The sequence below is a fragment of the Prinia subflava genome, chromosome 1, assembly GCF_021018805.1.
Source record: "Prinia subflava isolate CZ2003 ecotype Zambia chromosome 1, Cam_Psub_1.2, whole genome shotgun sequence".
Lineage (NCBI taxonomy): Eukaryota > Metazoa > Chordata > Aves > Passeriformes > Cisticolidae > Prinia > Prinia subflava.
The window spans coordinates 38,064,757-38,208,935 of record NC_086247.1 but is presented as its reverse complement, the minus strand read 5'-3'; the positions used below and the strand labels follow the sequence as shown (position 1 = coordinate 38,208,935).

Sequence of the window (144,179 nt, the reverse complement as noted above, 5' to 3'; positions counted from 1 at the left end):
CCATGGGAGGAGTGAAACCTTGCAGAGATGAGGCAAAAAAGAGGTTTGGTGAAGAACAGACCACTAGTGCTGGTGTGAGGAGAAGGTCAGGACCTACCCACCCAGCACAGGGTGTGTCTCTACACATAAGTACCTAACATTTGTTTTCTGCATTTTTGTTGAACAGCTAATGAGCAGATTATGGAAAACCTGCAAACTAATGAGCCATCATGAATATTCATATCAAACCTCAGGGGTGCCCCTGCTGCTCATCTCTAGCCACCAATGAGGTTTTACAGGAGCAGTTTATGACCAGTGTTATTTGAAAACAAATTTACCCTATCCCAAACCACATTTTTGTAGTCAGCTGTGATATCAAAAATCTTTATGGGCCGTTATTTATTTAAGACATCATTGATGAAGTTTTTGGGATGGACTCTGCTCCTTGGAGGCCACCACGGATAAGTGTTCACTTTTGTAATTGTCTTATTTCCAGCTCAGCTACAGAAGAGCAAGCAAGCAGAGCTCTTCAGGGCCCTGCTCTGGCTAGTTCCCCATCAAGTGCAGGACATCCATGTGCTGTCATCGCTCAGAGACATGGATGGTTTGATACCCAAAGACAGCTGTGGTGTGAAATTGAAGATTTTTCTTGTGGTCTCATTCCCACACCGGTTCCACACAGAGCTGATGCTCAGGGTCATGCTGTGTTGAGGGTGCTGCTCAATGAACAGATGTGTAATGCCATGAAATTGTGGCATGTGTTGAAAACTTATGGAAAGGGGTTTCCTGATCATGTTTTGCTGAGCAAAAAAAGGTATTTCCCATGGCTGAAATCTTGGCAAAGCACTCATTCAGTAGATACTAGGCAAAAGTCAGTGGTCTGATGGGCTCACTGAAGGGCAGAGCTTGTATGACTTCAGGAGCAATGAAGTCCTGCAGCTGCATCAGCCCATTCTGTAATGCAGCACAACATGCCAGGTATAGGGAAGACTGAGTGCATTGGAAGGAGGGATTAGCTCTACAAAACCATGCCACCAGCCAGGCTTAGGCAGTTAATTATGTTTTAATACAGTATTTTTAAGAATAATTTATAGGCTCATATTAATATGCAGTAAATCTAATCCAGTGCCTAAATGTGTTTGTGAATAGTAGTTTTATTTATTGATTGATTTATTAATATTAACTTAGAGAAGTAGTTCAGTATGGGCCTCTAGCAGTTATTGACACAGCACCTTTTTTTTACTGGGGCAGATGAGAGCAGGTCATGTAGATAATAATATGGGATTGTTAATAGGTTATGAATAGCTGAGTTATGAAGATTAACCTCTTCAGAAAAATATTATTAAAATTAAAAATAAAACATAGAGATGATTTTCCTGACTGATGCTGATTATTGCATGTGTCTTTCCCAACAGCTACAACTAAGTTGTTAGGCTCCAAAAATGTAGAGAGATTTGCTGTCAGTAAAACCATTAAATGAGAAAGTGGGAAAGAGAGCATGAATTTTCAGAGCAACCTTGATGTTAGTGTATCTTGATCATGTTGTGTCTGGTATGGGGGGGATAGCAAGGGGAGAGATGGCTGCTTTAGCACATGGACTGCAGGAGAATAGAAAGGGGAACAGAAATGTGACCTGAAAGTAACATTAACTGACCAAGTGCCAATCTGACCATAAGATCTCTCTCATGAACAGTCTGCGGGAGCAGAGCTTGTCTCCAGGTTTAAATGCCAGGCGTTTCAGAGCAGAGATGTGGAACACTCACTGCCCAGGGCTCCCAAAGGATCTGACTGGCCACGGCCACCAGTGCCGGCTTTTTAGTTTTTATTACTGCCTTCACGATACATCCCTTCAGACTCATTTGTAATGCTTCTCTCATTCCTCTAAGTGGGGAACGCCAAGATAAGAATACTGGAGGTCTTTGTTCTCTCAGCAGTGAAACACAGCAGAGATGAGAGCAGTGGGAAAGGTCCAGGAGCCTAGGCTATTTTTCTCAGTCTGTTTGCTTCAGAAGCCACCCACTTTGGGGGAGGCACTGCAACAGTGGAGGCAGAGGCTTCAGCCCTGAAAGGTTTTGGAAAGGAATTGCCCACCTCGTTGAACAAGATGCTAAATCCAGGCACTCTCAGAGCTTCTGCTGAAAAAAAATTGCAACTTCTTTCAGTCCTGCCGGGCACGCCACCACAATTTTGCTGCCACCACAAATAAGCATCACTTCTACAGTGATTTAGTAGGTGTGGGGAGAACTGACACTCTCAGAAGCTTGCTGGCCCACATGTGCCTTCCCACTATGGTGTAGGAAGCTATCCTTCTGTAGAGCAATGCTTCTTGTCTCTGTTTTTGCCCTGCATTTCACCACTGCTGTTTCTTTCCCAGCCCCATGTTTCCATATCAGCAGCTCAGGAGCTGAACATCCTTTCTCCTGGACCCCATTATTCTGATGCTGAGTGGTGAAACCAGAAGCCAGGGCTGCAGCTGTTTGGCTCATCCTTGAAATTTTTCTGACAACAACCTAGGTCTCTACTGTATTTATGACCAGCCATATGAAACTGTTTCATGAAGCATATCACTAAAATTTTAGTTTTCCTGTTGCTTCTTTTTGCTGTAAGCTGAGGCCATTTATCTTCCTTGCTGATGTTTTCAGTCTTTCAGCTTCCTCAGGTTGAAGCATTTATTTCTTTAGGCAACAGTTTCTACATTCTTTGAGAAACAGTCTATTTTTTAACTCTGTGGTCCATGTAACTCTACTAAAATATTGCATGCATGTAGTTAGTCCGTTGCATAAATATGTACTTGTGACCAGGATGAAGGAACAGTAAGTTCATGGAAAATTTTAAAAATAAATTTTTGAGGAGCAGTTTGGAGCAGTTCCAGTCTATCTGAGCACTGCAGATGTAATGCAGGCTGCCTGCATTTGCAATGCACAGTAAAAATTATCAGAAGATTCTGATTAGTAACTGGAATGTGTAATGTGTTCCCAACATACCATTTTCCCACAAGAAATAACTCATTTTGAGCCCTGCTTATTTTTCAATAGTGCATGATAGAGCTGACATTGAGAAAATTTTATGTGGAACAGGGGAAATAAAAAAGCCACCTTCCAGTTATAGGAACTCCAAATCAAATAATTTGGTTGAAACAGTTCTGCATAATTTCTGGCAAAGAATTTGATTGACAAGTGAGTCAGGAAAGAGCAGTAAAGCTCTGCTCCCAGGGATATGTGGACATGAGGCAGTGGAAGGGCCCTGCTGCCCTCAGCCCACCCCACTGCTGTCCCAACCCACTGCTCAGGGGCTGCTGCTCACAGGTGGGGTTGGCTGAATCTTTAAAATGAATAGGTTACTGTCTGAGTTGCTGCTCTAAGGTGGCAGCTGCTTTACCAAGTTCTCTTTGCCTTGCTTGCCAAAGTCAGGCCTCCTTCAAAAAAACATGAGCAGGCCTTGCACCACCGTGAATTGTTTGATGTGCGCTGTAAGAGCACACGCTTGGCACAGTGTGAAGGTATTTTCACAACACGATATCACAGCTGGTGATGGAAAGTGGAGCAGCTGACACCTCAGGTGTCATGAAGCATGGGACTCCTCAGGTGTCCCATGAGGTACCACCTTGCATCTGGCAACTTGTGTCTAAACTGGTTGGATCTTTGGGGCCTGGAGAATTCACAGACATCAAAATCAATACACCCCATGGTCAAGTCACCTCTGCTCTGAGGCCCTGCACTTCTGCACCACAAAGGCTGGCATCTTCTGCTCTTTGTGAGCTTTGAAAATGATTTGAAAATGGAATTTTCTGGAGAGAATTCTTTCCTGAGACTGGGTTGCTTTTGTCAGCACAACTGCCAGCTGTTTTTTCAGCCTAATCTGTAAGGTGAAGCAGGCATTTATAGCAGTTGCAGTCCCTCCTTTTTCCAGTTGTTTCCAAGAAAAAATCTGGAAAACGTAGAGATGTGTTCTCTGTAGGAAAATGTAGGAATAAAACCTCCTTTTCTGAGGCTCTCCAAGAGTGTTCACACTACAGAAAAAGGGTGTGTGCTCATACCAAATATTCTAAAATCTGTACATTTGTCACGTGTAAACCACTGAAAACTGAATAAACAGAGGCCACAGATTTTTCTTTATGCAGATTAGGTTACAGACGACAAAACAGCTGCAAGTTGGCAACCACTGAGAGGTGGGATTGGATTGACTGCCTTCTCAAACAAAGTGCCACCTCAGAATGAGAACATGAGAAAAATGCTGCATTTCAGCTTGGCAGCCAGCCCTGTCAGAAGTTGAACAGGAGGCTTCTTTGGGGTCCTTGGATGCTAAGTGAAATGTCTCTGACAATTCCGTGTGTGCACAGAGATAACACATCAGTGTATCAAAATGCAACAAGTTTTGCATTGACGACCCCTCCTGCACAGTAAGCATACGGTAACCTTGCTCTAAAGAGGGTTATTGTCTTTCCTTTGCTTTGGAAACTTGGTCCATTATCTCTTTCACCTCATCTGTTTTCTTTCAGTGTATTTAAAATGCATCATATACATTTTCATTTGTAGTTAAATTTCTGGGCTGCTAGCAGTGATTCTTGGCATGTACTCTGCATTTTCACTCTGATTTTGAGACCTTCTTAACAATAAACTATAAAAACCACCAGATCACTATTTCTGAGGATGTCACACTGATATAAATACAACCCTCTGTAGTTGAAAAATATCAGTGACATTCCTCTGTTCGTCTAATCCTTGACTTCAAGACATCATCAGATCAAAGCCAACCACTCAGCCAGTGTATGCTGGGTGTTCTTCATTTCCAAAAGAAATACCACAACTTGCAGAGCAGAAAATCCCCTGTATCCTTCTATAAAATCCTGCAGAATAAGACACGCTTATGGCTGTGAAAGGAGGGAAAAAGCAGATAAAAGTCTGACCTCCCGTAGAATTGGAACTCCTGTTATTTCTGTCACTGAGGCTCCAGTTTCACCCAAGAATTACAATTGTGACTTCCTTTAAAAAGTAACTTGTCTATTTAAACAATGTTTTTGATAAATGCAGCCCTATCACCCAAGGTATGGATTTGTGCTAGTGGAAAGACATACTCAGTTGTGAAATGCAGCCTCTAGAAATTAATTCCCCGAGTCAGTTTTGTTATGTTTGGTTTGTTGGGTTTTTTTTTCCCTTTTAAACAGACTCATCAATTTTTAGGCCAGATGAGATCACTATAATTGTTTTCCTGACTTTCTCTGTAACAGCAATTATATCCAGGCATGAATTATTTCCCCTTTGAATTACACAGTATTTCAGTTGAGAAATCCTATTTTGATTTGAACAAAAGCGGTGATGGAGAACCCACAACAGCTTTTACTAAATCATTTCAGTTGCTAATAACCCCCTGCTTAGATAAATTGTAATCTCCTCTGCAGTCTGAATTTGTCCAGCTTCAAAGAGCAGCCCTGAGGTAGTGCTGTCCATTTGCTGCAAAGGCTGAAGAGCCCACTACCACAGCTTTGCTCACTGCACAGAGACTGTGTGTCTGCCTTTAACTTTTTCTTGGGTGCACTAAACACCTGTCAGATGAAGAGATTTTCATCCTACCTGTTCCAAGGTGTCCCAGGAGGTGTGACCAGCACAGCCAAGATAACCCTGCACGCACCACTGATGTAGTGTTAATGACATTCTCTTGCCTTTGTGCAGTCTTTGCACGTGTTGGAGCAATGGCTGAGCTTCACAGGCCGTGTCTGAAGTTATCCCTCCCTGCCATTCACAAGGCAGAAAGGCACCAGACCCGTTAGCACAGCACCCCACGCCACTTCTCCCTAACCCACTTCAGCTGCAATGATCCATGTTAAAGAAACAATTCACAAAACAACAGGAAAAAACCAACACATTGCTCTAAGTGTTAAGGCTAACCCAGATCCCGGTGACAGAACGGGGTTGGGGAGCGATTGCATCAGCAGCTGCCCTGGGTCACCTGCACGTTCCATTGAACAGTCAGTCCTTGTTAGGACCCCCTGTTTCTGGAATATTTACACCTAACTTAGTACCCAGTTGTGCACTGTCCCCTCAATGCATGTGGCTTTGTATTAGCTGATGGTTAAGCTCATCAGACATCATTCTGAGCAGGCACCTTGCTGTGCTAGAGTGTGCAATGTTTGTCAAGCTCTTTGCTTGCTCTGGCATAACCAAACCAATTTTGCTCCATTTTCAGATTTCATTTATTTCAGATTTCAATTATTTTATCTGTTAAAAAATAAAGCCAATAGTTCTTAAGAGTTCTTAAGCAATTGCAGTTCTCAAGATTGATGATCTATTACTAATGATGTTTTATAGTTTTCTCTTTCAATGAGACATTGTTGTAAGTCCTCGCAAAATTTTAATTAGGAACCTTACTGATACACTTGTGGGAACTTGTGAGGGCTACAGATATATAACCCTCAACGTTGTCTTAAGAGATCACCCAAAGACAGCTACAGTGTTCATCAGTCTCCGTTCACCACGTGGAGTTACTTTCTCCTCCTAACTCCCTTTTCTCTTCTGTTCCCTCAGAATGGAGCCCCAGTGTGATGCCTGGAGCACAAGCTTTCAGGAGGACTTATGTCTCCTCTAGCAACTGATTCTTATAACAGGTGCCATGAAGTGTCATCACAGTGGAAATTTTAGTGCGGCTGTGTATTCATTATCCTTTTGCCATCACATTTAAAGCTTCCTCTTGGGTTCCTTAGAAATACTTTAATTAAAAAGAAGTTATTTTCTGCAGAGGAGAGATGAAACTCAGGGCTGCATGTGTGTATGTGTCCAGTTACTGAGAGTGGGGCTCCCATCACCTCTCAGACAGCCTGACCTCTGCATGTTGGCTTATTCCTGCTGAACTGTATTTGACTTGAAAGAGCGAAAATAATGATTTTGCTTCTTACTTGTCTAGTTCATATATCAGTCAACAATTGTTGGCTTTTCCAAGGGCGACTCTTGCTGTATTATTCCACAAACTTGCTCTCCAGAGTCCTTCACTGTGGCCTCACCCTAGCCTGCCAACTTCTGGGTCTGCTCAGGGCTGCTTACCCACACACAGCACAGAAATAATATTAACGGCGTCCACTTAAATCAACAAGACAGCTTTGGGACTGTGCTTTCAACTGTCAAGCCAAAGCAAAAATATTTCTGAAAACCTCAAAAATGGGAGTTTAGAGGGGGAAACTGCTTGAAAATTCACCTGTCACAGGTGCTACTGCAGTTCCAGTGTCATATAAACATGAAGTAACTTTTGTTTTAACTTAGTGGGCTTCCTAATGAAATATCTTGTGACTGCTTTTGTTTTTAAATTTACTATGCTTTAGTTCAGTAATTGGTTTATGACTGTAATTACTAGTCTTTCAGGCAACATTTATTAAAAACAAATTAGGTTGCTCCAAACTCTGGTGATTTTATGATCATATAGATCAATATAAATCACAGTTAATTAAGCTCTTTATTACTTAGGTTTTCCATACACAATGTATTTACAGCATTGCACAAATGGGCAATATTCCTACCTTTCCACACCAATTTAGTCATATTAAAACAAAAATTGGTTTGTAACAACAGAGGCTAAAAACCAGAATTTATTCAAGTAACCTGCTGCATATGAACAATAATATCATGGTGTAAGCTGATAGTGTTTATCTACAGAGGGGGAAAAAAACCCCAGAAATATAAACATTATCTTAAAAATGCTATTTTTAAAAGGGAAAGTAAATCAAGCCAAGTTAAAACTCTTTGAATATATGTTTCCTTTCCAAGTCTTATCAGAGTTGTTACAGCGTATAATTCTGGCTGCACTATAATGAAAAACAAAACAAAACAAACAACCACACACCTAAGCTAGTTAAGAGCACAAGTATTCCTTAAGATGTCCAAGGCAAAATGTGCAAATAAATATACTCAAGACTTGTTTTCTTTTTTACAAGATCCACTTTTTAATAAATTTCTCTTTAATGGCCACTACCTCTTCCATTAAAGATTTCTGCATTGAAGGAATGTCTCCTGACTTGTAGGAGCCTCTGAGTGGTAAAGCTAAAAACCAAAATGTGCCATTGGTCTTTGGTTTTGTCCTGAATTAGGATCCTTCAGGGGCAACTCCACTAAAACTTCCAGGCCAAGATTCAACAGTTGCAAGTTTTGATCTTCAAAAAGGTATAATTTAAAATCTAGATGGTTTTTAATGCTAATGGAAAAAAGAACATCATCCCTCAACGAAGCCACTTGCAGTGACTTTCTCAATTTTTGTTTTCATATTTATTATGACTGAAGAAATGCACTGGTTAAAATAATTAACTTGAATTTAATGCAGTAGAAAGTAGTTAGGAGCTGCTTCCACCTCTCCCTGCACACATGAAGGCCATGCTAGATGAGAGGTGTCTGGCTGTGCTTTGGAGGCTGACCCATGACACCATGGCAATGAGACATGTGTCTGCAGCCCAGCACTGGCTGACCAGCATCTCCAGGGCCTGAGATAAAATAATACTAACAATAAAGGCTGATTTCAGGCTGAACTGACTAACATCACTCATAATTTATAAAAGCTGGCTGCTGTGGGGATGAATATTTTCAGGCTGCTGGCCTAAAGTAATCACCTGATGTATCAGCATTACCTGAAATAATCACTACATAGTTCCTACAGATACCTGTGTATGCTTTATGCAATACATCTTTGGAACTCTCTGTCCCATTAGTTTAATGACTTTAATGGCTGCCTTTGTGAGATGCTTCAAGCCTGCCTGGCATAGAGCACCTCCAGTGTGAGAGGTAGCATGTTATCATCCCATGTTTTCTGTTTCTTCATCAATTTTTTTTCAAGTGTTTCCTGTTCCCAAACACCCAGTAACCCATCTCTTGCTGTGGTATATTCATAATCTGAGTATATTTATGAAGACATTAGGAGCCATGCTTTCTTAATATTCATGAACTCATTTGCAGTTCTTTAGCCCTGAAAACTACATTAAATAAAACAATAAGGTAAATGTTGTAGACAGTTCAAAAAAAAAGAAAAAGATTTTGTGAAATACTATATTTGAAATGTTATTTTAGCAGGTGGGAGCAGCATCCTTATAATGACCAAAGGAAAAAAAAATATCATTAAAAAGAAAAAAAAGTCCTACCTCAAATGTTACCAAAATGTCACATCACACAGAAACACTTTCAAAGAGGAAGATATGTTCTTTCCTGATGCACCAGTTTCATAATATTGTGACATTTACATTCTAATGATAACTAAACTTTGATCTCTGGGAAATCTTAGAGCAAAGAGCCTGATTTGCTGTGATTTTGCCACCTCCCTGAGGGAACTAGATGCAGCCTCCAAACCTCACAGGAGTTATACAAAGAGAAAATAAGAAAGTAAAATATTGGGAAAGATGGCTGTTTGGATTATGTGTGCACAGAGAAGTCATGAGGATTAACCAGGTTGAAGAGTGAGGTTTGGTTAAGGATAAGTACACAAAACCCATGCAAACACTCCCCTACACTTAGGAGGACAGGGAGCTAAAGCTATGAACCTGAACCTACTGACACTGGGTCTTGAAAAGGAGGTAATGGGCTAAAGGGATTGCAGAGCTTCAGCTTTACTCCTAATCCATGTCACAGAATTAAAACTAACACGGGGAGGAAATCCTGTGAAAACTCTCTCTAGGAGGGAGTACAGGACATCATTCTGCATACAGCTAGGTAGAGTACAGCTGGTGCTACTCTCTGAGCAAGGTGGAGGCTGTGGAGCCTCCTTACTTTTGCAGGGTGTGCTGTCACATGTCCCAATAAAAATACCTACTTTAACAATTAGACTCACTCCTGACTCAAGGTGCAGAAAAGATTTGCACTTCTGATGAAATACTGGCATCTGGGTGCTGCTCAAGGCAAATCCTCACTGTACACTGCAGCCATTCTTTGCTCTCACTCCCCTCAGTCTGGAAGGAAATATTTTCCCCTCGCTATGTTTTTCTTTCAAAAGCCCTGCAGCCACTGAGTTTTTAGGAATTGTTTTATTTGCTTTGGTGTGCTGGGAAACTGGCTGTCTTTAGTGTGAATAAAAGGGGAAAGAGCAATTTTCCCTGGGTTTTTACCTTGCTGGATCCTGCAAGGCACATCATGCGACTCAGTGATATATTAGAGTGAGCAGGTCCCTTGCAACAGGGAGGTAGAAAAGAAAAGAAAATAGGTGGTGCACAAAGCCATACAACTAAAGATGTTTTGCTTCTGCAGTCTGCTACCATACCCCTATCCTGGGCAATGTTGTGCTTCTCCAAACTGAAGAAGCCTTTTGGTTGGTTAAGGTCTCCCAAAGACAAGCACTTTCTGCCCCAAAGTAATTTTCATCAACTGCCCTGCAAGGCACTATATGGGACAGAATCAATTATCTCTTAAGGATTAGAATCTGAGCTACAAGTAATAAATTCAACTACTTGCTCCTGGATGGAATTTTGGCTGTAAGTAGGAATCTTCTTAATGTCAGAGTGCTCAAGATAGTCTGTGATGTGGCTTTTCAGAGCCAAATTATCAAGCAATGTATATTCTGTGTATTCAAGTAATTCCATGATACCACCAATATTAATCTTTCAGCTGGAACTGATGCACTGAATATCTCCAATGAGAGAAATATGATGCTTACTGCTAAAATTCTTGCATAAGCTTTTCATACAATAATTCTGAACTTCAAATAATATAATATTACACTGAATAAAGAAATGCAATTATCCCATTTGAAAATGAAAAGTGTCTTTTGTGATTGACGTGGAATCTTTAAGGGTTAGCGTACAGAGTTCTCATATGCAGGGATATATCTGTGGAAGAAAATACAAATTTTGCAAATTGTTCTTGGTTTGCTTAGTTAATAACACCAAATGTTTTATATTTAATTACAGTAGATTGAAATTCATTATTTTCAACAGATTTAAAACCTAATAAGCATCAGACTACAGAGCAAATACTTTTCTTTTGTGCACATAACCACTTCCAGCTTCATAACCTTTTGTAATATAGAAAAAAGAATTAAAAAGAGGTACATAAAGGGAGATACACTAGAACATTTTGTCTGTTCATTGGAGCTGGATAGTCAACACGACAAGAAAAATTAAACTGGGATTAAGAGACACTTCTTTTACCTAGTAGAATGAAGAGCTTTCATGATTTTACTTTAATTACTTTCTTGTTCAGTTTTTCCTTTGTTGTCTAACATATCAATGAGACTTCCGTTTTCTATTTTCCATTGTTATGAATCTCTTGAGCAAAATTTCTGCCTTCAAATAAGAACAGAATAGAAACCGGAGACAAAGGCACAGAAATTTTTGGGCAACAGATTCCATTAAGAAAAAGAGAGAGAGGGAGAGGGAGAGGGAGAGGGAGAGGGAGAGGGAGAGGGAGAGGGAGAGGGAGAGGGAGAGGGAGAGGGAGAGGGAGAGGGAGAGGGAGAGGGAGAGGGAGAGGGAGAGAGAGAGGGAGAGAGAGAGGGAGAGAGAGAGGGAGAGAAAGAGAGAAAGAGAGAAAGAGAGAAAGAGAGAAAGTCCGTCTGATTGAAGACAAAATTTCTAAATAAATTTCTTTCTACTGCAGAAACTTTCTGACCTCCTCCAGGACAGTTTCCCAAAACTGCTGTGAAGGCAGCAAGGCAGAAGATGGATGGAAGGACTGCAGTGCTCTGCCTTTCTCCCCCTGCTGAGCTCTGCCACGAGGCAATGCCAACTCAGCTCTGTCCTCTTCCAGTCCCTTTACCCACGTTTTACTCCTACCTTGTCTGTAATTGGACTTCTAAGCAGTCTTGGGAAGGAAAAGAGCTAGAAGAAGTGCACTGACAAAACCTGCTGGCTAAATCTGGGAATTAGGTATATTCAGGTCACTGCAGCTCACACAATGTGGCAGCTGAAATGAAGCAGCATCATAGACTCATAAAATCATACAATCATTCATGTTGGAAAAGACCTCTAAAATCCTTGAGACCAACCATAAATCCAGCACTGCCAAGTCCACCACTAAACCACATCCCAAAGTGCCATAACTAAACATCTTCTAAATACCTCCAGGGATAGTGACTCATCAAAGGAAACCCTTTTTTTAAAGCAAAGAAATCTGAATTAACCAAAGCTTGGTAGAGTGAGGATAAGATTAATAGCAATGTACCATTTTTAGAACTACAGTGTTGGCAGAAAGATATTTGTTTATAAAAATTCTTTTTTTAAAGAAATACACTACATTATTATCATAGCTGTAATAAACCCAAAATATTTCAATCATACTTTTGTCTGGGAAACTAACTGTGAAATAACAAAATTCTCACAACTTTGCTTTTGGTATGGGAAAGAGAACACATCCAAATTAATCTTTGTCACCCTAGTTTTGAAGACTTTTCTAAGCCTTCTGTAATGTTCTTCATATTAGAGTCAGAAATTTCACCTTATCACACTTTCTGCTATAAACACTAGCCATGTTTTGCTGTCTTTCATTGTTTACATATTTCTAGGTGGGAGGAGAAAAGTGATTGACAGTTAGCTTGACCAATGTGGATTGAGAAATGGAATTCCATCCTCCAATCCACAAGCCCCATAGGAAATGTATAAAAATGAGTTTTGTAAATAAACTCGCCCTTTTTTTTCGTGCTTCACTCACCAGCGCATCCTTGTGTAGTTCTTTCCGTGTCCACTGTGACAGATCTTCACATCTTTTCACAGTTAGACTGATGAATGACTTTGTCATAGAGAATAAAAGTAGGATTTCCAAAGACTGGAAAGCAGAGAAGCTGAACTATTGCTCCTTCAAGCACCTTTTAATCTACACCAGTGACTGTGAAGAAAGTAGGATGGAGTCTATTGAGGGCTTAAAACACCAAAGCTGAGGACAGATTAGTTCTTCTTTTCCAAAATGTTGTTTGGGACATGCAGACAGCCTTATTCCCAAACAAAACATGTGGTCCAAGTGGCTATGGACCAGGCATCTGTGCCAGCTGAAGCCAGCATGTGTTCCAACTTAAACAGGGAGAGGTCAGCCTTGGGCATGGGTACCAAACCTACCAGATTGCTGTAAAATGAGCATAAGTGTCATGGCACAGCTGTAAACCTGCTTGAAAGGCTTTACACAGAAGACAGCACCCAGCTGTGAAAAGTTTTTGTTGTTAAGAAAGAGCATTGCTCTGCCAGCCCAGTGAGCTCACAGAGAGCCTCTGGTCAGCTGGAGCTAACAAGATACTTGCTAAGAGAGAGCTTAAGTTAGTCAAGCCCCAGTACAAATATGTGAAAAAATGTAAGGTGAGATCTTTTTAATCTCTCAATTATATTTTTACATTGGGCTTCTACTAAGGGGGAGAGGGCAGTAAGATGTGCAAAGTTTCTTCAGCATGTATGAACCCCAAGAATTTGAGACACCATGATATTGAGTACGAATGCAAACAGCTCTTCCCAGGTCTTTGTTTTCCTTTTTCCAAGTTTTTAATGGGTTTGGCCACAGGGTCCCTTACTCTTGAACAACTCCAGTGTAGAAAAGAATAGGTACAGTTATTCTGAGTCCCAGGAGAGAGATATTCTCACTTGCAGCAATCCTTGCCATTCCTGTGAGCAATAAACTGCACTTCATAGCACAGCATCCAGCTTCAGGATGTGTCCATAGGCACTATTTCACCAGTAGGTTGTTCTGGGGAGAGATTTTCACCTGGGACACCTTCAGTTTGGGTTCGAAATCTAGGTGTGTGACAGAGAATGTTTCATGGATGTGAAGCCACTCATTGTCTCAGTGCTTTATATCTGAAGTGGGGAGAACCATGTTTCACCTGTAGGAGGCTGAGGTAGTACTAATTTGCTGAGGTTTCAGAGGAGAGAACTGCATCAGTGCTTAGAAGATTTAGCAGAGTCCCATCTGTATAATCTCTAAGAGATTTTCATTGGGTAGAAGTTGTGTTTGGGTTTTAAATGGAGGCGGACTATGGTGGGTCTCTGCAAGCTCAGAACAGGTCTTGCTTCCACTGCAAGGTCTGAGCAGAGCTCTCAGTTCAGGAGGAAATCCTTCATCTTGCTTTCTTGTCTGCCCACAGATGGCTTAAAGACACTGCAGAATACTTTTCCTAAAGAAAAAAATGCCTCTGTAAAAGACAAGGTTTTAAAAGTTTGTTTCTTATAAATTGAATTCTGAGTTGAAATTAAATAGTGGCTGCCTTAGACCAGTATACGGCTTGTAAAGTGAAAGCCTGGCAGACAAAATACACAGATTCTTCTATCTTGTATTTATTCTTTTTTGTGGACCAGTCAAGACAGGAAACGATAAATGCACTATTACATTATAAATTTACTTGTGAACTACTTTCCTGGGGAAGGTTGGTGTAAGCCGAATGTCCCCCACCCCTCACTAAGGCTCACAATCTTTATAAATGATGGTCTCCTCTCTTTCTGTAGATGTCTGCAAGATCCATTGCCTGCAGCTCTGTGCCCTGCTGACAGCCTCGGGGAGCAGCATGGATATCTCACCCCAGCTGTGCCCCCTGTGCCCACATCCTTGCATGGCACTGACTTCTATGGCTCTCTCTCCCACCACCTGGGAGGGCAGACAGCATTTCAGGAATGAATGTGCAATGCCAGACAACAAAGAGGGAGAAAGGCTAAAGCCAGGTCTTCCTCAGAGGTCTGTATTTCTTATCAGCAGCTGGGTTGCATGGGAAGATGTAGATCTCCAGGCTGCTCTCTGCAAACAACTCCTGCCATGAATTTAGACCCTCCATGCTTGTTGCTTGCCAGAAATTCTTGTTAGAATACACCAGACATGAAGAAAGGCAGAGAACCAGCCCCAGCTGGACCCTGGCCAGCCCAGCTGGCATGGTGATGTGTGTGAAGCCCCTGGAGCTTGTCCAGTAGCAGGGTGGTGGGGGAAGCTGCTGGCAGCACGACCTGTTTTCCTTCTCCCACACAGGACAATAGCCAGGTCACGGTGAAAGGGGGAGCTGGGCTTGGAACAAAAACAGTGAGCTGCACTCATGAGAACTTCTGCACCACTGAACAGCTGGAGATCAGTGATGTTTATCTCTGTGGGAAACATGGCTGTTTCCATTTTGCCTTCATGTTGCTTCACTGTTTGCAAGGGAGAGCAACCCCTTCTGAAGATGAAACAGTGAGCACCTGAGCCAGAAGAGCTCTACTGTGCTTCAAAAGGCTTTGACATGTTTGTGTACTACACCAAATCTTCCCTGTAAATACGTGTTCTCATAATGGCAGCACTGGTACCTCTTTTTGTCAATAATCTACTGAGAAGTCCCTGGGTGTGATGTGTGCTCAGGTAAATTGTGCTGATTAGCTCTTTAAGAGGGGCTAATGAAAATCACATTAGCACTATTTAACAAAAAGGTAAATAAGGAAATCTTTCGGAAGTGGGCAAATATTTGGCATCATGTGTTTCTGCGAACAAACCTTTTTAGACTGGCTGCTGATGCCACTGTCTATAAAGAGCCATTCATGCAAGTTAGGTGTAAAAATTGATGTTGCTAAAACTTCTAAATATTTAATTTTGCAACTGATGAACTTTCAGTAAGCACACTTCCAGGATTATACAAAAGGAATTATGTCATTTTCAGGGCTATGAGTACAGACCAGACAATTTAGCAAAGACACCTGATTTCTAATCTAAAGGCTTCATCAAGTATTTTTCATTACTAACACTGTAACTGTAATGCTTGCTAAAAAAAAAAAAAAAAAAAAAAAAGGTGGTGGGGCTAAGGGATTAAATTATCCCAGTTTTTTGGAATACACATATACAGCCAGTCACCATAACAGCTTGTCCCAGATTGAGACATTTTGTGATCTGCAGGCTTTCATTAATATCATGATAAGAGCAAGATACACAAGTGTTCCATTGAAAACATGAGCAGTTCTCTATCTTTCTGGGTAACTGAAGGCTAAGCCTGCATGGATTTTTAGAATAACTCCAGGGAGGAAGTTTCTAGGGAAAGAACTCATTGTACCCAGAGATGGCTCTTGCAATGCTTGTAGGAGTACGTCCTGCAGGTATTTTCCCAGCAAGCAAGAGAAATTCTAGTTAGAAATGTGGAGAGGCATTGGGCTAGAATGAAAGACAAGCAACTTTGAAAAAGATTTGCATTTTATAAGAAAAACCTCTACAATATGTAAATATCCTGACATTTCATGAAACATAATCTGTTGATTATCAATAAGAGTACTGGCTGTTGTTTCTTGACGGTACTATAGCCTTCACTTCCAGTATTACTTTCTTTTTCCATAAGCAGGGGTAGGTTTTTACAATTAACTGCAGCATCTGTTGGACCCTGTAACAGTAACTTCATTCCTTAAGCTGCTTTCTTCCAAGGTCAGAAGGAAATTGCCTTCTCTCCACTGATAGTATTGCACTGTTGGCATGGAATATCAGTCAAGGATAGTTTTTTTTTCATTTTCCTGACATGAATCCCAGCCATTACCAAATGCAGCAGTCCTGACTAGGGGGCAGAGGGGTGGGATAGGAAACTTGTTTGATCCAGCATAGCAAATACTCTGTTGAAGGTGAGGATCCTCCAAATTCCCTTCATCTGTGTCTCAATGCTATTCCTACATATTCTCAGATGAAGGGAAGCACACCACATCTTCACATGTCTAGATAATAAGTATTGGCTTCAATCATGACAGAGCTAAAATTGCAGATAGTAATTTCAACTGCAATTTAAATGCTGGACTTAAAAAAGATAATTCAAACAGCATCTTTTTATCTACTATCTTGGGATGTTGTAGGAGGGCAAGAGAAACCATATAGCTGGAGTATGTGGTTTTTCTCTGCACTTAAAAATCCTTTTATTAATGAGGGAGGAAAAAAGTGGAATTTCAAAATCTGTGTAGCTAATGAGAGAAAATTTTTTGTGCCTAATCTGGAAAGAAATGAAAAACAATCCATTGCTATGGTAAAGGGTTCCTTTTGTACATCTGCCAAGGTCATTGAATGCATAAATCCAGGGAGAGTACAGACTTTGAAAGAAAGCAGCTTAGCTGTTTCCCCACAGCAGCTCTCTTAGGACTCAGAATGGTGAGAGAGTTTTCTTGACATCACAAAACTGTTAAATACAACTGAAAATATTTTTCCTCCATTTGGCAGTTTGAGATCTCAACAACATGTAATGGATCTAATGATACCCAAGAGATTGTTATGGACAGCAAGTCAGTATGCCCACGTTTCTTTCCCAAGGTCTCCTTCCTTCAGAGATCCCACTGTGAGTTTCTGTGTCGCAGTCTTTCAACAACTGGGCTTGTTGTCAGGCTCTTTGAATTCAGGTCAGTCTGTTCTCTGGGTTTTTTTCCATCTCTGCTTTGCAAGGCAGTGCTATTGAGCAATTCAGAGCATATGCATGGGCTAAGCCCCTCAAAAGTCCCTTCCTGCAGCCAACACCCTTCTCCTGAAGTAACCCATATGACTTCACAAGTTTTACTGGAATTGAAAAATATCAGGGTATCAAAACATAAATGCTCAGTAAAAAAGAAAGTTCTGTTTCAATGTACCCAGGTTGTCTCCTATGTGCAACTGCCTAAGTGCCTCTTGGTACATCTGGCTACCTGCTACAGACTCTTGAATCCCAGGTAAACATTTGGAGATGAGAGATGTGGTGTCACAGCATGGGCTTCTAGCACTGTGGTGGGAAGCCTGTGAGATTGAGCTCCATATCCTGAGAAATGCAGAAGTCCTGGCCTTGCTCCATTGGTGGGGCTCTCAGGCTTTCCAAGTTGTTCTTGGAGAATATCCAGTGGAAGGTTAACAAGAGAGTGAAAGCCTTGCAGGATGAATCCTGTAGTGAAAGGTTGGGCTTCTATAGTCTGGTGAAGAGAAGGCTGGGGGGAATCCAGTAGGAGCCTACAGCTTTTCAGAATCACAGAGTCATGCAATGGTTTGGATTGCAAGGGACCTTAAAGTTTATCCAGTTCCAACCACACTGCTATAGGCAGGGACAGCTTCCACTAGCCCAGGTTGCTCAAAGCCCCATCCAATCTCGCCTTGAACACTTCCAGGTACAAGGCATCCACAGGTGCTCTGGGCAAACTGTTCCAGTACCTCACCATCCTCACAGTAAAGAATTTCTTCTTAACATCTAATCTAAACCTACTCTCAGTTTGAAGCCATTCCCCCTTGTCCTGTCACTACATGCTCTTGTAAATAGTACCTCTCCATCTTTCTTGTAGCTTCCGTTCAGGTACTGGAAGGCCACAATGAGGTCACCCTGAAGCCTTTTCCAGGCTGAGCAATTCTGATTGTCTTAGCCCTCCCTCATCAGAGATGTGCTCCATCCATCTAATCAGTTTGGTGGCCCTCTCTGGACTTGTTCCAACAGGTCCATGCCCTTCCTATGCTGTGGCCCCAGAGCTGGATGCTGTGCTCCAGGTCTCACCAGAGTGAAGCAGAGGGGCAGGATCCCCTCCCTCACCCTGCTGGCCAGGCTGCTTTGGATGCAGCCCAGGACACGTTTGTCTTTCTGGGCTGTGATTGCACATTGCCAGGTCATGCCCAGCCTCCCACCCATCAGCACCCCCAAGTCCCTCTCGCAGGGCTGCTCTGGATCTGTTCATCCCCAGCCTGTGCTGAGACCCAGGGTTGCCCTGACCCAGGTACAGCACCAGCACTTGGTCTTATTAAACCTCGTGAGAGTTCACTTGAACTTTTCCACACTTGTGCAGTGTGAACTGCACCACTCAGCTCAGTGCCATCTGCAAACTTGCTGAGGATGCAGTTAAACCCTTCATCTACTTCAATAACAAAGATAATAAATAGCACAGGTTAGTTAATGTAACCAGCGTTGCAAAGATTATACAAATCCTTTGTAGTGGCAGACCGTATTACGAAGGGCAATAGCCACAAGCTCTGCGTTCAATGGTTCAGGACAGGCATTAGACAAGACCTCTTTACTGAGGTGACAGCACAGCACCACTGAGGTTGTAGAATCTCCATCCTTTGAGCTTTTCAATATTTAGAAGTATTAGACAAAGCCACGAACTCCTGCAGTGTTGGTGATAAACATACTTTTAGCAGGAGTTTGAACTGGAGAGCTCCATACCGTGCCTTCTGACCCACACTTCCATGAATCTGTGGTGATTTGAAAGCTTCTTGGAGAACTGCTCTTAAGATAAGCAAGATCACAGGCAGCAACAGATTATTTATCTTTCAGAAACGGATAAACAATCTCCACTTTTCCTCCCAGGACAGCTGTACTTTTTCTCTCTCCTTCCTCATGTTGCACACTTGCTGAATTTCCTGTCTGTGAGAGCTTCAGAGAGGTTCCAGCTTTCTTCTATGTTGAGATGGCAAGCATTTCACTTCTGCACGTTTCCACGGGACATTAAGAACGTTGTCACCCTGAGTAAATCACTGTCATAGCCAGGCTGGCAGAGGCAGATAGAGAGCTGAGATCACCAGCACAAACCTGCTCCAATATTCACTGAACTGTTTCAGTAGCTGGGCCAGCATTTCCAGGTACCTTCCCTTCCAAATACTCCAGGTGGGATTGTTCTTAGCTTCAGTGCATCATGCTCCATCCAGGAGGGAAGTTGGATGATCTGTCTCCCCTTGCGGTGCTGCAGAAGCACATGGGTCTGTCCCCTAGAAGAATCAGGTCTGTCATAAAAAAATATTCACAATAATTTATGAAAAATTGTCAGAAAACCTTGCTGCTGCCTACACTTTACTTCAAACAAATTGAAGGGCTTGTCTGTGATTTTTTTTTCAACTACTCAGCAGCAACAGCAGCAGAGTCTGAGCCTGTAAAACTGAGCACATCAGCTGAGTCACTGTTTTTTACCACAAACCCCTCACAGCAGAACCTGGAGAAATCAATAACACCAAGTGAAAGTTTTCACCAAGTGAAAATAGCACCATGCAGCTTGGTGAAAGTGCTGAGGTTGTGCAAGATTCTTATACAGAAACAGACCAAGTGCTCACAGCAGGAAAAGCACCTCAGCTCATTAACACTGGAAAAAAGCCTTTAATTCACCAAACACACTGAGGTGCCACCTCTGTCAGGGGAGAAGGTGATGACTGAAGAAAGAGAGGAAGTGGAATCAGCGACACCACCAGAGGGTGAAAAGATCAGTTTTATCACTGAGCCTTGGAATACTGTTTATTGCATTTTGTATTCAACTCTATTCTGAGCACACAGCCTGCATAAATGCATGGATCCTGGACAGAGACAAAAGACGAGCTCTTCTTAAACTGAAGTGCTTAGCTGAGGGCAGGAGCACCACAGGCGAGCTGAATGCTCTCTCCCTTAGCAAGTCACCCTGTAAACCCTGCTATTTCTGGGAGACCGTGTTCTCATTATCCTCTGGGGAAGGGATAACAAGATGCCAAATCCCACAAGAGTAGGGGAGGCTGTGCTACTCTCACCATCTATACAGAGAGGACTCTCAGCCTGCAGCACTGCAGTGGCAAATGTCAAGGCTCAGGAGAAGAGCCTGTTCCAGCCCTCCTAAACACACACATCCACACATACATGTGCACCCTAGCTTGCATTCTGCCTTCTACAAACCTCTTCTGAGAAACTTGCCTGTAAGTAGTGGCCAGGCATGCTGCTCCTTTGATAACTCTGTGAAACTCTTTGCACACTGCAGTGATTTTTGTCTTGCCTGCTCTAAATTTTGGAAGACCTGCTGGACATTTCACCCAAATAAACATATTGAAGCAGAACATTAGCTATCCACTGCACATTTCTTCACTCTAGAGGTAAATTTATATGAAAATGGACAAGTGTCTCTTTCTGTAGATAATTTTTTTCCATCTTGCATCAACATAGCATTTAATTTCACTTTTTCCCCACTTCTGTGTTTTAACTTTAATCTGTGAAAAGGTAGAGACTCCATCCAGAAGAGTAAGACTTTCCACAGCCAGTAAGCAGATGTTTTTGTTTGAATACATATCCCAGCACACACTCATCTCTTATCTGCTAATATCTTGTGATTATAATAATGAGTTTCTTCTAATTATTAAAATATCATCTTTGCTCAGTTACAAAACTGGTCCATGGGAACTTGAGTGCGTTCCACGGGGCATCTGAGTTCCCTGACGTTTCAAAACCTGTGATTGCTGCAGCAGCAGGGGTGACTTCCCTCTTGAAAACTTTTAGGGCCAAAGAAAGAAATTACAGCTGTGCAGGAAAACCAGGTACACCCAATTTAAAGAAGTGTAACCAGACATAGCTGTCCCTAGGGTGAGCTAAGGCATAGTCCCCTTCAAAGAGGCCACTGGAACAGCATCAGAGCACCCTAGAGGCCACTGCTCTGTCTTTCTTCACTTTTCACATCTCAGTTTAGCTGGTAAGATCTGAGGAATATGAGCAGGGCACCGTATGCATACACAGGCCACGATGGTATTGGTTTTGCTGGGGTTGAACTGACCTTTTGTGTTTGACATTTTTGGCTTGAAAGAAAACAGTAGTATTTGCCTTATGTGACATGCAGATTTTCTAAAACCATTCAGCTTCCCTGCTGTCTGGTGATATTGAATCCATAGTCTGCAAAATACAACACTTCTCAGCTGTTGAGAATGAACCTGTAAATGGCAAAGAAAAGCCTGATAGAATAATAAGGGGTAGTGTAAACCAGAAACATCCACAAGCCGTCTCTTGGATCTGAATTACTTTCCTTAATAGCAAAGATTAGTAAGTTAATTTGCTCTCTGATAATTACAAGAAGTCAAAGACCTGAGGAAAGACCAAGATGTATGCAGCAAGACAGGACTTATAAATCCCACCTGATAAATAAATCTTCCTTTAAATAAAAGGTTTATTTTAACATTTTTCTTTGGTGCAGCTAACATAACAAACACATAAACCCAAACACACCTGGAGTTATCACATTCTCTTGTGTTCAAACAGTTTATCTACAAAGAAATTTGTAAAAAAAACACCTCCTTCTGTAGAAAAAGCAGTTGTACCCAAAAAGGTCTCTTGTGTCTCACCTCCAGTGTCCCCCAGCATGACTGAAACACCAAACCTGACACCTCCAGTTTTATGGCCTGTGATTTTAAATTCTTTCCAAAGTAAGCATACTTTTAAAAATTTTAAATTGCTTCATTGCTTCCTACCACTAGGGGACCCACTTCTTGGCACAAGCTGGGGAGATTCCACTGCTCCTGCTGCATCACTCATTACTGCACAGAGGTAGTGGCTATGAGAGGATGCACTTTGTCCAGTTTCTTTGTACCAAGCTACTTTTTGCCTTTTCAAACTAGACTGGACAAAGATTTAGTGCCCACACCAAGAGAATCCAGTCTGGTGAGGCTCTCAAGTAGCCAGACCAACTAACTGAGTCCTTCATTTATTGCCCTACAAGAAACTGTGTGAAAAACTGCTTAGCACAAGGTGAACAAAGCAATGAAGGTGCAACTCAAGATAACACTTTAGAGACTTATTACTGGGCCAAAAGAGTGCATCTGGGATGTAACCCAGTGATTTATCTGACAGTAGGGTGAGGTTCCTCCATCGTTAGATATACTAAATATGAGGCTATAATGGCTGATGTCTTCAGAGCAGGGTACCCTTAGCAATTCATTTTGTAAAGTCAGCTGTCCTGGGGTAATAATTTTTCCCTGTGTATGTTCTTGCAGTCTTCTATTCTGCAGAGAGAAGAGTGAAGCTCTTATTCCTCTCTGCAGTTTCCCCCACTATTTCCTCATTTTTGCTTTAAAAGCACTCTCATATTCTTCTTCCCATCCCCTGTACATATATTGTCTCCTTTGTTGTACTGCAAGAAAAGCAAACTTGCAGTACAAAGGAGGTCTGTTGTTTTGAGTTTTTTTAATGGCAAACCTTTCAATAGGTAGGCAAGGTGTCTGATGTTCTATAGGACTTCAAAGCTACTCACAGGTAGCAAGCACTGTTAAGTTCCTTCCAATCCACATTTGTGCTGACTGACTGAGCAGTTTCTTCTCTATTACTGTATATTTGCCTTTGGAGAACTGTCTCCAGGAGGGTTCTGCACTCTCCCTCTGAGCCTCTATACCTTACACTGCCAGTGCAGGGTGTGCTCCTGTTAGAGACTCAGGGCCATTTGTGACTTCAGAGGCACCACAGGGCTGCAGTGAGGCTCTGACACACACTGGAAGTCACTCTTTACAGGCAATATCAAGACTGGCTGCAGACCAAAGAGCTACAAGAGGCTACAACACAGCACACACCACAGGGTAACAGTGAAACTGTTGTGACCATTTCACCAGTGCCAATTCTGACCTCAGCAATCCTGCAAGAGGGAGTGAGGCTTCTGAGAACACACTCACCTCCATCTCCCTACGGTTGTGTGTGTGTGTCCACAAAATCACAGAAGTGCAAGCACACATGCTTGCACAACATCTTGGGCCTCGGGATGATGGTCCCAGCTGGCTTTTTGAGCGAGGACCAGACTGCAGTTATTTGTACTGTGAAGAATGTCTAGGGGTTCAAAGCTACTGATTCAACCGCAGAGAATTCCCTGAAGGAGGGACTGCCTGTCTCACAGCACTGGTTGAGGATGAAAGAAGGGCAAAGATGCTGTTTGGGCATTTGTCCTTGCCAGTTCTTCTTCCAAAGGAGGTTTTGTGCTATCAACCAGCACAGTTTTTTGATGTATTCATGGAATACTGTGTACTGAAATTTTGTTTGCAGTGAATGTATTCTTTTGGTGGGAAGGTTCTCCATCTGTCATGCCTTTCCTTCCAAGTCAGGGTGAGTCCTTGGAAAGCTGGAGGTCCTTGGAGAGCTGGAAGAGGAGATGGCTCTGCCCATACAGTCAGTCAGCACTATGCTGAACCTGCCCAAAATGTGAAACCTCCCCACCTTTCCATGTATGTCCTGACACTGACAGACTAAATCATTTTCCATTGCCTGAGTAACACTTCTCACAAAACAGTGACCTCAGTAACAAATTAATTTGATTCAGAAACTTGGTAGGAAATTTCTCAGTGAAGTTACCAGACTCTAAACTGTTCTGTACTTAGTGACAGTGGGATAATCACTGAGGTGTTTAGGAATTATATCTTATTTTGTATTCATATGTTGTATTAGTATTTTGTTTATATGTGTTTTTACACTTTGTCAAGTGTAAATACTTGAAAATCGATGGTGGATGCTAGGATCCTTAAATTGCATCTGTACAATTCATACAAGATTGTGACCACTGTGCCCACACAAATTTTCTCTACCAACACTGGAGCACCACTTGTAAGTAAAACTGCAGAGGATGGAGTCATCAGTACAGAACTTAACTGGGGCTGGGTAGGGAAAAAAGAATTTAAATGATAAAAAATGAGCTCTGTCTTTATTCCTCAGTGAAATAAATGTTCATTTCAGATCCAATGAAATATTATATTCAAATATTTAATTGTGGAGACACAATGTAAACAGGTTTTTTTAGTAAATTAAATGTTCAGCAAACCAACCATCATCTTTCCAATAGCGACTTAAAAACAGAGTATACAGAAATGGTGATAGGAATACCTAAATTAAATGTACTTGTAACTTGGGTGGTACTTCTTCAGGTCAGTATCTCACTAGGGAAGAAAACAACTAAACAATAATAGTACAAACTGATAGAGAGTAGAGATTTTCAGTTTCACTACCATCTATTTTCCCAGAAAATTACTTTAAAATAGAAAAATTCTAGAAAGTAAAAATGTATTCATTATGACATGACTTTGCATTAACTTGATAAACAATAAAATAATGATAGGAAGACTTTTCTGCCCTTGGAGGAATGCACTCTTTATTGAGTTTAAAATTATAATAAACCATTGAGAGCCTACTGAGCTAGGTAATAAATGTAGCACAGCAATTTAAGAGTTCATTTCTGTGGCTCTATAATAGTTTCCAGAGATTTTTTTTTATCTTAGTAGGGTTTTTATGGTTGTGCAATTGTAGTAATTGAAAGTAGATTAAAAAAATGATTCTCCTCCAGACCTTTCCAGGAGAAAAAAAGATATGAAATCTGTATGATGTTTCACGTGGGAAAATATGGAAATATAATTTTCATATAACATAATGGTTAGTATGCCTGTACCTGCAATCTCATTATTGTAGGGAATATATATAAAATTTAAACTAAATTGGACATGCTCTCCTGGTTTGTACACCCGTTCCCACCAGCATAGCCAGGGCAGAGAAAAGTTACACGTAGCAGTCATGTGAGAAGAGAGATGGGTCTGCACCAGCACAGCTTCACCAGTGGTGTGAAGTATTAATGGTGGTGTGAAGTATTAATGCTCCCTTGAGCTGCACCTGCCCCTCTCCACTGATAGAAGAAGCTGTGCTGGTGCCAAGACATCTCCCAAGCCACAGCAAGGTCTAGCCTGATCCTTGCAATGAGAACATCAAAGAGAGACACATGGGCTAGGAGCTCTCGTGCTAAATGGTGGAGAATGTGCACAAGATTTTCATGCAGAATACAGGAGAAGAAATAATAATCATATGGCGGGCAAAAGAGTGTGAATAAAAAAATTTTGCAAGGGAAGGTGATATCAGGAGGCTGGAGGTAGGCAGGGCAGCTCTGGGAAGCTCACGTGCAGCACAGGTGTGTTTCTGGGTTCTACCACATTTGGATGGGAGAAAGGTGCAACACCATAGGCAGAAGGTGCACCCCTCTTGTTTCCAGCTTTGACCGAAGACACCAGACTTTGAATAAAGTGAGAGTTCGGAGCCTGAGATTGAAAATCTGTCAAGATGAGAAGAAAAGTGAGTTTTGGCAGAGGAAGTAGAGATATTGTCTCAAACAAGATATGTAGCAAGTGAGAGAAGGCAGACTTAGCATCCTCACAGACAAAGAGGTCAGAATTACATGGAAAAACTGGAACATGAGGCTTAGATAACACAAAAGCTTGAAAAAAAAAGAAACATCTGACTGGAGATAGGTACCCACAACACTTAAGTCAGAAAGGCTGAAGGGAGAGAGCTTGTACTGCTGTGATATTCCACACCTCTGGTGGGAGAGCAGCACATGAGCCAGGAAGGCAAGGATGCTGCAGGTGAAACATCTGCAGAAGAATGGGATGGGAAGGTGTGAAATCTCACATTTCTTATGTGAGAACTTGATTAGATGTTCCAAGTCTTTCTGCTTATTAGCTACACTGAAGAAGGAATCATATACTGCCATGTCATAGAAATTATTGTGGCAGTAATCAAAAACGATCTCTAGTGTGCTGTGTCCCACTATGAACGTGCAGGACCTTCATACCAAGCCCGGTGTCTTGGCAATCTTTGAAAACAACACAAAGAAAATACTTTAAACCCAATGAGTTTGCAATGCTGTGCAAGGATTTGCCAAATTTCATTCATGTTCTGTAAATAAAAATCCTGTTATCTGAGCCAAAGTGACCTCTGAAATCACGGAGACAGGGATATTGACACAGCCAGAGGAAAAATTCTCTGATGCTACATATGCATGAAGGGACTCTGGCTGTATCAGCATTGTGAGCCAGGATAATGGACTCTCGTGGCACAGCAGAGCAGGGGTCACCCACCAGAGCAGGATGGGGATGGAGTTGCCATCTGCACATTCCTGATTCTCTTCATGATAATCAGCCCATTTTTCAAACCATACTTTGCATGCAAACGCAAGTGCTTAGCATTTATATTAGCAACATATGTGTCATTGTTTGAGCTGCAAGCTCATTAGCACCTCCATGTGACATGCCACCTGAACAGAATGGAACTTGCAGAGATTAAGAGGTACAGGGAAATGGCTGAGGGCAAAGTAGACAGTGGCAAACAATAATATCTAAAAGCAGGGAGAGTCATACTTTTAATTTACCATGCATTTTGATCGATGGCTCTAACAACCTCCCATTTAAAGACACACAAAGAACAGTCATGTCCTAAAGGCAACGGCTGTAAGCACAAACAAAATGAGTCTGCACTACACTTGGATCAAAAAATCAAACCAAAGAAAGAGAAGGAGAAGAAGACTATTGAATCCCTGAAGAATAACTGACTTTTATATATGACAAGAAGGTGGGAGAGGTAGTGTAAAAAAACGCAGCTACTACTGTAGAAGATGATTATTAAATATCCAAGGGCACAGATTGCATTTATAGTAGTAGCACTGGTGACTGAAAATCATGAAGGATCAGTGTGGATGTTGCTAACAGACTGACTGACACAAGGTAAACTGCATGGACAACATCCCTAACACTTCATTGCAATAGAAAGTGTGGCTTTGTAGAGGATCTTCATCTGTTAAATAGAGAATGATTTATTGAAGTGACTCTCTCTCTCTGTGAGGGTCCTCAGAAGGCAGCTGAGGATGATTTAAGTACTTAGATGTATGCACAAGCCACCAAGAAAGGGAAAAAAAACTCAGTGCCAGGACTGATGCTGGTTTCTGGAGCAGAGGGCTGCATTTGTGCTAAAGGCCTGGGTGGATTTTGTCTACTGTGTTTAAGAAAAGCCTAATAGAGGGGCTTTGAATTAGATATGAAAAGGTAAAAAAGGACTTCCACTCAAATTAATATGACATGACCTGATGTGAGGCAGAGCTGTGAGGTAGATCTTACACCTTCTCCTTCTGCTGAGCACATGAAAACAGTTTTAGTCTCTGCAGCTCCATTTTGCTAAAAGACAGGCTAGAGTTTTGTCACTGTTGCAGCCAAGGAAACCTGAATCAGCTGCATCTGAAACAGGTTAGAAAACAACATCTTGTAAATAAATGTTCTCCTCCCCACATACCAACCCTCTGTTCTTCAGAGTAGGTCCTTTCCTTCAGTCTTGCTCACAGACCGGACACTTCTACTGACTTCCTAATTGCAAGAAACTTTACACAGTTGGGGAAATCTCTTTATTTCCATCACCTTTGAGGTCTGGCTGCATTTTTGTGCTTCCTGCCCTGCTCAGAACCCTCCAGCCCCTCTGCATGGCAGTCTCCCTGATGCAGCATCTGTCCTTGAGTAGCCCAGTCCTGGATCCATGAACTTTCCCTGCTGCAGCCTTCTCTCCCTCCCCGCCAGGGCTCTGACTGTCTCAAGTGCAGCAGCCCAGACTAATCTTGTAGCAAAATAGATACCTACAGCACAAATGGGGAGCACACAAGTAAAAGCCATCATGTTTCAGTTGATATGAGAAGTTAAACCAACAGAGAAACTCAACGATCAGAAGGGTAATTAAGATGAGCCCTTTTCTGCTTCATCATATGGGATAACATAGAACTATATATGGAATATAATATATCACATAAACCAGGCAGTCCACTGGATGCTTCAATCTGTGGACACAATTAATTGAAGAACAAGTAAAATTATATACCCAACACGTGCCTATGGCAATGGGGCTAAACCAGAGGAGCAGCACTGCCAGAGAGTGGTAATAGGAATGTGGTGCTCACCTTGTGGAGACACTAATCCTGATATTACTAATAAATGAGAGTACTGCAACATGGAATGGTAAAGGATGAATACAAACATGAAAAAACAACAGTGAGAACAGATGGCAATCAATACACAAGGGAGGAATTAACACAAACTCAGTCTGGATACTGAACTGTGGCTACAACTGAGCTGGTTTCTGAGCTCAGCTAAACCTGAGCTGATTGCTGCCTGGTTCCTAAAGTTCCTAAACACAACATCAAAACCAGCTTGGCATTGGCCTATTCCTCCTCCTCCAGGCAAACACAGAGTTCATTACTTCAGGCACACATGCCTATGTACCTGAACACACATACAGAAGAAATTTGTTTTGATTAAATCACCTTTCATTTTCCCACATATAGTTCTCCTGCATGACTGTAGCATTCCAACTGGCCTGTAATTCCAGCTTAGCAGCAATCACCACAGGTATTTGTTGACATTTCTCCACCTTTTGTGTGCAGACAGGTTGCTTTGCAGTTGCATGGATAACTAGATCATCTCAAGCTGCCTTGGAAAGGTTGGGACCTGTGAAGTCTGATTGAGTTTGATATTGTTATAATCTTGGCTGTACAGTCAGTGTATCACAATACCACTGAATTTAGGTGCAATATGGAAATGAAAATGCACTGTAATAAAATCAAGCCATCTCATATCCCACTATGGCTTATTTATTTTTTCCTTTACTCCTGAAATCTTTGTGTTTTATGCTTAGCTCCTTTTTCCATAACATTTAATTAAATTTGTTTTATTTTGCTTTTTGTAGCTCTCATATGGGTGTCACTAAAACTGAAACCAATTAAGAAACATCTGCAGACAACAGAACAGTGTCAAGTGTGAGCACTGAATTTTTTTCTAAGAGAAGAGAGAGAGTAGAGCCCACCCTCAACAAGTCTGGGAAAGCTCTGTCCAAACAAAAGCCATGTTTATGTCCTCACTGGAGCTCTAGTGTGTTGCAAACTGTCTCTCAGGAGAGATAAAACCAAGACAGAGCTGACCCAGACATTGCAATCAGCAATACTAATTAAATTTCAAACACCATCATCAGCTAGTCTGTTTTAGGTATAGTGTTCTTATAAGACATAGGAACATAAAGCAATGATTGCTTGCTTATGAAGAATATATTTTACTTTAAACTGATCTTTTTTTTCTTTTTTTTAATTCTCAAGAACTCACTAGAGAGCCTCATAAAAGTTATATCAAGACATTATGCCTATCTCTAACCCAATTTCATTTCTTTTATACTTCATCTGAAGTCACTGGAATTGTCATGTTTCTTTATGGGATAATTATAGCGTCCCTGTAAGGTTTTATTACCTTAACATACTGGTATATATTCTCAACTCTAACTCTAGTTTAATATGTATTTTTAAATAATTAATACCTAGCCTAGACAAGCATATGGTGCAGCAGAGAAATTAGAAATCAGGAGCGTCTCTGAGGGAAAGACCTACCCTGTCCACATTACTATCCTTCCTATAAGAATGGCCAAGAGGGGTTAGACTCAAAAAAATTGGTACCATCACATTGCTGGTTCCTTCCTGCCAGTAAAACAGACTTTTACACAGGGTTGTCAACCTGAAGAAACAAACAGACAGACAGGCAAACAAACAAACAAACAAACAAACAAGAAAATGAGATGAGGCTTCCGTATCAGGGTCATTTAGTTGAAAATAAATATGGGGGAAAGGGCTGTAGGTTTTTGTGTTTGCAAGTGTGAGGATAAGAAATTGGTTTTGCCTTTTTTCATTTATGCAGGATGGCCTCACAGATCTAAGGAAAAATAAAAAGAAATAATTTGGTAAGGGCTTGAAAGTTAACACTGATGGTATCTGAAAACACCATGAGAGCATCCAACCCAGCCCTGAAACAGCCAGCTCTGTACTGCTGATATTCCAGGCACCACAGCCAAGGAGATAGCAGAGATGAATTGCCAGATGTCTCAATGCAGTCTGGAGTGGTGCATTTTGCTATAGACCCTGTAAAAGCCATAACCCATTGCTTCATGTAGCTGGATGCATGCTGGGCTCAGGGCAGATCCAGGAGCTGCTGCAGTGCTGACCTGCCTGGAAGGAGCTGACTGAGACCATCATCTTTGTCTCACAGTAAGCATGGTGTCCATCCTTTCTCCTGAGCAGAGATGGGAAGCCTTTACAGTTTGTTTTGCAAAAATAATCTTTCCCTTTTCTTTATCAGAGCAATAGACACTGGCATGACAGGCTTGTACTCCACAGGCTTATTTTTCCTCAGGCAATGGTACTTTAGCTCCTGGTCCCACTGATATGGCCACAAAACAAGTCTTTAATTATAACAGAAAGCAAAACCATAGTAATTGTTATTTAAAGATAAAGTAAGATGATGGAAGACAATTGCCGCAGATGAAGCAAACACCTGACTTGAATATCTCAGAATGGCCTTGCAGCACTTCCCAGGAGAGGGAACAGCCTTTATCACACCACCAGTTAACAGGGGCATGATCAGTGACAGAGACATCTGTCACCTTTCACTAAATTCACCACTACAACCTCTGATATTTTTCCAGAAAAAGAAAATTTGGATTGGTTCAGTAAGAACTGATTGAACTGAGCAATTTTCACATGGAGCATCTGCAGACATCATAAAATCTGCACAATACCACCCAGAAACAAATGGAAAGATGCTTTATGATCTAATTAAATGACAGTGAATAAAATTAATAGCTCATTTCATTATTTTTTTTTCATTTGCCCCCTTTCTCTTTGCCTTGTAGCTATTGGAAATGCCCATCCATACAGACATTCATTTTGATAAAATCTTCCTTTTCTGTTCTGACATATCTCCTTATGTCTCCTCTCTTGCAATCTTGCCATCTCTGCAGCAAATTCTTTAAAGCAATTTCTAATTTTATCTTGAGCTGTGAAGTTTTTGAAGATTCTCTGTTTGAAAAAGGCTGGAATAAAAAATAGGCTGTACTGAATAAATAGTTATTCCAACATTTTGATGTCTCATGGGTTCAGAAAGAGGGGGTTGGAGGACGTTCTGACAAACAGCAAATGTACTAAAGCTCCCTTGCTGTTTTCCGTCTGAAACACAGGGCTTTAGGTCATGCAACCTCCTTAATCTGAGTCAGCTCCATCACAGACGTCTGATGCAGGCCTTGTGATGCACCACTCCAAGGGAGAGAAGAAACAGGGCAGGAGGAGATGAGTAAGAGGGATTGGGTCATAAGCTTCCGCTCCATGCAGCTGGAGACACATGAACGATGGAAATGTCTGCAAAGGAATAAGCCATAATTGTAACAGCAACAAGGCATGTCCTGCTTTGCTGTGAAAGAGTTGAGGAAATAGCTTTATTGCTTTTTGTCAGTATATATCTGCCTTTAGATTAAAAACTATGCTTGCCTGTATTTACAAAAACATTCTGAAAGCCTCAGTTAGAAAACACTGCAAAAATAGAGATATCCCTAAAATTCTTAGGAATGTGCACTGGATCAGGGACTAATATTGATGATGTCTTATCAATAACAAATTTAAATAGGTAACACTGGTCAGTTATTTTGCTAAAGCAGCTTGGTGTTGCTATGTGTTTTTTAAAACTTAGGAGGTGATCACTTAAAAGGTAATTCTTCACTGATTGACACAGAATACTGTATGTAATGCAATGCATTTAACATGTGGAAAAAAAATCAAAATATAGATTTTGTGCAACTTGGTAGGCATTGTGCTGAAACTCATATACTCCAAAGAACCCTCTTAAACCTAACAAACAAAATTGCACCACTATTTCTCAAGAAAGTCAGATAGTTTTAGACTGTTTGGGGGATAAGTTATTTCCTTTTTGCATATCCAAATAATTTTTTCCCAAAGTTAGTAGTTGTCCTCACTTCCAGTGTTTTCCCCAAACACCTTTCAATGTTGTCTGTGTGAGCAGGCACAAAGCAATAGAAACAAGACAAACATATTGATTACAGAGTAAAATGGTTACCCAGGCAACTAAAAGTCCTAGGAAAGCTCTTTAAACTTCCTTCCTTTCTCATGTGACTTCTTTTTATATAGTTTTTTTCTCAGATGGTTTGAGAAATCATGGATATAAAAGTATTTGCTCTGAATATAGAGCAACGAAGAAAAGGTGATTCATGCCTAGATTATTTATTCCACCAGGAATATAACTACCCACATTACTGCCTTAGTAATCCATCACTTGCGTAACGGGTAGGCAATTTTTGTATCTTGGGGGGCAGAGTAACCCTCTCCCACTAATTTCTAAATCTATATTCAAATGTGACCTAAGGAAAGAAAACCAAGGACTACAACTTTCCTCAAGTTCCAAGGCAAGCATGATGAACAGTGTAAAATAGTTAGAAATTACATGGAGGTCTAAAGTTTGCTCTGCTCTGTACAGAGCAAAGGAAATGATTGTCCTCTCTCCACGGGTGGTTTTGAATGAACGGTGACTAGATGTGACAATAGTGACCTAACCAGAGGAGCAGCAGGGTCCAGAGCTGGTGGCAGTGGGCTCATGTGGTTACTCAGACTCATTCTAGACACAGCCTGATGCTGTCAGGATATTTAAAAGTAAGTGCAATTGAAAAAACATATGAAGCTTAGTTGGGAGAAAATTTAGATGGCTCATTTCTCTGACTCCTCCTTGATTCAACCCCAGACACACAGAAGACTCTCTACTTAGTGCTCAAGCAGCCCTCATGAACAGGCTCAGCTTCTCAGCCTTTTAATATTTCAGAAGGAATTGCCCTCACAGGCATTAAGCAGATGCTTGTTGATCCATTGATTTGTAAGCAGGAACAGTAACTGGACTATGAGGAAAGGGGAAAACACATAACAGTGATTACATTAAGGTTGGGGGGTTGTTAGAAGAAGGGTGTCTAAGCCAGCAATTCAGAAAACAGGCCACTACCATTCAGGCTTTGATATGCTGATTTTTTCTTCTCTGAACAAATGGTGGTAGGTTGTTTCTAGGGCTTTTTGTCTTCTATACTGGATTTCCAAATAAAAATGGTTTTGAAAAGCTGCAATTACATAGGTTACAAATAACATGCAGCAACACAGCTGGCACTGGAACATTTCCAGAACATAATCACCTGTCGTGCCATGATGAGGGCCCATTATATCCAGTGGGGTCTGACAGATCTGTTGTTAAAAATCTCATCTCTTAATGGAGCAGATCTGGGATTGCCTGAGCCCTAGCCTGCTTTCCTTTGTCAGTTTGTGTTAAGGAGGTATGTTATTCCTTTGAATGATGGCTTTTTATCTGTCCCAGACTTGTATTGTTAATAGAAGGCTAAAGAAAATGTGATTAAGTTACATGGAACCATAAATTAGCTTGCAGTGAAAAGAAATTACACAATCAAAACTTTCCAGTAAACATAATCCTGAGAAGAACTGCGTATGGTATAAAGTGTGGGGAAACACAGAGTGGTTAATTTTTATGGGTGGAATATTACTTCAATGCAACAAAAGGCAGCTCTCTAACTCCCTTTATTTGAACAGATGTTTGCCTTGTGTTGTCCTTTGTATTCTCAGGGGGTTTTTGTCAGTCTTGAGAGGGAAAACTTTGCTAATGCCCTTTTAATACCCAGTTTCCTTTAATTATTTTTTTTTTCTGATTGAAAAATGCAAACCTCTCTCTAGCAAGACATCAGTATTTGTCTCACAAAAAAGAACCACTGCCACTTCTACAAGCAGCTTTCTGCTGAGATATAGAAAGACAGCAGTGAGCACTAGCATTTTGACATGTACCAATCACAGGATCTAATTGTAACATTAAAGTGACATACTTCTTAGGGAAAGGAGGGAATCCTCAAAGGAAATATGGTTCCCCTTTTTGTGACTGTCATCACTTTCCTTTGCATGGCACTGATTTGGGGAAGTTGGATCAAAACAGTGTAGTCAGCCTCAAGATTACCTCCCAACCTGACTGCTTTTGCTGCACAAGTAGGGCAGAGAACGCTGCTCATGGTGCTCACAATCATCTGTAGCTATGACAGAGCCCAGACTGCTGTTACAACACCTATCTATCTATCTATCTATCTATCTATCTATCTATCTATCTATCTATCTATCTATCTATCTATCTATCTATCTATCTATCTATCTATCTATCTGTTGGAGTCTAGAACATCCCTCTGGCCACCCTGGAGGGTTTGGAGACCAGACAGGGGGGTCTGGGATCTGTACAGGGGGGTCAGTTAGACCCACACAGGTCCCAGGAGGACACTGCCTCTGATCCCTGTCCATGGGAGTGAACACTCACATGCAGGAAGAATCACAAATCCTAAGAATTTGAAATAAGTAGTGGATGGTTTATTATAGAATATAAATATAGAAATTAGGATTCTTAGCATATGGGGCTGAAGAGACAAGATGGAGGAATTGGGGTGTGGCCCCTGTCTTCCTTGTTCTTGCTCTCGTCCCCCATCTTGTGCTGAGTTGGGTTTTAGAGATTGGCTTAGAGTAGAACTGACATGTTAGCATAGGTAATAGGTATTGGTGAAATTTTGTAAATAAAAAATACGTCTCAGACAGTGGTTGGGTCAAGGGGACTGTACATAAGGTGCGGGGCTCTCTGATCCGCCCAGTCTGCTGCGTGTCCTGCTCTGCGGAGACACCTTGCAGAGCTGAGAAAGAACTAAGATAAGGTACCCTGCCAGGGAGGCCTGGCAGAGCTGAAAAAGGACTGAGATAATGAAGAATAAACAACCTTGGAAATGTGCACCGGCGGACTCAGCTTGTCGTCTCTACCTCTGGTGTGTAACACTTAGGGCAAAGAGAAGACTGAAAACCTTATTACCTCTGGGAACAGCAACCCAGAGCAAACTCCCAGGGAACAGCAACCCTGGGGGAACCCTTATTACCTTGGGGGTCAGCAACCCCAAGGAGAATCTCAAGGAAACAGCAACCTTGAGATCTATCTATCTATCTATCTATCATCTATCTATCTATCTATCTATCTATCTATCTATCTATCTATCTATCTATCTATCTATCTATTTCTCCCTCTCTCTCTCTCTGTCTGCCACAATTCCACAACAAGGGAATGTTGTCCAGTTAAAATGGGAATATGACTGTTCATCAGTAAATACCAGAAACTTGTGAGATTTTTCCCATTTATGCTTGGCAGCAGCCAGACTTACTGCACTAAGCCCTATGGATTTTTAATCCTGTCAGCTCTGAAGATTGGTGTGGTCTCAAAAGCCAGGTGAGCTGAGCTTCCCCGCAGCACGGGAAGGTCCCCTGATGCCACAGATACCCCAGACAGCAGGAAATGGTGCCGGCTGTCCCTGCCAGGGGCTGAGTTTCCTGAGCAGCTCTACCCTGCTGTGCTGGCCCCAGGCGAGCCGTGCCAGCCGCACCGGCAGACAGGGGCTTGGTGCGGGGCAAGCAGCAGCCCCTGCGGAGAAAGGCTGTGCTGTCAAAGGTCCTTGTCTTGGTTTGCAAAGACAAGTATCTGTCAGGGAAAAATGGAGTTTCCCTTGGAATGGAGAATGTGAAAACTCCTTCCTTCCAAATTATTACAATTTTGCAATTAGGAGCTTTCAGGCAAAAATATGGGAATAGGAACAACAGTTGTTTACTAGGAATAATGAAAATGCAAATGTAGTAATACAATACAAACAAACAAAACAAGCAAGCAAACAAACAAAAGTCCTAGAGAACCCTGATGGAGTCAGGAATACAACCTGGCACCCTGTCAGCCAGGCTGTTGGAAGCAGCCCAAATAAGTCCTCCTGGAGTGACAGATGTGGTTCTGTTGGAGAAGAGATGATCCTGTAGTGGTGGTGAGATGAGTCCAGTCTTTCTCTGAGAATCCCGTGAAAAAGCGGATGATCGAGGGTCCTTGTGTCACCATTTTATCTGGATAGGGAATTGTTGGCTCCTCCCCACTGAGTGGTGCAGCTCACAGTGGGATGATGTGATGTGTCATGTCATTGGTGAGCCTTAATGGCCCATTTTTAGAAGATATCCCCCAGAGGGGGAGACAAAGTCGATGAAAGAAATAAGAAGCACTGCCACAGATGGTCTATTTTCAGAAGGCATCCACCCTTTTCCCTGCCTAGAGTTACAAGAGATAAAGAACAATCCCAAATGGTTTCGACAGATGAAAATAGAGTACACATTTTTTGGTTATTCAACCAAAGACAGTCCTCCCCCATGCATTTGGAACTACAGCAATTCCCTCTGCCTCTGTGTGACTTCCCAAAGCTTGGGCTGGGATGGATTTGCATGAAGGAACCCTGGTGCAGCAAGAAGCCACAGCTCCATGCATGCATTTGGGATGGGTTTTGTGCTTTATCACTCATTTCCCTTCATTTCCTCTTCTCTCTGTGGATTACTGAGGGGCCTCTGTGTCACCAGGAGCTGATCCTTTAGCTGCTGTATCCTGTGGGACAGTCACAGCAGTAGTTGTGTCCCATGGTGTGATTCTTTAAAAAGAAGCACCTCCAGGGTGAGGTTCTGGGGAAGAGGTGCTCCTGCCATTCAAGTGTGCCTGTGCAGGGGCTGTACACATGTAAGAGTTGTTCTTATTTTTATTACTCCCTGGAAATTACCAGCAGGACTTATGCAAAGATAGATGAGGCACTGAGCACAGGCTGTGGTTTGTTGGATGGGAAGGGTGTCACAGCTACCTCGATATCATTGACCCAAGAACCTCCTCCTGTGCATCCAGGCCTCCTCATTGAGATGCTAGACACAGGCTATTCTTTCATCTTTTGAGTGTTTGTCTTTCAGTTTTTTCTGATCTTTCTCTTCCTTTCTCTGTGCCTAGTAATTATCTGTACTTTTTATATGAACAGGACAAGCTTCCTTCACGACTTGATTTGAGGCCCTGAAATGGATATACTGCTACTGAAACCCTGGGAACAAGACAGGCTTGGGAGATGGTGGTTATTATTGAGGGCCACTGTTAATTACAGATGCCAAAATGAGAGTGTGGAGGGGACAACTCAAAACAGCATAATCAGCAGATGTATCTTGTTATCAGCAGTGTTTTAGCTAGCACAGTTGTTAAAAAAGCCCTGGAGTTTAAGAGTTCTATTACTTTATTACTTCCTAATAAAGTAATATATAATAAAGTGTTAATCATTTTCACATGAGAAATTTAAAAGCTAGTGTATTCACTGTTTCCATGATTTTTCCTCTCTGATTTTAAGAGTGTCCGTTCCTTGTGAACACATTTATGCACAAGCAAGCTAAGCCTTTATCTTATACAGCCAGAAAGCAACACAAAGGCTACAAAATTAGCATACAGACTATTTGTAAACTGGGGTTCTAGACTGACACAATGTTTAGGATAAGCAAAAAGGCTCCTAATTTTTTAATATTTTCAAGTATGCAAATTTTTGCCACTTTCATCAGCTGATCTCGCAAAATATATTGATTCCTCCACATAAATATTGCCTCAGTAATACCAAACCAAGCATCTGAACTTGCTCTTCATCTCCAAATGTGGCACTTACATTTGTTCCATGACAAACAATGTCACTATTTTTCAAATAGTCAGATTGGACAGTAATGTTTACCAATAGCTAATAGAAGCAGTAAAACAGAATTTGGAGTTCTTCTGAGGAAGAAATGTTCATGCACAGATTGATCATTCACAGTAGATATCCCAATCTTGATGCTGTAGGAGAGATACACAGACAAAAAGCAAGACATTGTCCCTCTGCTTACCTTGTGCCACTATACAGAAAGTGAACAATATTTAAGAAGCCAGAAATGAAGAGCTCTAAACAGAACAAATGTCTCATTAAGTTCAGTCTGGAGCAGCCAAACAGCCAGATGAGCCCTGAGACCAGAAACTGGTCCTGCATTTTTACATTTGGCACAATGTCCTCGAACACTGCTGGTAACACAACAAGTCTATGAATGGCTGGATTTGGCATCTTGCAGAGCACAACATTGTACCACAAATGATTGTCTCAGATTGGGGATCAATTGGTCCTCCCAGTGACTCTGATGTATTCCAGAAAGCCTTCCTTCTCTTCATGCTTTTATGGGATAGAAAATATATATATGCATGTTGTATCTGCATATCTGCAGTGTTAGACACGTACACGTAAATCCCGGCCTGACCAATCTGTACAAATATTGAAGAAGGCAGGGCTTGTTAAGCTATGTTTGCTTTTCATAAGGAAGTAGCTAGAAGTAGGGTTTTTTAATCGGGTTTTTTTGGTGAATTTTTTTTTTTTTTTTTGGTAAATGAAAAAGCCCACAAATTATATATATACACCATTAAGGTAAACAACCAGTGAAAGGATTCTAATGAAATCAGTGCTTGATTATTCTTCTAGTCTACTTAATTGAAAGCCCAGACATGCCTAATAGTTTGTATAAAACACTAATGCTGATGATTTCCTCTACTTTGATGAGTTACTAATCCTTCCAGAAGAAATTACTGGTTAACACAGACTCTATTATCCATTTGGTTTTCCAGTCATGTTTCAGTCTTGTGAAGATTTAACATCCTTGAATAGCTTTGTTTTGCAAGACTCAGACCTTTGACTTCAGCTCTACTGACTGACTCACATACATATATATAAACTGCTGACTACAAGAGAGGTAGAAGACCTGTATGGCCTTGGATTTGAATAATTTAATTGTAAACTCTTTGATACATGAAAGGGACTACTGAGAAATAGCATTTTGCACATTACTGGCTCTCTACAATAAGAGGCACCTCTATACAGTTATGTTCTGCTTTTGTAATCTCACACAATCACAGAGATTGTGTAATCTCAAGGATTTGTAATCTCAGAGATTGCACCATACACATCCTCCCGCTACATGGGTTGCTCATGCCAGCACTTAAACAAGAGTAGTAGCAAAAGGAAGAGAGAAACATGCAGATGTTGCTGAAAAAAGTGTGTTTTCTTGCATGTGAAATGAGCTCCCTCAACTCTGCTATTTATCTATCATTTTTTTTTTAAGAAAAGAAGCCAAAAGAGCAGGAGATCAAGAAATTAGAAGAGGAACACTTGAACAGAAAAGCAACTGTTTAAAAAATAAACCCAGCTGAAGGTTTGAAAATTAAGAATGTTACCAAATCCAAGAATATCAGCCAATATTTCTGTTGGGTAACTAACAACTTGAATTCCTCACTTTTCAGATCCCAGATGCAACATTCCTGAGCACTCAGCATCAGACATCTGGAAATATGACCTCTCATTCATCAACTTGCTTGAGAACTCAGAATTCTTACTTGCTTTTCAGAAGCATTATTCTTTGTGAATGCACCCCACAGAAGGTAAGTATTTGTCTTTTCATTCTCTTTTACCTTACTTTTTATGCTTCCATGATTATTTAGTCCCAGGCTGCCAATTCACTCTATCAAATGGAGCCTTCAGTTGCAGTTTAGCATGGGAGTATGCTTTAGGATGGAATAAACTGAGAGATTAGTAAAGTAAAGGTATCTATGAATACCCTCATTAATGGAGGAAGTATACTCCTATGAGTTTTCCCCTGTGTTACAGGTGGGTGGCAGATCAGACTCAAAAATTAGAGTTAACCCCTGTTGCAGATGTGCTTACCCAAGTGTATCTGCTGTCAGGGTAATTCATGCTTTAGCTGAATGCATTATTGGATTCCAAAATATGTTCACTGCACAGAAACCAGTCCATCTCCTTCTGCCACTTCAGTCTCACAGATGTTCAAAACCTCCTGAAGATTATGCTCGTGGAAAGGGAATAGATGTTGGTAAAATCAGCAATAAAATCCTAGCTTCATAAAAATAAATAGAAAATGCCCCATTGCCATCCATGGAACTGACACATCACACTTAGTGGCTTTGTACAGAGCACTTCTCTTTCTCAAAATAGCATTTATGCATGGAAGCTTCCACGGTGAAGCTAATTTATAATCTGGTCAGGATCTGTGTACGGGTGTGTGCATTCATATGTCTGCCACGAAAATTTTCTACCAGCCAATCAACCATCCAGAGCAGACTGGGAGCTGGCAGAGTAGCTAATTACTCTCACTGAGGGAAATCTGCTTGCTTGATTAATGCCTGTTTACCAATTGTTGCTGTTACTTCAGCTGCAATCTCAGAAAAGGGTTTGCTGAGGATGACTCTCCTGGAACTTTGTTTTTCAGTTTTGCTGTTCTACAAGCCTTGTCTCATTCTTCATTCCCCGAGGCAGTTCCCTGGACTTCCACAAATGGTAGACCTAGTCATGAGTACATAGTAATTAATATAGTGTCTGTGCAGCACCATCCTCTTTCATAACACTATTCATCTGTACATCTAAAACTGTATTTGGAAGGAGGCATCACTATCACTGTTTAACAAATTGGATCTGGATGTTGAGGTTAGCCCCAAAGCTTCCACCTGAGTTAAAATCTTCCACTGGGATAAATAAGGACTAGCTTAACCAACAATACTTTTGGTAAAGAATATCCCATCCAGTTTGCCATTCCGAGACCTATAAGCTTCTAAATGATACCTTGTCTTTCTAAAATGAAATGAAAGAGCTCTTACTGTCTTCTGAAGAATTTCAAGTGCACTTTAAATGACAGAAGTGTTTGTCCACCTGTACCATCCCTCTTACTGCAGTAATTCACATTGCTGAGAAGACTGAGAGTGTAGCTCCTTGGGAAAATCAGACTGTGTGAAAATGCATCCCATCTTACTTTTCTGGGAGCAGTGCTCCCCAGTTCTCCCTCTGGAGAAAGGAGACAGTATCAAGCTGAGCCTGCCAAGCCCTTTTTATGACTTATTCTGGTTGGCCAGGGCTCCCACCAGCCCCTGGTGCAGTCATGGAAAACCAGAGCACAGCTCACTCTCAAATCTCCTGAGAAGGAGGCCACCAAGAAAGGCTGACAGAAGAGCAACTTCTGAGACTCAGAATCTGACAAGTCCCCATAAAAGCAGTGCAAAAGGGTGTGCAGTTGGCTCTGGCTTATCTTTGTCATGCCAGTGCTGATCTTTAGCATTTATATATTAAATGATGCCTTTGTGTTTCAGCATTTAAGACTGGCCATACTAAAGGAGCCAAAAGCTTCACCTAGTTCACTGTCTAATTTCCAGAAGCAACTTGTAGCAGATGGGTTGGCAGGGTATGGGACCAAAGCAAAGGCAAGAATACCTCCTATGGCACTGCCTCAGCATTGCCTCCAGCAATCTCTGGGTCAAGGGCTCCCCAGTCCAAAAGTGGTATCCCTGCATTTGCACATGTGTACAAATTAACGGGGCCCTGTGCCTGAAGTGCCCCCACTGCTGCCACCACCCCTCTACCAGAACATGGCCCAGTGTGCTCAGCAGCAGCCTGCAGCCACTTGCTTATATCCTGCCTGCTCAGAGTGAAACAAAGAATAGGAAGTGAAGCATGAGTTCAAACAGGCTATGGTGCTCAGGTCTAGATTTGTAGCCAACTTTTTTCCTGGAACTGGCCATGTTCCAACTCAGTGCTGTGGTTTGGTCTAAAGCTATGGTTTATGTCTGACCCTTAGCCTAGAGCCTGCTTGAATAGGATCTGTTATTCTCTTTAGAGGCTACTTCAGATAGCAGTGCTCCCAAAGGAGTAACTTTGTGCCTTTTGAAGCAGCTCTCCCTCCCAGTGAACACTTTCATCACAAATAACCACAGAAACAGTCAAGTGAAAGGCTCTTTCTCGCAGGAAACTCAACTCAGACTGGAGATGCAGCTCAGTATTTGTGCACTTATGCTGTATTTTGCACAAGTTTGCAAAACACAGATGTAAGACATCCAAACACTCAACACCAAGACACACTCTACCTTGCCTCCAAGCACCACAGTAGGAGAGGGGAAGGAGTAAAGGCTGGGAGGAGCACAACTGGCCATGGGGTCTGATTCAGTGCCAGCCTCTTCAGCAGGCCAGTGGGGTAGCTCATACACATCTCTTGGGAATCAAAATACATCACTTGTGTATCATTATTGCAGAGATGTTTCACAGATTTTACCTGTGCATATTGTTGGCTGGTAAAGACTGGGAGACAGAGCTGAGGCAAGATCCAGCCTCACAGACCAGTCCCTGTGCTCGTGGTGTATGTGCTGCTGCCCACAAAGCACTGATTAAAGGAGCTGGGTGCCCATTTCAGCGTTGAGAAGTGCAAGTATTTTTCTGTAATAAACAAATTATGAATGCAACCTTTTCAATGAGAAAATGACCAGGCCTTGTTACCTTCATTTCTGTCCTCATCTGTTGACATGCAGGCATTCTGGAAACAGTTTCTCTCCCAGTGACACAAGAGTAGTTTATTTGCTTAAGCTGATGTTCTAGTTTAAAAACCAGTTATTTCTATTGTCATTCCTTACCAATCCAAACAAATAAGAAAATAAAATTAGTGCTCTGAGGACCTAAATGACATTTCTTTGTCAACACAGCAGAAAAGAATGTTTGACAAAGCCTCAGGCAAATGATTAAATTCTTTATCTGTCACACCAAAGAAAGGCTGCTCCTCTTGGTAATAAGGCTGTATTTGTTGTCCCTGAAGGAAAAGGTGAAAAATAAATTAATGACTAGAAGCCATAAAATTTTACTGGTTGCATGGTCTGTTTCAGGACAAAAATAGCTCCTTTTGGTTTGGCAATACATATGCCTAAAGTGTCAATAGTCATATTTATCCCAGAAATCTGAGAAAATGATGAATTCCTGCACTTAAACCAGCAGCATTTCCCTGGGAAACATGGATGCTGACAAAATCTACTAAAGCAAGTGCTGTAATTATCCTTTTCGTCCTATATGTTTGTGTCTATCAAATCTGTTATATTAGGGTTTCCTACATATGAGTTATATTTAAAAGAAACTTTTTTTTTTAATTTTTTTTTTTTTTTAATTAGCCCCCAACTTGAGATGTTAGAAACTCATAGTGAAAATATCCTGAAGACCACGTTGGCATGAGCAGAAAGATGATTAATCACAGATTGCCATGAAAAAATCAGATTGTCAATCAAAGGCACTACCTTAGAGAAGAAAGTGTTATTGATAGAATTGAAGCAATGCAATCACAGTTGGGGAAAATCAGTGATCTTTATAATTTTTATTCCCTTGGCATAGGTCACATTAGCAGAGGTGAATGTGAATAATTTAGATTTCTTGTGCAGTAGGATAGGAAACATTAGGACATAGAACTAGTATTTTATGTTAGAATAATTCATGGTCAGGGAACAAAAACATGCTGAAGCATATTTATTTGTGATAATGGTTAATAAAAAATGGAAAAAAAAAGAAGATGGGCATCAGTGGTGGCAAAAGACTTAAGCCACAACTGGTGAAAAAATGGTGTTACTGGAGAAGGGATCCTTCCAAAAGCATCTGTGCTCAAAGCTGATACAGGATTTAGGAATTAATCTTTATTTAAGAGAAAAATATGTGTCAGTGAGCCAAACTGTGAGGTTTTGTTTTCATGTTCTGCCAGAGTCATGATTAAAGAAGTCAAGAGTATTGTGTTTCTCTACTTTGGTTGTAGTATTAGCCTTACAATTTTAATAATTTTAAACAATACAAAATAAAAAGTGAGCTAGTCAATTCCCTCTGCTTTTAACTTCTTGTGGCATTGCTTGGTTTCAGGAGACCCTGATGTGGGTTTTATCCCAACCACAGCACCAAGCTGCAGGCAGAGCAGTGCATGGAGCAGGTCTTGTCACAGTCTGCCTCTCCAAGCTCACACACTGCTGCCAGGAGGCACAGCTCTGTTTTGCACTGCCACAGAAATCAGTCTGCTGGTTTTAATGTCATCCTTGGACAACACTTGTTAGTATTTCAGAAACAAGCAAACAAAATCTAATAAACCTAGAGAGCATCTGGCAAGTAAAAAACCCGAAACAACTGAGAGGCAGGGGGAGCACGAGACATGGCTGCAGTTCAGAGATGAGGTCAAGTGTGAGAGTGATGTGGAGGAAATTGTGGAGTATTTGTTGGCAGTAGCAAAGCCCTTGGCTGCCTTTTTGCTGGATGAATTCCTAAATCCACTCATCTGTTTTGCAAAAGACAAGGCAAAACTTCTAGAGTTAATCATAACCAATTTATGTTTCCAAAAGTGTCAAAATGTGATATAGAGAGAGTATTTTCTTGACTAGCTTGTCCTGCTGAATACAATGGGTTATTATTACTGTTTTCATTACAGTGTGAATATTGCCTTATGTGAAAGGAATGAATAACACCTTCCCTATTGAATTAACTTGTTCAGGATTGCATTTATACTTGTTGAAGCCATCATTTTTCTGGGTTAACATGCCTACACCTCAGCTCAGAGGAGAAGGTGAATAGGTTCCTAAGAGATGGCTGCTTTATTGTGAATTAATCCAGTGTCTGGCATCTTTGCTGTGACATCAAGCTTGTCATTTCTTCCACAGCTGCACCAGCTGGTAGGCTCAGTCCCAGAATTTTGATATCTCCTCAGATGGCATACAGTCTTTGAGATAGAGTATAATGTGAAGAAATTGTTTATGAGGACTTATGTTAAATGAATTTCTAAAAAAGTGATCTACGCTGCCTTAAAGGGATTTATTAAAACTATCTGCATGCTAAGCTTGCATCATATAAATGAAGTACCATTTGCACATTGTCTGTAAGGTTTCAAAGCAGGTGCACCCGTTCTGCAGTATGAACCTGGTCTCTTGTGACATATTTGAAGCGGAATTCTCAGGTAAAAATTCTCAGAATAAGATACTTTAATACATGCCAGAGTTTCACAGTATTGCCCCTCAGCTTCTTCGCAGACACACTTGAGTTATGGTTGTGCTCTGGAAAAGTTGGCTAGCAAACTTTCTGGTCTGGACTGTAACAAGGACACCACTACCCAGTCTCTGGCAAGTGGTTGTCTCTGACTCTTAAAAAACCAACCATGTGCTGTGGAGCTGGAAACAATTGTCGTCTGTAATATTTTTATGAGCAGATTAAAAAAAATCATCACTTAGTAGCGTAGGAAAAGCTACACTGCAGTGCAGGAAGACAAGTTGTAATGAATGGGATGCTTATAGCCAAACTATTCCAGGGAGAGGCTGTGAAGCCTCCATCCTTGGAAATACCCAAAGCACAATCCAAAAGCACCTTGGGCATTGCTCTAGCTGATCACATTTAAGGAAAGGGTTTGGATTTGACAATCTCCAGAGGTCCCATCTAACCTCAACTACTCTCTGAGAAATAAAAGAGGTACTGAAAACCAATAGTGCATTGATCATCCTAAAATATATTATTATATCATAAGGTTAAAGAACTATAGCACTGTTTTCTTGTATAGGAAATACAGACAAGCTGCTTGAGAAACAGTAAAGAATCTGAAAAGACACATGCATTTTAAGAAATCCTTTAAAATAGTAAGGACAGGGTCTTCCAAAGGCTTAACAACACGATGTTCATTAGCTCATGCTTCAGCCTGATACAATTTCACTCTTTTGCAAAATTATTTGTGCTCTTCCACACCCCAGCAGTGTACACAGCACAGTCCACCTGCTGCTTCTTTCACCTGTAAGCAAAACTGTAGCATGTACAAATGCACACATGCAAATTTGCTCACGTCCATGACAGATTCTCAGAGACTGCAGGAACTCACCAGAACCCCTCTCCAGAGAAGCTCAGCTAGACAATCCAACACCCTCCACAGCTATTTCTTCTATAGGATGGCTTGGAAGTGACCTACACTGCCCCTGCAAGGTCCCTCAGGCTTTCCTTGCAGGGGTCTGGCACACTGGATTGTCCACACTGGCTTGATTTCATTCTTTCAAGTCCTGACAAAATCACCCCTGAAGTGGGGCAGCTCTGAACAGCTTTTAAACTTCAAAGGTTATAATACAATTTGCAGAGTTTTGCACACTACCAGCTCCCAGGGCAGACCCTGGAAATCATGCTGAAAACCCTGGGAATCAGCAATGAGAACATTTCAATTTAAACATAACATATTATAAACCAGAGTATTCTGTGTCACCGGAGATATAATAGGTTTGTCCCTCCATTTTGTCTGTCAGCTTCCATCCTTCTTAATGTATGTATATCCCAAAGCCTTACATTAAAACAAAATATTTTGTTTCTCTTTTGAAAGGGAACCTTTCAATGAATGTCTGATAAAGCCATCAAAATCCTCTGTTATTATGTGCTGTAATGGTCCACAGGAGTGTTTGATTAGAGCATTTTCCTTGTCACACTGACAAGCTATGAGATATTATCTGCCTCCAGAGGCTAAAAAGAAGACTTGAGGGATAAAAAGGTCTATTGCTATTACATGCATAATCTTGTGACTAAAAATGCCACCTGGGATTAAGAGAGCTCTTTGGCTGCATGGAGTGAGATATTATATGTAAATTAGTTTTGTTTACTAACACTGCAGTGTTGTAATTATTTTATCCAGCTACACTTAAACTTTAGAATGAACTAGGGAATACTCCAACTGTGATTTGATTGCTTTCTCATTTGTATCAAATGCTGTTTTCTTTATAATGGGAAGAAAGAACTGATGTTGATAACGAGGTAAAGACTCGTTCAACACAGCAAACTCAGCTGTGGTATTAACATTAACATTACATCAAAGCTCCAGGCCCTAACATCCTCTAAGATTACTCACTTTCCTCCAATGTCATGGTCAGTAGGACAGCTTCTCCATGTAGACAAATAGCCCAAGCAGTCCAGGTTCACTTGGAACAAAAAACCCTGATCCTGCTCTCTGTTAAACTTTGTCAGTGCCATGTAATATATATTTTATAGGTTTTGCACTAGGAAAAAATAGAAACATTCGAACTATGTGGTGTCATGTAGAAATATTGCTGAATATACCTGGTTAAATGCATATAAGGAGAAGAAAATAAAAAGGAGAAGTTACAGCCCTGTGGGTGCTAGGACACAAGATGTTGGTGTGCTTCTTCATTTAATTGTGTCAACAGTGATGTAATTGCTGCCAATCTTAGACAATACACCCCAAACATATATTTATAGATCTATTTATATAATAGATGTACTGCTCTAAGAAAATGCTGCTTTTCTTGGTGGTAGAACAGTTGTTATGGTGACTCCTTCCTTCATTTAATACAGGAAGCAGAGGAGCAAAACAAAAATCATTCCATTTATGGAATTTATAAGAAACCCACTCTGAAGCTGTAATTCTAGAGGGAAATCTTTTAGAGTATTTAATCTTTATTTTGTAGTATTTGACCTTTCATTCTGGAACTTGCAATTTTGTGAAAAGAATTAGTAATGTGAAATAAATGGAGGAAATGAGTTTTTCTCTGGTATACACTGTAACATTTGCTCATTTATAATATTTATACAGTATTGTGGTCATTGAATGTACAAATCCATTTTACAGGTTAGGTACCTACTGAGTAAAGGTTATGTAGGGTCCTATGTGGACAACCTCATTAGGAAATAAGATGGATGATTTTTTTCTCCTTGATGATTTAAATTTTAACAACACTTTGTAGTTTATCCTTTGGGTGTTAACTACAGTCATAGTGCTATTATGTTAAGTAACATTTCTGTAATTTCTTGATACTTATATATTTCACATGATTTAAGCAGCATAATTTTCAATAGGTCTCCTTTTTTTTCAGTTTCTGCTAAGCTCAGAGTTTTTTCTAAAGCTAATTGGGAGATTAAATGACCATATAAATTACTTAATATTTTATGCTAGCTCATAATTTTGAACACATTTACTCCAAACTACCTGATAAGCATTGGATTTCTACTTTATAACTAAGAAGCTGAGGCAATCAGGTGTGCAGGTTGAACCCAGATCAAGGTTATGTCCACAGCCAGTGCAGAGGTGATTTTGCAAAATCTCACTCTATCTACAAGAATTCAAGCATGTCTTATTTTGGCCAAAGCTTCCAGGTGGACATCAAGGATAAGCAGCTCTGTAAAGTGCTTGATCCCTATCCAGTGGAGATAATGATCCTTTCAAGGTATCTTCTCTGATGCTAAAGAAGAATTTGCACTTCCACTGAGCAGATATACAGAATGCAAAACGTAGGCTGAACAAGTCATTGCCAGGAAGGGGCAGCAGAAACTGATTGACAAGTGGCCTCTGGGAGGGAATCTGGGAAATTATTAACTGCAAATATTTAAAACAGGAAAAAAGGAACACACAGAAAAACGAAAAATATCTTAAGTACATACTTGTCAGGATGCAGCTGGGGATGTGCTCAGGGAAGAATTGAAGGAATGCCAGCTGGGAAAAGTGAAACTGGTCACAAGAAATGCACAATCCAATAATATTTTTTTATTTGAAAACACTGAAAGGTATCTGTGGCGAAGTGTTGCATTTGAATTACTGTGAGAGGATGATTTCCCCAAGTGCAGTGTTATCTTTCCATCAGCCTCCTATAGGAAAGTAGCAGCATTACAGTGGATGAGAATTGCTGAATAGACTACCAGTGTAACTTCTAAATGAGCAATTTATCACCCTTACAAGGCCTGATTTTTATTAACCTCACCTGCAGCTGAAGATGAATTACTTTCCCAATCGAGGAGCCAGCAGCCACAGAGCATCCCCTTATCAGCAGCAAGTCATTTGCCTAACAAGCAGGCCCCATACCACAGCAGGTTTACACCTGAGAGCTCAGTAGAGCTACCTGCAGGACTTGGACTGCAGAGGGGTACCAAGGTGCCCACTGTGCTGCTGATGTCAGCCCAATGCATTTATTTTCATGCTGAAGGGTCCAATTTTAACTGAAGTCCCCCCATCCTATAAACTTCGGTGACTTCCAGGCAGAGCTCCTGCTTCTCCTAGCTGCCTTCTCTTTTTTATTCCTAAAGCCTCACCAACTTAATTAAACATGTTGGGAAACCAATTTATGCCAAGGAGTAACATCCTTTGCATGGAGTCGCTGAGCTCAGCTCTAGTTCTGCCTAGAGCAAGAGTAGGAGCACAGCTTAAAGAGGTTTGCAGAGGCCAAGCAGACAGAAGAGCTAAAGCCAGACAAACCACAAATCAATCTAAGAGGGTCCACTTTAGATCAAACTGATGACTGTTCAGCTTAAGTTCAAAATGAATCCAGAAAGCCTGCTGGCATTTTTTTTAAGACTATCAAAAATGTGTCCAGAGAAGGGCAACAAATCTGGTGAAGGGTCAAGAGCACAGATCTTATGAGTAGCAGCTGAGGGAGCTGGGGGTTGTTCAGCCTGGAGAAAAGGAGACTCAAGAGGGTACATTATCATCCTGTACAACTTCCTGAGAGCAGGCTGTAGCCAGGTAGGTGGGGGTCAGCCTCTTCTCCCAGGTAATGATACAGCAACAGGAAATGGCCTCAAGTTGTGCAAGGGGAGATTTAGATTGGATATTAAGAAAAAGTTCTTTATGAAAGGGGATAGACAGATGTCTTGGGTTGGAAAAATGTAACCAAGAATGTCTATTCTATTTTCATCTGTTGAAACCGGTTGGGAGATATTGTTATCTCTTGTAACTCTAGGAGGGGAGAGAGGGTGGATGCCTGCTGTTAATGGGACACCTGATAACACCAGATAAGGCAGTGCCTTCTTATCTCTTCCTCCATCCATCCTCCTCCGAGGGATATCACCTGTGAATGGGCCATTTAAGGCCTCTCACATGACATTACCTCATTCCACTGGGAGATGCTCCACCCAGTGGGAGGAGCCAAAGCCTTTCCACAGGGATAAAACCAGCAATCCCAAACACCAATTTAGCTGGTTTTTCTACTGAATCCTTGGAGGAAGACTGGACCCATCTCACCAGTGCTGGACCCTTTTTTCTACAGGATCATCTCTACTTCACAGAACAACATCTGTTACTCCAGGAGGACTTATTTGGACTGCTTCCAACACCCTGACAACAGGGTGTCAGGTCATATCCCTGACTCTGTCAGGGTTTTCTAGGACTTTTGTTTGTTTGCTTGTTTGTTTCTTTTGTACTACTGCATTTGTATTTCTTAATGTTCCTACTAAACAACTGTTGTTCCTATTCCCATATTGTTGCCTGAAAGCTCCTAATTGCAAAATTGTAATCATTTGGAGGGAGGGGGTTTTTTACATTCTCTATTCCAAGGGAAACTCCATTTTTCCCTGACAGATACCTGTTGTTCCAAACTAAAACAGCAGACAATGGGACATGCTTCATAGGGAACTGGTGGAGTTACTGTCCTTGAGGATATTTAAAATATGTGTTGGTTGATGTGGTAGTAGGACATGGTTAAGTGGTGGCCTTGCCAATGTCAATGGATACACTCAATTATCTTAAAGGTATTTTCCAACCTAAACAAATCTATGATTATGTTGTATTACAAGTCATGCAGCTGTGAATTTGGGAAGACTGATTTTATTCTGCCTTTAATAACTTTGAACATACTTATTGGAAAGGCCCTCAGCTGTTATCTATAGGGGTCAGGTTAAAATGGAGACCTTCAGAAGAAAATATCTTAAAATTCTTGTCTTAAGGGCATGCAGTTCAATTATTGCTTAACTTTTAAATCACACACGAGTAATTACTATTTTGCAAACATTTAACTTTTGTTCATTCACAAAAAATTATTTAATAGGAATGTTGGGAAGCAGGAAAAGATTATGTTGTCCTGCTGTTTGATCATAAAATGTTGATTTGACAAAAGAAAGAACAGATGCTTCTGAAACACAAGGAAATGAATCCTGCTGTATGCCCATTCCATCTACTCCATTCACTGCCTCTCATTCTGGCAAGATATCCAATCTATAAGTTTGCAGGAGCAAAGAAACAAACCCACAACCTACCATAAGATAAGGAATGCCCAAGAATATTCGTAATATTAACCCCATGAAAAAAAATTAGCTGCCTTCTGGTTTTAGTGTGATTGTGTAGTCCCCAGGAAGACGCAGCAGATACTACTCACAAAGCTGAAGAAAAGGAGACTTTGAAAATCATCTGACCGATATAAGTAGTTTTATTTTAATAATTGCTGTTGGAATAGACTACTCAAAATGTCTGCTATGATTTCAGATAACTCAATCAGTAGAAGCTAAGTAGGATAACTTAGAATTCAAATACCACCAGGCACGCAACTGGAGTAGATGGGTATCACAGTGATATTAATAAAGGGATAGTAAAGTATTATTAACAAAGGGATGATAATGTGTGAGAAGACAAAGCTGAAAAACACCATCAAGTGATGTCCTGGGTGAGAAAAAAAAAGCCTTTTAAGGATATAAAAGAATACAGAAAATTTCCTTCAGTGTTTACTGCAGTGGCAAACTAGACAAGCACTATTGCAGGATTTACCTGTGCTAATTGAAAATGAACCCTCAAGAGCCTGCCTTTGACTTTGTGGAAGAAAAAGGACAAAATCTTAAAAGAGCACATCTAGAACTTACTGCAACATGAAAACATGCCCCAACACATTGCCATAATAGTTATATGTCAAACCAGGGAAAATTAAACTCAACCTTCCTTCCTTCCTTCCTTCCTTCCTTCCTTCCTTCCTTATGTCTTGCTGCCAAGGGACAAAAATATACCACAGGATAAAGGTTCTCTGCCAGCCCCAGACAGTGACAGCATAACATACAATTAACTTTCACAGCTGGCCACAGGCTTTGTCAGAAGCCTGGGGAAAACAAAAAATCCTGTGTGTTGAACTTGATTGTGAATGTACTTATTAAACATATCTCATTAAATCCATCTGAGTTACACTTGCTGCTAGCTGGGTTAGCCAGCTGATGGTGTGCTTATAGGACCACATGGGAACAGTACAACATGATCTACCTCCTCAATAAAACCCCTTAACTTCCATGGTCTAACTTGCTTTTGTTGTTACACTGTATGTAGACACAGCAAGATCACTGAAATTGTGCTTTTTTCCTAACTTTGGCTTCAATCCTGCTCACAGTTGCAGACATGCTCCCAATTTACCAATGAGTTTTATTCTATTACACTATTTGGACCCTACCTGTTAACTCTCTATGGCCAGAGCTACCATTGTATTATATGAACCTGTATGCATGGGTGTCAAAAACTCTATTACTGTGACAGTTGTCCCTTTTTCGACCCAGGGAAACAGAGGGAACAGGAAGTTCTCACTTACTGCTTAGAAAGACTAGTGCAGATGTTTTTCGACTATCAGACTGTAACCTAAGGATTTTAAGTCATCTGACAGAAGACTTTCTCCCCTTGTAGTATGAATGAATGGCCGCATTTGCCATCTGCCTCAGGGGTTTGTGGACCACTCTTTTGTCTGATCTCAAAGAAAAAAAAGGTACTTTTTTGCACCATACTAAAGTGATATTTATTATCAGCCTCGAACCAGTCTGGGATGTATGCTGGACTTGGAGCATTTGGATTTATCTGAATTTATCCAAGTTGATGTGATTTCCATGGAAAGGCCCAAACCTAAGTTTTTAGAGGGATGATCACCTAACATTGGGTTTGGGTTAATTTGGTTTCTGATTACTGCAGTTATAAAACTGCTCTAGCAGAATTGGTAGCTCTTCAGAATTATGAATAATGCAGTTCCTCTAGCTACACGGATCTATTTATTTTAATTAAAATGAACAGTCCTGATCTTTATCAAGTTCTGCCGTAAGATAAGGTGGGAGGTACTGGATGAGGTGAATCAAATCAAATTTAGTAATTTAAGTTTTATTCTTGTTACTATTTCCAAATGATCTCCTGGCTGGTATACTGGCCTTAGTGAATTAATGGATGGTGTTTTTTCTAGATGTGTCCAGAGACAGATTGATATTTTATGTACAACAGCCCTATGTGAGCCACGTATGTTTTTGTTTGTAATTCACAGCATGATGTTGCTGCTAGCAAGGAATAAGAGCCCTCCTGAGACTACTTTAACATATGTACAATCCTACAGGGAGGCTGTGAATCTAATGGATAGAGCATGTATTTCAGTACAATTCATCTTTACCTTTTCTCATAGTTCGCCTGTTTTCCCTATACCTATTATTAGGAAATGATAGATCAGTTCTTAATTGAACTTAATCCTAGTTCTTTTCTAAAGCAGATCTTCATGGAAGCCAAAACAGTGTGGAAAAAATAAACACAATCCACAGGAAGTGATCCATGGATTAGCTTTGTGAGGAAAAAGAAACTATCCCAGTGTGTATATCCATCCATTTAATCATGAGCAGTATAAAATTCCTTTCAAAATCTGTCTGGCATTACAGAAGTGGTAGCCTATTTGCTAACAAAAGCATCTACCTCTGTTTCTACATCTGTTTGCTCTTTCAAAAAAAGTTCAGCCTAAGAGCTTGGCATTGGAGACAGTACTAAACCATTTAAATAGCCAGCAAGGGGAAAAAAAAGAAAGCTGTTCCAAATTTCACTGTAGATGTTGTGTGTAACACCAGCCTCTCATACAAATCTACATTAATAGATCATAAAAAGTGAACTCATAATAGAACTCTCTTATAGAAAGTGAAATGATACTGAGGAGTGTCCACAGGCATGGGAATGGAAATCATATTTACTCTTAAACACTAGAGGGGACTCTGGAATGTATTTGGCATTGACTGATTTGCGCTTTTTCTCAGAGGTCCCAGGCATTAGGTGGGATAGTATAAGGCAAGGACCACTCCCAGCACACAGCTTGCCTATTTCACCAGATAGTAGAGCATTACATGGGATATTTGGTTCCAGCTGTCACCACTACCACAGAAGGGGCCCAGAGAATTTTAGTCTAGTACTGTAAGAATATATCTTTAAGGATCTATGGAGCAAAGTTAACTTTGCACTTAGGCCCTCTGCATAAAGAGAAGCCTTTAGTTTACACTTCAGTGTTTATATGAAAAACCTCTATTTCACTGCAATGTGTTTGACTTAGGTAGAGAGAGATAATCCTCCCACAGCCTTGGGACTTCAGTGAAAGCATCTGCTTATCCACTTTGTTGGCATGTTTCATCTCTGTGCAGACCCCTGGTAGAGGAGACCAGTTTTTCGCTCTTTTGATTAGGAAGCTGTGTTAGATAAGAAAGCTAACTTGATGCATGGCTGTTGCCATGACTTTAAAAACCAACCACACAAAAAATCCTGGCAGATTGTAATGTGCTGATTCACAGACAAAAAGGCCATATGAACCATAAGGTTCACCACAGTGTTCATGAACTACAGGATTCTGACAGGATCCCATTACCCTGCAAAAGCCTCATCTTTAGTCTGCTGAAACGGGATATTCAGTCATGTAGAAAATCAGCTTCCCTTCATGCCAATTTGCAAATTATATAATTTGGGGAAAGCTCATTTCTGCATTTCAACAAATACATTTTATGGTTCAATTTCTAAGTTCCATTGTCAAAATGATGTTCCCACATGTGGAAAGGGATAAACTCAGGCCCTTCTAGGATGCCTGGCTGTACCTGAAGTATCAAGCTCATGTACAGAGAGCTGTGTTGTACAGATGGACAACTGCTTTCTGCCTACAGTGACATATAGCTCTGAACTTCTAGGTCCTGGTCTATTCCCACTCTGCATTTTGCAATTTTTTCTCCCTAGAGAAAGACACTCAGAAAGCAAATTATTCATTGTTTTTAGTGGCTGCTTCCTTCCGCAAAACTGCTTTTTCCCCATGTGGCATCTTCTCTGAGCTGTACAGCTTTATCTGTCCCAAATAAAGCTTCTCAATGCTTCATTCCTTTCTTCTGTCATCAGAATGCTTACCTCTGCCTGCAATAGGAGATTTCAGAAAAGAGTCACCATGTGCTCCCAGATCATATTAATTATTCACCATGATAAGTGCTTTTAAAAAGAGAGGGAGAAAAATGTTTTATACACTTAAAAAAAAAAAGTATTCTAGAGGCATATATCTTTCCCCAGAACAGTTCTTAGCCAGACTTTTAATTACAAGAGCCTCTGCCTTCCAAAGAGTAGGACAACCTCTGTAAAGATAAATTAGTTCCTAAGGAAGTCTGAGAGAATATGAATGAGTGTCCCTGTGAGATCACAGTGAAGGTAAAAAGGAGCTTGTAATACCACTAAGTCCTAATGGAGTCCTTCTGCCAGGGAGGAATAACTCCACAGGAAATACTATAGATCACACTCAGGAAAGGACTCATGTAGCCTGAATCTGAACTTCTTCCTCACATGACATCAGAATGTGCTCCCATTGCCTTCGCTGCAGCACTACTCACTTTCAGTGAATTTAAACACAGTCAAAACAGTGAAAGTATTAAAAAAAAAAAAAAAAAAAAAGAAGAAAAAAAAAGAAAAAAAAAGAAAAAAAAGAAGAAAAAAAAAGAAAAAAGAAGAAAAAAGAAAAAAAAGAAAAAAGAAAAAAAGAAGAAAAAAAGAAAAAAGGAAAAAAAAAGAAAAAAGGAAAAAAAGAAAAAAAGAAGAAAAAAAGAAAAAAAGAAGAAAAAAGAAAAAAGAAAAAAGAAGAAAAAAGAAAAAAGAAAAAAAGAAGAAAAAAAGAAAAAAAGGAAAAAAAAGAAAAAAGGAAAAAAAAAGAAAAAAAGAAGAAAAAAGAAGAAAAACAAGAAAAAAAGAAAAAAAAGAAGAAAAAAAAAGAAAAAAGAAAAAAAAGAAGAAAAAAGAAAGAAAAAAAGAAGGGAAAAAAAAAAGCTAACTCTATTCCCCCAAATTGCCAAACCAGCAGCCAAATATTTACTGAGTGGAAAACATGTTGCAGACAACAGAGAAACTCTAGAACTGTGTGGCAGGAATCCTCTGTGACTTCATGTTAACCAGAGTTTTGTATTACTTTTTTAGTTTTTTTATTATTACTGCTGAATGCAGTGCACCAGACAACATCTCTGAGAATGCTTGCTTTGAGTCATGGTTACTGTGCAAGTCCTCTCTCCTTTCCAGAAGAGCAAGCAGTCAGCTAAACTAGCTAAGCCTTGAAAAAGCTCTTTCTTTTTTGAATAATGCATGTCCATAGGTCCTCACACACAAAAGAATGCCGAAGTGTAATTTAACAAGTTTAATACACAACCTCTAGTAGTAACATAAAGCTACCTCAAGGGTGAAAGACTACTGGTAGTTCATGTGGTAGTGCACAGCTGCAGTATTTGGAGACAGGGAATTTGTGGGTGAGGACAGAAAGGTGAAGATACTTCATATATTAGTGAGGAGAATTTTTAATGTCAGTGATGCTCTGACAGAAACACAGCGTATGGAGCCTGGTCTTGAATATTCAGCATGTAGCAAGCTGAAGGGAGTTCAGTTTATTCAATGCAGCAAGGAGAAATGGAAACTCAGTTTATCACAGTAGTTTTAGCAACTGATGCTGGAAATCCTGCCAGCTGTGATATTTTAAGTTTCACTGGAAAACTTGAAAATGCCACTGCTCAATCAAGCACCATCACCACTGCAAGTAATGCCAAACACTTCCTTTGAGTGCTCTCCCGTGGTGCTGTGAACTGTCTGAGAAGGCACAGAGGACATTTTATGCATCAACACAGATGGATTGTGACATTTTGCCAATTGTATGTTGTTTCAGCCATCAAAGCAACCTCAGCAGTGCCTTGACACATCACCCTCTGGCCCCAATCTCCTTCCAAATGGAAGGACCTCATCAAGGACCTTTGTGGAAGGGAATCTGTGAAAGCTGCTAGGATTCTGAAGGCATGTCTGGATCCCATATTTTGTGGGTAGCCGCCCTCCAGGCTGCTGCAACCTCCCCTGATCAGTGGAGCCATAGCACTGCTACCAGCACACTATCCTCCACAGCAAGGCTGGTGGCCTCCTTCCTTGCCATCTGGGACAGGACACTCCACTTCAGAGCTAGAGGTGGGATAATAACTCTAAAGTCAGCGAGACACCTGCAATAAAGCAAGGGAGGTGGTAAAAAGAGATAGCTACTTCTCAGAAATACCTATGGAGCAGGTAGAATACATGACTCAGAGTTTGGGGTAGGAGGAGGCGTGGAAGGGTTTGAAGCTGTATGGGGAGATTTTCCATGGGAGGAGCTGGGTTGGGATTGGGCATCTGGGTTTGTGTCTCCTGTGGAGTGATACACCAGGCACAGCCCCCTCACCCTGTAACTGTCTGATAGAAATGCCTCTCTGAGTGAACCTACCCCACCCTTCACTCAGCGTGAAGAGTCCTTCCAAGGCACTTTTAGGACACCCTGTGAACATATATTACATCCCATAATTAATGATGCAATATTTGGAAGAAGAAAAGGTGATATGAAATTAGGACTCTCTTTCCAGTCTGAAAAGATTCTTGTGATTCAATTCTCACATATTTTGTAGGTTTAGCAATGGCATTGCAATCCTTGGCCAACTCCAATGCAGGGAAGTGGTGAAATTAAAACTAGTGGCAGAGGAAAAAGAAAGAGCATTGCAAGCTGGTGTTATATGACTTAGAACATCAAAAATCACTAGATATACAACTCCTGGTGTTCTTCAGAAAAAAAAGCTTTGATTAATATTTAATGGATTCATAGAATAATACATATCATAGTATCAATAACTATCAACAATGAAGCTGACAACATGGGAGTACTAGGAAATGAAAAGGCACCATAAATGAGTGGAGGGAAAGCATCCCTAAGAGCATATATACAGCTTGTGCTATCTCGTGCATCAAGATACTCCCTTTCAGAGATCAAATGAAGAGTTACAGGGTAATTTTAGATGGCTAAAGCAAAAATAAATTCTGAGAGTAAAGAGCCATAGAATGCTTTGGCCTTCTATCTCATGAAATCATTAAAATGAAACCATTTTTTCCCTTTATAATGAAGAGTTTATATCCACATGTGGACATGACTCAACAATAGTGACAGCTGCCTTAAACACATGAAATAAGAGTCTGCAAAAAGAAGGTGAACTAACTCTGGAAGATTCAAGGGCTATGGTTTTCAAATGTTGTGCTGGAGAAGTCTAAACTGAAGTCCATATTCAGGAGGAGGAAACCAGAGACTCATGGCAAAGAGATTGTATTAGAAATACTTTGCTTTGATGACCTCTATGTAACATGAGAGACATTCAAATCCACCAAAACACAGCAGAGTTGTTGTCAGCTTCACCCTCTCAAAAGCAATACAGTAATGTCAACAGCCTGATATTCTGCGTCAAGCTCTTCTTAGAGACTCTGAGACTGATGACTTCATGTGAATTTATCAAATTTTGGAGTCTGCTCCAAGCTGGTCTGGACGACAGAGCACACAGGAAAAGAGGAAATTCAAGCAGATAATATTCATCGGCTCATTTCCCTTAGGATATTTGTGGCTCAGTTTTTCATGGGAAAGTTTTCTTTTCAAATTAAACTATATTATCTATACTTCATACCACAAAACCAGGACTGTTTCCCAAGTGTCTCAAAGGCTCAGGGGCCAATGTACGTTATGTATTTGCCATCCAATCCATTGCCCAAGAAGGAATTAAGGCACTGTCTTTCAGCCACACATTATGGCAGGAATGAGAATGTAATGCAAAGCTCTTAAATACTGGATTTACTTTGAGCCATAGCAAATATTTATAGTCAGAAAAAAAACTATAGTCAAGATTTCTCATAATTATTGAGGTATGGAGTCTTTTCTGTTGACACTGAAATGTGCATTTAGTGGAGGTTAAAAATTGGGAAAGACTATATATACTCTTAAGTCGTACTTAGATCACACACTGAGCTTTTAGTCCACCAGACTGCCATTGAATTCCTGCAGTGTGGAAGCAAAATACTCTTCCTGACCATCAACACTGCAGTCCACCCATGGCATTTTAATTCAGTGTGACTGTCTTGCTTCTTTGTGCAGCATCCACTCACCTATCTATTCTTTAGTCCTTTGCCCTATTCACCACACTAGAAACAGATTCAGAATTTTTGAATATGTTTTCAAAACAGTAGCAATGTATGCTGTGCACACCTTGTCTGTTCAGAATATTTTATGATCATTATTTCAAAAACCAGCTCTCAACATCCCACAACAAAAAGGTGCTCAAAGGTTCACAACTAAGTCACAAAAGTTATAGGCAAGAGACTTGCAGGAAAGGGATTGGTTTTGTTTACTTCTTTCAAGGAGAGTAATACAGAATTTTTAAATTTGTATGCATTTGTTTCACTGAATATATATATATTTTTTTAAAATCTGAATTATAGATTTATACATTATATCTACAAAGGACATACTTTTTGTGTTCAGGAATAACAAGTAAGTTTTTCTTGTACCTTGAGAATAAAATGTGTATGGTTTTAAGTACTTGCCTGCTGTCAGAACAGTGTTTGGGTGTCAGTATAAAGAAGAATCAGGTCCTACAGGAATACAATTTTCAGAATTCCTGCTTGATTTTTCATAAGAAGTTTCAACAGAAGAATACAGAAACTAATCACTACCTGAAAGATATTTATTTCCTAATAGCTATTAGGACAGGGAATGAGCATAAATCCTTTCCTAGCCATTTCCCCCAAGTATAAAATCTAAGAATTTGATTTAAACATTAAATATACTCATGTGAGCTCATGGTATGAGAACTGAAGTTACTGTAGATGACATGCTAGTGATCATCATTTCAAATGTCATGCCAATTATATAATGCAATATTTTTCCCATAGTATCCATCAGGAAATGCACACTAATGTTAAAACCATTAATATTTTTAATAGAGCCTGAAATAATAAAATTTACCAGTCACTAATCAGCATGAAATCTATCCACAATGCATCCATTTATATCAGTTGAAGCTAGATGGTAGATATTTGATTCTTCTTGTCAGCCAATAAACATGAGAATTTAAAAATTCTCAGCAAGAAAGCAAGAGGAGGGAAAGGGTGCTTTTCTGGCATAATTTTTTATTGCTAGGGAAACCATTTCCTTTCGCAGCAGGCTACAATACTTATTATATTTCTGGTGTTTATTACATTTGCTCCAATACAGTTCATTTCATTGTGTAGAGGCAGAAAGACTTTAAAGTCTCATCACTAGTAATGGTTACATTTAAAAGCACTGCCTGGTGACTGATTCTGTTTCTCAGAATCTCATTACACAACCTGCATTTTTTTTTTTCTGATAGCTGATATTGTTCATAGGTTGAAGTTTTTGGCACATCTGTTTACATACTTTTCACTGTCCGAGAAACAAATTATATACCAAATTTTTATACAATGCATGCTGTGCAGTGAGGAATGAGTCCTTTTTTATTATTGTTGATTTCAAGCAACAATAACATACACATCTGTATGTAACATGCCAAGTAGGACACTGCAGTGGGATAAGGATAAGGCAGTAGATTATACGAGCTGTAACAATGTAACTGAATGTCTCTGCACTGCATGGTCAGGACTACAGTGTTAAACAAGAGAGGGCATAGAAGTGAATTCAGAAACCAAAGCCCCGAGTGCCCGTATTACTTAATTGCAAGCCTGCTCTGTGTGGGCCTGTTTCAACAGGGCCTCTTTTTGAAAAACCTGCTCTAGAGTAGGAGAATGCTAAGTACTGTGGATACAAGCAAGTCAGTGCCACTTGGCCTCTTTCATACACCCATTTACATGCAACTGGCAGTACATCTACATCACAAAAAGGAGAGTCTTGCAGAGGTACTCAGAGCCATGGGAACCCAGATGCCTGAGTGGGCCAATGCAGCACTGCTGCCCAGCACTGCATGGATTGTCCCAGCAGTGGCCAGATGCAGCCCAGATGTGTAGGGTGGCAGGCTGACTGCACAGTGAGATAAATTCTGGTCCTAAGGTGACTCATTACAAGTCACTGCCTGATACCTCCTAACCACAGTAATTGTTGTTGAAGCATGGTAGTTTGGCAGAGAAAAAGGGTCATCTTCCATTGGTTAATTAGTATGGAAATCATGACGAACCTTTAGCAAAAGCTAGACTTCCTAACAACGTCTACTTGACGTTTTGATTCATTTCCACTGCTGATCTTTCTATTCAGTATCTTGAATGTTGCTTAGAAAATCCCATGATATCATTTCCTTTAATCAAGACTTTTTCTTTTTTAGCCTGGAAAAAAAAAGAAAGGGATAAGCCTGATACTCTTCCCCCTTCAAAGATTTGTCACTTGCACTCTTTGTTTGTCCTACCTTCAATAACTGCATTGATATTTTTGGACATGCCAGGCAACATGATTGTGACTAGCAAGTAGTGATTTAATCATACTGGCTTCCACAAGTGTTTTCTGTCTCCTAAAGTTGTTTGCCTACAGAGCTAATGATAACATTTTCTTCAGTCAGCTCAGCTAAGTCTGCTCTGTTGCACACAGCCCTGTTCAGTACGTAACCACATGACATATTCTTGGAACTGAGTAGAATAGGCTGTTGTATGGGCTTTTAAGGCTCTGCTGCCTTTGATGAATCTCAATATAACAAATCTCCATGAAGAGGCAAAAAAGTTATCCATTCTCTTCTTTCTAGGTTTGTAACATAATGAAATTCACCAAAAATAGCCTTAGATTTATAAAATAAAATATTGCTAAAATGTCAAGGTTCAGTCCTACCTGGACTGTAACCTCAGTCTGGCAAGATAAATTTGACTAGTAGAATAAATAATCATAATATTTGAAAAACAAATCTAAGTAATCATATCCAAAAGGTCACAGACAGCAGCAGGGTTCATTTGGTGCTTCATGAAACAAATCCCTCTGACTTACCACATTTCACAAAGGAAACACTGACAATACTGCCTTGATGAAGCACTTAGAGCTGAAATATTTATGCACTGTATGCACCTAGGGAAAAGTGAGACTGCAGGCATTTCTTCTCCATACATATTTGCATGACCCAATATTTAATTGTTACATCAACACAAAACATTGTGCGGGGCCTCAAACCCTACTTCAGCTCAGCCACAAGAGATGGCACGGCTGGACCACCTCAAAAAATTCATTGTACTGTTTTCAAAGCTATGCTATTTACAGTGTAGGTAGGATGTTTTCTATTTCTGCAAAAGTAGCACATATATCCAGTGGCTGGGTTTTCAAGGGCAGCCAGGAAAACACACCTGCTGCTGAGGGTTTGCAAGACAGGAGATCCAAAATCCCTTAATGCTTAGATAATGTCAGTCACAGCACTTTAACCAGATATAGTTATTTCTCAAATGAAGCACAGATAATAGCGTGGCCAGACCTCCAGAGCTGGATTTTTAAAAATTCTCCCTCTGTCACCTGCCTATTTGCTTCATCTCCACTAGCTCCCACTGTCTTGGAGATACAGTCCACCTTGTTATTTAAGTGAGGAGATAAAAAAATTGTTCTTGTATTTCATTTCTGTGCACGGATATTTTCTCAAAGGAAGAGCCCCTCATCCCTATGCAATGTCCCGAATCCTTCCGTGTTTAAAAAAACCTCCCCCATGCAAAAGAAACATAACAATTTGTTCCCTTCCCAAGGACTGTTTGCCAAAAGCCTCACCTTTGAAGCACAGCTAGCTGTAATGGCTTCAAGTGGCCCATTTTGGCTGCAGTGGTGTGTGGATGCTGAGGTTTGCTCAGCACTTTTAGAGAACTCAGCATTGCTGAAGGAGCTGTTATAAAAGGAGAACATGGGGCTGTAAAACTGGTCTTTTTTTCCAGCAGGAAAGCAAATGAGTATATCAACATTTGGCTAGTACCAGCACCAGATGGAGGTGAGAGAGAAAATATTAAGGAGACGATCATACCAGTGCAGTCAGGAGAGTTTGATGAAGTGGCTTCTTCTTGCCCATGATTTTCTGAAGGTGTAGTTGCTCAGGACTTGTAAAATTCTCTTGTTAGATTTAAAGGGCCTTAGGTCAAGCCCATTGTAGTGTAGAGTGCATTTCCTGTATTGCTGGCAAATAAATCATGTTGCTTTTTGACATTTTCCCTGGTCGATAAGCAGTTGTTGTGTCTTATAGTGTGTGAGGTTTGTCAGATTGGTGCAGTCTAAATCAAAGAGCAATTTTAACTCAAATGCCAGCTTTCTGCAAAAGCTTTCCTTCAAGGAAGACTCATTCCCTTTACATTCTCCACCACTCTGAGGGGGTCTGTTTAGGTACTGAAATACTTGTCGATTATAGAAAGGTTCTGTTATTTGGATTTAAACACTTTATTTTAACACTTAATGTGTATTTATACAGTTCCAGGGTTTCTTATCTTTCAACCACTTAAATTGGTCTTTTGAAGTCTGGTGGGAACCATGTTTGTCACTCCCTCAGAATAAAGGGAAGCAGATACACAGCAGTTTTCCAGCCTTGTTTTGTGTTCTACAGCCCACTTATGTTGTCTGAACAAAAGCATAAAGTCCAATAAAATTAACATTGCACAAAAAACACACTGAGCTTCCATGATTTCTTCCTTTCTCATGTAAATTTGCCTAGGATTAATTCTTTTAATTAGAGTATAACCTCCTAAGTGACACATATTTTGCATAATCTTATTTCTTTCTCAGATACTTTTCTTCTGCAGCAATATATTTCTTATCCGGTGAATTTTGTGCCTTCCTACCACCCACTCAAAAGAAATTTTAAAATGAAATGGCAAAATCAACTGAGTGTACATTGAGTATATCTGGCACCAAGTCAACTGCAAAAGTATCTGAGGTGTCCCTAAAGAGCTTACTCCATTTTCCCATTAGGTGGTGACCTATATTCCTTTATTGTTCCATGTCTTTTACCACAGGTATTATCCTAGGGTCCATATAATTTTTAATTATATTTGGGTTTTTCCTTTTTTCATATGCTACATTTATCCAGTCACAACTTTTTATTACTTGTTGTTGAACCTAAAGTGAAGGAAGTAACATATTTAGTTTTAATGTTAATAAAGAGAAGTTGGATTATAGATTCTTTAGATGCTCTGCCCAAATTTTCACTGGATAAAACATGCTGTGAAACTGCCTTTTGGAACTTGGTAATTTCCTCTCATCCTCAAATTTATTACAACTGTATATTTTCAACAGAAAAGCAAATTAAGAATTGGTTATGCTGGTTTAAACAGAAATATTAATGTGATGTATAAATTAATTCACTGCATTCCACAGCGTTAAATGCAAATAATTTCATCAGTCACTTCCTGTCTAATTAAAAAAATAAATTAGAATCTTCTCAAAATTGTGCTATATGTCACTTTTAAATAGATTCTTATATATTACATTGCACCAGAGCCATAATTTAGCTTTCATTTTATGTAATTTTGTGTCTGTGACCAATGGCTTAGAAAATTCTACTTCCTTTCAGCAGAAATATCTGCCTCCAAATTGTATCAGAGTACAACCTTCAAGATGCATACCAAGAGCAAGAAAATTGTCAATGCACTCAGCTTCATAACCTCTTTCAGTAAATTCTTTGACATCAAATATGCTATTTGCAGAAATGAGCATAACTTCAACTGCTCTCAGACCAAATTCTTGAGGTTTGAGCCTCTTAGGGACATATTGTCCTGTTTTAAGTCACAAGAATGTCTCCCTCCTCTGCCCATCTCCCATTCACCACACTATCTGCCAATATATATATATATATATCTACTTTTTTTTAGCCTTTTGACCTTTTACCTATTTTTGCACATCTCTAGGCCAGTCCATGGATGTATCTAGAACTCTCACACTCAGCAACACCAGCCAAGGACTCTCCTAGTTAATGTGTAACAGCCTTGACTGCCCATGCATCTGGGGACACAACTGGTGGAAAATGGTTGTTGTGCCTTACAGTGAAGAAAAAAAAATACAATGAAAACTGTTCAATCTTTCTGAAATGACATTTTTTCACCATTTCACTCTTGCTGGAACACTCATATAGAATTATACAATATTAAGGGTTGGAAGGAACCTTAAGAATTATCTAGTTCCAACCTCTTGCTGCCAAGGGCTATGACTTTTGGATTTGACCCCAAAGCAAATGTAGTGAGGTCATTCTTGTTCCAGCTGCAGAATCACCACGTAGCTGCACAAGATCCTACAGTGCTAAGGCCAGAGTATGAGCATCACCTGCATATCCATGCCACAGCTTGCATGTGTTAGTGAACTAATGCTAAGATTTTCCAAAGTAAAACTAGCTGGTGACAGCATAATGGAGGCTACCTGTAGCCCTAGAGATAATTAACTCCCGAAGTATCAGCTCTTTATTATATAGGATCTACATTACATAGCATAAAAGAATGGTCCAATATCCAACAGTGTTTTGATGTTGTTCTGTCAAAGTCAATCCAATGTAGAGCAGAAAAAAATACTCATCAGCTTTGACTCATCTTTACCTGAAAATAAATTGCCTATTCTCAGATAACATCACAGGTTTTAGGATGTCAATTAATATGACAAAATAAAACTATATCCTGGGGAAAATAATTTAATAATAATTTAAATATTTAAAAATTATTTTAAAATAGATATCTCTTTAGTGGAACTGAAAAGTTTGTTTACCATGAAATTGAAACACCATGTAAGACCCTGCAGAATACTAAAGCATAATGAAACAGAAAGCCACTTCTAAATGTAGTCTTTCCTTATATTTTGGGGACAATGTATTTTATGAAAGCTGCACTTCTGGATTCTAGTGAAGAGTATGGTCCTTTGTGTCATTTTAACATCTTGCACGAATCTCAGTAGACAGACTCTATAATCCAACAATCACAATCAATGCCTTGTTACGCCATTGAACAGAAAAAGGGTTCTTTGACAGGATGATTTGGTGTTATACATGCTAATGTGAGCCATAGCATCTGCAGAATAGCTCATGAATACCCCCAGTACTGCTCAGCACTCTAGTCAGAGATGTGTTTTACTTAGCTATAGTGCCAAGATGCCGTTTCATTAACCTTATTCCTCTTTCTTTTCTGTAAGGCATAATTCTGTTGTAGCTTAGACTCACCAGGATACGTCATGGATACCAAGTAGAGTAAATAGTATTAACATAATATGCACAGTCTGTGCTTCCAATTTCCATGCTTCACACAGGAAGATGTGTAATGACTAAAGTCTGACAGTTTAATTTATTCAGCCCTATGAGACTGGTTTGTTAAAAAACCTTTCAATTTCAGATTCATTTTCCTTTTCTTAAACCATGAAGAAGGAAGTAATTTACTTGTATCTTGCCTTAATTTTTAACTGACCTATAATGCATACGGTTAATAGAAGAGCTCACATTTTTCAAATGTCAACAGGAACTCTGTCTGTAGTCTATATTTAAAATTCTGACCACTTCTTAGTATTGACCTCATGCCATAGTCTCTCAAAGTCAAAGAACAAATGAGTTAAATGTATATTCACAAAAAGAACAATGCTAGAAACACTATATTAGAAGTGAGTTTCCAGGATGCAAAGAGGTAGTTTGTTATAACAGGAAGGAAGCTGTTTCATCCCCAATTTCAGCAAAGCTAAACAAAAGAGAACCTGTACTCTGTCAGAAGTTGATGGAAATAGAGTCATTGCAAAAAACTAGCAAATACTAGTGCATGCTTCTGGAGTTAACTTTTTCAGAGAGACCTTTCCTAAAACCTCAATTCAAGTCTCCTCCACTGGTTCGCACTGTAATCCTAAGCAAATCACTTGTGAACAAATTCTTAAAAGTATTTAGATGCCAAATCCCATTAAATATTTTTTCTATGTCTGTAGCCACTTGGATAACTTGGAAAAAATCAGCCTGTCTGTCATAAAATTCTGTTTCAGGGAGGATAGACATGCTGACTTTGCTCAGAGGTGTTGTGGGAGGACATAAAATACACATTCAAATGATAACTTTGGTAAAATTAAGATACAAAAAATGCTTCCTTTTCACCTTCAGTTGTAACAGAAGGTACAATAATTGACTATGTCAGGACAGTTAACCTACACAGATCACATTACAGCCTGAAGGCTCTCCAACTTCTTCCACATGTGAAAAAGTTTTGGACTCTGCTATCAGTATAATTACTCTGATGACTGAACTGCTCTTGTTATATTATATCTCTTTCAACAATCTTATTTTTAACCCTTTCCAAGGTATCACAACCTAAATAAAAACACCCAACTTTCTAGCTTGAACTTTTTGTAAGGTTACAATATTCACTCAAAGGTGGGTAATCTAAGGCAGGTTTCTTTATTTTTGTCACTCACTAAGAAGACACATGAACAGCTATCCCCATGTGGTTGACAAGTAGCAACTCATCAAATCACAGATCACAATCCTGAATCCTGTAATCCATATTTCACCTTAAGGCAGCACTTTCCACACAGTCAAACCTCCAGAACCCAATACAAATTCCACACAGTGGCTGTCTTGGTTTAGCACTGAAAGCAGCTTCTGATGAGTGAAATGGTCCAGAAGTTCAACTGTGCAATCCAATACTCCACTCACATTCAGAAGCAGAGGGGTTTTGAAAGTTCAGAGTATATTTAGACAAGCAATTTGAGCTAAATGTCATTACCAATAAGAGAAATATAGAAAAGTCCCTCAATGGCTTAAAATATGCTTATTTTGAATTACTTAATGTAACAATATTCTGTTGAGCAATTCACCATATTTTTTCCTTTTTCTTTCACAATAAAAATCTGTTAATTTTTTTCCTAATACAAATGCAGCATCTAATTGCCTCACAAACGTGCCATGCCAGAGATGTCACTACAAAATAAATCCCTTTGTTAATCAAAGATCTTTATCTTGTTATCGTTTCTCTTCTGGAAGAGGTATGTTAATAGAGCTCACCCACAGCATTTGTTCTGGCTCTGCTAGACTAATATCAGCACATCTGAAAGTGCTAGTATCTTTGACTCCTGGGCCAATGCCAGCTACTTGGTGAAGTTAACAATACTGAATGTAATTCCACAGTCATGAGGATCAAGCAACATAAGAGCAACCCTTAACAAATCAACAGTTCCTGAAAGTGACGAAAATTGAGAACTTTTGATAGCAAATTTAATAAAAATCCAGTAGAATAAGAAACTGATTCTACATAACACCAAGTAACTTCAAACAAGAACCGAAATGCCCAACAGCTTACTTGTGCAGACACCCATGAGATTTAAATTCTGTAAAATATTCCATGTGGAAGAGTCTTGCCAGTTAGTTTGGCTCCATCATAACTGTGTGGCCTTGAAATATCCATCTTGGGAAATTTTCACCTTTACTAGTGTATCATCATGCAGTATTACACAGTAAAATGGAAAATGCAGAGTGTTGAAGACCGTTTTGCTTTAAAATGCTTTTCACTTAAATACAAAGCACGTCAGAGAGAGAAATCAAGGTTTACATAAACACACTAGAGGGAACTCACAACAACTTGTTTTTTGAAGACAGACGGACCCATGAATGGCTTGTGGTTCCTAAATAGCAATAGAAGTATGAATTAACTCTTCAGAAAATCTTTTAATAATGTAAGTCCTGCTAATGTTGCTTTTCAGTGCTGTAGCAAACAGCAGCTTTTCCCCAATTTGTGGTGAATGGGAGGATATCCAGCATCACCAGGGTGCACAAAAACCTCCCTCACTGTCCAACCTGGGACCATTTTTACGTTACTCTTTCACTAGCTCTACCACCATTTGTTAATAGGATTTCACATCAGAGAGTTTGAAATGCAATGCCACAGCAAGGCACATAACAAGAGAGTGCCTTGAATCAGGTGAGGGGATTTACTAGGTAAAGAACTTGGAGAACCTCAAGAGTATTTCCTTAGTTATCTGCAGGGAAAACCAAGGCAACAGGACTGCAGAACTACCTAACCCTCCCCTCTTATAAAAACAGTTGAGCAGAAATTTCTCACTTGAGGGATTTTTTTGATTGCAGTGCCAGATTGTCACAGCTGACATGTTAATGAGGACAGGGCTTTGGATTCAACAAATATTTGTCCCTAAAACTATTTTGGGGAAAACCAGCAAATTTTGAATCTGACAAAATATCTATTAGCAGATTATTAATTGGCATACTCCAAATCTATTAAGCTAGTTATTTGGAAATTCAAGCTACTTCAAGCTATATAAACTAAATAATGAAGAAATCATTAAAAAAAAGTGACCTATATAATTTTGCTCATGAATATATTTCAAGATTTTGATTTTTCATCCCAGTTTGAGCAAGGGCTAAACCTGATAATAAAAAAGGAAAATAATGGAAGAAAAACATTTTACTTCCAAAAATAAGCTGCAGTTGACCCACAGCTACTCTAATTTACAGAACCCTGCAAGCATCAATCTACCAATTTATGCCACAACAAGTGACCTTTCCTGAACTCCTCTGCTTTTGCTTTGTGCAGAGCACTTCAAAGACTTAGCAGAGATGTCTTTTTATCCAGGATTCTTTCTTTACAGACATTTTTCAGGTGATGTCTTTTTCCCAAGGTCACATGCACTGAAATGGCACAGGTGGTGTTCATCATCTCTCAGCTTGCAAGGTGTGGCAAGTTCTAGGACTCCACCATGGGCTGCCCCTACTAATGCAGATTAATGGGAGGGTGATTTGTAGATTCAGATTTCTATCATTTGTCTCTAAGAGCCTAGAAGATACTGTTGTTGCTGTGAAGTAGCAGCCAACAGCTGTCTCTTGTTATTCACCTCCTTTAATTCTTCTTTCCTTCCTCATTGCTTCCATTTACTCTTTCAGCAATGAGGGAAGATTAAAGAACTGCCAAAGATGAGAAATGCAAAACTCAGAAATGAAAGGAAAGGCTGTATGGACAGGATGCCTGTAGGTGTCTTTCTAGAGCTTGCATTGATTTAAAGGTCAGAAGCTTAAATGAAAGGGGATGAAGTATTGCCCCCATTCCCAGGTACTTTCTTAATTTAACTCTCCAAAAAAAAACCAAAAAAAACCAAAAAAACCCAAAAAAAACCAAAAAAAAAAAAAAAAAAAAAAAAAACACAAAAAAAAAAAAAAAAAAAAAAAAAAAACCACAAAAAACAAAACCACAGGTCAAACTGTGTTCTAAGATGTGGCTAAGGATAAAAGAATCAAAGACCAAAAGGAATAAGCATCCCTTAGGGACAAGAACATAGTTGAATATGGGGACTTTTTACTAGATGTGTCTTTCTGAGCATTACTCTGCAACTAGGATATTTATTTAAATAGAGAAACAACAACAATAACAACAACAAAGACAGTATTGTAGGGGTTGCCAAAAGAACTGAGGACTTGATCAAATATTATAACACTCAGTGCAAGTAGTGGGAAAGTAAGCATGAGAACTGTGAGTAATTCTACTTACAAAAACCAGAAATTTAACAAATCCATGCACTGCAAGTGCCACTAGCAAATTAAAAAATAAAATAGTATTTCCTAGAATTAAATTCCTTACAATATGTTACCTGAACTTTAACTGATGTTTCCTAAAATTTCACCTTTACTTATGGTACAGTTCTGCTCTGACAGACAGCAGGAAAAAAAAAAAATGAGGACAACTGATGCTTTCCCCAGCATCACAACCACGGGACACTTGTTTTAAGAGGACTTTCCAGGAAATATGATTTTCTTTGAATAGGTTACAGGGTAAAATATCCCATTTCAGATAAGAAGTTGAAGTGGTGGGGACGTTATTCTATGCAGAGACTACTTCTCTACAAATTCTTTTTCAGGTGCCTGCCATATAATGCAACACTTCAGGCATGTCTCCTTATGTTTGCAGTAATACGAAGGTATTCATCCAGGTGAGAACTATATTGAAGGTAAAGAAACCATCTCAACTTGACCTATAGTTCACCAGTAGCATTTTGGCCAAACTTCTGAGCATTTCCATGACTGCCATGTAACATGTTTTTAACCTGTTTGCCTGAACCAGCGGAGGAACAGAATGTTGTGTATTTTCTCTTTGTTCTCTGTGTATATAGAACTTAGACCTGTGTGGCACTGGTACACAGCTACAGCTCTTAGCCTTCACAGCAATAAGATGTCAATATTTAAAATTAGAAAGTGACGTGGTAATGGTATCAGCTGGAAGGAAAAGTTTTAAAATGTTGATTTTAAAGCTGATCCCACAGATCCTACTTACTTGTTATATTAGCACCACCTGCTGGCACGTCACATCTTTTCCATTGTAATGCTGGTAGGAAGTTTTCCCCTAACATTTCATTTAAGCTGTAAAAATATTTGGGGAGGCATTTGAAAGAAAGATTGTTGTTTCCTAAAATCTTTGAAGACCCCACTGAACAATTTATAGTGATGTTATTTCCTCTGAGGAGAACAGAAAAAGAAGTTTATCCAATTCTCTTAAATCCCAACTTTAGCAAACCTTGCTCTGAAACCAATAGAAAGGATCCAGGGAGTTGACTCCTGGTTTGCTTAATTTTTTCACATGTTATTTAACTCATCATATTTTTGCCACTGAAACAAAATTGGATTAATCAGCACAGTGAATGATTCTGAACAGATTTGTACACACACTATGACTTACCTGTTGTGACATTTCTAAGAGAGGATTCATCTCATCTAGAACAGTCACATCCAGGAGTATGTTTCCAATCCAGCTGAGTGCATCTTCTATTTTTAGCTGACAAAATAATCACTTTTTTTTCTTTTTTTTTTTTTGCTATTTGAACTCAAATTCTACTTCCTTTTTGCTAGAAAGCCAAATCTACCAAATAGATGCCCAAGTGAAGTGAAGGTATCTTATTCATGCATTGGAAAAGGGAAGCATAAGGACAATAAAGTCTGTTCATTCTTCTGGGAGGCGGTCAGCTGTACACTGAGCTCTGGACAAGACTCAGCAGATGATGCCCATGATCCAAGTGAGGTGTCAAAACAGGTATCTAAGACACATGGCAGGGGAGGTGGGCCATTGCAGTGCAAGGATAGAAGGATAGTGGGGACACAAAAATGCTAATGGCACTTACAGAAGAGGCTGGAGGTTCTAAAATGGCCTTAGGGAGGACAGAAAGGAAGAAGCTGATATTTTGGCTTGGAACTGGAGAGGGATATAATGGGAGGAGGTATACAGGGAGAAATAGAAATAAGGAATGCATGATATAGATTTGTAGGTATTTGACTTCCGTAGTTCTGTTGAACTGTTTAATATGTCTATTTTTCCAGCTTTCCCTACAGCAGAAGCAGTGGAAGGTCTTTTTCAGACCCCCGCCTGTAGGCTTGCTCTCACACCAATGTAAATATGTCCTCACTGCTTTTCCTCATCAAGATGCTTTCCTACTGCAGTCTCATAAACCTGGTTTGCAGCAGTTGCTGCACTACAGACCAATTGCCAAACCCCTGAAACTTTCATCTTTGTCTGTACTGTCTCTGCATCCATTAGCTTCTCTGACAGAGGCCAGGTCAAGGCTACTGGAGCATCAAAATGAAATAAATATACATTAGCACTGGCAGAATGAATTTAAATATCCTGATTTTCAGAGCATCTGCAGGAAAAGCAGAAGGACTGATCTCAAAATAACATTAAAAATACAATAAAATATCTATTTTCGTTTTTATTTCACATGTATTGTATGCAGAAGGTTTGTCTGATATATTTAAGCCCTCTGTTGCCTCCTATGTGTTCTTGAACCCTTTGCTCACATAGTGTGAACTGCAAAATTAAGGTTGTCAGGGATCCTAATGACTTGTGCTTTCTTTTCAAAGGTATTGAAGTGAGCCTCATTTGTCCACTGTAACTGGAAGCAGTTCAGTTCTGCTCTTGTATGCTACAACTGAAGTCATAGTTTTGGAGTAGAATTTTTATTTTGTTTTGATGGTGAGTTTTTTGTTTGCATGGGGTTTTTTTTCTTGTTTCTCTCCTCTCTTAATCTTTCATTTTATTCTATTGCTTAGGCTTTGACAGAAGACTTTGCCATGTGCAATTCTCATCAGGTAAAAGCCAAATACCTGTCATTTATAGATGCCATAACTGAATGATACATTATTAAATCTTTTCATCATCCTAGATAAACATAACCAGCAAAACCCAAAATGCTGTCCCTGATGAAACATTTGGAGACAACCAAAGTGAGCAGGGAAATGAAGACACTGTTGATCTTTTGCAGTTATTAAATACAAAGTCTGTAACAAAATCGAATACAAATTGCAGAGTTAGGCCAAAGTAATTCTAGGTTGAAGTGATGATGAAATGGCAGAACATTAGACCTCAACAGCAACAAAACTCCTATTGTAACATACTGAGTTTAAGAAGTGTAGTGGTTTAGAAATCAGAAATAGGTGTAGATTTTTAACAGACTGTGTTCTATTTGTTTTGGTGTTTGGTGGTGATTTTATTTTTTTAATACAAGTGTGAATCTCAGCCCCTAAGAAATTTCCTTTAATTTATCATACAATGTTATCAGTTGCAAAACAGCTGGTACATTGTGACCATAGGCCATGACAAAGCATTGTGTTCGCCCCAAGCCTTTTCTTGTTCCTAAATTATTTTCTGTGGGAAATTTCCCTCTTACACAGTTTACTTCACATCTACAAAGCACAGATACCCTCCTCCTTATTGCATTCTTTCCTTTCCAGCACAAGCTTCATGGGACTGAAGCTCATGGAGAAGCAATAGCATCAGAAAATTCCCTGCTGCCCACTAGTCACAAAACCAATTTTAAAGGACTATGCATTTTTGGCAAAAACCAAGGAAATTAATTTAAACAAATATGCTATGTCAGCACTTACTCATTTGCTTCTTGGGTAAGAGAGATACAAGTTCTCTAACCAAAATATATTGTAGTTCACTGGGGCTTCAGAAGTGTATTTAGAAGTTTTTGCCTTATTTATCTGCATTCTCCACACTCTAGCGTGGAGAATTTTGTCCCTTTATATATATACTTTTTATTTATTATTTTATTTTTTCTTGTGTTTTTATGTTTGTTTCTGGACAGCACTGACACTAGTGAAATCTGGGGGAAAAAAAACCCTGACTGTCAAAAAGAAGATTATAAATGCTGCTAGTTTTAGACTCCAGGAGGAAAATATCTAGGATAGTTGAAGTGCATTTTAGACATAATGAAAAATACAGTACCAAATTTAATTAAAGAACTAGAGCTGCCAGGTAGTAATTAACTCTTTTAAATCTATAGCTGTGTGAGAAAACATTGGTCACAAGAGTAATGTTATGCAAATTGAAATGGATGCTTGGGTTGCACAAATTTAAATTTCCAGATATCTGTGACAATATAAAATTCACTGAGAAAATAATTATGTGCTGATCTATATTCAGGTGATCTCTTGAAATGTTGTTGACAGCCTTAAGCAGAGGAGGCAATCACAGAGAAAGGCAGACAGGAATAATGCCAATGTTTAGGGAAGATATGCCTGTCAAAATATGGAACACTGATTTATAAAAAACTGATTTTATAATAAAGTTATTGGCTTTTAAATGATTACAGTTTAGACATCCTCTCTCCTAATTCAGTCTGCATCACCACAGGCCATTTTGACTTAGACAGCAGAAGCACACCATGTATCAACCCAAGGAAGGCTGAATGAAATAACATGACTGAAGCTTTATGCTTGGCAGTCCTCATATGAATGCTTCAAGTACAGGAGCCAGTTGAGGGAAAATCCTATTTCTATTCAGGTTCCTTTTATTCCTAAATAAAGCAAAGAGTTCTTTGCAAGCATACATCATCAGCATATAAAGTTCAGAATGTGGGAGCTGCATGAAATGTATTATATATGCAATGTTATATAAATATGTATACATAGAATGTATCTCCTCAGTGGTGCCATTCTTCTTTGTCAAGCACACAATATAGTTCTGTAGGAAAAAAACAATCATACACACTCCATAAGAACAATATTGTCACCAGTGTAGTGACCAGTGTCACCGTATCACTATCGACCCTTGAGATGGATCTGGGTGCTGGATCATATGTTTTTTCCTGTGCTGTTTGTGGGCTGGGACAGACTGTTCTGTCTGTATTCTCATTGAGAGTTCGGCTGAGTATGAAGGCATGAAGTGCACAGCCTATTAGTCCAACTTAAACAGTTCTGTGAGATCCCAGCTCCATTTGCCACAATTACCAGTGTTTCTGGACAGTAATCCAGTGTCAACAGGGTATAGAGAGATTGATTAGAAAGCAGCAGATGTTTGAGCTGAGCAGCCCTAGAGAAAACTGAGGATGGTTAGTTGGCTATTCCAGCCACAGCTTCACAGTACTGCAGTTCAGCTTTTTGGTCACAGTCAAGAGTTCTCCATCCTGTCTAGGCTGGAGTTAAATTTCCACAAGTTTGGACTGAAAACCAGTGTTGGTAACACAACTGTGCTCTGACTATTGTTGAGCAGGGCTTACACAGCATCAAGGCCTTTTCTGCTTCTCACCCTGCCCCACCAGCGAGCAGGCTGGAGGACACAAGGAGTTTGGAAGGCACACAGACAAACAGCTGACCCCGAAAGACCGCAGGGACATCCCATAAAATATGGTATCATGCTAAGTTTTAAGGAAAAGGAGCTGTTTTAAGGAAAAGAGAAGACAATCCCAAGACGAAAGGTCTGTCTGGACAAGAGCCACCAGGAGTGAAGTCAGCAGAACGGAGCAGTAACTGGGGGAAAGAGAAGAATCCAGAGAAGCGCAGTGAAGCTGGTGAAGGATCTGGAGCACAAGTCCTGTGAGGAGTCGCTAAGGGAGCTGGGGTTGTTTAGACTGAAGAACACTCAGGGATGACCTCATGACACTCTACAACTTCCTGAAAGGAGGTTGCAGCCAGGTGGGAGTTGGCCACTTCTCCCCAGCTACAGGATGAGACAGTATCATCTTAAGCAGAGCCAGGGGAGGTTTAAGTTGGACATTAGGAAGAATTTCTTCACAGAAAGGAGAATAAGACATTGGAATGGGCTGCCCAGGGAGGTGGTGGAGTCACTGTCCCTGGAGGTGCTTAAGGAAGGGCTGGATGTGAATCTCTGTGCTGCAGTCTAGCCGACATGGTGTTTGGTCACAGGTTGGACTCGATGATTTCAGAGGTCTGTTTCAGCCTATTTGATTCTGCCATAGGCAATTCCGACAGCGGGAGACCGCAAGTACCAGCCAACTCTTTGACCACGGGCTCAAAATGGACCCCAGACTCAAACGGAGGGAAGAACTGCACCTGCAGACTAAGTAGCATGAGAAGCAAGACATACAACCAGCAAGCAGGGCTTTGAGTACTGACAGACAAGCTATGCAATTCACCACGAATGAAGGCTGATGGCTTTATTTGCTGAAGTGCAAAAGCACTGCGAATCTCCGATGACCGGGGCGCCGGCCTGCAGCGGGCCCGGGGCCGGGGCTGTGGGCACGGCCCGGCCCCTCCCGTTGCCATGGCGGCACCGGCGGCGCTGGCCCCGCCCCGCCCGGCCCTCGCACCGCCTCCACAAGATGGCGGACGGCGGGGCAGCGCCCGCGCAGCCGGACGGGGATGTGCCCGCGGCTCCGGCCGCCGGCGGCCGCAGGGATCGGCAGCCCCGGGGCGGCGGCCGCCCGCCCAGCGCCCGGGATTTGCAGGTGAGAGGGCGGAGGTGCCGCCCCGCTCCTGGGGCGGGGCCGGGCCGGGCGGAGCGCCGCGTCCCCTCGGGGGCGCCCCAGGCCTTCCCTCGGGCCGCCCCTGAGGGTAGCGGGCGGAGTGCGGTGCCCCGCTGGGGCTGCCCCGGCGTGCCCTCTGAGCTCAGTCGGCTTTGCTTCCTTCAGCTCCCGCGCCCCTTTTAAGGCTGGGAAGGGGAGGACGCCTCTGTGGGAGCACTAGGCCCTTTGGGAAACGGCGTGCGCTCAGTGTTCGAGGGAACGGGAAGGACTCTCCCCACACTTCACTAGTTGGGTTTTAACTGTCCTTGCAGTGATTGCAGTGCCTTTGAATTTCCTGATTATTTGATAGGAATGTCTTGTCCTGTATGAAAATGTCAGTCTCTGCAGATGTAGGGTGAGACTAAGGACAAGATCTTTTCTTTTTTTCTTGGATACTATTTGGAATTTTCGTAGGTTCTTCTTAAGATTAATTTTGCTGCAATCATAGGATGCTTTGAGTTGGAAGGGATCTTAAAGATCATCTACGCCGTGGGCAGGGACACTTTTCACTAGACCAGGTTGCTCAGAGCCCCTTCCAACCTGGCCTTGAGCACTCCCAGAGGTGGGGCATCCACAGCTTCTCTGGGAAATCTGTTCGGGTGCCTCACTACCCTCTGAGTAAAGAATTTCTTCCTAATATCTAATCTCAATCTCTTGTAGTTTAAAGCCATTCTGCCTGGTCCTATCACTATCTGCCCGTGTAAAAAGTCGCTGTCCCTCTAAGCCACCTTTATGTATAGAAAGGCCCCAGTGAGATTTCTCTGGAGCCTTCTCTTCTCCAGTGTTACTGTTGTGTTATTATCCGGGTTTGCTTTTTATTATTACAATATATAACCGTCTTAAAGTCTGTGTTAATACTTTTGGTTCACAGTCAGCTGAAGCAGACTGGCATTTCGGCTGGATACTTACTGAGAAAGTGTTAAATGCCAAGGAAGCGCCCTCCTGGGTCTGTGCTTGGCTTGTGGTGCCACAATACGAGGTGGGGTATGAGGAAAGCACAGATGCCTGGCCATGCCCTTCTATGCTCTATCACCATCCCTCAGTCTTTGGATTAGGGATGGTGTGGGGTATGTTGTCTATGATTTACCCACCAGCTTTACATATCTGAAAGGTATTTTCTTCTATCCTCAGATGAAATAGAGGTCTTCAGCAGGTTTTTTTGGGCTCTCTTTTCTCATTTTAATTTTCTTAATGGATATAATTCCTCATATTTATCTTTTTAACTGCAGAAAATACCTCATAATATTACAAAAACAACAAAAAACATATGGGATTAATACCCTGTGTTCATAGCAGTATGTTTTCAAGGACAGATGATGTTTCATTTTATTTTAATGTGTACCTCCTCTACATAAAACTGTGACGAAATTGTATCTAAAATGTAGACAAAATGTTAATGTCAGTCGCATAGTGTGAGCAGAGGGGTTTGGGGACAAACCTAAGGATGATTTGACAAAGTAGAGTCTTATTCAGGACAACAGAAAGATTGCTGAGATGACATTGCAGGTCCCTTGCATAACTTTCTAAGAGTACACTTGCCAGGGATATGGCAGCATTTCGGGAATCTTTGTGAAACAATTGTTGGGGTTCGTGCAAATATTTGTGGAGTGATGCCTTGAGTTCAAGCCAGCAAGGCTTGAATTTGTTCTTCATCCCAGTACAAGCTTATTTGAATTATGTTTTTTACATTTCTATGTAAAATATTTGAAAAATTTATTATTTTCTTCTATCAAAGGGTTAGGTTGCTGCTTTATTTCAATTTGTTATCAGTAATGAGCTGATGCTTAATGTCTCTGTGTCTATTTGCTCTCATGACTCTGAATCTAATACAGCTTTTATGTAGCTGGTGAAGCAGTGGAAACCAAAGGATAGCAGAATACAAGTTCCAAGTCATAATGGCATTTAAGTATTGTGTAGTTTGTCTTTTTTCCATAAAGCATAAAGGAAGTTGAATTTTAGTTGAGGTGCCTCATGTTGATGTTTCTAATTTTCTGGAGAGATGCATATTTCACGTTAATTTTTGTCTTATCTCTATTCTATATCTGGAGTTACAGACTGTAGTTCTGGAGTTACAGACTTACAAAGCAGAGTTCTGTTTCCCACAGCTGGCCTTGGCAGAGTTATATGAAGATGAAGCTAAAAGACAGTCATTATGTTCTGACAAGCCAACAGCTACAAAGATCAGTAACCCAAAGGCATCACAGAGGTAAGATGTGTTTTGCTGTTCAGAAATGCGTGGATAGGTGTTTTATTAGCTCACAAAACTTTGTCATTCCTGCTTGATGCCCTCCTTGTATTGAAAGCAATCTATGGCAATTCATGATCGAAAATTGTGATCCCTGCAATGATGTGTTTTCTGTCTTCTAAAAATGCTTTTAAAATTTATTTAGGAACCTTTTTACTAATTGGTATTCCAGGTATTCCGAAACACTTTAAACTCACTTCATGTGAGATCCTGCAAGCAAAGTGCTGTGTTGCTTTTTTTTTTTTTACACAGACATCATTTGGAAATGTGCTGTATCAGAAAATTACTGCAGTTCTTTGCTTCTTCAAAATTCAGTAAACCACCAGCTTGTGTGAAACTTGGCAAGTGAGCTTCTTTCAGTGTTGTATTTCTGGCAGTGCCTGATGAGACAAATAGTGATTCTAAAAACTATTAGTAGGTTCCTTAGTAGGTTCCTATGAGGTGACAGAAATGAGAAGGGCTTCTTAATGAATTTGTCTTTGGTTGAGCAGGGGGAAGGAAAGATGCATATCTTTATTTCAGTCCATCTTTTGCTAAAACACTGCAAAACTGCAGTGTTTGCCATTCACATAATATCTGAAGATTCAGCATAGTCTTGGATGTTTTTGCATAAAAGTATCTTGCCAGTTTTTAATTAATTTTTATTAAAATAATTTAAAGAAGAGAAATATTTATAAAACTACTGACTGATGCCATAACAAGTCTTGTATGTGGCTTGTTTTTGAATCACGGCTGCCAATATGGATCTCTGTGTTGAAGGAGGTCAAGCAACAGAAAAGATCTTAGTCACCAGTTATGCTTCAAGTTTACTGCAAATGCAGATCTCTTCAGGAAGAGAGACTTCAGCAGAGTATGTGACACTTGGAAGTATGGAGGTTTTGAGGTTGTCTGTTTTGTTCAGTGAAACCACCTAAGCTGACTAACCAGCTACATGGAACCAAGTTTACAAACAAAGCAAACAGCTCCATTTACCAGTATATCTCATGAAGTTCTAACTTTCCACTCACAACCAAACGAAAAACTGCAATACTGTAATTCAAATACTTCAAAGTCATAGTTGGCAAATCCTTGTTATTTGCTGACATTCATACTGGAATCTGTGTGAGAAGGAAGAGATGAATTAGTAGACTTCAGTTTGCTCTCAGATGAGAGCAGTGCATTAATTGCATGGGAACAGTGCTGCTCTTCCATGCTAGAAAAAAAACAGTTGAGTTGGAGTAGACCTATAGTGCCCATCCAGTCCAAGTGTTAATGCACAATGTCTCTGCCATACATGTGCCCTTTCCTCCTTGTTCACTGAGAAGCACCCATGGCTGTGTACTTGGGCAAAAAACCTCAAACCAAAACAAAACCAAAAAACCGAGCAACCAAACAAAACCACAAAAACCAGAAAACATAACCCCGTAGTTTTTGAAAAAGAAGTTGTTTCAGAAGTTAGATTCAGAGTTTATGTGCCAGTCATCTTCAAATGTTTCCTTTTATTCTCTTGACAGTCTTAAACTGGATTCTCTTAAAAGGTTGAGAAAACCAGAGAGAAGCATGAGCGATGACAAAGAAAACCAAAGGTATTTTTAAAACAAAACAAAAAAGTAATTTCAAAATTGTGAAAGTAATTGGGGTTTGTATCACATTCACACTTTGCTCCCTTGTGTTCTTTCAAAATGCATGTGAGATAGGTCTGTCCTGCAAAGAGAAAGGAGACCTATTAGAGTGTTAGCTTAGTTAGTATGCTGTTGTAAAACTAAATTTAGCAGAATCAGGCTGGAGTGATGTAGGACCTGTAGGTGCCTTAACTTGTATGGCCATGAAGGTTGTAACTTACACTTGTACTCAAAAACCTTTTGGTCTTTCTGAATACCCTGAGTTGCTCTGTGTATCTACTGCTCAAATATTTGAGTACTTCCTTTCTTTTTTGAATACAAATTCTGATAAGAATTCCTGTTTCATATCCTTACCACTATCATTCTTTTAAATCTAATAATTAAAGGTTTTCTGTATAAATGGTAGTTGGGGTAGTAAACACAGATTTGTGTACAAGGAGCCATGTTACTCAGGGATTTACAGTTATGTGGTATTATAAAAACAGTATGACTGTTCAATACCCTCATACTCAGTACTCTCTTCTGGTAATTGTAAAATATGATGGAATCAACACATTGTGAAGACATTGGTCTGAGAGACAGTTTCACATGGAATTGATTGATTTAATTGATTTACCTTACCTCAAGTGGTTAAGAGTAAAAGCTGAGGAAAGTGGAAAGCAGTTATTATTTATTAATGCTTCCTGTAATCAGAGGCAAAGCATTCAGGTTTGCCAGATTTTGGTTGTTATACATATTTTTTACAGCATTAATCCAATGGTATTTAGAGATTGTAGTGCCTTTCTCAAGATAATTCTCGAGGAGTATCTTGATCTTCATCATCAAACAGATACAGTTTTGAACAGAATTATTTGTAACTTAACATTTTTTCTTCAAGAGCTAGTAATGGTGCTGTGAAGGAAAAAACCCAACAAATTAGCTTTCACAACAGCTTTGCAGGTTTTAAAATGCTTTGAAAGGTTAATTATATTTATTTAAAAAAATCCATTTCTGATATTGTTGGGAATGGAAGCATGCCAAGATCTTTGAATTAAAAAATCGAACTGTGGCACCGTTCCGGTTTTCCACGAACAGTTTTATACTTGTTCTGCTAAGATGGTGTTAGCTGTCAATTTATATTCTATCCAGTCCAGGCACAATCCCATGACTGGATACTCCTGAGGAAATCGGTCTTTCTGGGAATAGGTGGCGGCCACATAAGATGCCCAGCTCCATCAGGACTGTTCACTTAAAACTTATGGCCTTGCCCTCTGATCTTTGGGATCTGTTCCAGAAGACACTTTGGTTCTTTGTTAGTCAAATGTCTTTGGTATAGTGCTGCTTGAGAAGGTCAGAACCAATTGAAACATCTACCAGAATGAAAAGGTTTTGTGCCAAATTTCTCTCTTTGTTCATTGATTTTTTTTTAATGTAAATAGAAAAAATAACGCTTGTTATTTAAAGCATTGTTGCTTATTACTGTGCATTACTATTCGAAAGATTTTATTCAGGTGACTCAGAATATAAAGGATTACAGATTTCTGGGGCTTCCAGTAATCCCAGTAAAATTGTTGCTGAACTCTTCAAGGAAGCAAAAGAACATGGGGCTGTCCCATTAGATGAAGCCTCGAGAGCATCTGGTGATTTCAGTAAAGCCAAGGTAAACGTTAAGAAATGTGCTGATCTCTCTTCATGTTTGTGTCTCTGAAATTCATCAGGAGAGCAAGTGCCTCTTTCTGTGATTTGCAAATAGCAGATTTGCTCAACAGTTTGATATTACCTATGTTCAAACAGCTTGCTCTAGAAAATAAAGAGAAAGAACCACACAATTTCAGAGGAAATTATTAGAAATCATCATGAAATGGGATGACATGCTTTGTTTTTAATTACAATTGATTAAATAAGAAACACGACAAAATTTGCATCCCAAATCTTACCTGTAGATTTGCTCCTGGAGAGTTGTGGTCAACAGTTCCGTGTCCAGATGGGTGTTGGTGACAAGGTATCCATAGAGGGACCAGTGCTGTTTAATGTCTTCACAGTAACACTGGGGTCGAGTGCACCCTCAGCAAGTCTGCAGGTGACACCAGGCTGAGAGTTGCATTTGACATGCCTGAGGTCTTGGATGCCATCCAGAGGGACCTGGACAAGTTTAAGAAGGGGGCTCATGGGAACTTCATGAGGTCAGCAATGCTAGAGGCAGGATCCTGCATCTGCATCAGGGCAACCCCCAGTATCTGCACAGACTGGAGGATGAAGGGATCGAGAGCAGTTCCGGGGAAGGACTGGTGGGTGAAAAGTTGGACATGACCCAGCAATGTGCTCTCACAGCCCAGGAAGCCAAACATGTCCTGGGCTGCATCACAAGAAGTGTGAGCACCAGGGTGAGGAAGGGGATGCTGCCCCTCTACTGCACTCTGGTGAGAGCCCACCTGGAGTATTTCATCCAGCTCTGGGATCCACAGCACAAGAAGGGCATGGACTTGTTAGAGCGAGTCCAAAGGAAAGCCACAAAAATTATTAGAGGGATGGAGCACCTCTCCTATGAGGAAAGGCTGAAAGAGTTGGGATTGTTCAGCCTGGAGAAGACAAGGGTCTGGGAAGACCCTATTGTAGCCTTACAGTGCTTAAAGGGGGCATACAAGAAAGTTGGGGACAGACTTTTTAGCAGGCCCTGTTTTGGTAGGACAAGGGGTGAAGGTTTTAAACTAAAGAGGGTTATTTTTTACAATGGGTGTGCTAAATCACTGGAAAAGGTTGCTCAGGGAGATGGTACATGCCCCATTCCTAGAGACATTCACATTTGTGACCTTTAAAGGTCTCTTCCAACCTGAAGTATTCTATGATTCTTATGTTTGAAAAAGTATACAGAACAGAAGCTGAAATGTGTCACAAAGCTTGCTTAGCCTGACTATGGCTGCTAGATATAATTTTCCACTTAGAAAATAAATGATAGAACAGTATTTGCTTTTTGTCACAGAAGCAAGCTTTCTTTCCTTTTTTTTTTAACCTAGGTAAGAATTTTAATAAGCTGTTTCAGATAATTATTTTACAAGCTTTTTTCTGTATTTTTTCAGTCATTTTCTGGTGGTGGATACAGATTGGGTGACTCATCACAAAAGCACTCTGAATACATATATGGAGAAAATCAGGATGTAAGTAAAATTCATAGCAGAAAACAGAACCTCCAACTGAGACCTGTTTAATCATGTTTACAGCTTGAAATGCCAGTATTACTGTAACTATGTCTACGAGGAAAAAAAAAAATCTAAATATTAGCTACATGTTCAGTAGAAATTGTTTAAGTTTCTGAAGAGATGTTTACTGGATACCTCTAAGGCCTTCATTATGGAACTGTCAGATGTAAATTACTGTAAAATTCTTAGCACACCTCCTTTTCACTTACTTTCCACCAGATTTTGTCCTGAATTCTCTTAGCTATGCTAACATTTTAATCCTTTTAGGAATTGATTTTTGTTGTGGCTTGCAAAGCAGCCCATCTCAAACTGGAGGGCATGGATGTATTCTAGGGAAGGTGAAGCAGCAGGTTAGAGGCCTTTCTTTCCTATCACTTAAAAAGTAGGATGTGAAGGAGAGGGTGGGGAGAAACAAAGCTCTCTGCACTTTGCTGTTTTTGTGAATGGCTAAAGCAAGTTCTCAGCTTATCTATAAATGAATACAAAAGCCAAAGGATCTGGTTCTGGCTAGGGGGTGCTGTCATGCCACACAAGGAGCTGCTGCCTTCTACTCTTCAATAATCCTTCTACTCATCAATAATCCTTCTACTCTTCAGTAATCCTTCTACTCCAAGTAACAGCCAGCTGGACCCAGCCAGATCCTTGCTGGAGTGGGCTCTCCATAACTGGGAGCATAAATACTTTTCTAAGGGAAGCCCAGTTATATTGGCTGAGGAAGCCTAGTTTTGCTGGATGGCAAAGCACTTAGAAGAGAGGTGCAGGTTTTGAGGCTGCCTGGACTTTTCATGTAGGATGTAGCAAAATAAGAAGGGAGCAAAGGAGTCTGGTTTCCAGGATTCTTGGCATTTCAACTGAATGGAGCTACTTTCAGCTTTGTTGGAGCTCATCATGTAATAATTTGAGGAAAGTGTAGGTTTTGCTGTAACTGATGTATCAGCAATAACTTCTAATCTTATGGGTTTATTTCTTAATTTCTCAATAAAAATGTTTACTGCTTTTGAAAGTAGTTGGAGCACTGTGAAGATCACTACACCCTCACTATATCATACTTTATGTCATGGATAGCAAATTTAGAGTTTCTTTTTCCTGAGGTAGGAAAGTGGCTAGAAGAAGATAGTCTATAACTATTGGGCTTTTTCAAAAATCATCTAACAATTACAGTTACAGTGCAATGTATTGCTCTTATTTTGTCATTTGCCTTCTTGTTTGTGGTCTTTTACAGAATCTGTTTAGTATAGATCAAAATTTCTGTAACTGGTCTGTATGAAATTGTAGTGCTTTATTTGTCTTTCTTTACTTTTTTTTACTTGTTTTGCTTTATAGGTTCAAGTTTTGCTGAAACTGTGGAGGAACGGGTTCAGTTTAGATGATGGCGAGTTGAGATCCTATTCAGATCCAACAAATGCTCAATTTCTTGAGTCTGTTAAAAGAGGGTAAGTTAAAATGACAGCTTTTTTGAGGTATGTCTTTGAAGTGAAGTGAAGAAAAATCCTTTCTCCACACACTTATTAAAAACTCCAGACTTCTTCTTTGCCTGAACCCATAAAATACAGTCTGTATTTGTCACCAGATGCATGAGGCACTTAAAAATTTGGAATATATTGGTTGCTTTGGTAGTTTAACTCTGAATGGTACTTGTTATAACAGCTTTCATATTCACATTTTTTTCATAGCTTTTTCTATGAATCAGCTGTCAGTATGTTGTAGGTTTTGACTGTTAGTTCACTGATTTTTTTTTTTCTTCTTTTAGGATAAAATCAATTCATAAAACAATTAAATGTGACTTTCAAAGTATACATAATATTAGTAGTGACTCATACTGCGTGTGTACTTTTTTGGATGATTTCTTTTTGCAGTTCAGAATGTAACTGAAAGTGTAATTATTGTAATGTATTATTTTTGTGATTAAGGGAAATTCCTTTGGAACTGCAGCGGCTTGTTCATGGTGGCCAGGTAAATTTGGATATGGAAGATCACCAGGAACAGGAATATGTGAAGCCCAGACTGCGATTCAAAGCTTTCAGTGGTGAAGGGCAAAAACTTGGAAGGTGAAAAGAGCTAGTTCTGTTCTGTGCTCTGTATTCATATGCTGTTTCTTTCCTGTGACTGAAAATTTCAGACTACTTTGTTGTAGTTCCTTTAGTAACATCTTCTTGTTTTTTCTTTTCCAATCCTGTAGCCTTACACCTGAAATAGTCAGCACACCTTCTTCCCCAGAGGAGGAGGAGAAATCCATTCTTAATGCACCTGTTCTGATTGATGATTCCATGCCAGCAACTAAAATTCAAATTAGATTAGCAGATGGAAGCCGGTTAATACAAAGATTTAATCAAACACACAGGTAAATTTATTCTGCATCAACACAGGTAACAGTAACTATTTCAATAAGTTTGTGCTTTGTCATTAAATGAGTCTCAGGAAGACATCAAAAAGGGGAAATACCAGCCTTGTTGAAATGTGTAGTTCTGTAGTTCATTACACAGATATATGATAAACTGGCTGTCAAAAACTCTGTACTTGGAAACACAATATATTTGCCAACTGCAATTCTGTACAAACTTTTATAACCAGTTATGTCCTTTGATATTTTATGGACATAGTTCAAGGCATAACTGTTCCCAGGACAACTGAAATCTGTATAGCCACACTATGCAGTCATCCCAGCCTTGGGCCATCCTTGGGAGAACCAGGTGGATGACTTGGGAAACACTGTGAAAGCACTTTATTGCAAAGTGTGGAGTATAGTCTCAGTTGGAGTATAGTCCACACTGTGGGCTTTCAGAGAAATCCTGTGGCCCATAATCAAGAATTCCAATTTTCTGCCTTGTTATATCAAGGATGTGACAAAACATGACACTGGCTGTAAGTGTAGACTGCAGCCCATGTGCAGAAGGGTATATAGGCACTTCATGCTCATCTGCAATTCCAGGGTGTGGGTTGGACATAATACTGAGAACCAGCCTCTGTTTTGGATGGTCATCTCCTAAGGTTTGGCAGTGTGTGAACTTGATGGAGATTTTGGATTTGTTAGTAGCTTTGCTGATTAGAGCTTGGGACCGATTTTATTTACGTTGGGACAGTGCCACAAATGGTGTTGGCCGACCCCATTTATTTGCCTTGGAGGTTGTGTTAGTGCAAGGTTCTGCAAAGCTCTGCTCTCCACTGCTGAGAGATCTTTGGGCAGAGGGCAGAGATTGGGCAGCAGTTCCACCCATCCTTAAGCACTGTTAAACCCACCCTGAATTTGAAATCTGCACAGTTGTGTTAGAACATGGCTGCAGCTTGAATCCTGACTTGGAGATGGTGTTAGCATGGATGCAATTCCATGTTAGTATTGTTACATGGAGAGCTTATCTGTTTCCTTTTTATCCTTCTGGCTCAGAATAAGGACAAGGTGTAGCTTTCTCTACCTGGCAGTATTCACAGACCACAGTGAGGAAGTTTGAGCTGAGATGATAGAGCAGTATTTTTTGATAGTTTAGACCTGATAATATATCCTGAGAGTACAGGCCCAGATCCTTTCTTCATGACATCTGCTGAGAAGTGGCTGAGACAAACCATGGGGCTTATTGGTGAGCCTCTGTAGCTGAGCTGTGTGTTCTTCTGTCTGCATGGAAGGGCAGAAATGGTAAACTTGCCAGTAACATCTGTAACAACCTAGATTGTGTTGACAGGAGCTTGTTGAATTAATAATAACTTCTTTGTGCCTGTGACTCTTTATGGTTATCTTTGCCGTATATATATGATCATAATCAGCTGCTAAAGTGCATTACTTTTGTCATAGGCCTTGAAGACTGATAGAAAGCTGAAATCCCTGCTTGTTGGGCTACAGTAAATTTGCCAATTTACTAAGTACAGAAGATCTTCACAGATTTATTCTCAGCTTAATGTCTTGATAGAAAAACCTCAAATTTCAGGATTTTATCTCTACAATACTATTTTTAATCCATGTCTTAGCCAATTAAATTATTCTTGTTACACTGTTTATGTGAGTGTTTTATTAACTATTGTTCAGAAGTTCACTGCCGGGTGAAAGCAGGGGAAACCTCTTGCTATTGAAGTGCATTAGTAATTCCTTTCAACAGTGATGTTGAAATTACTTGACTTCTTGTGTTATCAGTTTCCAATATACTTCCATGTTACAAATTTTCTTTCTGTTATTTGAGAAAACAAGCAACAGTCACTATAAGTTTTCAGGGGTTCTTTTTATGCAAGAAACCAAAAAATAGTAGGCTACTATCATTAGTCACCCGTGTCAAAGAGAAATGTGAAATCCAGAATTTAGTGGTTAATCTGCTGGGTGGTTTTGTGTTCTCTGGTCATCTTAATGTTCGGAGGTGTATGTCAGGTGGAGTCACATGGAGTTTTCATGTCTATCTCCTTTTCACAGGATTAAGCATATTCGAGATTTCATTATCCAGTCCCGCCCAGCCTTTGCAACAACGGATTTTGTTCTTGTGACTACCTTTCCAAATAAAGAGCTAACAGACGAGAGCCTGACACTACAAGAGGCGGATATACTTAACACTGTGATTCTTCAGCAATTAAAATAATCTTGTGGTTGTACAATATAGGGACCCTGCTGTACTGTCATACAATATGTTTCCAACAGGTGAAAGAAGGGAGATATCAGTGTCTTTTTATTTCCTCTTTTCCAGGGATCATATTTTTGGATTTCATGTCTTCCAGCTATAACATATCTAGCTTTTTTATTTTAATTTCTCAACATTATTCAGTCTTTTTTCAGTGTTAAAACTAAGGTTCTGTATGTTAGTATGTTTCAAACCACATCTTATACTAAATGTGAAATGAGATGGGACTTCGTGACTCATTATTTTGAGAAGGGTGGGGAAGGGAGCATTTTTTGAAGGGGGCAGTATCTTTCATACAGTTGGTAAGATTTGCACTATGGAAATGTTCTATGCTGCATTGACAAACAGCCATTTAAAAACTTAGACTGTAGGTTATGTTTACCTTTCAAAATGTATTAATATTAAGGTGTTCTTTTTAATAGGTTTACAGATAATTAATGCCCTAATATAATTTTTGTACCTTCTATTTGTAGTGTTTCATGGTGTAGTATAATATTTATATTCTAGTTTTTATGTCATTTGCCTTGTATTGTTGCTCATATAAATTCAGGAGATGCGAACCTCAGCTGTTGCAGACTATAATAGAATGTTCTTACTTGTATTCTAGTTGTACTACTTGTGATGAAAATAAATATTAATTTTTTTCTTCTTGAAAGTTAGAGAAATATGAGAGAGCACTGTCATCTGGGGAAATTATGTGATTTAGAGGAGGCCTATGGTCATCTTGAATCTGAATATGCAGCTGGACCCTGTGCAGCAGTGTGATTTTTTACACAAGCAGTTACTTAAATAACCCCAAACAAAAATACACTGAGATGCACAAACACAGAACTGGAGAACTGGTCTACTTTTGTGCATGCAAGTGTCAGTATAAACACGTTAATTGGTATTTTTGAGCTGAATTTCAGTTCTTTATATTCAGAATTTTGGCCAGAGGCATTTTGTAGTATTCACTGGGGATCTGGTTGTGCTGCTTTCACTGTGCTTGTTTGGAAGCTGTATAATTAAACCCCATCATCTTTGAAATTATATATTTTTTTCAAAAAACTTGCCCCAACACTGCAGTAAGCAGGTGGGGGTCTTATGTAGGGGGAAATTGGCTGCTGTGCTTTAGTAGTATGCAGTTTTTTAGTATTTTTGGATTTATGTCAGATGAGTGGATCACACTCTGAAGGAGAGTAGGTGGGCTGTATCTCTTGTACCAATACATGTTAAAAATGGCTGTTTCCATGTTTATTTTGTTCTGAAAATATTAATACTTGTTTATTTATGTTAAAGTTAAAATTGCTTAGTATATTCTTACGTTTTTACCTCAAAGTAGCTATTTGACTGAGTAGATTTGAAACATGCAATTGTATTTGAAGTATTTTGTTTTGCAGTCTCAATATCTGCATGATTTTAATCATAATTCATTTCATGTGCTAAGTAATTAAAGTTTTATGTTTAAGATCGCAGACCAGACTTCTTGTGTTGTTCCAAATTTATGTTGTGATAAAGCAGTGATTGTGTTGTGTGCCAAATATTTAAGCCTAAACATAAGGGAATTGTCATGTACTGTGCTTGTGGTTTATATATAACATACTAACAATAGAAACGCAAGGCCAAAGTTTGTGATATCAGTTTTGGGCAGTCTGTGGCTTGGGCCTATTTCTGTTCAGAATATAGGTAAAGTTACATTGCTTATTACTTCTGAAGACCATTATTGATTAAGCAGTGACATATGAAGAAAAGGAGTTAACTAAATTGTTTTTGCCCTCTTATGCAAAAACCTACAACTATATATTAGCACAGTCTCCTTTTTTCAAATACCTGTTAAATTTTAGTGTTTAATGGCAGCTGAGAGTCTGGGGGTAACTGGGAGTCCCAGAAGTTGACATGATTTTTTGAAGCACTAAGAAAATGTATCAATGCTTATGTTTAAATATTTCACTGCTTCTCAGTACTTGAAAACCTATGGAATCTTCCATCTCAAAATTTTATATCATAGCTTTTATTTCTATAAATTGTCTCTCATAGCTAACATCTTGGCATTTTTGGTACAAAAATGTGCAGACCTATGTGGGTATGCAGTAAAGACTGGCTACAAGGGAGAAAGAACTTGGTAGAGGATGATGATCTTTCCCTCACAGTAAGGCTGCTAAACTTGGGAGTTACATTTAGTTTCCATTAAATACAGGTGATAATCCTATTGCTTGCTCTTGTAAGCAGCCTATGAAAGGTTCAGGCTTCACCTCTGCTTGGTTTGCTTAGAGATCCTTTATCACACAAGAGCCAAATAATCAAAACCTGAATATTTTCTTTAAAGAAAACTCCTGTAATCATTTATTCTGGCTAAACATGGCCTTGTTAGTTTTGGGTTTTGTTTTTTCTCAGCAGCACACTGAGATGTTCATAAACATTCTGCTTTAATTAAACTACTGGACACACTTGTATAGTTAGCATACATTAACAGTTATCTCATGCTGTTCTTGCTCTGTGGTGAAAATCTGTCCAATATTAAATGAAGCAAGGAAGAGTACACAAGTACTCTGGGGTGCTACTTGCTAGCTCCCTGCTTAGTTGCTTGCACTAAATTACAGCTCCCATGGTCTTTAAATTATTTTACTTTGTGCAGGGAGAAGAGACAGAAATGCATCTCCCCCTTGCTCATGCTGCTTAAAGCTGGCAGACCTCAGCGTAGGCGTGTGCTGCTCTCTGGGCAGGTGAGACAGTGAGCAGCAAGAGCCTGGGGTAAATACTGAATCAATGGCATGCCAAAAGCAGTCAGCTTCTGGTGTTTCTGTAGGATGGGTATAATTGGAATGGGGTCCTGAAAACATTAAAAGTGGGGTGCTTCTATGTAGCCTGGAAAGCACTAGCCCTGGGATGGGGTTAGATGAAAACAGTGCAGCAGAACCATCTACATCCATTTGAGGTTTACACAATTGACTTTGTGACTGGGAAATGATTCTAATCCCTGTGTTTGTTATTAGTGAGTTTGATCAAGTTTGAGTTTATGGTGCTGGTTCTGCTTCTTAAGGACCTCTCTTTCGAGAGAGCATTTCCATTGAGTGTTTGGTCCTAAGTCAAATTTCTTATTTTAAAATAGCTCAACTTACAAGGTAACTTACAAGGAAGAAAACAGGGATGAGGTGATATAATGTGGGCAGTTACTTCACAGGGGGAAAGTATTAGAGGACTGTTTGGTAGAGAAAAGCATAACACAAATTAGAAGCTTGTACAAAGCTGGAAATTCAGTTCAGTTATCCTCAAAGGGAAATTCAGACATATTTTTCAGTAGTTGAATTACTGGAATGAACCAGCCTTGAAAATCAACTTCCTTTTTTGTTGTTGTTTTTTTGTTTGTTTGGGTTATTGGGAGTTTTGTTTGTTTAAATATCATTTTTATGCTGGCTTTCTGTAAGATTTGTTTTAATTAAACCAAATTTATTTGGGTTTGGTACTGAGACAGTAAAATAAAATTGCTTAGTTTTTGAAAAGCAGCTTGCTTTGCCTTTGTCATAATTAATAAATTCTGATGTATGTTTCATATTCAAAGGGATGGAGATGTTACGTACATCACTGTACATCTTCAAAATTTCCATTACAGGCCTTCCAAAAAAAGTCTGCTGAACATCAAAGAACTCAGATTACAGACTAGAACTCAACTTCTTACACTTCTTAGTTGCAATTCTCCTTTAGTAATGATCTTGTTCTGCCCATAATCAAAGAGCTCGCTGGCAGCACATCTGAAAGTTAAAGCAAAGAAACTATGTTTAAAAACTTTTTCATCTAAAACTGAGAAATGGGGAGGGTTCTTTTCCATTTACTGGGAGCTGTCTGCTCTGGAGTTAAATATGTGATCTACAAGCTATGTAGTTTAGCTCTTTTCCAGGGATATGAGGAGATAGATTTGTTATTCCACACTGTTAAGATAAACCAAGAGAGAAATTCTTAACTGTCAAATTAAAAAAATCCTTCTGGGAATTTTTCTGGAAGAGTTACCATTTTACATTTACAAACCTTCTTCAGTCCAAGTTAATTTAGTGAGCTCTTAGACCATTTAAATAGTAACAAGCAAGAATTGACAAATGGGAACAACCCTGAGTTGTTTTTCTAATATGATGTGTCTAGCTGAAGTTTGAATAGAAGGTACTGTTTATGCTGGGCCATGAAATTGGTATTTATTTCATGGAATTCTTAGTAACTTACTAGGTGCTGATATGAGAATTTTGATTGTCTGTTCTAGAAAATGAAAAACCAAAACCATTTATAGCTCTAACCTTAACATTACCAAATAATTGCGTTTTGAGGGCAAAATAAATTTTCTGATTTCCAAATTAAATTTTCATTTTCATGAACTTTTTATGGCAATAGCTTTCTACAATGTTTTGCACCAATGAAAACCTCAGAACTTCAGTGCTTGCCTTGTGTAAACTGCAGAAAAAATTTGCATTTCAGTGCAAAGAATTAATTTTCATTTATCTTATGACTGTTCCTATCAAATTACACTGTCATCCTTAATCAAATGTTCACAACATAAATGTCCTTACAGTCTTTCATGACAATTAAGTCTGTTTTAAACTAGATTTTGCCAAGCAGTACCCCAGCCTGAATGTAAGAGTGTAAGTGCTAGTTTTTTGAAAGCTTGCAGTTGATAGAGAAAAACATAGATAACATATTTACTTCTATTTACATTTGAATTCTTCTTCACTTAGCAAACTGATTCCTGGTATAAGAAATTGAGAAATTTTCAATAGAGAAGACTTTGCATCTGAATGTGGAAAAGTGCTACCACTTTGTATCTGAATACATGTAAATAGTAGTTTCCACTTCTTTATCACTTTTTTAGTATTGGTTCTCTTGTTTTGATATTGTTTTCACATGTATGCTTTCACTTCTTTTAACTATAAAAGTTTATTCCTGCATATTATTATTAATAATAATACTTCTTCCTGTAGCAGCCCTCAAATCCTGGAGTCTAAAAGGAATCACTGAAAGCAGAGGAGGGCGCATAAGAGGATTATAGGCAAATGGTTATGTCAAAATTTTTTCACTAAATTATTTGCTCCTGCCCTTATAGTCTAATAATTTGTTTCATTTTCTAAGGCTTATTCCTGAAAACTGTATTGCATGCAAACAGACACAGACCTTGGACTGAGTTGGAACTGCTTAGTAACCTTGGTCACCACAGAAAAAATTGTAAGCCAGGATTTGTTTGCTGAAAGAACTGAATGTTTCAGTGGAGAGATCAGACAATTAGACTTTAAAAGGATTTACTCAGATTCAGGTTCACTTTTTTCCCCTCTGTCTTAAATCCCAAGACTGGAAAAGTTTGGATAAACCATATGCACCCTGCCACCAAAGGACTCGATAATATATAAGGTTGACTTAGCTAGTATTTTCTGTATTCCTGTTGTTGCAGAGCCTGGCCTTTGGAATCCAGTTCTGTCTGGGTTTTGTGTGTTTGTAGTAGTATCTCATGGCCCAAGTTAAGAAATAAGCTCAGGTCACACGTGTGATAAGGAGTAAGTTATAGTGTCAGCAAATAAATAAATGTAAGAAAACAAGAACCTTGAAAAGATTTTGGAAGAACTTTGATTCTTCACATTTCTTCTCTAACCTCATTTCATATGTTTACTCATCTAAACATTATTTTATTTCTGTACAGAAAGTCTCTCTAAATTCTGTCTTCCCAAGCAATTCCTATTGGCATGCCTGTAGGCACCCATGAGAATAATGAACTTCATGTTCAGTGCTTTCATCCTAGGGTTTTTGTGGCTGGTTTCATGTCTCAGCACGTCTGCAGTGCTGGCAAATAGCGGCTGCCTGGTTGTAGTTGCAATCTTCAGGCTCTACTGCAATAAAACTTTGAAACAATAAAAAATCAGCTTCACTACTGTGTTATTGTTCCCATCAATTCTAGCTCCTATTGCTTTGGCTGATCCATATCAGAACATATCAACCTGGCAATGTTTGTTGTCTCTGTGGGTATTATTACCCAACCGACTGCGCAAGCACAGAAGGTAGAGGTGACCCAGAGTCAGTGATTTCCAAATGGCCTTTACTCATAGTCAAGGCCACCAACAAACACGCATTTAATTGTATGAGTTTTCTTAGAAGAGTAGCCTGTCCAAGCTCAGAGAGTGCTGCTGGCTTTGTACAAGCACAGTAACTACTTAAGTGCTGTTAAAAATAGTTAACGTCTTTATTATTAAGAAAGCTACATTTTGCTAATAACTTGTTAAGATGATCAGAGGGATAGTGTGCCTCTCCTACAAGGAAAGACAGAGAGAACTGGGATTGTTAAGCCTGGAAAAGAGAACGCTTTGGGGTGACCTAATTGCAACCTTCCAATACCCAAAGGGACCTTCAGGAATGATGGAGAGGGAGTAATTATAAGAGTATGTAGTGACAGGTTGAGGGGGAATGGCTTCAAATGGAAAGTAAATTTTGATTAGATATTAGAAGAAATTAGAGCATTCTCTGTGAGAGAGGTGAGGCGCCGGAACAGGCTGCCCAGAGCAGTTGTGGATGCCCCATTCCTGGAAGTGGTCAAGGCCAGGTTGGATGGGGACTTCAGCAACCTGGTTCAATGGAAAATGTCCCTGCCCATAGCAGGCAATTTGGAATAAAGATGATTTTTAAGTTCTCTTCCAACCTAAATCTTTCTATGATTCCATGATATTCATAGATGAACAAATCAGTCTCTTTCCTGGAGAATAACAGTGTGATAGTCAATAATATAGATTTTTGTTATGTATTCAGTGAACTTGAGATTCTGTAGCACTGTTGTAGAAAGCTTGTTCACAGTTATATGGATATTTAATTCCTGTAACACAGAGTTTAAAAACCCCATAACTATACTATTATGGTCCTGGCAAATAATTAGGGGGAGGATCTTTCTCCTTTCTTTATCTTGGCATTCTGAGGGAGGAATAGATTATAATTCATATCAGGTATTTCTCCTAGAAAAGCTTCAATGGATGTGGCAATGCAAGACACTACTTTCTTATTCCAGCTATAATAGCACCCACAGAGCTTTCAGTCTATACTTCCCATGAAGTGGCTGCCCATCTCTGATAAATCTCATTCCTTTTTTTCTCTGTTCTTGGCTTCTTAAACACCTGCCACTGAAACAGAGGGAGTCTCCTGACAACAGTTTCATTCTGTACCATCAGGATCTCTTTTATTATGTTGCATTTTATTTGGTCTTGTGCAGGTAATGCTTCTTCTTGAGTAATGAGTTACTTGGTGGCTGATCACATTAATTTGTATTCCAAGGATTCACCTTCTTTCTGGAATCTATATTTTTGTCTATATTTAATAAATTATTAGGAAGAAATATATTAAAACAGAAGGAAACAACTCTTCCTCAACTCAGTAATGAAAGATTGTCACTTTTCATGCAAACATCACTAACGGATTCTGCTTTTTACACTCTGCATTTTTTTCCCCATAGCTAAACTAAATTTTTCATATCAAATACCTTGGATATCTTTTGGTTTTTTTTGACTAAGTAGACAATTATAGTGCTTAACTTAAGTTCAGGGCACTTTGGCAGTATTGCCATCCCAGTTTTACCCCAGCAATGGGATTTTAGCCATCATTGCAGCTGATCTGTCAACCCGTGACATGCTAAAAACTGCAGATAGTGCAACCTATTTTGTGAGAGAACTTCCCCTTTCTATTGTTTTTCTTTTATTTTTTCTTGTTCCTCTGTGTTCTAAAGCAGAACAGATGGAACTGCTGTAGAAGTCAGCAGGAATTTGTTCTCATCCTGTCATCCAATGGGTTTTATAGATAAGGAAGTTAAAAGGCAAAAAACCCAAAACAAATCTTGAGCAGCAAGTGAATCTTCTTATGTTCTTCCTCTGGGCACTGCACCAGAGGTTAAACAAGGCCAAGTGCAGGGTCCTGCAACTGCTTCAGGGCAACCCTTGCTACCAGCACAGGCTGGGGAATGAAGGTGTTGAGGGCAGCTCTGTGGGGAAGCGCTTGAAGGGTGCTGGTGGATGCAAAGCTGGGCATGACCCAGCAATGTGCATTCACAGCCCAGAAAGCCAAGCATGTCCTGGGCTGCATCCGAAAAAGAGGTGATTCTGCCCCTCTGCTCTGCTCTCAGGAGACCTCATCTGAAGTGCTGTATCCAGCTCTGGGGTCCTCAGCACAGGAATGAGGAGTGAGTCCAAAGAAGGGCCACAAAAGTAAAGAGAGAGCTGGAGCACCTCTCCTATGGATGCAGTCTGAGAGTTGGGGTCGTTCAGCCTGGGGAAGACAAGGTTCCAGGGAGACCTTCTTGCAGACTTTCAGCACTTAAAGGGGGCCTGTAATAAAGATGGGGACAGACTTTTTAGCAGGGCCTCTTGCAATAGAACAACGGGTAACATTTTTAAATTAAAGAGGAGATTAGAGGTGAAGAAATTTTATATGGTACAGGTGGTGAGACACCAGAACTGGATGCCCAGAGAAGTGGTAGATGTCCCAGTCCCTGGAAACATTCAAGGTCAGGTGGGACTGGGCTCTGATGTAGTTGAAAATGTTGCAGAGGGAGGTCTGGACTAAGTGACCTTCCAAGGTCCTTTCCAACCCAAACTGCACTGAGTCTATGACTTGCCTGGCAAAGGAAAAAGATTGATGTGATGCACATATCAAAAGGAAAGATAAAGCTTTGTGGACCTGCTGGGACCACTGTCAGCAGTGACAACTCTTTGAAGAAGGATCACTTTCCCTTTATTTCACAAATGTTGGGAATAGATGTTAAGAAAGGGAATGACCCCAAAGACCCAAACATAATTTTTGCTCTTATAATCATGAATTTATTATTTTTTAATATGACTTAGTTTTGTATTGTATTGTGAGATTGTCATTTAGGGTAGAATTCTTACCCAGAAGAATTTTCCAGTTTTCTTCTGGTTTATTTAGAACTATTCTTTGAATTATATGATTAATGAATGTAATTTCTTTCTGAGTTTTGGTGGAGGGGAAGTAGCAATGGAAGTAGATTTGACATGCATCTGTGAGCTGAGCAAAACAGGATTTTTTTAGCTTCTGTTAGTAGAGACTGTTTTCTTTTGCTCTCTGTATAAGCAAGTAAATTAATAAAATTCTCATGCAGAAACAAATGTAAATGTGCAGAAGCTCATCAAAATACATATATAATCAAAAATATAGTATTATAAGATAGCAGACAGTGACTTTGATTTTTGATTAGGAATTTGGGAATTGTTTTTTTCTATTCTATTATAAAGTAGAAAACCAAGAATATTTATGCACCTGAATATTTATTGTAAATGGTTTGTGCAACATGCATCTCACCAACTGCTTTGTGCCTTATGGGTGTGACAGTCATGAGACACTGCACACCAAAATTTAATGTCAGCAGACAGAAATATCTCTCTAGTTTGATGGATCTGTATTTGTGCATACAGCAATAAATAGAAAATAATTTTTGCAATCTGCTCAGATAGATCTCTTCTGTTCATTCAAGTTAATAGAAATACACAAAGTTTCTTTCTGTCCTTATTGTAAATGTTATAGAGGAGAATTTCCAGAGCAGTACACAATGATTTCTTTTCCTGTGGTGAAAGTTTTAGATTAAGTTCCTTCTGATATTGACAAGACAGGAAGCAAACCAGTGCTAAGTGTCTTGGGGAACTTTTACTGTGTAAGAACTGCAAAGAATTGGTTGGTAAATGTTTTCAAAAGTAAATACTGTATGAATTCTTCAAAGATATCGATACATGAGTGCCTGGTAGGAGAAAGGTAACAGTTCTATGGGTAAGATTGAAAAGAAGTTTTACTTAATAGGGAAGTTAGGAAAATAATTAATTCCAGAAAGAATTGGATGATAGCCATTTAGTAGATTTGACCTAAGTCAAGTATGTCAGAGTTTTCAGCAAACCAACACATTGTGACAGCCAGTATAGATCAAGTTAAATAAAATCATATACTTCCCATCTTTTAATCTTTTAACTCAAAGCAATTTTGAAATGAAAGCTTTTTAAATGGGAAGAAAACCAGGAATATGTCATTTTGAATACAACAGAAGGAAAGAATTAATTTTCTTATTTCCAAATGAAATTTGTATTTCAGGAAATATGAACCCTTGCACAGCTGGCTCGAGTGACTACAATTTGCATTTTTCCCTCAGAAGTTGTTGGCTGAAGTATTTTCCAGATCAATGCAATCTTGACGCCCTTGGTTTATGCAAAAATTACATGATACAATTCCTAAACCAAAAACTGTCTCTCCAGGACCTCCTTTCAGAGTGTAATCAAGAGCAGAAACCTCCAGGGCAATTTTATTATTTTTATGTTCAATAGCTGTTGTTCCTGTTGAAATAAAAATTTACTTCTGAAAGCTGATGACCAAAACTGAATTCAGAACTTACATTTCTCTGATGGTCCTCAAAACCCTGAGAATGGGATTCAATTCAAAGATTAGGGCACTTAAATGTAGGGCACTTAAATCTATCTGTGCAGATTTATGTATGAGCAAAATGCCCAGCTCCCATTCTGTTCAGTAGAGGTTTAGGGCTTGATCAAGCAGCTATCCCACAGTCAGATTCCTGGAGCTTTTCAGTTTCTGAAGACTCGACACCTGACTTTTTGGGACTGTAAGTCTCTACGAAGGGAGTCTGGAGATACACGGGTTACTACAGGGCATTTCGAATGTCTCTACTTCCTGTGTGGGGACAAATGAGTCAAACCCCTTGTGAGTGCCATCATGTCAATTTAGGGATTTATGTGGTTTACCCTAAAGTAACACCACATACTTTGGCAGCCGCTGGTGTTCAGCTGCCTGCATGTGCTGGCCAAATCTCCACTGGCTATATGAGTTTTGAAATTTAATTCGTGTTTCTTAACCTGTGAACTGACTCTCACTTTGGCTGTCACTCTCAAAACAAGACTTTAAACATTTTTTTAATCTTATTTTCCTGTAGTCTTTGGCGGCACAACTTAGTATTTTTCAGACTACAACATATTTTCATTTACATACGTGGCAACCATTATTTCCCTTTCTTTCTCGTATTATTACCACATACTCATTACAAAAATCTCTATTACACTGAAATTAGGAACTAGAATTAAAGGCTCTTAGATTATGAAAAAAAACCTTGCCTCAAAAATATTAGAATTATTCCCCGGATAAGCATGGGTACCAGTAAAATTCTGTATTTTTTTAGCTACCTCTTGTTATACAGCATATTATTGACAATACATAAATTGCAGTAGTGGTGCTGTGGTGCTGGTGATAACTGCATGTGTGTCTTATTTTTCAGGCTCCATTATACTCTGTGTGGCTTCACTGGCAGTCCTCTGCACAAGGTTCAAGGATGATTGATAGTACACTTTGATGTACTGATCTTTAGCAATAGCTGTAGTCGTGGAACACCTTCATAAATGCTATTCAAGGCCAGTTTCAAGGCTGGACATTATCACCTAATAACTTTGATCAGAGTGGTGGCAAATATTTGCATAGTACATGCATGTGGATTCAGCCTGTTTTATTTTATTTACAGAGTAACTTTTTGGAATAGAGACCGTCTGAGGTCTACTCTGGAAATTGAGATTCATGGTTCCCACAGAACCATGCTCTTGCAGATGTCCTCATCTTCTGACTCCATCCCATTGCATCTCCTCAGAGCCACCCTGTCATGCCTCCCTTAACCTTTTGTTCCTCCCTAGCCATTGTTACCTAATGCAAGCTTATTTCTGTGCAGTTCAGGTTCTGTTCTTCTCTTGCTTCACACTTTGATGAATGCACAATAAAAATCACATTGTGGAACTTTGTTTTAAAGAGCTATCTGGCTCCAGGTATTTATACCTGCTTCAGTCAAGTGATGCTGCTTCACAATGTCTCTAGAGGGGCTCAAGACTCAAAATCAGTGCCCAATCTTCAGCCTTCATCACCCATCAGCAATCTGTCACTGTCTGTGTACTCTTTTGAATGTGGTCTTGCCTTCTGCATGAAAGCTAAGATGTAGCCTTCCATAGCCATTCTCCTAACAAAATATTCACCCAAGAGTTTCTTCCTTGCACTGCAATAATTTTCCAGTGCTGTTCTCTCCTCTCCTGCTACATCCATTCACATTTTTGCCACAAAGGGCATTTATCTGTGCTGTCATCCCTCCTTCCCTGTTACTTTATCCTGCATTCTTTATAGTACCGAATACAAAGTTTTCTTTTTTTTTTTTTTTTTTGGCTTCCAAGCAGCTTTTTGCCTTAATCCTCACCTCTCTGTCACCTGGTATTAACTGTCTAGTTTTCATGTTTTGGATCTGACCAGACCAAGATACTTTGGTGTTGGTGATAAACTTGACCTTAACTGACCTCTTGGTTTCTTCAGACCATGAGCTGTCATTCTGGCAATGCTGCCTCATTGATTCCTTGTCCTCTTCCAGATGAATGGTTTCACCTTGTCTTTCCTTAGATTGTGACATCCCAGGGAGAAGCATGGTGGTTTTGTTCTGCGTTTGTACAATTCTTATACCCAGTCCTTATCTGTGTGGAAATAACATCATTAATAAATAATGATTGTAAAAATATTCTCAGCAGCAAAGGCTGATGAATAAGCAAGTAATTTTTGCCACCATTCATCTTTAGAAATCATCCACGGGACGGGATGGGGCTGGCCCTTCATCTCTCACCTCTGCTCTGCTTGCACCAGGAACTTCAGCAGGGAGCTGGGGTCTTCCAAGTTGCAGCCAGGCAACACTGCGGTGCCTCCACTAGGTGCCTCATCTGCAGACACCTCTGCAGTGTGGGGTAGGCCTTGTATCGTATCTGCTTCCAGCACCCCTATTCTCTGGCTATGGCTTCTGCAAATTCACAGGATTAGTAAATCAACAGATTTCAGGGACAGGCCCTGAGTAATCTCATTACAGACACAGGAGAATATCTTCTAAGTCCAGACATAGAACTTCAATGGACAACAGCTGTTTTTGTCTGTTTAGCCAAGTTTTCTGTGTCTAAATAATACACGTAAGAAGTTAATGTACCAACAGTATGAGGCACAGAGAACACAACTGGTGTAATTGCATCATTAATGAACAGGCTCCTCCTGTTGTTTTTAACATGAGCTTTTAATTCTCATAAGGATATTATTCCTTGTTTCAAGTTCTTATATTGAAGAAATAAAATAGCCATTAAATTGTTAGTTCAATGTGGAGGATGTGTTTTTAGAAAGTTCCCCTTTAACTATGTGCCTTTCCAAGGTTTTGCTTACTTGGACAGTCGAGCTGAAATGTTGCATAAAGAACAGAAGTCTTCCCATCAGCCTAAGGAGCAATTATCATTAAAGAAGAGCAGAGCTGAGGTCACTGCAGGTCATCAAGACCCAGTTCCCCTCTTGCTTGTTGATGCAACCCTTTGGCCGATGTACCTCACCCTGTAGTTCAAACCAGACATGCCAGCTCGTGGCAAGGGGGGAACAGAGCTTTTTGCAGGCACAAAATGTCCCTGTCTGTCTCCGATTGCCTTGCAGGATCTGGCTTTAGAGTCCAGGTGTCCATGTGGCACACGGGCTGAGATGAAATGGGTCTGGCACTGATGTCTCTACAAAGCCTGTGAGAGGCGAGTCTGGCCCCGGCGCAGCTGGCAGAGGCACAGGCACATCCCGGGGTGACAGCGCGGACTGACCCCACGCTCTGCCAGCCAGGGCTCTGCACAGGGTGCTTACCTGCAGCTAGCACAGGGAGGGAGGCCTCTCAAAGCCCTCCAGAACCCTACAGAAAACCAGCTGGTTTTCTGAAACCTGCTGAGCAGCTCTGAGAGCAAGCTTGTTCCTTAGGAGCCTTGCATAAATCCCAAGCATCCCAAGGAAGCTCTGCTTCTTCTTGCCCTGGGTAAAGGGGAGCTCATTCCATACCTAGGGTGAAGTAATTGACTTCTATCTTGATTTCTTCCAGTCTAGGGTATTTAATTAATGTTCTTTCTGTGAGTGTTTTTATGTCTCAAGTCTGCAATTACTGGGGGCCTTTTTCAATCCTTTTCAAATTGACTCTTATACAAGTAATTGTATAATTGCATGGCCAGTTGCACTGAAGTGTTCTCAAAACGAGAGATTCAGCAGGCCAAGGTGCTTTAATCTTTCAAGATTTCTACAGGATCCTGCTATTTGATGAAATAAATTTTAGAAATTGCTATTATCTTTATAAAAGATAATTGGAGCCCACAGAATCTTATTTATAGGTGAACTAAGAAAAATTAACTTTTCATTTGAAAAATCTATGGCTCTTTAGTGAATTGTTCTGAAGTGACCCCTCTCTCCCTTTATGACTCATGGGTCACTGAAGATCATTTGATTTGTAATGTGTCCCACAGAGTTGTCTGTCTTGGCAGAAAACAAATTAAAGTCAACAAGAGTTAGCAAGCTGGGTATTTACACTGATAGCACTCCACTTAATAGTATGTAACCCTTTTATTATTTAATTCTAAGGTTATTAAGAGGCAATCACTGCCTTTACCACCACACCTCCTGTATGCAGCTAGACATAATTATGATCAAGTCTCCTCTGTATGTTCTTTAACTTTGTGAACCTGGTGCTGTAAATGGGAGGAGAGAATGGAACCACAGAACCATAGAATGGTTTGGGTTGGAAGGAATTTTTACAGGTCATCTAGTCCAATCCCCTGCATCACCAGGAGTATCAGAAGACTGTGGTCCTATCTTCAGCCTGTTGGCATCCAGATGTAGCACTCTGCAGTTCATAAATGGCAAATACCTATTTATGCTGCCACAGCTATCTGTTTAGACCAAGAGGATGAACAGCTTGAAGCACATTATCACCAGCTAAGAAATAGTTATCTCTGAAATGTATTTCATGTTTTCAGAAAAATTATGCCATGACTTTTCCTCTTTTTGCTTCCTCTTTTATTTCATCAGAAACTGTCATAAGAGGTCTCATAATATAAATAGCAGTTTATCCTGATATTCATATAATAAGATACAAAAACAATTAAAGAAAGGCCTGAAAATGTGATCGAAACCACTGTTGACATGTTGAAGAGTGGCTGCCTGAACTTAGTGGCAGCTCTGTTACAAAAGCTGTTGCCAGCATGGTTTCAGAATTGTAAAGCTGTCTTATTTTCTGACAGGGTGTGTTTTTCATTAGTAAAGTCACTGTGTTGTTTCCAAGACCTCCATGATTAGTAAAGATTTCTTTTAGCCTGAAAAAACTGTAGAAAATTTTCACTGCCTAGGTTCAATCTGCTGACCCAAAATGCCTCCTTCTGCTGGGTCATGAGCCACGTGGTCTCACTCGCCTTGCTCCTCATCCCCAAATCACTGTTCAGAGGCACCTGACTACGGTAAGGCCCAGCTCATCTGGGTCCAAAAAAATCTGAACGTTCAAGCTCCCGAATACGTTACACTTATGTGTTCCTCAAGAGTTATCTCTCACTCTTACTCATCCTTGTCCTTACAGGACAACCACAAGCTTAGAGTTGTGCCCTGGGCATGTGGGAGAGACTGAACTCCCCAAACTCCACTTCCTTGGGGACTGCAATCCCAAGTCGAAATTGAATCTCTTCTCAACTAAGAGAGCTCTTTGGCTGTAAGGGCACTGTCAGGGAGTCATGCAAATCATCCTGTTGAGTCTGTTACTTTTTTTTGAGAAAACACTCTACAAATTCCCTGAGAAAAATGCCTGAGCTATCCTAATGGTTAGGGCGCCCACCTGGGAGCTGAGGTTGTTGTTCCTCTTCTGCCCATACCTCTTCAAGCACTTTAAATAGTCAGTATATACCGTGAAATACTCACAGAGCCCACAGCAGAGGCTGCCTGCTTCCTACCAGCCTGGATCTGTACAATACATTTCTAATTGCTCTTATGGTTTTAATATTATTTTTCTTTTTCCTCCTGTCTTAATAAAAATCCTGCTTTTAGGAGAGGCAGCAGAAAGAATTGCCCTGGTATAACCTTGTGGTGTTTGTGACCCTGGCAGGGCAGATGAGTATTGATTGCTGAAGTATTTGATTGCATTAGCTGAGGCATAGTGCCACAGACTTTGTACTTTCTTTTCTCCCCTCACTTGCGTCTGTGTAACCCCAGTAACAGGGGTTTAACTGAGGTTAGAAAATTAGCAGCTACAGCAGCAAACCAACACACGTGTATACAGCCCAACATATATTAAAAAAAGAGGAAATCCATATCCAAATTATTCAAACCGTTCATCTTTTGTAACAAAGTGGAAGCATGCTTAGGGGCTTATAGTGGGTCTTTTCATCTGCGTAACACAAGGGCAATATGAAGAAGAAGAGTCCCCTGCAAACATGCTTTATCATCCTCAGGCTACAGGAGTCCAGCACTGAGCAGAAAGGGCTGGTTGCCTCTGGTCTACACACTGCATATCAGTCCAGAGGTTGTGTGGTCTAGCCATCCATGGAGAGCTGCTACCCAGCAAGGCTGAGTGGTGAGGGCTGTGGTGCCACAGGGCAGGAGCTCTTGGGCCATCCTTGCAGGGCCCTGTCTGCTGACAGTGCTGGTTTGCACCAGTTTATGGTGATTCTGCTCTTAAGTCAGTACCTGCTCCACAGTATTCAGAACTGGACTTTAATCTGTGGGGTGAATCCTCTGATGTTTTTACCTCCCCCTGAGTTCTCTACTGTTGGTATTCCTTGGTGTGTGAGCCGGCTCAGGCAGGACACAGCAACAACCACAACATCATGGATGAAATGGCTAGAAAATTTGGTTTTGTTGAAACCAAACCCTGAGTTTTCCAGCTTTTACCCTTCTGATTCTCTCCCTGATGCTACTCCTGGGGGAGAGAGTGACTGGCTGTTTGGTGTTTGGTTGCTGTCTGGGTTTAAATGGTGGTGCCAGTGGGGGGATCCCCAAAGCTAGCAGGGATCCAGGCACCATGGAGTTCTGTGAGTGCTAGAGGATCACCAAACCTCCTCTTTTCCCCTGTATATCAGGGATTCATGCACGTGTAGTTTACTACCATTTGATTGTTCGCACAGCAGGGCAGGAATCTCAGTCATGCTCAACAGGATGCCTCTAAATCTATCACTGGACTTTGTTATCAGAACATGGGTGTTGTTCAGCACATGAGGCTAAACAATGACTGGTATGATGTATGTGGTTTTTGACACTCTGGCTTGCAAGCCGTTTGACCATGGTCACAATCTTCCTCATCAATCTTCCGTTATTCTCCCATGATTGGGAAGCTGAAAATTAGGTCTGCTCAAGGAGCTACAGAACACTTCAATTTCTCATAGACAAAAGGAACTGACAAAAAGCCATTAAACCACAGCTGGAAAAGACTGGAGCAGTCACTCTGAAAGAGACAATGGGATGTAAAAGAGGCTTAATTTTTGAAGGGACCTAGAATTAGTTTAGAGGTTGTCTCATCTTTTTTCTGCTGTTGTAATTCCATGTTTAATTCCTTTTCATCAAGGAAGTGTATTTTGCTTAAAACATTGCATAGCCTTGCTGCCCTCAAAAACTGCTGTTTTAAGCAGGATTTATTTAAGAAAGAAGGAGAGTGTTATTATCACTCTAATGATAATAACATGTGCCAGGGTGCATGTCAGGCATGCCTTCATTCTCCAAATTAGCTTACACTGAAAATGCTATAATTTATATAAGTCATATAAAATATAAGCGACATAAGTGTGAAAACAAGTTGTACTGGATACTACCCTTACCAAGAGAACCACAGTAATAATTCAACCCCCCTTGCACTATACATTATTGTTTAATATTACACATGGTGCAACAAATCAGTGTTCTCTGTTCTCCTTTGAAAATGCAAAAAGATTAAATAAAATTACAAAGAGAACACAGAGGTAATAAATGTGTGTTGCACACATAATAAAGTGTTATGCACACACTGCATAATCTTTTTATTAACCTCTGAATATTTAAGGCAGTGGCTAGTGAGAAGAAAAAAGAACAGATAATTTATAGTTCAAGAAGTCAATCAAAAAAATCATTATTTAGGAAGAGTTCTATCATCTAGCCTGGATATCTTGCCAGAATGTGAAATTTGAAGATATCAAATAGTCCTGTATCTCATCTTCTCTCATGAAACTTACTTTTGAGTTAAGGACAAAAGGTCAGACCATAAGTCCTTGAAAAAAAACAGGAAAAACCCAATGTTTTAAGTCCATTTGTTCTTTTCATCAGCAAATGATAAGAAAGCTCTCTCTTTCAGCCCAAAGAGATTTCATTTAAAAATGGACTTTTGTGACATACATATATCTGTCATTTGCAGCAGAAAAGGACAGGGATGTTAGAGAGAACCAAATTATATTAACCCTGAAACAATCGTTCTTATGGACATGCCACCACTGAAAATGAAATCCGTGGACATACTACTACCCAGGGTAACTTTATTGCAATTAGACTAGGAAGATCTAAGGAGGCTTACAGAAATAGGGAGTTCAGACAATGAGGCTAAATGCAGCCAAAACCACTGGTGAATATGTGGTAGATATTTATTTATGTCCATATTGGTGTTTGAGCTGCCTAGTTTAAAACTTATTTGTGCGGCTTTGGATAAATTCATAAGCCTTTGATAATGTTAGGATGTTAGAACAACAAACAGTCTAGAGATGCATTTGGTTCAGCCAATATAATTTATTTTAACACAGTTAGCACTTTCTAAAAATAAGTATCTTACAAAGAATATAAAACAAGTTTTGCAGTTTCACTTGAACGTGAACATTTCTGTAGGTTTTTTTCAAGTCTTCTAGTTTTTCATAAAACCGTAAATGTAATTCCCCAGCAAACTCTGCCCTCCCCACTGTGAATCTGCCTTTTTATAACAAAACTTTATTTCACCTGAGGAGACAAGCCGCTCCACAACATTTTGATTATGGAAAAGAATATGTTTTAACTCTAGTAAATTTTGAAATTATTATGAATTAGCTCATGAAACTCTACTTTTGTGAAAGTATTTTCTGACAGGAAAAAAAAAAAGGCTGCTGTACACACACAGCTGAAAATCTTAACTTGCCTTTCAAAATGGTTGGTAAAAAGGGAGGCATTTGTATCAAAAGACAGCACTAAATCCACTGCATGCTGGTACCACACAAATGCACATTTTTCATTAAAATGGTGAATTAGCATCTTCATATAGATTTTCCCCCAAGACTTGAAGTAATACATTTGCATATATACAAAAAATGTATATAAAGTATATGTTATACAGTGTGTTTAGTACTGTTAGTATATACAGTGCATTTATGTACTACTAGTACAGAGTGTATATGCATAGTACAAAATATATATTCATAAGCACTTCAGCCTGTACCTAAAATCAATGTCATTGGATGGCTGCAAAATACCCAGTCCGGCACGGGATTGATCTAGAGAGGGACACTTCACATTACTGTCCACAAGCTCTATCTCAAAATATGAAAAAATCAGAGCCAAGAATTGTTTAATCTCATGGACAGCAAATAACCTGCCCGGGCACTTTGCTATGCCTGTCCCAAAAGGCATGTAGTAATGCTTCAGCTTCCGGCCGTTGCGGTAGAAGTCGGTCTTCTCCTCGCCCTTCTCGTTCAGAAAGCGATCGTATCGGAATGTCTGCAATTAAACACACAGAGGAGCTCCTTGATATTTGAATACCTCCAAAAACCAGATAAAGCTGCTAAGACACAAAATGCAGGCTGGGAAAGAGATGTCTCCAGCATTGTACAGTACCACCAGCCCCCATGTGCTGTTTTACAAAGAGTAGCCTCTGAGAAGTTCTGTCATGTGGGACAGGATCACAGGTTCTTTGTTGATAACTCTCCTTTTCTTTCCTGACCTCTAAAAATAAGGATTTTAAGCTGCATTCTTGTTCATGCAGCAGAAGAAGAACTGGAAGAATTCTAATTCTGTGCCTTTGGGAAACTGTTATCCTTTTTCAAAGACCCTTTTAATGGTGATCTTCCCTCACCGAGGAAGGCAGCAAGTAGAAGGCTGTCTGAGGCTGGTAACACACCTTTTAGTTACACTAAAACATGTCTTGCAACAGTGCCTTTATTCTTTTTCTTTCCTATTATCACTTCTTCAAGTGTAAGAACGGGTTGTCTGGGGCACAACAGAATTCCAGCCATGGGGAACACCAAAAAATGTGTTATGTAAAGGCCTGCTAATTCCTGCCAGAGAGCCAAGTTTAATGCAATTTGAAAAAAATACTTACCAGGGGATCAGCATAGATTTCTGGATCAAAATGCAGCAGCTGAGGGTAAAGAGCTACAATATCATCTTTGCGAATGTTGTAGAAGTCGTTCTCTAAGTGCAAAGTGAAATCCTCCTTGGCCACTCGGAAAGTCATGGATGCACTCGAGAGCCTCATCGCCTCCTTGATGATGCTGTCTGTTGGGAGAGGATGAGGAATTATTGCCATGGAAACAGCATATTCACATACTGGGGGCAGGTCATGGATACTGAACTATTGCAGAGCCATTATCAAACCCTGAATTTATTAGAAGAAACATTTTAATATTAACTTTCTAAATGCCTAAGAAAATATCTTTCTAATTTCTTTTTAGCATTTCTATCCCTTCTGCAGATATGACTGAGAACCCAATCTGCATTCCCTGTGAAAAATGCTTATAGTTGATGAAACAGAACGTTCAAAAGTGGGATATATTTTCACTCTGAGATGAAGACCAAACCAGTGAAAACTGAGAACATAACAAGAAAAAGAAACAGTGCAGTGAACAGAATTTTCTGAAGCCTTAAGAGATCTGTAGAGAAACCCATACTCAGAAAAAAAGTAATAAGGGAATTTTTTGTTTCAATATTAACTGATATTTTTAAAGTAATAGTTAAAGGCAACATTATCAAAACTATCTGTTACTTCTGAAAAATATGCCTATAATTTGAAAAAATATTAAAAATAAATACAAGTAATGGTATTAGAAAACATTGCTTCATACAATAAGAATAGGGAGTTAAGTTTTGGCAACACCTTTTCATTTGATTTAAAGACTTAACCAGACAAAATATTGTTCAGAATTATCCACGGGTCTATGTTATGTAGTGGTGTAGTATTATTGAGACATGCCATTGCCCATGAAAATGTGCTGTTCATGTGAATTTTGATACTCTCACTACCACCTGGGACATTGGGAAGCCTGGTTGTGTTGGTTATGGCTAAGGAACATATAGTTTCCTGTTCTACTGTTTCTTTGTTAATTCCATAGGAATTCCATGGCAAGCATTTATATGGTAATAAATAGAAGACCATGGAAATTGTAGTGTGATTTCTGCATATATAATCCTGCATAAAATAGTCATACCTAATATTGGCATATTATCCAGCTGTTTTCGGTTCAAGGAAATATGTTTGCCATCTAGGCTGATACTCTCCTCGGCACTTTCCAAAACATTTTGCACTTCTTTGGTAGCAGCTCTCATTGCTTCTGGACTCCTAAGATCAAAAGAGCAGAGGTATAACATAACTTTAAATTTAAAAATTCTTTAAGAAGAGGTTTTGCTATTAACTTTCTTCCTTACTAAAATTTATTTTGTTGGCTGACCAGTACAACCTTCTAAAATGAAAATGTTGCAGCAAAATGCTGCAGTTCCACTTTTTCATGTCTTGGCAAAGTTATGATATCTTCAAAGGAAAAGAAAAAAAAAAAAAGGAACCCCAAATATTTGATTTTGTCTGCAATGACAAGTGGGACAGAACTGATGTGCGTAATTCAGGTAATAAAGAGCACAGTCACCAAAAAGCAATGCCAAGAATAAGAAAAAAGCCAGCCAGTTGTAGATTAGGAAATAGCCTCACTGCAGGTAGAAAGTTTAGGAACAGAATTATATGTCAATTTTATAACATCATTTATTCTGGCTGATGTGACAATATTCTGTTTAGCTGAAAAGAATCTTCCTATTACTAAGAGCCCACATAGTACCCTTCACCAGCTAGCCTTTCTTTCAGATATGGAATATACAAGTTATGGTGACGTATATAGATACAATAAGAGAGGGTGCAATAGTGTCTTGATGAAGGCACAATCAGGGTGTTAAAAGACTCCAAGTCCAGAAAATCTAAAGCAAATGCATGCTTGGAGCAAAAAGTGCTAGATAGCTTCAAAAATTAACACTGGCAAGAAGTGATGATAAGTAAAAGCATTAGGAATTTAGACACATACTTCAGAGTTAGTTAGTTATGCTGAAGCAGATAATCCACAAAGGCCCACTATAAAATAGACATTTGATAGTATTATCTGAGCTGTGCACCTGTCTCACATATAACAAGCTCAGCAGGTGCAAACTACATTACAGCTTCAGTGGGATCTATGAACATATAAATTATTTTCTATTAACTTTCTGTAAAAACAATAATGAAGTTCAAACTCATTTTGCCTGCTCTAGTGAGATGGTCTAAAAATGTCTAGTTATATTGGTAGCCTTTAATACACTTAATGTTTTGACTGCAACTAGCACTTTTAATGTCATATCATGTAGATTTACTCCAAAGCTTTCTTGACAAAGTGTAGCATTGCCCTGGAGTGCTGTTTCTTAACCAAAAAAAGAAGCTTCTAAAGAATTGCTCTGTGCTACCACTACTTGTTCTCAGATGGGTAAAGGGCTCATCTGTGGAAGTCCAGAACAACACAGCATTTCTGTTGCAAACAGTAAGTTTTTTGTCACTGATCAAGCAGTGGAATTGGCCTGTGTTAATGAATCGGTTTCTGAAAGATAAACATTTTTCTTGTTTGGGAACAAGAAGCATTGGGACTTACTTAAGAAGATAGAACAAGGTCCAGAAAGTGGCAGGAATGGTGTTTGCTTGAGAGGCCCAGAGCACTGCCACGTGGGTCTTTGCTTTTTCCATGTCATCGAAGGTTGACAGGGTGTCATTCAGGAACATGCGGAGGGTGACCAGCTCAGAGAGGTTGTCCCTTTTCAGGAGGTTCTTGTGCAGGAGTGCCTCTCCCAGCCTCTCACGTGCGCTGTGGGCACTCTTGAAGAGGTGGATAGGGAGCCCTGCCACGAGGGCTGGGAAAATCTTATCGAATTCCTTGAAGTTTTCAAGGGCATTTAGGATATGAGCTCTCTCAGTTTCCTGCTTTGATGATAGGTTTTTGTCATTATTTGAATTAAATTCTTTACCAAAAAGTGTTAAAAAGCCAGACTCAAACATCACTTGGCAGCAGAATGTATAAAGTCCTTCTGTCACCCAGGTATTAGACTGAAGCTTAGGGGCTCTTGACTGCAGCATGACATACTGTAGGTTTTCCATCATTGCTTCAATGAGGGCATCTAGGGCATTGCCTTGAAGGGTTCTAATGAAAGTCTGATGAAAATTTTCAGTGGTGTTTCCCTCTGCAGGGTCAATGCTACCATGCCCAAAAGCCTGTCAAAAAATAAATTGTATGCATGGTAAGTAAGGCCTGTTGTTACCTTGATGATAAAGTCTAACAGAAACAAAAGCCAAAGTATAACTTCATAGCTTACTAGAGGGAAGGATAATAATGTAATAGAATAATGTACAGTCTTAGAATAATGTGTAATCTTAGAAAAATTCAAATCACTGCAAATTTCTTTTCCATTTAGGAAGAGGACAAAAATACCACAATATTTTAAACAGTAGAAGTGCAGAAATGTGAAACCAATCCTATTTCAAAGGCATAGTTATATTTACAGAAAGTAACTGGGTATGTCAGCAGATACTTTGCATGTTAGATATTAAAAGCAGGAGTACCTTGGCAGAAGTAGCAAAATGGAACTTTTTCCAGTCCAAGTGTTTTCCCTGGCGCATCAATGCATGGTACGAAAAAGGGTCAGTGAGGAAATGAATGTATTTCCCTGCTACATGGCAAGTGAAGATGTGGCCATGCTTCTTCTGCTTTTCTTTGAGGAATTCAAGGGGGTTGGCACCAAACTTCAAGGCACAGCCCAGGTATGGAAGGAACCCATTTTCAAGTGGTGGCTCACCTTGCCGCCTACAAAACACAAACAAAAGCTCAGTTTAAAATTATGTATAAAGATCTCTTATCCAGGACTATCAGGTATGTAAAATATTGATGTTAGGCTTTGTGTAATGTGAAAAAAAAAAAAGAAAAGAAAAAATCCCAAGTAGTTTATTTACAAATAATTTTTTCCACTTTCAGGGCTAAGCTGTCTAAGAAAGAACAATTTTAACTATTAATAGACATAATAAAACACAGTTTGATTATATCATCTTTCTTTTCCCAGGATCAGATGTATATTTTTCACATCTTAAAATGCAAAATTATTGTCATTAGCTGACACGCAATTATGAAATTGTCACATTAATAAATAATCCATCACACTGATATTGTCTGATACATTTTTGGGCAATTTGATCCACAGTTTCATTTGAATACCAAGCAAAGAAACTTTTTTAGTACGGAAAGGTTTCTATTATTGGTATATACCATTAATGGACCAGATCTTTCTAAAAATATGGGAGTTTTGCTGTGATCCTCAGTAAGCATAAGAGCAAGCCTTTCACAGTGTCATCAAGAACATGCTTTAAATTAAGCAGATACCTAAAGTGAAGCATATGTTTAAATTATTTTCTTTTTTGAGTAGAAGCAACTTTCCTGTATAAGGACATAATGACTCCTGAAATAACTATCATATAATAATTCAGCATTTACAGTAAATGAAATTAATTATTTTCACCTTTTTTATTAAACTTTCTAAAATAAAACAAGAAAATTACTGCTGAAATTAAAAAATAAGAAGAGTTAAGCAAATTGCTCACTCCTTGTGTGAGTGTGTCAGCAGCATAAATGCTTTTAAGGAATATACCTGGTACATAATTATTACCTGTATTAAATTGTGTTACTAGATATAAAAGTGTTTGTAAGCAGATATTAAACTATAATTAGATATAAGTAGGTATTCGCTGTGATTACAATACAGGTGAAATTACAGCCCAGAACTTTAGGAAATCAGGACATACATATTCATATTTTAATTACCTTGCTTATACATAGATTTGTATCTACAGCTACCTCTAGGACTCACAACACTATTATTGCAAAGTTCATACACAGAAATTCGATTGGAACATAAATCTCTCAAAAGACCAAACTACAGTATTGTCTGTGCTATCCTGATATGTCTGACTACAGTTCTTTTAGTGATGTACACAGAATATTTGACACAAATAAAGGCCAGGCACTGAGATGCTTTTACAAAGAGTCCTTACCTTCTTCTCCTCCCTAGAAGAAACCAAGATACACAACAAAGTATTACTGCCATTCCCCAGATCCAGGATGCTAGGAACATTTCTGGTAATGCCCAAAATCTTCCAAGTGGAAAAAGGGTAACTACCAGGGTGGCAGGAGAGGTGGCTGAGAATGAAACAGAAGACAGGTCACAATTTATATACAGTGGGTACACCACTGTATCCAATGGCACTGAGTCAACCTAGCAAGCTGTTGAGTAACCTTTTCTGGAGAGGGCTTGTTCCCTTTCTGTTCTGTCACCTTTCTGCAGAGAGCTTCGCTGGATTGATGCAGACAGTTGCAGGTCTGGCCTTGAGCTAATGTCACGTAGCAGCAGCAGTTCCAAAGTAACCAAACAGCTGTAATAGTTGATAATTTGAAGGTTAGCCAGGTGTATTTTTGATTAATCCTGCAGATTTACCAATTGCAGTTTATAGTTCAGGTTTAGCAATATATGAAATGGTTACTGACCGGTGTCCAGGAGATTCAGGCTGCGCTAACTGGCGGCTGCAGCCCGTGCTGCCCTTCAGCTGCCAGCCTGTTCCCCCTCCCTTCTCCTTGCAGACTGCCCTGGCTCTGGTGCCACTGCAAGAGGCAGCAGTGGGTGCTGCCCTTCAGCTGCCAGCCTGTTCCCCCTCCCTTCTCCTTGTGGGCTGCCCTGGCTCTGGTGCCACTGCAAGAGGCAGCGGCGGGGTTCAGCACTGGGGCAAAGGGATGGCTGCGGAGGTGGACTTACTTCCTCTAACAACACTTGTCTGGAAGAAAGGGAAAAAATGGTCTTTCACAGAATCATGGAATAAATCACAGGAGAAAAAGAAAGTAGATCTAGACAATCACATTGGGTTGGGGTTTTTTTTTTCATTGTCTTTGGATCACCTTTTATTTTCCCACTAAAACTTTTCTCTTTTCTGGTGTTGACTTATGAGAATTCAAACTTTGGCTTGCTCCTGGCATCAAGCCATCAAGGAGGCAGCTCGGGTACAGTGATGTTTCATCATCCAAGGCCTAATATGTTTCTAAGAGAGGAACTGAAGGGCTTTTCAGACTTACTTTTGTACCAGTTTTTGTTGGTGTCCCTACACCTGTGTGATAAAACAGTAAAGATTTGGACATCTTGCTGTTGCAACTGAACACTACAGTGAAGGCACTGACATGCAAATCTGGCAGGTGGAAATATTGTCCTGGCTTCACACCAGGGCAGGCAGTGAGGCATGGGGTAGCTGTGCACATGCCATTACATTTGAGTTACTATATTTTAATTTTTTAAGTTTTTAAGTTACTATACTGAAGAAATAAACCTTATTTACAGCATTAAGGTTTACCCTCACTTAATCTAAAAATCACTCCTTTTGCATGTCAGCTCCAGTCCTGTATCCCCCTTTCATTTAAGTGCAGGTGTTTCATTTATTTTCCTATAAAAACTTCTTTTTCATCAGCTGAATTTAGCTTGCTATTATATAATTACTTTATAAAAACCTTGCTTTCCCATTTCTTGCTTGTTTCCATTATTGAAAAACTCAGTTCTGGGTGTCATCTTTGATTTCATTCTCTGACTTCCTCATCCCAAACAAGAATAATAGTTTTATTATATTGGTGTCTAATTCTTTTTTTCATGTGTTGTCCAAACAACACTGAAAAAGAAAGTCATAAGTTACTGTCAGTTTTGTGTCCAACACACAGGAATAGCATTTAACCAGCAATAGTTGCCTGTGTCCCCTCACCATACCTTGTGTTGCAGTAGGCAGAGTTGCCAGTCACACTTGTCTTTTCCCTCTGTGCTTTGGGTTGTTGTGCTGCAATGTGATGATCTCATTTATAAATGGCATCCTGCTGCCAGCAAACAGCAGCAGTAACTTCTCTAAAGCTGCCCACCTTCTTTCCCTTTCTGCTTTGCACATAAGTAATAGTTCCCAGGAAAAAGTATAACCAGGTATAGGCAGAGCACAGGAGCAGCTTGGCAACTTACCTGAAATAATTGCTTTTTCTCTCAGGAAAGTCTTAAGTAGCTAATCTAGAGTCCCAAAGCCAGCCTGTATTGCAACAGGTTGCAGCCTGTGACTTATGTCCTTGTGATAAAGGCAAGTAATAGTCTTGTCTGCCACCAAATTTAGCAGATAAGTGTGAATCTCCCTCCATTTTTATTAGCGGGCATTGGGCTTTCCTGTTTTTTCTGCAGCACCAGTAGAGTGCCCTGAAGTTCTGGGTGTGGTATTTTGGTGCTCTTCAGACAAATACACTAGTTCCCACAGACAAAGCTCAGGCAGTTGCCACCAGTCTATGCAGCAGGGATTAAAAGTACCCTGTGGTCCCACTGATTGACAGATTGTACATTTTCTGCAGCACTTTGTGTGTTGTGTATGAGCTTGGCTGTCCTGCACCAGCCCCAGAGGGTGGCCCACAAGAGTTATGGGTGCAGTCAGAAAAAACATACTGACCTTGTTGTGTGAAGAAAATTCCTTGTGTAAATGGTAAAAAGAATATTAATGTGGAAAACTGACATGACTTGGGCTCAAGACTCAACTCAGGCCAGTGACAGCATCAGGAATAAAGCACTGCATATGTTTGAATGTATAAGCCTTTGTCACCGCAGGTTTGAACATGGGTGTTCATCAAGAACTCAGCAATGCATCAAACAGTAGTTAGAAAATGCAGAGCCTTTTAAGAACTGCAATAGAACCTTGTGGTTAAGCCCTAACGAGCACTGAGCTAGAACCAGTTCAGAAAGAGCAGCTCAAGAGCGCATGGAAGCAGGCAGGAGAGCATGCTGACATCTCACCCAGCAGGGCACATTCAGCAGCCGCCCCCAGCCCAGCCCGGCCGCCCACCCAGCTGCGAGGGCAGCCGTGTGCTCACAAGGTCTGCTCGTGTCTTCAGGGCCGGGAACTGTGAGCAGACTGATGCACGGTCACATTGCACCACCTTCCCCAAAAAGGCACTTTTCACCCAGATACACCCACTGGCTGTGGGCAGAGGCTGTCAGGAGCACTCTTATCTGTCACCCCTGCTCCAGGCGGTGAAGTAAGCTGGGCTGTGACCTCCATGGAGCCAATACCCTTCCCATGAAGCAAACAGGCCCAGCTCACTTCTGTGGCGATTCCTGAAGCCTAAGAGAAGCCTTAAGACTTGTTTCCTCCTGCTACTCCAACACTGCTAACTATCTAAATCTAAGCTTCATCTCAAATGCTGCAGCTATATGGCTTTCATTAGTCATAACCCACAGGTGGTATTTAAATTAATAGAAAATAATAGATAGACCAAGCTTAGGGGAATAATTTTTTTTCCAGGGTTAATGATGGCTTCGTAGCTTGGGAGCACTGATGCACAGAAAGATGTGATGGACTCAGGAGAGGCTGCTGATTACATTTGGCAGTAAATAGCAGATTTCCACACAGCTAACTCTAAAACTTGTTTACTCACGGGAAGTAAATAAGAGGTACACATTACAAAGAAAGGACTGACTTTTTTTTCTCATGCATGTGTTATGACAACTGGGTTATTTTCCTTCATCAACAGACGAAAGATCCTGAAACCACACAAACTAAGCACTTTGTTCAGCAGTGGGGAGGCAGACCTGCAGTTCACGGAACAAGAGCAGGATGACTTTCTACAGCCAGAAGATGCAATTGCAGCTATGAAACACTTCTGCAGCTGTGAAACTTGTAAAAGAAATCTCAAAAGATGCAGCAATACGAAAGGAAAGCTTAAACAAGAAGTTGCACAGTGAACCTGCCTGTGTTCAGAATCTTTGCAGCTAGAAAATAGCTAATAAATAATTATATGTCACCACCTACTGGTAAACCTCGTGTGGCACTTGTGTGTTGTGTTCTACAGCAGCCACTGAACTATGCCAGTCAGTGTTTGTTTTTCTTCCATGAACCTATGTACTTTTCTTTGTATTTACATCAAGTATCACTTTAATGAAGATATGGAGATATGCTGGGTAAGGTCACTGAGTTTTCTGAGGGCTAAGCTGAAAACCTGGCTTTTGGGGGATCACTGAAAATGTTAAACACAACAAGAAATAAGGCTTTACTCCTCACCAGCCACAAGAAACATCTATTTTTAGAGAGGAATGATGGCTGTCAGCACACAGGATGCTGTACTGTGGGGACAGTCCAGAAACTGAAGGTCCTTGTGCTGCATCAGTGTTGACCTGGCACAGCCATCATATGTCTGCAAACCGAAAGGCAGCAGCAATGCTCCAGGAACAGGGAAGAGAACACTGGCTGCCGTGTGCCCTCCCAACAACAGGCCTGACACACCATGGCACACCATGGCACAACACTGCCTGGCCTGCCCACATAAACCAGCTGCTGTTACCAAGTGATCATGCCAGAAATGTAGTATCCTCCCCAGAGAGTCTGTAATTCCAGATATAATTCCAATAGATCCCTAGCAGGATTCACCTTTTCTCTGGTTTTCCTGGGTCAATGGAATAGGCAGAAGTCTTGTAAACCTAAATTATAATAGAGTATCTAAAAGAATATGAGTGAAATTATATTAAAGATGCTGGAAAGAATAATGCTTTAGTTTAATTGTTTAATGATCTACACAATCAAAAATAAATTAATGATACTACAGTACCACTCCACAGCTCTATTTTAATACCTGTCATAGTTGTTAAGAGGGCAGATTTTGCTTATATTATACTCTGCCTTCTGCAGAATTTGTGAGTCATCTGACTCCAGGAAAATAGTGTGCTCATGTTTCCTTAAAAAAAAAAAAAATCATCATCATCATCATCATCATTATCATCATCATCGTTCTTTTTTCTGTAGATTGCATGTAGATTGTAGATTTTGTAATCTGATATCATTGTGATATATTTGATACACTTCATTTTTTTCATAATGAAGATCTCTGCATAGAAAATGCCCTGTATTTACAGGATAATTGACATTGATGGGCTATAAAATTGGATGGGCTTCAGAACTGAGTTTATTTGCATCCTATTTCAGGGCAATTGCCCCTGAGCATTTAAATAATAGAATGGACAGATACTTTAATGACCAAGTTAATATTTCCATATTTATCTCAGAGTATCCTCTGAATGTGCTTATATAACAGATAATGGACTCGATTTACTTGTTCCATCAGTTTATTTTCTCTCTGGGATTTTCTTTGTGCTTTAGAAATGTCAGTTGAAAGTTTGGTAACCTTCCTATCAGATCTGGGATTTACAAGGCAATATCTTGTATTTACAATACTTGTATTTACAATACACTATCTTCCCTTCAATATCAAGCATTAGAAACTAAATCTCAGTCAGAAATACCATCCTTTACTTGAATGAAAATATTTTAATAATATGTTGCATTTCATCATGACCAGTTTCCTTAAAACTATAGAAAAGGGAACTATCAAACTTATGATTAAAGAAAAACTGAGAATATTACAATTTATTACGATTTTTCTAAGTATTGCAGAAGAGAAACTGTAAAGAAAGCAATTATGAAAGTAGAAACAAAAGTGAACTGATACAAGAACCCAAGCAGGAAAAGGAAACGGCTGTAAAATAAACCATGAGGAGTTATTACCACTCATCCAGTGCAGCGAACTGCATCTTCTGAAAGTATTTTTTTCTTGTTTTAAACTCTGGAATTGAGTTATATTGTACCATTTCACAACAAAACAGAAGCTTCTATATTATACTGTTACACCTAAACATGCAATTGCAGATGCTCAAAACATTTAACAGGAAGATATCAAATCTCAGATGTGATTACAAAAATGATGTGGCTCACTGCTACCAAATAACTATCTGAAGAAAGATAGTTAGGTAACATAGCTGCAATCCAGTTGTCTGAGTGAACACTACAAGCTGTTCTGGGCTGCTCCAGCAGATGGAGCAGGGAATGCAATAACACTTTCTGCTTCCCTTCCCTTCCCTTCCCTTCCCTTCCCTTCCCTTCCCTTCCCTTCCCTTCCCTTCCCTTCCCTTCCCTTCCCTTCCCTTCCCTTCCCTTCCCTTCCCTTCCCTTCCCTTCCCTTCCCTTCCCTTCCCTTCCCTTCCCTTCCCTTCCCTTCCCTTCCCTTCCCTTCCCTTCCCTTCCCTTCCCTTCCCTTCCCTTCCCTTCCCTTCCCTTCCCTTCCCTTCCCTTCCCTTCCCTTCCCTTCCCCTCCTTTTAAAGAGGCACACTGCCCTATAGCTTACTAGTTGCACTTTTGCTATCAGCCCTCCAGTACGTAAAGGGGGCTTACAAGAAGTATGGAAATGGACTTTTTGCAAAAACATGTAGTGATCACAGAAGCAGTACCAGTTTTAAAATGAAAAAAGCTAGATTTAGATTAGATATGAGGAAGAAAATCTTTACTGTGAGGATAGTAAAGCACTGGAACACGTTGCTCAGAAAGGTTGTGGACCCTCGATCTGTGGAAGTATGCAAAACCAGGGCACATGGGACTCTGAGCAACCCAGTAGAAGGTGTTCCTGCCCATGGCAGTGGGGTTGGAACTAGATATTCTTTAAGGTTCATTTCCAATCCAAACTATCTGTGATTATATGATCCACTGCCTGAGTTAGGCATCCATTAAGTGTAGCACTTAGTTCAAGTCCCCTCCTTCCTCACAGTCACAATTCACTCTACAGCTGCCTTTAGAAGCCACAGGGACTCAGTGACACCTGTACCTATTCTGTAAGAATGGTGGCATCTTAAGCACCTCTCTGTTGTTTACAGCTCTTTCCATCTTCTCTATGTAAGTGCTCATATGGCTCTGGTCCTGGATTTGGGTCCCTTTGGCAAACCTTACATCAGGTTGCTGTGGGGTTGGCTTTGTGCTCCTTTTGCTCCTGGAGCAATCACCTGTGCAAAGACAACATCCATTGCTCCAGTGTGAAAGGAAATCAAAAGATCCACCACCTTAATGGCAAGATGACATTCTGGCTGGGAGCCAGCTGGGCACCTGTAGCCACAGTGGGGACTTTTTATCTTAGCTATGGCCACTACAGGTCTAAGGGGAGAGAGAGGATAATAGTTGTTGGAAACCACCAGCAACTTCCCCTTGATGATGATGTCCACAGCCATTAGGCCACTTTGGAATTGTACAAGTTCCCAGAAGTTTGGGAAAAATGGAGAAGCTGGATTAACAAAGCAGCTGGAAAGGATTCACAGTCTGAAAATGGTGGGGATCACCATCACAGCTTTCCTTGAACAGTTCTTCTCTGGTTTCGGAATATTTTTACTTTTCTTTTGGATCTACACATGAATACAGGAACCATCCTCTGAGAGCATCCCTGGTGGATTTATGCAAGCTTGTTGCTTAGGTATGGAAAATTTTGCCAAGAATAGTTGTATATAAATATGTTTTTAATGGAGATCTGAGCTTCACTGGACTGTGCAAAATGCAAAGAAATAGAAGTGTGGTGCTAACAGTTTTGCAACTGAGCCACATTTTGCTCTTCTAATAGAAAATACACACTATGATGCTACCAGATTTACTTAAAGATTTCTTTTTCCTATTGTTATAGTCTGCTTTTTATAATACAATATTTGTTGGATGATACAAATCAAGACTAGTTTGTGAAGAGTGAGTGCTTTCTCTACAGCAGAAATCTGCCAGTCACCACTTCAATTCTGTTCTATGATACGTTCCTCTTCATGATCATACTTCTGTGAGCCAAAGCTTTCTTCATTTTCTTTAGGTGTTTTTTTGGAGAAAGCAAACTGTGGCAGTGAACAATATCTTCATTATGCAAAAGAAAGGAAAAACAAGGCATGGTGGCATAACAGACATAATATGAAACCAACTTCAAAGTGTAAGGCTATTCAACTGTCCAGATTAGATTAAAAAGATATGAATATGGGACTGAATAAACTGTCCAAAGCACAGCCCTCTGGTTTTATATGTGAATCAGCCTTCTGGCCTGAGAAAACTGAATTGCAACTGAATACAAATGGCTAATTTGGAAAAAAAAAAATTGTTTAACAATATTAATATTCCACTATCAGAGTTGCTGTAATATTACATTTTACCTATTTATTTCTGTATGGTTTTATATTATTTTTGACTTAAAGAGGCAAAGATGAGATCTACCTCTTACAGCTTTGCTTTAAGTTGAAAAGACAATCTACAATAGAAAATAATGAAAACAGAAAAATACAAAAAGAACATTGTAACAAAAAGAAAAAGCTGATGGAAGAGGGGTGACAGGTAGATGTTGCAGAAAACAGGAAGATAAATACAAAACACAAGGTAAAATGCAGAAGCATTTAAACAGCTGATTAGTTTACAAATGGGGGAAATTTATTGCTTTTTTTTAACAAACAGACAAACATTGGTGCTCCAGTAGTTATATAGCTCAAGACTGGTCTCATAAATTAAACAGGTTTGGTGTGGTCAGAAATGCAGTGGCAGACTGCCAAAAACCACTCCTGAGCTACATTTGACTTGCTGAGTCAGCATAGAGACAGCTCCCTAGAAAAGAAAGGGCACGGTGCCAACACCAACAAATGCCTTTGGATGAGCCATCTCCTGATTGCTCACAGCAATTCAAGTTCCCATGACAGTCTCCCCCAAAATTTTATGCTTGGTTTAAAGACTTCCAGTGGTGACAGACATAAAAGGGAAATTCTAATTATAACTGTTCAGCCGTGGTGATTTGTGACTGAGGGATGATCTGGCATGGAGGGCAAGGAGGGGTTAAACTGGCTGGAAGCAGGAACGCCAGAGACAGAACAGACTCCTTCCAAGAGAGTGAAGTTTCCCTTGGTGGTAAGGAACAGTCAAAGCTTTGTTTTGGAGCCATCCTGGAATGGGAGCGCTCAGAGAGCCAAGCTCAGGGGCAAACTCTGAGCAGCAGAGCTGGGTGAAGGGTGGATCCACAGGCTGAGGTGCACCATGCAAATAATCTTGGATTTGGTGCTGTGTACATAAGGAATCTGTTTGCAATGCATCTTTGCAGATTCCATGTAGAACCACATATTGCGTTAGGACTCCACCCAATGCATTGTTTATTAACTTCTTCTTTTATATTTAAGCATAAGGGTGTGTTTAATTCACTTCAAAGGTACCATAAAAATTCTCCAACAGGTGCCAGTAGTGAGCCTTGCTGGAGCAGCTGCTCTTGGCCTCCACTGTCCTTTGCCTCTTCTTCCAGATGTTACAGACCCAGTAGCCAGAGCAGAGCAAAAGGACTGTCCACATCTGTCCCACCAGCCCATCCCAGAGGTAGATGTCTGCTCAAATTTATCCTTGGTGGCATTTTAAGACAAAGAGCAAGGCTCCGATTGAGGTATCACAGCTCATAATTCTTCCTGCTGTACTTGCCACAAGCATTTGTGTTCAGGACAGGTTGGATGGGGCTTTGACAAACCTGGTCTAGTGGAAGGTGTTCCTGCCTATGGCAGGGATTTGGAATGATATGATCTTTAAGGTCTCTTCCAATCCAAACCCTTCTGTGAGTCTATGATTCTATGAGGGATCTGTTGTTTTGTCTTGCTTCGTGCTTCATCTAGACCATGGAACATCACCTATTACCACAAGCTCAGCCTGAACAAGACTGTATCTAACAGAAAGGTACAAAATATTAATTTAGAGATCCCAGGAGAAAGGAAAAGACACTGAATCCCTGTGAAAACAGTTAAACAGAAAAAAATGCAGCTACTGTGAAATATACACCTTATTTCTGCTATGCCTACCTAGGCTTTCCAATATGAAAACAAAGAATATAGATTTTTAAACCCTGGAGCATGTATGTCAGAGGTAGGAAAGAACTGTTCAGGTTATTTAAGTGCTTTCCAGCAAAATCTCACTTGTGGATTAGGCACAGGAAGAGCACAGTCACTCCTGCCTGCCTGCGTACAGCTCAAATCCACCCCTTCCTTGCATCTCTTTCCTGTCTCCTGTCTCCTAGGACTGGCTCAGGGTTATAAATGAAGGAGCTTGTTGTCTGCAGGGCCTCTTCATCTGCTGAAAAGGCAAGAAGGTGTCTAATAAATTAGGAGGACAGAGGAACATCTTATTGCTCACACCCTGGACTGTCAGGCTGTGGAGTTGGATGCTGCTCTTGCCTCTGCCCCAGAGCTCTCCTGCAGTGACAAATAACTCCTCTCTCCAGACTCTCCACAAAGCAGTTCTTGTGCTTTACTCATTTTCTATTTGCCCCACAGAGGCTCTAAGTCTAATTTGCAGAAGTGTTGGGCACACGCAATTGTGAGTGAAGTCAGGAAGGTGGGGATTTAACAAAATATCTCCTGTATTACCACAAACATGAGACATGCGTTTGTAGAAATGAGAGCTCAGAATAATGCATTATGAGCATATTCAACTTGAGTGTCTGAATTCCTTGTCTGTACCCCAGGAATTACGACAGAAAATAAATGAGCAACTGTTTGCACAGCACTCAGATGTTAGAGCGTTACTTAGAAAGGATGGTGACAACATTACTATTTCCATCTTTAGAGTGGAGTTTGAATAATAGACAGGAAATCTGGCATGAAACTGCCAACTGAACAGTGGAAAATCACTCACTGAGGACCATCCACCCCATGGGCTGAGGGTGAAAGTAATACGTTATGCCCTTAAAAAATGCAAGTTCAAAAAAATATGCACAGAAAAGGAGGAAAAAAGTAACCTAGCAGTTTCTAATGTTAAGTACCTAACTGGGGCAAAGCTCCTGTAACGTAATCTTTTCTGCTTAACAGGGGTTTAGGCTGAAATCCTTGTTTCCGTATGGAAGGTACAAAATTCTTGAATGTGGAGTCTAGAGGCACAGCACAGTGCAACACAGTCCCACAGTTAATTAGGCTAGTTTGAGGTAAGTTTGTTCTAGAAATACAAACAACACAGCTGGACACTCCTTTCACCTGGCTTAGAGCACGACCTGTTAACTCCCTCATAACTACCCCAGGTATGGAATCACCTTAAAACAATTATTCTGTTTCCAGTGCTGACAGGCTGCTATCTTGCACAATTGGTACATGTTTTGAGCGACCGCTAATAAGGTCTCATTGTGGAATGGGTGGAGACCTTCCTTACAAACAAAAGCACAACCTGTTTTCAGCTTCAAAGCAGAAATGTGAATTTTTCAGTAATAATTATGTATTATTTTATTAAGATTTTTGCAACAGCTGAGACTGATACCAATGAGTGGGTGGTTTCTATTATTCTTTGAAAGTTGGCACTAGACCAGCAATAAAACCACAAACAGTACAGTGATGATGGAAAATTATCACATTTGCCCATGGGTATTATAACTTAAACAAGCAAAGTCCAATACCTTGGCTATTTTTTCCACTTCTTTCAAACAATAGATGCATATACCTCAGGAACAAATCTAGAGCCATTTATTTGGGTAATTCACCTGTGACTCCTCAGAGCTCCCCAGTCTCAGTGGAGTTCTTAGAAAGATATGGCCTGACCCTTGTTCTGTTCCCCTCCAAACTCCAGGGCACAGAAATATCTCCCTTGTCTCACGTGCTCAGTTCATGACACTCCACACTCCAAACTCCAGGGCACAGAAATATCTCCCTTGTCTCAGGTGCTCAGTTCATGACACAGAGTGGCTGAGGCACATGCCACCCCCTTACAAAATTTGGTTTCCCTGGGAAGGAAATAAGACTAGAACAGTAGCTGGAATTGTCTTTGGTCTGTGTGTTTGAAGGATGAGGACCCTGAGACATGCCAAACTGGACTGATTGCACAGATTAGACATACTCATTTTTCAGCAATTATCTTTCTGGTTTATTATGTTTTGTTCCTATTTTTAAATGTAAAATTTTGATAAAGCTTTTCACTACAAAAGTGTAATCTTTCTCTCTCCAATAGCTGTTCTTCAGCAAGAAGAAACAGCCTTATACAGTTTTTCAAAATCTTTATGGAAATCATGTTTCACAATACACTGGGAGATGAGGATGGTAAGATTCACTTTTGATACCAAGGTGGATGTCCCACAGGTGGACATGGTGCTGGAGCTACTGCCCATAACCTGGACTTTGCTTGCTCTTAGATTATGTATCTGTAACAGTGCACACACAGTATGCTCAACAAATATATGCTCAACAAATAAACCATACAGAACCAAGTGTTTGGGCTAGGACATCATCATAAAGAATATGAACACCCATTACATTCTCGTGGGTAAAATCAGGGAGGGTGCATTGACAGTGCAAGTCTGATAACCACTGGAAAAGGCTGCTCCCTGGATAAGAGCAGGCTGTCTTGAAAGACCACAAAGAGATAAAATTAATGCAGAAAACAACAAATAACAACCTAGCTTTCTGGAGACGAGAAAGGTCTTCGCAATGAGAGGAGTATTCAACATCAAAAGAAAACACCATCCTTCAGTTGTCAGCACTGGCACCCAGCAGAATTGCACTGGAAAACTGTCAATCACACACCTGCAATTTCCATGCTACATGAACACTACAGTGCTCTTCATTCTACAGGGTGGGTCCAGAGCTTCACTGCAGTGAGCTCATTTCAGGATGAAGAGTGGCACACTTTGTCTGAACACAGTTTTAAAACTTTCACTGCACTTACGTTAAAACCTCCTTTGGCTACATAGAAAATTTAGCACTTCTAAAGCAGTAATCATCTGTCATTATTAAACCAGAGCTAGATTCCCTCCCTCCTAGCCCAGAAGACATGTAACACAGGATTTTTGTGAACTTATACCCTAAGCCCAAGATTTCATTTCATATATATTTAATGGCCCTTAGTTGCATGACTCAGCAGCCAATGGCTCAGGCAGTGGCATGCGGGAAGGTTCCAGATCTGGCTGATTGTTGGATATAGAAACAGGAGCCTCCTGAGCAGCCAGAGCTGCTGCTCCTCTGTATTCAGCACTGCATGGTTGCTACCCCTGTGATAGCTCAACAAAGATGCTGGCAACTGGAGAGAATCAAGAGCTGGAAAATATACTGCAACAACAACAGAAAAATATATATTGCAAAAAAATTTCTGTTTAGCTTAACTAAGGTTATGATTGTGCAGACAGCTCAAATGATGCAACAGCCTATTAGTGCCAGAATGAAGTGAAACAACTTTCCTTCTCATTCCCATTTATTCTTCTGTTTCCTCCTTTCGCCTGTTTCCAGCCACACTCCCTTGCTCTGTTTCATGCTTGTGCTTGAGAGAGCCTTTTATTGCTAGTATGGCTCACTAACCAGGAGATAAGCATTCATAGTTTTTGGTGGATTTGATTTCCCTGAGGCAATGAGTTAAGCTTTCTCTCAGAAGAGCCTGGCAACTGCTGGGACTGGCTGAGGGCAGGAGAAAGAGACTGTAAGTGGGAGCAGTCTTCCTTCCTAGGTGCTGGAGGACTGCTCAGCTCCTCTACTGAGCACTCTGGCTTCCTAGGTGAAGAGAAGCTCTAGGGCACTCAGCACATTTAATTATCTGTATGATGAACAAGATTTGACAACAGGCAAAGAATTGCAATGAGGAAGGAAAGACCGAAAATTTTGCTAGAGAAGTTCATACTCTAAATAAGGCAAAGGGGGTTAATTGTGGTAATTGACTTATGAAAGCTTTTTCTGAGCTTGTTCTGGGATTTGTCTGTCGCTGTCTTTACATCATGGTTTTTTCAGGGGAGCCTCTCCAGGATAAAAGCTCTGCTTCTGATGCCTGCTTGTGGGAGAAGGCTCAGGCAGGTGCTGGACCGTGGGACAGGTGATGTGGTCACTCTGGCTCTGATGTGTGGCTCCGTTCTTGCCCACCCATGGCAGACATGCAAAACAAGGCAGATATGAGGTTGTTAGTGGACAGCGATTTATTACAGCAGAAAAAAATAGGAAAATGAGCAGAAAATAATTTTTTTTTCTCCCTGAAAATGACAGCTATCAACCAATACAGGTACATGAATGAGTCTAAGGCCCTACAAAACCAAAGAAATCTTAGGGCGAGGTTCAGAGGGGACATCATCTCTCTACAGCTCCCTGACTGGAGGTTATGCTGAGGTGGGGGCCGATCTCTTCTGCCGTGCTTACACTGAGGCACCAGAGCAAATCGCTTTAAACTGAATCAGGGAAGACTCAGATCGGATATTATGAACATTTTTTCACTGTAAGAGTGTTCAGCCACGGGAATAGGTAGTCCAGGGAGGTGGTGGAGTCACCATCCCCGGAGGTGTTAAGAGGCGTCTGGATCTGGCGCTGGGTGATGTGGTTCAGTGGTTACTGCGGTAGCTCCAGGTAGACGGATGCACTGGATTATTTTGAAGATCTCTTCCAACCAAGATTCCACGTGAAACAAGCGGCCAGAGGGGAGCGAGGCTGAGGCCACCGCCACCCCCGTGGCGCCCCTCCGGCCCACAGCCGCCCGCCACCAAACCCGGCCGCGGCCCCTTCCCCGCCGCCGGAGCATGCGCGGGGCCGGGCCAGTTCCGCCACCGCCCCCGTTCCGCTCATAGCGGCGCTGCCGGGATCCAGGGGAGCCGCTGCCGCCGCCCCTCTCCGTCCTGCGGGCCCCGACGGACGGCAACCAGCAATCCCCGGGCCGGAGGTAAGCGAGGGGCCGGCGGGCGGGGTCCCCTCCCCGCGGCCCTTTGTGCGCTCGTCGGGGCCGGGCGGGGGGCTGCGGGCCGGGCATGGCGGAGCGGGGAGGGGGCGGCCGGCGCCGGGGCGGCCCCGCTGAGCCGCCTGCGAGGGCGGCGGTGGTGCCCGCTCCAGCCGCGGGGCCGTGTCGTGCTCCTGCGGGGCCGCCGCTCCCCGCAGCCGGCCGGGGAAGGGCCTTCAGCAGGGCTCGGGGCGCTGCCGGCCCGAGGGGCTCCTCCGCCCCCCGACAGGGAAAGCAGCGCCTGCATTAGGCCCTGTGTGACTGTCTGTGCCCGGCCCTCGGGTTTGGGAGCGTTTCTGGCCCCTCGTTGGGGCTCCGCGGCCGCTGCACGGGAGAGACTCGGGCGTTTGTGTTAACTTCTCTTGAGACGGGCTGAAAGGTGCCGCAGCGGTGAGTGGTACGACGGGCCTTTTCTGGCAGGGGAGCCCTGCTTCAGGTCTGAAATGGAGGCAGCAGGTTTCGGAGCTGAGCGCATAATGAGGGCAATTGCTCCCGGGCTAATTAGATATGTATCAGAAGGGAAATACTGAGTTATTAGTGGAGAACGTGCCTTACGAAACTGCTCCTCGGTTCGTAATGTCTCAGCCTGACCTTCGGGAGGTGTTGTCCTCGATCTGCTTTAAAGATGAATTTTGGGGCGCCAGCACTGTGGCCTGCTGTACTTTTTCCATGGTCTACAGGAGGAAGACATATGGGGCAGCGGTTTTTGTTTTGGTTTTGGTTTTGTTTTTTTTTTTTCCTCCCCAGTTTTGGCTGCTGGTACTTTCAAAGATAGCAGTCACTACAGGCTGGCCAGATTGGGGTTTAACAGGACCCTCCTGTGCTGTGCTCATGCTTTCCGACCTGAAGAATGCGTCTCCTCCCAGCCACGCCACCGAAAGCATTTCGGGATCACTCCCACCTTCAGGACTTCCTGCTGGCAGGCTCAGGGTGTCACGAGTGACGCTTTTTATTAGACTTCTGCCATCGGTGGCCCGGTACTTCCCTTCGGCAAACAGGATCTCCTTAGTGGGACGTGCTGGCAGGGGCAGTCACTTCCCGGCCAAGTGTACTGAGGAGGGAGGCGAGTCTTTACTGCCAGGTTTTGCGGGGTGCTAGCTGAGTTACAGCTCCTGTCCCATGCCCTTCCCTTTGTTTTCACTTCTGCGTCCCTAAACACATGGTCTCTTCACAGTATGTGGAAGTATGGAAAGGATTGGGGAAGGTGATTCTGATGTTGGTGACGATTTTTAAGAGAGAAGAGGAGGTTGTAGTGACTCACGTTTTGTGGTATCCACTCCGTAGTGCCTAAAGCTGTTACAGCACCAACTGAAATTCATGTTTATACTGTGAATAACACTGCACAGAAGTCGTGGACAATTCTCCTGCAATTACTGATGGTCTCTGGTGGTAGCAATTGTTACTTAAAAATCCTTTTTAAAATTAATTACAGTATTCTTGTGGCTCTCACATTATCTGACGTGGGGTATTTGTGTTGCCATATGCAAAGTTACGAGCTCACTGAACGCAGTTACGTGGTGACTGTTACTCTGGCTATTTAGTTGGAAAACCAAAACCAGGAACTGGTGAGTTTATGATGAGGGAGCCAGCGCAGCAGATCCTTCGTGACAAACACTTGGGTTTGTTAACCCTTGGCTGGAGAGGAGAGGCTGAGAGGGTTGCCAAGGGGCAGGATAAACTTCTGGAGTGTTATCTTATGTAATCTGCGCACTAGTATATGTTTAACTTTGCTAATGCTTTTCTACAGAAAGCACTGTGCTTCTCTTTGTTATCTAGTGGGAGGTTGAGGTGGCCTGTCTGTGATAAACAAAACCAACTAACTGTGTGCAGAGACTGGTCTGTGGAGGAGAAATAAAGCTGGCCAGGGTGTTCCATGGAAGTTGGTCACTGGGGCAGGGGACCTGGCACTCCATGTGCTGTGCTCTGCAGCTCTGTGGGTGCCAGAGATCACCATCTGCAAAGTGCTGCTATTGTGCCCCTCGTTGCCCTGCCAGGGGTGACTCCTTTGCGATCACACTGTCCTTGGCTTGCCCTCTTTTCCTGCCTGCTGCCAGGGATGTGCTGACTTCGAACATATGCCACTGCTGGGAGCAGCACCTGAATCTGCCAGGGCAGCTGTAGCACAGAAGGAGATGCCGAGTCCAATGCTGTGTGCCTTGACTGGTGTGAGCAGCAGAATGGAGCATCCAGGAACCACTTAGCTGACCAAGGGTTTTTGGCTTACATTTGCTATTACCCATTTCGGATGAGCAAAAGCATTTAATTGTTTCAGGTCAATGCTGGATTAAAACAGAACTTCAAACTGTCCTTAAATGCATGTGTTTAATTTGTAGTTTTCAGGCTTTAACTATGCTTGGTAGAGTTGCAATAATTAATCAAAAAAGTCAGTAGCAATTAATTATTGTAATACAACAGACCACCTGTTTACAGTTTAGATCTGTCACATTTAGGGCATGCTTTTTTGAAATTTTAATTGCAGTTTGACGTGATACTGGAGCTGTTTGGCACTGCTGAACAAGCATAAAAGCTGTTGATGAGTTTAGTGTAATATGAAGAGATGTCTATTGTGTTACTGCAGTATCACATTAGTCATCTGTGTGTGTGGTGTTCATTTAGAAATGGCCTTCATATCTGCACTTAAAGAAGTAATAGCTCAAGGATTTATGCAATGGTTACTTCTAGTCTGAAATTTTTGCTAAATTGCTACATTAATAAGAACCTTTTTTCTTTGGATGATAAAATGAATCCCCAAACCAAAAACTTATAATAAAACTTCTGTATTAATCTGTATTAACTGTGTTCTCTCTACCTTCTGTGACTTGCAAAACTGTATCACATTTTGTTGTCTTCTGGTTATGTCCCTCGCCAACCCTCTCACTAAAATGTTCCCATATACTGATGTGGAATGTTTTATTGTGGGTTTCAAAAGTTCAGCTGATCTCAGTGAGAGCGTGAGTGAAGGAGCTCTGGAAAAATGGGCTTTCTTGAAGTGTCAGGTGACTGGTTCTAGCAGAGCTGGGTGTCAGCATGGTGCCTTGGAATATCATGTGAAGTGGTTTGTTTTTTTTTTTTTTGTTTTTTTTTTGGTTTTTTTGGTTTTTTTTGGTTTTTTTTTTGTTGTATGACTGCCTGATAAGTTGTCACAGGGCTCTCTGAACATCACATGAGAGCCAGCCTGGAATCTGTGTTTTGAAACTCACCACTGACTGAATCTTCCTAGCTTGTACAGGGCTCTTGCTGCAATTAGTGTGTTGCAAATGGATATGGGAAGTCAGTTTTCTCTAGTGGCTTCTTGCTGGATCTCGTGATTTAACCCCAGTGAGCAATGGAGCGGCACAAAATTGCTTGCTGGTTCCCCCTGCCAGAGAATCAGAAGAGTAAAGTGAGAAGTCATGGGCTGATGTAATTAGGTAGTTTAATGTGACACAAAAGGAAGGAAAAAAGTACTAAAAGCGTTGGAATATATAAAATGAGTGATGCACATTGCCACTGCTCACCACTTGCTGACCAATGCCCAGACCTTTGGCCAGGTTTCCCCCCAGTTTATATACTGAGCATGATGCCACATGGTATCTCTTTGACCAGTTTGGTGTCCTGGCTGTGTCCCTTCCCAGCTCTTTGTGCCTCTCCAGCCTTCTCACTGGCAGGGCATGAGAAAAAAGCCCTTGACTTAGTATAAACACAAATAAACAGTTAGTGTGTTATTAGTATTCTCATCCTAAATCCAAAACACAGTGCTAGGAAGAACATTAGCTCTATTCCAGCTGAAAGCAGCTCAGTGGAATGTTAGAAGTGTTGAAAGTTTTTAAATACTTTGGACAACAGAGTGGAAGCCTCCCCAGTTGTATATAAAATACTGTCCCTGTTGGGAGGAGGATAATTAGGTTTTTCCTCTTAACCCTCATCATAACTGCGTCTTGGCCTTTCTGCTTCCTGTGAAATATCTTTCTCTGTGTAGGTTTTCTCATCATTGAGATCTAAACTTTGACAGTGCTAAGTATAGTAAATAAAGCCTATTAGCCAAAGGCTGCTATTGATAACAGATTAAATGGGTAGTCTTAATGGAATTCATCTGTAGTGCCAGATATATTTACTGCTGACTGACAGGTCACAGAACACTTATTTAGCACTTAGATGGTTAATTTATTAAAAAAAAGAATTAAGGATTTAAACTCAGTAAATATCTGAAAGCTAATCTTGTTGTTTGCTTTCCCATTTGTTTTTTTTTTTCCAGTCTGCCCTCTACCCAGTAAGACTTATCAAAATGTCTCTCTATCCTTCTCTAGAAGATCTGAAGGTGGACAAAGTTATTCAGGTATGGTAGACTTTGAAAAAAGATGAGTTTTGATGACAATAATATATCTGATATTTAATCCAGGAAAGGGTAGAGTTATTGTAGTTGAGAACTTGTTTTACCATCTCACCGTGAAAGGGAAAAAACAACCTGTTTACTTTGTAGCTTCATCTAATATGATTAATGCTTATTTTACCACCTGGATATATTTATTTTGCTTTATATATTAATTTGTGTTCATTTGTCATTAATATGTTTGAGTTTTTTGAAGTACAGATAAATGGTCTTAAGTAGACGAATATAGTCAGTCTCTTCACATACTTCAGCTCTGACTGGATGACTGCTGCATCTCATTCCCAGTGTCCAAATCTGTGGCAGAAAGTTTTTGTGGTCATTTGAGCACAAGAAAAAAGAAGAAAAAAAAGGCACTGGCTGTCTTAATGCCATCTGGAATCAGACTTGTCCTCTGGCTATTTCGTGGTAGTGACCACTTCTCACAATACATCCAAGATGATCATCTTTGTGCAAAACCCTTTTTGTGTAACAATATTGGTAGTTTTATTATTAGACACGATGCAGGCTAAAAAATATCTGTGAAACAAAATAATGAAAAGCACTTTATTGGATTAAAAACTGTAGGAGAAATTTGACATGGATGTATCTCACAAGGAATTTCCTTACTTTCTTCAGCGTTTTACCTTTTCCTGAAGTTAACCTGCATTCCTTCCTGGTTTAAACAGCAGCAAGGAGTTATAGTGTATTTTAAGGTGGCTGCTACTTCTGTCCTGGCTGTTTTCATTGGGAAGCAATCAAGCAGACTGCAAGGACAGCTTCTTAACTATCCTGTGCTATGCCAAAGTGCAATGCCTTGTCTCATCTGTTTGTGTGTGTGGGGTGGGGCTTTTGAAGTTATGGGTGCTATGTTGGGATTTTTCCTTCTCATGTCCGCCCACTCCATTCTTATGTAACCACAGTCCTTTATCTACAGTCTGGTAATGCTGAACTAAAAATTGAGTAGCCTGGAGCCAATAATATGCTCCTTTGGCCTTTATTGACCAACTGCTAGAGTTTATATTTTACAGTTGAAAATTGTCATAAATGTAATCAGTAAGCCATTCCATTTTCACTGACTCTTTTCACGGAGTCACTGGATAGTTTGGGTCACTTTGTTCGGAGCCTTGTGCAACCTGACCTTGAATGTCTTCAAGGATGGGGCCTCTAGCACCTCTCTGGACAACCTATTCCAATGCTTTATCACCCTCATTTAAAAAAATTGCTTTCTCATATATGGTCTAAATCTAACCCTCTCTTAGTTCAAAACCTTTACTCCTTGTCCTATTGCAACAGCCCTGCTAAAAGGTCTGTCATCATTTCTCTTATAAATCCCTTTAGTATAAGAAGGCTGCCGTAAGGTCTCCCCAGAGCCTTCTCTTCTCCAGAATAAACAGCCCCAGCTCTCTCAGCTTTTTCTCACAGGAGAGATGTTCCATCTTCTGATGGCTTTTGTGGTCACTGGAACCTGCTCCAATAGGTTCATATCTTTCCTGTGCTGGGGATCCCAGAGCTGGACACAGCACTCCAGGTGGGGTCTCACAAAGGCTGAGTAGAGAGGGAGAATCACCTCCCTTGACCTGCTGGCATCAAAGGCTAAATTATTTCCTTCTCCCAAAAAATGCGTTATAAAAATGCTCTCTTTTTTAAATAAATCTGAGAGTATTCTTAGGAGAAAAGGGGGCAGAGTGCTGAAGGATGTCTGTATCTGCAGTGAGTGAGTAAGATTCAAGTGACTGTTGGCTAAAACAAACAGATTTGTTACATTAAATATTATTCTAACCTTCTCTTTTTGTCCATCATGTGAGTTGGAGCCTGTACTTCTAAATACACGTGATATTGCTAAATAATGACTCATTCTTGCTGTGAAACCTTTTTTTAAAGACAACTTCCTGGAGTGTACAGGACTGAGAAATCTTCTGTTTTTAGGCATTTCCTTAACATCGTGAAGTAATTTGCCCGTCATGTTGTATTAGAAAATTTATATCTCCTGTTCAGCATAATGTTTCACTATGCATTGAGTACTTCCTCCCCCTGCACCCCGCACCTTTGACAAACAACCTCAGGAAAGTTACTGGGATAGCTATTTGCATCATGCTTAAGAGGCCTCTCGAAGGCTGTATTTTTCACTGGTCATGAGCACACAAGGCCAAAAGGAAGGAAACTGACTCACAAATGTAAGAGAACTTAACAACTTAAGCCAGTCAGCAATACAGAGAGAAAACTTAATGTGTTCACTGTAGTGGCAAGTGCTGTAGAAAAATCATCTTGGAAGGTCTGTTTCTTTCAGAAGATATTATACTAGTAACTCTGGATTGTGTGTAACTTGACACCTGAAAAGAACTATGGATCTCACTAATAATGTCTGTAAATGGTGTGAAGAAGTAACACTCCTGCTATCCAGGTGAAAACTGTAATTGCAAAACACTCTGCCAAGGTTGTATCTTAAAACTTAGTTATAAGCTTTGTTGGACAAAGGTAATGTTTCCTTTAAGGCTTTTTAGCTTGCTTGATGACATAAACAGAACAGGTTGACAGGAAAGCCTTTCTGCGTTATCACTGTAGCTTTGTCTCTGAGGAAGATGGGAGTTGATCTGCCAAAGTAGTTTTGATACTATTACACCATGTTGTGTTGAAGCTATTTCACGTAAAAAGCTTGACTTCATTACTTCAAGATGACTAGTAATTAGTATGAAAAAATAAAATGCTGAGTCTCTTGCGTGCATAATTAAGATTTACTTTTTCATATAGAAGATAACATATGTGAGTTTCTTTGCTTTTAGGCTCAGACTGCCTTTTCTTCAAATCCAGCTAATCCAGCAATCTTGTCTGAAGCTTCTGCTCCAATTCCTTGTGATGGAGGTAAGCTCATGTACTGCATAGAATCCTAATGTTGTGAAAAGCAGTTATGAAATCCTGAAGTTAACAGTGCAGTCCAAAATAGCTATAAATATGGTATCCTATTTACAAAGGGAAGTAAATGTTACCCTGTTTACATTTCCATTTTGGAGATGCCAACACCCACCTTGGTAAGGTGCTATAGGAGTCAAAAACCAGTGTTTGTTTATAAAAGGAAGTTGTGACAAGCAGTCACCCTTCTCTTTTTGTAACGTTTTCCAAGTGAGCCTAGCATAACAGGATTTGGTGTTGGTACCTTTGGGCTCTGTTAGCTCTTACCTCACATGCTTAGTTGTCCATATTTATCACATATGTATTTGTGAGTTTTAGAGGACAGTGTGAGTCAGAGTCTTTCCTTTACACATGAGTTTGCTCTGGGAAAAAGACAAATCTCTGTCAACAAGAGAAATGTCCAGGAAGCTGGCACTTAATCTTGTTGTGCAATCAGCATAAAGCTCCCAGCAGATTTTGGAGTCAAACATGTGGTGGGAAATCCATCAGATCTAAAGCTGAATGATTTATACTTGTACTACTTCTTCTTTTCTGCTATGTACATGTACATCCACAAAAGTGCACAGTTATGTTTGAGGTTAGATCTCTGCTTTACTAAATTACTCTTGGTCTAAAAAGGCCTCAAGCTTCTAACCCATCAAGACCAGCAGCAGTGCTGGAATGGGGGTCAGGAATGCTGGCTGATCAGATATTAAAGTTGGTGGATGGAACTTTGACTCCAGTTCTCCTCTGGGTACTTCTGTGTCTAAGATGACTTTAAGGCAGATGCTTGCATAGCTCACCAGAGTTGCCTCTGGTGGATCCTATCTGGATTAGGTATTTATCTGGCCTAACCTCACCAGACCAGATTTGAGTTTGCTTCAGCAGTCTTGGCAGCATTTTTAGCATAGTTTGAATTTTCCTGCATGTATTTGGCCAGCAGGAACCAAAACATAATTTTGACAGTTTGTGTGTGTATTGCTCTGGAGTTCTGTGGCTGAAGAGTGATAATTCATTCAATATATCCCAAACGAAAGAAGGCCTTACGTCATCTATGGGATGTGCGAGACCCACTGGAAATGCTTCTGTCCTGACAGAAACAGGAGACTATACATCAAGAGTTTTTGTGTTCTGCTATATATTCCGTTATTTGGAGCACTCTCTGTTTTAAATGAGTGTAATTCAGCCAGCAAAGATGCATCCTGTGTTGTGATCTTAAGTAAAGAACAAAACAGAAAAATTAGGTGGCTGCAGAAATCTTGTGCTGTGTTGTGTACAATCTTAGGGGCTTGAAAAAACAAGCAAAATTAGAAAATTTATTAATCAATAGCTTTTTAATCAATATTGATAAAGCTATAAGCTAGTGGATAAGTCCAAAAATATGATCAGACAGCTCTCATGCAAAGCAGAGTATTAAAGAGCAAAAAAAAAAAAAAAAAAAAAAGAAAAAAGTCTCTTGTTTATATTGGCATTCACCTTGCAATGACTTTTGCTCCTTCCCAGAAAAGTTACTTTCCGTTGCTGGTCAGACATGGGTTCTTATAATAGCTGTTTTTATGCATTTATACCCATAAATGAACACTAGAAACCTAAGCCTTGTATACTGGGGAGTCTGGTTGCTTCCAAAGCTCTCCTTTCCATTGCCTCTCTTTCCAGGCAGCCTTTTTTGTCCCCACTCATTTAGTGAGTATGTCAGAGGGACTCTTAAGAGCTCTCATAACTGGCACTTGTAAAATGGCACCAGTTAATGATCTGTGGAATGTCAAGAGCAATATCAAGTTTATTTCAGAGTTGTTCAGCTCAAGGTCTAACAAGTCTGTGAATTCAACTGTCTTTCCTCCCACTCTTTGCGCCTCCCTCTGCTTGGGTAGAGAGGGATATTTTGAAGGCTGTGTGTATTTATTTTGTCTGTTGAGAGGCATGTATAAAGCCCTTTCAGTTTGAAGCTGTGAGAAAGTCACTTTCTCATGAAGACTCAAAGCAGACTGTAATGAGAACCTTAGAACCAGGAGGCTTCTGCAGAGACCTTCCCATGTCTCAGATCTGGAATATCCTTGGCATGAATGCCTCTTGCGAGTGCTGTTTTGAACTTGGGAGAAGATCTCTGTGTGTGTTCTCCAGCGCACCTGGTTTGAGGGTGGGGTGGAGAGTAGTTCTCATTAATTGCCCAGAAGTCCTGTAAGCTTACAGGCATGTCCTCATGGAATGCAGCCCAGTGTTGGTTTTGGAACATGTCACCGTGGGTATGTGTAAAGGGTGAATAAAGTAACTGAAACTGAAAGTTCTCTCTAAGTTCTTTATCTGAGAAGTGCTGCTTGTCTGGTTGCTCTTCTAAACCGGGCCAGAATAACAAGTCTGATTCAAGTGGGTCTTCTGTCATAATTTTCCAATTAAATAATTACAACAGCACAAGATTTGTTGAAGTAATTGTGCATGTAAAAGCAGTTAACTGCTCCTTCTTCTAAAACAAAAGATGTATTGATTTTTGTTTTGTTTTTCTCCTGCAGGCTTGTACCCCAGACTGTATCCAGAACTTTCTCAATATATGGGCCTGAGCCTCAATGAGGAAGAGGTGCAGAGGAACTTAGCAGTGGCAGCAGCTGCTCAGCCACAGGGTGTAGGTACCAGTCAAGCATATTCTAGAAAACAAAAAGTGTAAAGACTAAATGTGTATCTAGCATTCTAGAGAGCAGACTATTATTTGCCTTAAGTAGCATACTTGACTGAGAGGTGAATTATTTAAGTAGCAGTGCCTACTTTAGTCTGTTCTGAAACTGAGCAGTCCATTTCCAATGTTGGCAGAGGGTGGGGGAGACCTGGTCTTGTGGCTTATTTTGTGTGTTGTTTTTTTAAAATATCACTTCATACAAACTGACATATAGCTATTCTTAAAAGTTGAAACTAAGTTGTCTGGCTGTTTTGTTTTAATCAGCAACTGGTAACACGACCTTCTACTAATTACATGGTAGCTCCAGTGACTGGAAATGATATTGGAATTCGCAGAGCAGAAATTAAGCAAGGCATCCGTGAAGCAATTCTGTGTAAAGATCAAGATGGCAGAATTGGACTTCGCCTTAAGTCAGTTGATAATGTAAGTGTAGAGGTTGTTTTGCCTCTAGAGATTTTACTGTTGGACTATATTAGTAGTGAAATTAGTGTGTGGCCACAAAATAGTTTTCTGTATAATGATTTATTATCTGTTACCAGAATTTTAAAGCCCTTCATCAGACTTGTAACTAGATTTCCAGCTGTCTGGACTAGGATCTGAATTTACAGCCATAGTTTAATGCCATGTGTTTTATAAGACCTGAAAAATATATACTATATCTTTTGTTTCAGTTTAGAATGTGAGGTTGTCCTTGCATGGTTGCTGTGATACTTTTTATCAGTTTAGGACTTCTTGCCTTTACCTTTGTGGAAACACTGGGCAACACTTAATATTCAACAGTATGCAGAGAACTGCCCACAGCTTAGAAGTATCTCCTTTTTAATTAAAGGTGCTTAAACTATTTAAGCCATTTAATCTGTGTGTTTTGAAAAAATTGTACCGAAGGTAGCATATAGAGTTAAAAAACTTTTCTACAGTTCTTTTAATGCAGAAAATGGGTTTTTCTTAGAGTAGCGTGGAGTTTTGGTTTTTTTTAACATTCCTTGCTCCCAAAGGTGTTTGTAATTTGCTTTAATATGCTTTACTTTGTTTTTAGGGGTACTTTGAGTAGAAATTGTTTTGTAACACCTGTTAAAACAGAGGAGTATTTACCTCTTTGCTTAAGACTTTAATGTTATGCTCATGGTTTTTTTTTTATTTTTCATATTTAGAGATCTAGACATATTTGCTTGTTTTTGAACTTTGTTCTGGTATTAATAATCTGTCAGACTTTTAAACACATCTAGAAACAGACTGAAATTTCAAAAGTGCCCCTTAAGAAAATATAATTAGCAAGACCTTCTGCCTTGTCTGTTTGGCTGATATTGTGTAGAACGGGAAACTTTAGGAGCTGTGTGTTCTGTGACGGGTCTTTGTCTTCAAGCAAGAACTTCCCCTTCTCCTCCCCTCACTTTTTTTTTCCTCTTTTGTGTAGGGTATATTTGTCCAGTTAGTTCAGGCAAACTCTCCAGCATCCCTTGCTGGTCTGCGGTTTGGGGACCAAGTTCTGCAGATCAATGGTGAAAACTGTGCAGGATGGAGTTCTGATAAAGCACATAAAGTCCTGAAACAGGCTTCTGCAGAAAGGATTTCAATGATCATTCGGGACAGGTAAAACCAACTGCAGATCTGGATTTACATTGTCCATCTCTGAGTAATTCTGAGGGGTTTGCATCTCCCCTTGCTTGAGCAGGTTTAACAAAATCTGTTTGTCTATACTTTAGTAGTAAAGATCTTCAGAAATGTTCCGTTTTGTGGGGAACAATCAAAATGGTTCCTAACTTGTAAACTTCCTGGGCATGATGAGGCATAACATTTTTCCAAGATGAACTAGTGACTGAGAGATGGCACAAGTTAAATGTAAACTCTGAATTGAAGAGTTCTGTGGTTTTTTCAGATACATTTTTTTCATTTAGTGTAAGTGAAAGTCAGCGATAAAAGATAGTAACAAAACATTTGCTGTATTAATTAATACATTTGCATTTTATGTAGCATGATAGCTTTTATGAACTCAATTGCTTCCATAGGAATTAATGCCAGTTTTACTGAAAGCATGCTTGATGACTCAATATGTTTTTAAATAATGATCTTGTAGCTAATTGTATGTAGTAACAACAGGTCAGATTCAACATAAGGCCTGTAGGCTTCAAGAAGACAGATGGTACTTCATGTGACTAAGTATATGCCTCAAAGCTTTTTCCATGTTCCCTCTTGCATAAGAACCGAGCCTGACTCGGTGGAGGGCAACTGCTTTGATCAGGGCAGTTACTTCAAACACTGAGTTAAGATACTATGGCAGTAGATTCCCTGCTCTGCCACTTCTGTAGCCAACATGCCACTCCCTTCCTATATCTACTGCCTTTTTAGGACACAGTTTAAAGGTTTATTGTCCCCAAAGCAGTAGAAAGGTTGCTGGGGAAGCCTTGTACTCTCAGAATCCTGTGGTCTACCTACAGCTGTTAAAACTGCCTGTGCTATTTTATCGACCTTGTAATGTCTGTAGAGAACTTAATTTTTAATGGACCTTTTTTTGGTTGTGGTGGTGGGTGGATGGATGTTGTATGGGATTTTTATTATTAATCTAGATGGTGAAATACCTGTAGACCAAGGAAAGAATGTAAGATTTATAAACAAGTATGTTTAAATACAGCAGTATTAACAAAATGAAGTTAAATCCAACGACCTTTCATTATAGAAAATATCTGGGTCCCCTACAGTACAATTACTTTTTATAAGCTAAAGATGTTGAAATAGCATGTGGTTTTCTTCTGTGGTTTAGTAAACTGAAGACATTACTTTGTATTTTAAATGTCTTTTTAGACCTTTTGAACGAATTATTACCATGCATAAGGACAGCACAGGGCATGTCGGTTTCATATTCAAGAATGGAAAAATAACCTCAATAGTGAAAGACAGTTCTGCTGCAAGAAATGGACTTCTGACAGAGCACAACATCTGTGAAATTAATGGCCAGAATGTAATTGGGTTGAAGGTAAAATAACTGCTGTGTGGGGGATGTGGATAGCTGTGAGCTTTTTATGTTTGTATAGTGTGTTTTGGAGAGAGAGAAAATATTGTGATATATTGTGTAGTGTTCATAAAAGAAAAACTTCAGTCATGGTGTAACTTGACTAGGAAGACAGATGTTTTGGGTTTCTGTGCAGCTTTGTGTTGGTTGTCAGGGCAGCCCATTCTTATCCACTCATTCTCTACTGGCAAGGCTGGCCCTCTGTTTGTATGTGTAGTCCAACCTTGCTGGCAAAATGAAGGGTAAGCTCCCTCCTTCCAACCTGCATCAGATTTTAGCAGGAATTGTGTGTGACATCTGTGTCCCTTCTCTAGCGAGTTCATGCCAGATACTCATAACTAAACATCTGTAAAGTGGCATTGCAGTTTCAGTGATTTGTCCTGAACGCTGAGTGCTCCAAACAGAGAGTTGGGGGGGAGTCTCAAAGCCACGTGAAATACTAGAAAAAGCTCTTGAGCTGCTGCTTTCTTAGTCAGTTTGAGTTACATTGCTTGTATGACTTCTTGTTTACCAACAGGACTCGCAGGTTGCAGACATCTTGGCAACAGCTGGAAATGTAGTGACCATCACTGTCATGCCTTCCAGTATTTATGACTATATAATAAAGAGGTAGGTAATACAAAGCAGCCATGCTGTTAATTACAACCAAGTGAACAGTGACTATAAAGTGTACTCACGATAAGACCTAATTACAAACTTTACTTGAAGACTGGAGAAGAGGTGGGGGTGCCTGAAAATTTGTTTAATCTGATGTTTTGGTCAAATTGGTGTGTGCTGGTGCTGTTTTTAACCCGTTCTGTGTTTGTGATGATCCTCTGCCTTTTCCTCCCCGGAAAAAACCTTTTCTAAACTTCTTTTGACAGAACCTGAATTTCTGAGAACTGGATACTACAAGTATTTGTTACTTTGTAACTAAAATGTTGTTTGTAGTGCAACAAATTCCTGTGGCCTAAAAGTGATTCTTGGCAGGATAGTTTTGGGTTTCTTCCTAATCCTTTAGCAACAATGGCTTTCTATAACTAAATTTGTCTGGCAAAAATATTTTTGAAGTTGCTAAACATTAATAATGCTTCAGGTGTAATTGAATCTTTTCTTCCTGGTTTGGTTGGTTGGTGTTGGTTGGTTGGTTGGTTGTTGTCGTTTAACCCCCTTGGCTTGGTATCCTCTTTCTACAAAGCAGTTTTCTGTCTAACAGCCACCTTTCCATCTGCTTTCCTTACCTTGTGCTTGTACTCTGGTTGCACACTTGTTCATATCCTGAAAGATACCAACAACACAGCTCAGGTGCCAGTAGAAATGTTCAGTATTGTGGGCTTCTCTTTCATCCCAGGGTGCAGTTTGGTGCAGCTGTCTGTAGCAACTTGTCAAAAATAGCAGAGTGAAAGTCCAGCTTCTGTCTGGTATTAAGGGACTGGCAATGACAAAGCTACTGTGAGCAGAAGCTTAAGTGGTCTTCTTTAGTTATCTTACAAACCTGAATGCATTTTCCTTTTCCTTAGGATGGCAAGTAGCATCATGAAGAGCCTGATGGATCACTCTGTTCCTGAAGTCTAAACTTGCACCATGGATGTGTGTGTACATATATATAATGATGATTCCACTAAACTTGGGCTATTATACTCAGTGATCTCTTCCTTCTGCACATGAGCCTTTCTGGAGGCTGAGAGAAGATATGCTGCATCAAGCATTTGCATCTAAAATGGCTGGGAATGTCACCGTTCAACATATCTCGTGTATTCACACACTGTAAAACTTGCAGCCTTACATGCTTGACAAATGTGAAATTCCAATTGTGTAATGACTTTCTTGTAGGTCTTTTATTTAGCTTACTACTACTATAAGCCATTGCTACTAAAGGAACCAGGTATCACTTGCAAAGCTACATGTTGTTACCCAGGACAATGCTGTGCTTTGTACATCTAAGACAAATGAGTATTTTTACTGCTTTTTGTTTGCAAGAGTAGATTTAAAATAGCGTATTAGAAGTAAGGCTAGCACTAGTTAATTTTTTGTTCTAGTAAATACTGTTTACACAAAAATGCCACCTAGCTGAATATAGCTCAAGGCATCAGTCAGTAAGTAAGCATTAATTAGTGTACAGATACTCAAATCTTTTTATTACTTGTTATATGAATTGTAACTAATATGCTTATCTCTCGCCTTAACCATGTTCTTTTAAGGATTCAGACATAACCAAATAAATGACCAAAACTTTACAACCTGTGTGTGTACATGCTTAAGAAGACTAAAACAGATTTATCGAGGTCAGTTTCAGCCAACAACTAAGATAGGAAATGCAGTGTAAAATATTTTAAAAAGCTTACTCCTTTCAAAATTGAAATGTCTTAGAAGGGTAGCTCTAGGCTATTTAAAATAAGATGTGTTAAATGGAAAAAAACTTTCATTGTGAGGGTGGTGAGACACTGGAACAGGTTGGCCAGGGAAGCTGTGGATGCCTTATCCCTCAAAGTGTTTAAGACCAGGCTGGATGGGATCCCAGCAGTCTGGTCAAGTGGAAAGTGTCCCTGCCTGTGGCTGAGAGTTGGGAACTAAGTGATCTTTAAATCCCTTCCAACCCAAGCCTGATGATTCCAAGTCTCTTTACACCCTAGGCTTAACATATGGAACAGCAGCCAGCTATTCTACAAGATCTACTAATTGTAGAGTTGCAATTTGACTGTAAAGCTGCCTGCAGCTTGCTGGGTGGGCTGGGTCTGGCTGGGATGATGTTAATTTTCTTGTAGGAGTGGGTGTGGGGCTGTGTTGGAGGCCTGTGACCTAAGCAGGGCTGATAATGCAGCAGGGTGTTTGCTGAGTTGTATGTGCACAGTGTCAAGGTCTCTCCTGCTTCTCACTCTGTCCCCTGTCCCCAGGGAGCAGGAGGCTGAGAGGGAGCACAGCTGAGACCACTGACCCCAACTGGCCAAAGGAAAATTCAACATCATTTGACATTATGCTCAGCAATGATTATGGGGGAATCTTTCCAAGGCAATTGTTGGTCTGGGGATCAGTCTGCTGGGGGAATAGGGGAATGATTACCTTTGCATTACGTTTCTTTTTCTTCCCCACTTTTTATTTTCCCTTCACTTAGTTCTCCCACCCATTGCAGTCCACAGATTTTTTGTAGTTTTTGCCTTTTTGCCTTTTTGTCCCTGTTGCTGTGGGGCAGGGTGAGTGAGAAGCTCAGGAGGGGCTCAGCTGATAATTGGGATCATCCCACCATAATGGGTCAGAGGCATGGGCAACTGAGACTTGAACTTTAGTGATTGCCTTTTTACTGTTTTTTCCCCCTCTACTCTGTTCCAGGTTTCAGCTATGAAATCTAAGATTACTGAACTTCAGTTTTCCTTAGTTTGGCAGCAGCATGAAATCAAAGCAAAGAACTTCAGTGCAGTAGAGGTATTATTTTGTAAAGACATATTTGGGGAATCAGTTTAGGTATTCCTTCAGAGCTTACCTGGATCCAGATTTGGTCTGGGGGTGGTGGCATCTTAATTATTTTTTGCTTGTCCATTTAAGGAACATATACTGCAAAACATTGTAAGAGATCATACCAAAAAGAAAAGCAAACACTTCAATTATTCAATTTATTGCAGTCTGCAATAAACA

General features: G+C 40.2%; 3 protein-coding genes across 5 annotated transcripts; 2 read left to right on the top strand and 1 right to left on the bottom strand.

Moving 5' to 3' along the window:
* Positions 1 to 76,212: 76,212 nt before the first annotated feature.
* UBXN2B (UBX domain protein 2B) lies at positions 76,213 to 89,487 on the top strand. Of its 2 annotated transcripts, none has more exons than XM_063393717.1 (9): positions 76,213 to 76,355; positions 78,518 to 78,618; positions 80,151 to 80,222; positions 81,738 to 81,897; positions 83,315 to 83,392; positions 84,758 to 84,867; positions 85,345 to 85,482; positions 85,614 to 85,775; positions 87,825 to 89,487. In XM_063393717.1, the coding sequence occupies exons 1-9, from the start codon at positions 76,230 to 76,232 to the stop codon at positions 87,985 to 87,987; spliced, it is 1,110 nt and encodes a 369-aa protein (XP_063249787.1). In that variant the 5' UTR covers positions 76,213 to 76,229; the 3' UTR covers positions 87,988 to 89,487. The 2 variants fall into 2 exon arrangements, with proteins under 2 accessions (XP_063249787.1, XP_063249796.1); XM_063393726.1 differs by having other exon boundaries at positions 87,772 to 89,487.
* A 16,872-nt stretch (positions 89,488 to 106,359) lies between these two features.
* Positions 106,360 to 113,858, bottom strand: LOC134548736 (cytochrome P450 7A1). Of its 2 annotated transcripts, none has more exons than XM_063393704.1 (8): positions 113,637 to 113,858; positions 113,427 to 113,524; positions 113,147 to 113,291; positions 111,668 to 111,908; positions 110,706 to 111,319; positions 109,254 to 109,384; positions 108,149 to 108,324; positions 106,360 to 107,547 (listed from the first exon to the last, which is right to left on the bottom strand). In XM_063393704.1, the coding sequence occupies exons 3-8, from the start codon at positions 113,224 to 113,226 to the stop codon at positions 107,248 to 107,250; spliced, it is 1,542 nt and encodes a 513-aa protein (XP_063249774.1). In that variant the 5' UTR covers positions 113,227 to 113,291; positions 113,427 to 113,524; positions 113,637 to 113,858; the 3' UTR covers positions 106,360 to 107,247. The 2 variants fall into 2 exon arrangements, with proteins under 2 accessions (XP_063249774.1, XP_063249765.1); XM_063393695.1 differs by having other exon boundaries at positions 106,361 to 107,547; positions 113,388 to 113,524.
* Positions 113,859 to 127,368: 13,510 nt separating this feature from the next.
* On the top strand, positions 127,369 to 142,789 carry SDCBP (syndecan binding protein). Its single transcript, XM_063393681.1, has 9 exons — positions 127,369 to 127,607; positions 131,896 to 131,976; positions 134,790 to 134,868; positions 137,403 to 137,512; positions 137,828 to 137,986; positions 138,978 to 139,153; positions 140,363 to 140,534; positions 141,088 to 141,179; positions 142,070 to 142,789. Exons 2-9 carry the CDS (start codon positions 131,926 to 131,928, stop codon positions 142,122 to 142,124), a joined length of 894 nt encoding a protein of 297 aa, XP_063249751.1. The 5' UTR covers positions 127,369 to 127,607; positions 131,896 to 131,925; the 3' UTR covers positions 142,125 to 142,789.
* The last annotated feature ends 1,390 nt before the right edge of the window (positions 142,790 to 144,179 follow it).

Bases quoted from the DNA above. Each gene is read 5' to 3' on its own strand.
- UBXN2B (XM_063393717.1), top strand. From the start codon at position 76,230: ATGGCGGACGGCGGGGCAGCGCCCGCGCAGCCGGACGGGGATGTGCCC. The intron at 78,619-80,150 runs GTAAGATGTGTT...TTCTCTTGACAG, and splicing joins AACCCAAAGGCATCACAGAG to TCTTAAACTGGATTCTCTTA. The intron at 80,223-81,737 runs GTATTTTTAAAA...ACTATTCGAAAG, and splicing joins GATGACAAAGAAAACCAAAG to ATTTTATTCAGGTGACTCAG.
- LOC134548736 (XM_063393704.1), bottom strand. From the start codon at position 113,226: ATGTTCCTAGCATCCTGGATCTGGGGAATGGCAGTAATACTTTGTTGT. The intron at 111,320-111,667 runs GTACTCCTGCTT...ATTTTTTGACAG, and splicing joins ATTTTGCTACTTCTGCCAAG to GCTTTTGGGCATGGTAGCAT. The intron at 109,385-110,705 runs GTAAGTCCCAAT...TTTTGATCTTAG, and splicing joins ACCTTGTTCTATCTTCTTAA to GAGTCCAGAAGCAATGAGAG.
- SDCBP (XM_063393681.1), top strand. From the start codon at position 131,926: ATGTCTCTCTATCCTTCTCTAGAAGATCTGAAGGTGGACAAAGTTATT. The intron at 137,987-138,977 runs GTAAGTGTAGAG...TCTTTTGTGTAG, and splicing joins GCCTTAAGTCAGTTGATAAT to GGTATATTTGTCCAGTTAGT. The intron at 141,180-142,069 runs GTAGGTAATACA...CCTTTTCCTTAG, and splicing joins TATGACTATATAATAAAGAG to GATGGCAAGTAGCATCATGA.